The sequence below is a fragment of the Pelecanus crispus genome, chromosome 1 (genome assembly GCF_030463565.1).
Source record: "Pelecanus crispus isolate bPelCri1 chromosome 1, bPelCri1.pri, whole genome shotgun sequence".
Taxonomy (NCBI): domain Eukaryota; kingdom Metazoa; phylum Chordata; class Aves; order Pelecaniformes; family Pelecanidae; genus Pelecanus; species Pelecanus crispus.
Genome location: NC_134643.1, coordinates 62,781,860 through 62,889,627, shown reverse-complemented (window position 1 = coordinate 62,889,627; position 107,768 = coordinate 62,781,860). Strand labels below are relative to the sequence as shown.

The 107,768-nt window shown below is 38.4% G+C and overlaps 3 protein-coding genes across 4 annotated transcripts; 1 reads left to right on the top strand and 2 right to left on the bottom strand.

Moving 5' to 3' along the window:
- Positions 1–5,678: 5,678 nt before the first annotated feature.
- On the bottom strand, positions 5,679–53,675 carry SLC41A2 (solute carrier family 41 member 2). 2 transcript variants are annotated; one of them, XM_075716775.1, is made up of 11 exons: positions 53,121–53,675; positions 50,325–50,432; positions 44,211–44,282; positions 43,200–43,344; positions 41,160–41,306; positions 31,661–31,808; positions 31,015–31,094; positions 22,402–22,452; positions 16,530–16,661; positions 15,405–15,553; positions 5,679–5,864 (listed from the first exon to the last, which is right to left on the bottom strand). In XM_075716775.1, exons 1-11 carry the CDS (start codon positions 53,673–53,675, stop codon positions 5,679–5,681), a joined length of 1,773 nt encoding a protein of 590 aa, XP_075572890.1. The 2 variants fall into 2 exon arrangements, with proteins under 2 accessions (XP_075572890.1, XP_009481323.1); XM_009483048.2 differs by lacking the exon at positions 22,402–22,452.
- Positions 53,676–64,684: 11,009 nt separating this feature from the next.
- Positions 64,685–70,828, top strand: NOPCHAP1 (NOP protein chaperone 1). The gene is made up of 5 exons (XM_075722555.1): positions 64,685–64,754; positions 66,053–66,139; positions 67,823–67,959; positions 69,592–69,770; positions 69,883–70,828. Exons 1-5 carry the CDS (start codon positions 64,685–64,687, stop codon positions 69,944–69,946), a joined length of 537 nt encoding a protein of 178 aa, XP_075578670.1. The 3' UTR covers positions 69,947–70,828.
- Positions 70,829–72,076: 1,248 nt separating this feature from the next.
- ALDH1L2 (aldehyde dehydrogenase 1 family member L2) lies at positions 72,077–107,524 on the bottom strand. Its single transcript, XM_075706069.1, is given in 24 exon segments — positions 72,077–72,132; positions 73,187–73,386; positions 74,560–74,665; positions 75,898–76,063; positions 76,763–76,861; positions 78,356–78,452; positions 78,699–78,792; positions 79,559–79,646; positions 80,000–80,105; positions 80,194–80,264; positions 82,170–82,320; positions 86,201–86,328; positions 87,484–87,603; positions 88,350–88,497; positions 89,374–89,465; positions 90,893–91,018; positions 91,412–91,546; positions 92,619–92,708; positions 94,269–94,370; positions 95,213–95,378; positions 98,845–99,079; positions 101,280–101,421; positions 107,356–107,454; positions 107,456–107,524. Coding segments are annotated over 24 exon segments (2,886 nt in total).
- Between the last annotated feature and the right edge of the window lie 244 nt (positions 107,525–107,768).

The window sequence follows — 107,768 nt, the reverse complement described above, 5'->3', positions numbered from 1 at the left end:
TATTCTATTGCCATTTTCTGCACCTCTAAAGAGACTATCTCCTTTGGAATAGCAATTTTACTGTTATAATAATAATAAGGAATTTCAAACACTTCATTTCACAGAGTGCTTATACTACTGTTTCCTGATGTACGTATTTGGGGTTATTCTTGGACTTAAGAGAGCATTTTGTGATGCTCAGAACTGACATGAAATAGCAAATCCATTAAAAAGATGATAGGTCTTATTTTGAGTCCCGATTCTGCAACATATTCTGCATTTATAAAGCCTTAATCCTCATGCTGTTTTAATCTTTGTATAAGGAAAGTCTAATTTAGCTGGCAGATTGTAAAAAGAAGTAAAATTAATTTGCTGCTCACCAGTTTCTCATCAGCATTCTAAAAGCCCCAGAGAAATTAATATATTAAACACGGTAGAGGAAGAGGATATTGCAAATTTAACGTCACAGCTTAAGGCAAGATGTACAGTGATGCTATAAAACTCAAAATATTGATCTAAATACATTAAAAGAAGAATACTCCCCCATATCAAACAACATAATAAAGCTGTGGAACTATCCTGGGTATATAATCACTCTAAAAATAATCTGGAGTCATTCAGTAACTCACTAGAATGCAAGGATCATTTCAAAGCATTACACAGAAAAAGAAAATACAACACCTATGGTATGAAATGCTTCTGCCTCCAAATTTTGAAGTTGCATTTAGTTGTAGTTTAACAAACGAAATTGTCCCATTTCACACATGCTCGTAGAACAATTGAGATGGTGACAAAATCCTTCAGAATGGCAAATGATACACATTTCAAATAACCTGCCTCTACTTCTGTTTACCTTAGAGATATTTCTGAAGTAGAGTAAAAAAGAGTAGATAGTAAGTATGGCCAAGCAAGAGCACTCCAACAGTTACTCAGCATCAGGTAACAGATAGTAACTCATAAAGGCAAAGCAACTGGAGCTTCTGGCCGGTCTAGCTCATCAGCAGAATGAAAATGGTACAAGAAGTTGCAGGAGGAGCTTTAAGATGACCTGCAGCTTAAATGAGGTGAATGAGCCAATATGAGCAAGAGTCAAATAAAAAAATGCTACATGCTGACACAAAAGCAAATAGATGTGAATCAGCCATAGCCCTAATTAGGCTAGAAATTATAAGGAAGTTATGGAAGAATCTTCTAGCAGGTGGAGGGGAGGAAAATGTTTAATGAGTTTTAATACGAAGAGTGACCATTTTATCTGCAAGATTATAAAATATGGCTGCTTTGATAGCAAGAGACAGAATAACAATTCAGGATATCCTTTTCAATTGTATGCTTTGAGCAGTACCGAAAGCGCACAATTTGTCACTAATAGAATTTTTGGTAATGTTTCTTACAGACACATACATGAAGTAATTAACTATTACTGGGATACATTTAAAGAAATGAGTTGGTGGAATACTGTGGAGAGGTTGACTTGATTAGAATTAAAATTGGTTAAGGGAGTACAGCTTTTGAGCAGATGATAGATTCTCTGGTGTCCAAGAACTCTTTCATGTCTTCCCTCATATTATCCTCATGTAGTGGAATAAAATTGCCCCCAAAATTTGGTGGTAGAAGCTTTTTACCTTCATAACAATAGGTAGCAGAGGTAGCAAACCCTCTTAAGTTCTTAAAATGCCCCTTCCACATAGGAATCAACGCCCTTTCCACATCAAAGATTATTTACTCCTTGCTCTTCCAGATGTCAAGGTTTTCTCTGCTTTATCAATGCCATACTTCTTTCCCCACTCAAACTCCTCTTTAACCATATCTTACTGAGAGCATTTTTTTCTTACTTCCACCATTCCCTGAAGTATCTCTTTTTCCACCTCTTCCCCAACTCCTTTCAAGACGAGTTATATTTTAATTCCCTTCCTGAAAAACAAGTTTGGCTATGCCTTTTTATTCTTTTCTCCAAATAACTTCCTTCTGTTTGCTCCTGCATCTCATAATGAATGCTGTGCAAAAGTTTGCACCTCTTTCTTTCCACCAATATGGATCTTGCTCTCTCAACCATGCAATGAACTTCCCTCCTCTTGAAGTGCCAAATTTTCCCATTACACTTTTCCATCATGTATTGTTTCCATGCCCAGATTACTCCAGTCTGTCAATATATTTCCCCTTTTCAAATTTCATGGAATTTGTCCCATTTACCATTTCTTCCCCAATTCCGCAATCTAAACACTCACCCATTTGTCAGCAGACTGTACCAACAGTTGTTGCTTATTTACTGGGAAAATATTTAACACACTAAGGATACTGCCATGGCTAAATACTACAATGCCCTCATGCATCATAGAATCATAGAATCATAGAATCGTTTAGGTGGGACAAGACCTTTAAGATCATCCAGTCCAACCATTAACCTACACTACCAAGTCCACACTAAACCAATCAAGGGTAGACTAGACTAAACCATGTCCCGAAGTGCCACATCTACCCGTTTTTTGAACGCTTCCAGGGATGGTGACTCCACCACCTCTCTGGGCAGCCTGCTCCAATGCTTGACTACCCTTTCCGTGAAGAAATTTTTCCTAATTTCCAACCTAAACCTCCCCTGGCACAGCTTAAGCCCATTTCCTCTCGTCCTATCGCTAACTACATGGGAGAAGAGACCAACACCCACCTCACTACAACCTCCTTTCAGGTAGTTGTAGGGAGCGATAAGGTCTCCCCTCAGCCTCCTCTTCTCTAGGCTAAACAACCCCAGTTCCCTCAGCCGCTCCTCATAAGGCCTGTGCTCCAGACCCTTCACCAGCCTTGTTGCCCTTCTCTGAACACGCTCCAGCACCTCAATGTCTTTCTTGTAGTGAGGGGCCCAAAACTGGACACACTATTCCAGGTGCGGCCCCACCAGCGCTGAGTACAGGGGAACAATCACCTCCCTGCCTCTGCTGGCCACACTATTCCTGATACAAGCCAGGATGCTGTTGGCCTTCTTGGTCACCTGGGCACACTGCTGGCTCATGTTCAGCCAGCTGTCGACCAACACCCCCAGGTCCTTTTCGGCCAGGCAGCTTTCCAGCCACTCTTCCCCAAGCCTGTAGCGTTGCATGGGGTTGTTGTGACGCAAGAGCAGGACCCGGCACTTGGCCTTGTTGAACCTCATACAGTTGGCCTCGGCCCATTGGTCCAGCCTGTCCAGGTCCCTCTGCAGGGCCATCCTACCCTCCAGCAGATTGACACTCCCACCCAGTTTGGTGTCATCTGCAAACTTACTGAGGGCGCACTCAATCCCCTCATCCAGATCATTGATAAAGATATTAAACAAGGCTGGCCCCAAAACAGAGCCCTGGGGAACACCGCTCGTGACCGGCTGCCAACTGGACTTAACTCCATTTACAACTACCCTCTGGGCTTGGCCACCTAACCAGTTTTTTACCCAGCAAAGACTATGCCCGTCCAAGCCATGAGCTGCCAGCTTCCCAAGGAGAATATTATGGGAGATGGTGTCAAAAGCTTTGCTAAAGTCCAGGTAAATGACATCCACAGCCTTTCCATCATCTACGAGGTGGGTCACCAGGTCATAAAAGGAGATCAGGTTGGTTAAGCAGGACCTGCCTTTCATGAGCCCATGCTGGCTGGTCCTGATCCCCTGGTTGACCTGCACTTGCCTGTTGAGTTCACTCAATATGAACCTCTCCATAATCTTTCCTGGCACAGATCACAAGTATGTCAAGAAATTTTAATTTTTAAGAATATTGAAATTCATTTTAAAATAACCTTAAAGTCCAGTATCTCTAATGAGAAAAATGCTTGAAATGGCAGCTTAGTTGATTCAGATGGCAGTTCTATCAGAACTAAAAAAATGGCATCTACAGCTGTACCAAGAATAAATAACCATTATTAAAAAAACACGAGTTACATCTCATCAATTTTAAACGCTTTAATAGGAGTATTTCCCGCAATGCTACATACAAGAAACTATTTTAAATAACATTAATACAAACTAAGAAAAGTCAGAGAACCTGAAGTTAGAAAGATTTCATCTTTCTCTTACATAATAAAAGACATAATACATATGATTCATTCAAACAACTATATTATTATAACTGTAAGAAAAAGCTTAAATGAAAGTGTTTAAATGAGGGAGCTAAAAGTCAGGCATCTAAACCCATGTGTAGGCACTGAATAGCTGGTTTAATTTTCAGAATTGCAAACACTTTCAACTTCCACAGAGTTTAAGGTGACCAACACCTATAGAATTCCCATTAACACTTATCCACATAATTAATTTAATTCATCTGAGTAGGTCCATCAAATTAAAAGGGAGGATTTATATGCATAAATCACATGACTAATGTTTACAGGATTACAACATATGCTGATATATGGATTTAGTTGTCTAATTTAAGTCTCAAAATTTAAAACTTTCAATCACAATATATAAAATGAGTTGTTTATTTAATTATGCATCTAGGATGTATGCTATAGTCTTTAAAAACATATGCCGTGGGGAACTCCCACTAGATTTTAAAACAGAGCAATTAGTATATTTTTTCAAAGTGGCAACCAGAGTCCTCATGATCAATGTATTATTTGAGGTATACAAGTAAGAGAAATCATTCAGAAGCAGTCATTTTCCTTATTGACCATATTACTTCCACAGTCTGAAAGCAGAAATTTTAGAAGTTTATGTAACTTCCTAAGTGCCTAAAAAGGAAACATAATCTTTTATACCCCAAGTTTTAATCAGGGATCAGTATTTACATTTGAATCAACACCTCTAAATACTTCATTAAAATCAGGATACTGGCCATCACACCACCATTAAATATCAGTTAGTTAAACACCTTTTCAGTTGCTAAATGCAAATACACTTTCCAACACAAGGAGTTTTAATCATTCATCCATAATAATTGATCAGGTCAGTGTCACATTATTTGTCTTTACTAAACTCTTGTTCTAATAAATCACAACAGCAAAATAATTAGGTTGCTCTTTTTAGCACAAAGAAAAAGGGGTGAGTCCTGCAGACACTTTTCAAGTGTCTAATTTTATAAATGCTGATGGTCATATTAGTATATATAAAATAAAACTTGTGACAAAATGTTTATACAATCAGGGTTCAAATCACCATAACAGTTATTATTGATATCAAGTCTGCAATGGTCAGAGAGCTACACCACTGAAATTGCAAGATAAGAACATATCATCAATTAATCAGGTAATGTCTATGAAACTGAATTCATCTGAGGTCTACTAACCACTTATGTGGTAGGATGAAAATACATACCCACTTTGTTCCTGGACAGAAAGACAAGGCAAGCCACTGATTGAGTCTTACCCTCTTCTTTGTCACCACTGAATGAGCAATTAGAGATTGTTCTCGTTCACAATACAGATAAGGAGCTGTTCTTTTAAAAGACTAGATCTTCTAAAAATTTAAAACTTGATAAAGGATTGATCTACCCTTCATTGTGTCTACTCAGATGTCTTCAACTAGCAGCAATCCACCTGTTTTCAGAGTAGAGGTCTCAAGTATCCTCCTAGTTCCATCCTATTTTTTAAAAAACAAACCAAACTAAAATCATTAAGGCTGTTTTATATCTGTGTCAACTTGATTTACTTATACCAGCTGGAACAATTACTTTGAGGACCTTCAAGTGGAATGATCAGTCTTGTCAATATTCCAGGAAAAGTCATTGCATCCATTGGAATAATTAGTCTCCCACATCGCCATCTCTGTCACCTATGAGCCACAGAAAATGAAAACCTATAGCTAATAAGGCAGTTCCAAGCAGATCTCCCAGTGCAGTAAGATAAGGAATAGAAAAACTGTCAGGATCTTTTCCTTTTTTCCAGAAGTGATGTACCATCCAGTCAGCAATCCATAACAGAGTAAACACCTACGGAACATCAAACAACCAAAATCTGTATTACTATCACTTAAGTTATATTGAAATGAAGTCAACAGTCAACATTATTGTATCCTTAGTACTTAGCACTATTGTATACAACTGCTTTTGTTAATAAACAATAAATTGTTAATAAACAATTAATATGAATTAGTTTCAGACTAAACCTCCCCACAACTAGAGACAGGGACACTTAGCCAACTTCACTCAGTCAATCACATGCACAGGTAGAAGGAACACATTGACTCATTGACAGCATTCTTCACCCAAACTATGCTTGAGGACTTCTGAAAATGGCAAGAAAAAGCAAAAACTCCAACCAAACGTGTGACTGCACTACTCACACAAGACATCATTCTGTACAGTGAGAGCCTAAGTGGGGATTCGAGATCATTCAGAACCGACTGATGTTGCCCCAGATGAAAACACTCAACACAGGCGTGACCCTTGTTTCCACAGGTCTAGAACTGTGCTGCAATCAGACATGATCTAAAGAATACCGGGTCAGATTAAGAACAGTTTCATCTGGATTGTATGAACTGCAAAAAATGGCCTAGAAGCTACTTTTATGCATGAAATACCATCTTCAGCCCTTCTCTAATAAGGCACACCTGCAATATATATTATGAAATTGTCACTCCAGGCTGAATTTGTCCCAAAGTAAAATATTTCATTCCCAACTGTGAATGTCTGAACATTCGAGAGGTTTGATCTTAATACCAAAGGTATGCATAATCATTAATTCAGTTTTAGAAGAGAATTCTTTTAATGTTGCACAGCTGTATGATAAGAGATGCTGGTTCAGTGGAATCATGTGTTGTGGCATGGCATGAGATGAATGGAGAAAGGACCACTACCTGAGCTTCCATTTCTTCTCGTCTCTTCTAAGGAGCTGCTTAAGATGAAATAAACACTGTATTTTATGTCTTTTTAGTTAATCAGATCCTTAGGAAGGGTAAACTTAAGACAGTTACTACCATAATTAGTTTTTTAGAAGTCTCCTATGTACATTTAAAGGAATATGCAGTACCAAAAGTAGTAAAAGATAGAAAATCCACATTTTATTTAGTAAATGATCAATTAGTGATATCAAAAGCATCTTTATAAATGTATGCACTCATTTACTGAAATACTGATGATTGCAAGACACTTCACAATACAAAATACAGTAAAATGAATGTCATATAAAAATTGTGTTGAAAAAGTCTCTCAATTAATCTTTGCTTTGCAAAAGTATATGTTAAAATACAAGCTGGAATTTCTAATTGGAAACAAAAAAAAAGAAAGGGAGGAGTATTTGCTTAATGAAAAATGCATGGCTTATTTATATAAACATATCTCCTGAAAAGGGAACTGTGTAGTCTAAGCTAATTATGCAAGTCCTAGGTGTGCTGACTGGAATCCAAACAAATATATTTAAAACAGATGTTTTCTTTGGAAGACTCTCAGATTCTTTGAGTCAGCTCCTTCTTCTAACAGAGACAAAAAGAGGCCTGTTTATAAAAGATACTGTACATTAACATCTCCTACAGCATGTACACAGAAGACTCTGTAGCGCCCCACATCAACAATAGTTATGTATGTTCTATTAGAAGATCAGAGCATTCGTTCCAAGAATAATTTATAATGCATTTATAGGACACAACCAATTAGACATAGCATACACAGTTCAATTGAAATGACAGTATGCACCTTTGGCTTTTAAAAACCATGACATGAAAACCTTTAATTTGTCTATATATTTTCCACCCTAAAATAACTGACTTAGATCATTGTGAAAAATAGGTAGTTTGGAAATTAAGTTTTGTGAACCTGCTCATATTAACTTACAGGTACACAACACAAATTATACCAACCCTGGGTCCTCTAAGTAATAGGAACAAAGTTATAGTATATTATATTAACTGATGCTTATGATAGTATGTGGTGGCAGTTGGGACATACTGCTTGCAGAATGAGATTGCAGTTCACCAGCCTGTATTTTGGTGAAGGAATAATGCTATCATCATGCATCTCATGGCTAGAAACTCACTAACATTTAAGAATTATATGGCTCAGTCTTTGGAAATGGTTACTTGTTTGGCCACAGCAGTTGGTGTTGCAAGATCAATGTGACAAATCTTTAATGATATTTTACTTCTTATCAATGTTACAAGGGGGTGATCAAAGTCATCAATCAACGCTTATTTTTGGGAAAAAACCAAAAAAACCAAAAACCAAAAGCCCTCCTATGAGTTTGCTGATTTTTGAAAGTAAGACAGTCCTTGAATTTAAAGTGAGAAGTCAGTCACAAAGATCTGTCAGAGGTAAAAAGAAGAGAAAAATCATACAAAAGACATTACAAAACTTGTTACTTCAAGTGGCATAACACTTCACATTTTCTGGGATTTATCAGTGACCTATACTTATTTCAGCAAAATCACGCAGATGGCATAGCAGTACAAATACTGTGTACTTCTACTCTGCATTTGTGCTATGAAGAAGAAAGCCTTCTTACTTCAAATTGAAAACCAGCTGTTTTTGAGGGAAAAAATAGAAGGATCAACATTACAGAAAAGCCTAATAAGATAGCACAAAAATTATCTGTTTAGCATGGAATGCTGTAGAAAAGTGATAAGAAAAGCTTGTAAATATATGCAGAACTGTTCAAGAAGTGAGCTAGTATTTTTAAATTATTTAATATACAGAGGAAGAGAACAATGAAGTGTTTTTTGCAAAAAAGAGCTGAGTAGTAGTAGAATTATGAAACAGAGCCCTAGGAGTTCTTCCAGACTGAAGAATTAAATAACCCTGAGGTTTAAGAAAGGTAAAAAATAACTAAATATCTATATACAGAAAAAGATCTATCTAAGAAAAGGGAGACTGTATAGTCTATAGTCACTGATCAAGAAAAAAAAGGCCAGAACAAGGACTGCAAAAATGCAGGCAACATTCCAAATCTTTTGATATTTTAAAAGGAAGATCATGCTAAGTTATTACTCTTCTGGGAAAAATTACAATCAAAATTGAGGAAAATGAAACTAAAGACATCATCAGTTTTAGACTAACAAAATATGAAATAAGTATCCCAATAATGACTGATATTTTCTATTTATAAATGTGTATTTGTAAAAATACTTATTGTCAAAGTGACATTGTCAAAAAGGTCCTCAGAAGACAGAAGCAGCAGAATATAGCAATAAGAATGAGAGGGAGGGAGGAGCAAAGGAGGGAAAGGCCAAGAGTGAAGTCTTTATCAAACCCTAATGATGAAAAATTTGAAAATATGGAGTACAAGTGCACATACCATTTTGTACAACAGACAGAAATAGAGAGCAAGTCTCGATATTGAACTTTCTGATTCAAATTCTGAATATCAGATTGAAACTGAAATTGAATATGAATGCTTAAATAAGAGTGAGCCTCACTATTTAAAGTTCAAATCTTGTGATTGCAAGACTAGAAATGGGAACATTATACACTGCAAAGCATTTTTTTCCTTTGTTATTGGGCACAATTTACTTTCATTCTTTAGATACAAGTAACAAATTTAGCTAAAGAAAAGTTATTTTTGGTCTTTTGCATGTAGTAAGGACCCTAAAAGCTGTCTGCATTTTCTCAAGTAATTAATTTCTCATGACTTCTGAGATGGAAAAAGTGAAACTTTATTCAAAAAAATACATAACTCCCTCCAAACAGTCTTAATACTGTCTAAGCTTCCTATAGCCTAATTGATACATTGCAGGATGCTATAATATTTTTATTGTTTCTTTCATCTGGGATGACCATATTTCACTGGGGAATGCATGTCAAATTCACAGTGTTAAAAAGTATAACATTCAAATGCATAATATTTCTAAAGCAGATTTGAATTTTTCATATTTTTATTAGTTTATACATTAGTTACTGTGATTAGTGAATCCCAACACCAAACTGGAAAGAGAAAGTCTAGGTTATATATTTGCATATGTTTTTTCACACAGGCATTATCAAAATTCTACTATAAGTTTATTATGTAGCACCAAGACCTTTTAGCAGTTTATTTAGCATGCCTTAGATGGACAGGATATGCTGCATGTTACTAGTACCGCTGATTCACCTTAAATCGGTTCCATGTGAAGGTGCGTTACAAAATAGTTTCATTCTGTTACTTTAGACAGGAAACACAGATGCAAATAAGCTGTGGTAACCTCTTTTCAAATGTTTTTTAATTCTGCTTTACTCTCAGACTTATATTGACTCAAAAGTCACTTATAATGTAACCAGGACAAGATCTGGTAATTACAGCATAAGTAAATCCATGAAATTCAAAGGTAAGTTTATTTTTTTTTAATTATGAGTGAAAAACCCCAATTAAGGATCTCTAAAAACTCCACGTCCTGACTCTGACATCATTCTCACCAGATTTATGGTTTAGGCCTTCTAGTGGTTTTGACCCTTCATTAAGTTAATTTTTAAATTATATATTACATTTCTCAGATTTTAAACGGCTTTTGATGTCTTCATGTGAAACTAAGTAGTAACTGTAAAGCACTCGTAACAGATCTACCCTGAACTTACTTGCTGAATTTCCATTGTCTACAGCCAGAATTCTGTAGTCAGTGAACTCTCAGAGTAGGGCCTACATATATTTTTCAAAACAAATTTTTCTCCACTGTCTTCTCAGGTAGCATATCTGGTGTGTATCATGTCCAAGGGAAACAAGTCACTATTTCCTCCAAACATACAGATATTTCCTTTACTGTCTGGCTGCAAAGAAACCACTGAACAGCAAGTTCTTTCTTGCTGTTGTTTGTTTGTGTTGTAGCTAAGTGGCATTAGCTATGCTATGGTATACAAGTACCCAGACAGCGTAACATAAATTTATGTAAGACTAAAACCTCATCTGAGTGAAAAAGAGGATACCGTTTTAACTGAAGTTGCTTCTAAATCAGTTTGATTATATTGATGTCATCTTGTGGGAAGGAACTTTTATTTATTCCACAGTTTAAATCCAAATTCCTCACACTGTCGTCTTGATGTCGTTGTAGCTTTGCCAGACACCCTGGTTTGACCAAGACAGCCCTAATTTCAAGCTGTTTGTCAGCTGTCTGAATGAGGAGTGCAGCCCAGACCATTAAGTGTTCAGGTATGCTCAACCTGCACTAGCCGTAGCACAACTCAGTATGTCATCCTACATAATAAGCATATATAAGCACTGCGAGCAAAGCCTTCTGGAGGCAAAAATTATATATCCCTGCTAATGACTTGATAGGAGCCAGGCTTCTACCACAGAGAGCAATGTGCCTGGACGTGAAAGAGTGGGTGATACCCACATTCAGATACCAATGAATCTGGTAAGTCTGCCCCTCATGCTGCAATGAAAAAGCACTGAACATGCAGAACTCTCCAGGTTTGGACCTTAGTTTCCATATTTCCTTGAATCATGTAGTCTCTTTAGCAGTTACATGCTCTACATTTTGGAAGTAACATTTCCTATTAGAAAAAGCAGTATTTAAAATGCTTTAAATGCTTTTTAAAAAAACGCTTTTTTATTTTCTCTATGAACGCCACCTTCCTTATTTCTCTATGATGTACAGTATACCCCATGAGCTATTTTTCCACATTGAAGAGGCCCATACCATCATTAGAATCCTCACGCTAGTGAGAAATCCAAGACGTTTTTGATGTGAGCAGGAAGTCATTACGAGCACTGCTGAATTCTTAGTTTTCTATTTATTGTCCCAAACAGCCCTGAAGCACTGCAAAAGTTACTTCACAAGCAGTACACAGCTGACCTTCATTGGATAAGGAGGACTGCATTTTGGAATTACTTAGTTGCTTGGTAATAGCTCTGGGAATCTCCTATTGTTTGTTTATTCCCTGAGTCTTTAATGTAACTGTATGCTCAGATTTGGTTAGGAGGTGTGAAAATTCCTTAGAGGGCATTTTACTGGCTCAGTGAGAACATGAAGAACAGAGGCTGCTTTTGAATGCTCAGAGCCCCGTGCCAGGACTGATGGCTTGGCAATTCCGGTGCTGCCCGCATTCTACTGCAGGTTGACGAGACAGAGGATGAAACTTTGTTCAGTGCATAGCCTCATACAGTTAAAAAATACTCGTGCCTTTGTCAGCTATAAGAGGAGGGCTGTTTTTCAATTAATATATTCTTTGCTGATCAAATGCCAGAATGTAACTGCATGTAGCATGCTAGTACGTGCTTGTGTGTGACTTGTTTTTCTAAAATTTTCAAGAAAAGACTATTCCTCTTAAATAGAGGCCAGTCACCAAATCCAAAACACATTTAAAATCAATATACTAGTTTTCATTAATGCACATTGGCTTGCTCAGATACTGTACACTGCATTATGTGAAGTACCCTGAACTAGATGAAAATGAAATTAACTATCTGATTGGAACTTCAGTAATAGCATATAGAGCTTGCAATGCAAATGAATTCCATTTTATCACTTTGGGAAGAAGAATATTGAAGTTTACAGGCAATCTGAAAAAGTCTGGTTAAAATGCCAGATAGAATTCATATGTATGTTACAAATTTACTGTAGAGATAATATGGAATAGCATAAACTGACAGAGGAAGACAGAAATATAAAAGTCATAACTAAAGTTTTTGTGTTAACATTTCCTTTATTTTTTTCAGCTTACTATAACATTCCAGTTCTACTTTTGTCATTTCCCTAACCCCTTCTTCTCCATTTTAAACAAACACAGAGCTGGACAATCAGAGATAATAAACAGATCTTGAAGTTAATTAACAATCTATTTCAGTCAACTGTAAAATATTGTCATTAAATAATTTAACCTCTTACAATAGTCACTTGAATTCTAAAGATAGAAAATTCACTTTATTGCTGTTGTTTTTTAATTTAGCATTAATTTTTTAACATAGTGGAAAAAATGTGAATAGGTGGTATATGGCCATAATCATTATTCAGCTACCCTTTCTGCCCCTCAGCTCAATATACGTAAGGAATTGGAAAGGGCAAACTAGTGATATCAAACCTACTTAAACACAGGCCATTTTTGACATCCATTTTCATGCTTCCATTTTCATTGCCTTCCATGGAAAGTGAAAATAAATGCAAAGTCCAATATATTATAAAAAAGGCCTAGAATGTAGATCCCTCACTGCTCAAAAGACTGTCCTTGGATTTGTTTTGTTGGTAATTTAAATGACAATAATTGGCTGTGAGGTTTTTCAGTTTTACAGCAGAACTGGAAAAGCCATCATTGGGACGACAAAAATATAAAAGAATTCTGGAAAAGTGAGATCAGTAGATGTTGGCTTATGCCAAAAGAAATGGCAGCTTGAAAACTGTTCTTTACTATATGCAGGTGCACAGATGATGTCACTGAAAAAAGGGAAGAGGAATGAGTACAAATATTTCAGTGTTTTCCTTGAGAAAGGAGAAACTTAAAAGCACACAACTGCAGTAGGGAAGTGCTTCAGACTGACCGGTAAATAAAATAGGTTCACAATTTAAGGGTTAAAGCAAGAATCATCTCTCTGAAAATTTTAAATCTGCTCTAATTAGAGGTACACAAAACTACAATAATCGCTAACTAGAAAAATGCCAGAATAAATAAAATGGGGAAAAGAATCTATTACATATTTCAGAAGGTGTTAAAAAACGCAGGGTTCCATATTGTAAATCTGTCAAGACCCATGAGAAGTTATAGTGTGCAATACTGTTACTCAGTTTCAAAGTAAATACATCCCAAACTGCCTGTTATGGCTAAAGACAGAAGATAAAGAGGAAAAAAATAATCTATAAAAGGGGAAAAAAAGAAAAAAAGCTATATGTCTGCTTTATAGGTGAAAAATCAAGAAAATCAGGTGTGGTCTTATGGACTGCAATGGAGATGCGCGACTGCAAAACTGAATACTCTAATCAGACCTTGAATTTATAAAAATCAACTTTACACATGTATATGTGCTGATACTGGGTCTGAATTACTGTGTGATCTGAAAGTCCTGCCCTAATGCCTTAACTTGGTTCTCAGCTGAACTTCTGCATTTCTTACATCTTACCCTGTCCTTTGCTGCTGAAGAAAAGGTTTGTATCCCTAAACATAGTATGACTGCAGATCTGTGAGCAGGAAGACCGTATGGATTTCATGGACTGTTTGGATTTACGAATTCAGATTGATTCCCATGTGAAATCTCTGAAGTCTAATAATGGCTGAAATCACACTGCAGTCTTACCTTCAGCAAAGGCATTAACACGGACTCTTTCCCCAACCTGTTTTTGTTAAGCTTATAGGAACTTAGTATCACTGAGAGAGCTGAGACTTAGAAAAACTTGACTGAAATGGGCCAAAGGATTCAAAAGTTATCAGAAAGGATAGCCAGACAGACAGAAAAGACAGAGTGAAGGAATAGCATCATTTCCTCAGGAAAACACATTATAAAACAAGTGATAAGGCTGGAAACTAAGAATATTATGTAAGAGGAAAATGAAAAGTAATTTATAACTTTTCGTATGACATTCTCACTGGCAAAGGTTGGAACGTTACCAGTTATATTCTACCAAAAAAGTACAGAATACTCATATGAAATTAAAATAGTAACAGTTTTTGATATTGAAAACTTTTATTGAAATAGCAGTGTGATAAACACAGAAAGACAATTCAGAACCTTAAAAATTACAATTTTTATTAAGGATTGATTGATGATAATGTTTGTATTTTAAAACTAAATTGGTCACATTTTTAGAAGCAGTATGGATATTTAACTTATGGACATTTCAACTGTATTTTTATTGTGTTACATGAACAGTCAACCTTTGGTTTTAAGGTACAAGGAAACATTATAGTTAGTTCAGCCAAGTTTTAGCTAAAAATTGGCTGTGGATTTAATAAAAACGTTTCATTTTGTATTACTGATTTCTCTAAGTGAAATCACTTCACCTTAAGACATTGCTATTTCAAAAGGCATCTTTCAAGAACTGCCCTTGATGGGTGTGAACAGGCCACTAAGAAAGACCAGCCAAAATAATGTAACAATGTTTGAGAATTGATGCAATTAGAATTCCTTGTACAGTGATTGCTGTCAGACTAATTTCAACTTCAATAAATATTAAGAATGCACCAAGCAAGCCATAACATTCTTATCTACTGCATTTTTGACTATGTTAACTAAAACAGTAATGTGAACCACTTCAGGAGATATCTTTCAGAGTTTTCCTTGATGTATTCATTATTCATAAATGCTAGTTTTCCTTCTCTCCATCTCCCTTCTAGCTGATTAAAATGATGGGGGTTTTAGATGCAACAGTTCCAAGAAGCATGTGAAAGAGAAAGCACAAGATGCATGACTGGGAAATAATGCAGTCAAGTGTCTTCTGAAAAGCACTCACAATGCAGATACACCTGTGTAAGCTGTATACATGTGGAGATAATTCAAATTCAGATACTTCAAAACCATGCTGAAAGCCTGTATTAACCCATACCTTCTTGTACTATTCATGAGATTTCAGAAATCAGATAAAACATTATTTTCTTCAAGAACTTGATTTTATACAAGCATTTTCAAGTTGTACTTGTTCTTACCTGTAGCAGAGCTGCAAACAAATATACTGCTATAAAGATAGGAGTTAAGGAAGTGTGGCCGCTTTTCATGAAGTGGATAGTGTACAAGAAAATCAGGTGTCCAGGAATCACCAAAAGAAGCAGAACTTGGGCTGATTTGTTATTTACTCCTACAATTAAAAAAAGCCAAAATTCAGTTAAGCTCTTCAATTACTCTATCAGATTTTTATTAATTTTAATATAAAAATGAGGTTTGGAATTCCACAGCATTGACGATTGTGGAACAGCAGGCATTATTTTCTGCTAAGACTCCTTGAGGATTTTCACAGGGGGAAAAAAAGCCCCCCCTGTGTCTGCCAGAAAAGTTAAGCAGGGCCCTTCCAGAAGAGGGTGCAAACTGTCTGCTTTCATTCTGTACTCATGTAATACTGTCTACTTTTTTGGAGCTGCAGGGACCTCCTAAAGCCTTCCTAGGAAAGAGGACGTTTTGGACACCATATTCAAGACATCCTCAAAAGTACCTTATATTTCTAAAAGTAATCCCACATTTACCATTTTCTCATCTGTTCCAATTAATTTCATAAATATGAAAGTGTAATACATGCTGTTGACACATCACATTTCACCACAGTTACTACATTATTAGGAAAGGGGGCAATACAGGGGAGGAAGAAGCTGTGAAGCCCGAATCTAGAAAGAAAATGGCACATGGGAAATGGAAAGCAGGGACTTGGGTTAATAGTAATGTTAGATATAAAGTTTGGTCCTAACAGGAGATTGGTTTGAACTTCTGGAGGAAAATGACAAAGGTTAGGAGTGGGTAAACAAGTTAAGGAAAGATGAAGGTTGAAATCCTTCTGAGTGGGTATCATCAGTGTTCTGCCTCATCAGTCCCTATCCTTGACCCTTGCCAGGGTTACACCTTCCTCTGTGTTCCCCTCTATGCATTGCCTCCTGCAGGGAGTTGCTTGTGATTCCCATAGGCAAACAGCTGCAGGCAAAGGAAACTGCCGAGCCTCTGCTGCCTTTGAATTGCATACAAGTTCAGTTTGTTGCTGTTTCTCACTGGGGGTCCAGTCTGGTATACAGGGGGAAAAAGAAGAGACATGAGACAGTAGTTTTAACAATTAACTGGCTAATACGTACCTGCACCATAATAGGTTCTGCATGGATAATAGCAACCCTTGGCTTCTTCTGGCAGTTCTCCAGGAATGCTATGCAAATGGAGGTAGGTAGAAATTCTGCTAGCTTGAATAGCTACTAGATTACCACCAATACCTGAAATACAAAAGGGAACAAGTGGTAAATTTTCAACTATTTTTTTCCTCTAGTAGGCAATATTTTTGCAAATTTACCAAATTCCTCTATGTTTAGCAAAGTCTCCTACATACAAAAGTCAAAAAGAGAAACATCTTTAGAATGTGTATTAGTTATAGACAGGCTAACACCAAGCACTACAATAAGTCAAAAAACTTGGGCTATAATTTGGTGTACCACTGGATATTTGGAATATCCATATTGAAAATTTGGATATTTGGAGATTAGTTTTAATTCATGATAAGTGCAAAAGATTCCTCCAAAAGGTTCAGTCTGATGCTTTCTCACAGGTGAAGCTCCCTTTTATTGCTCCCTCTTCTTTGGAAACCCCTCTTGGAACAATAGAACTACTACATAATTGTGCCACTGCTGGATTACCTTCCTAGGTCAGTATTGTTGGCAAGTCTAAGTAATGCAAAGCAGATGCATTCACTACCACAAGCATAAGTGCAGATTTCATACACAGAATCATAGGGCTGGAAAAGACTTCAAGAGCTAATCTATCCATTCCCCTTTGCCACAAAGCAGGATTAACTACAATCTTCTGCCATTCATAATTCAGGTTGAAAGGACAAGACAAGCATCTGAATAACTGATTTTTAAAAGAATGGTAGTGATGGAGATTCTGCCTTCTCTGTGACAACTGTTGATATACTTCCCATTAGAAAAAAGATTTCTATGAAACAATCCACCCTATGATGCGAAGAGAAGTGGCTGGCATTGTTACAAGGCTACTGTCTATAATCTTTGAAACGTCATGGAGAACAGGGGATATCCCTGATGACTGGAAGAGAGCAAATGTCACACCCATCTTCAGCAAAGCATTTGACAGTTTCCCCCAGCTTCCTCCTAGACAAACTGTCAAGTTATAGACTGGATGGGCAGTTTGTGAAATGAGTAGGAAATTGGCTAACAGCTTGCACTCAGAGGGTGGTAATCAATGGTTTTTACTTGGACTGGCAGGCTGTCACAAGTGGGATCCCCCAGGGATTGATACTGGGCCCCACACTGTTCAACATCTTCAAAAATTACCTGGATGATGGGATTGAAAGTACCCTCACCAAGTTTGCTGATGACACTAAACTTGGTGGTGAGGTGGACACATTGGAAGGGAGAGCCATCTTACGGAGAGACCTGGACAGGCTGGAAGAGAGGGCTAGCAAGAACAGTATGAAGTTTAACAAAGACAAGTGCAAAGTCCTGCACCTGGGACAACATAACCAAAAAAGCCCAGTACAAGCTAGGATCTGTGTGGCTGGAGAACAGCCTTGCTGAAAGGGACCTGGGGGTCCTGGTGGATGAGATGAACATGAGTCAGCAGTGTGCTGCTGCAGCAACAAAGGCAAATTGGATCCTGGGCTGCATCCATCTCTACTTGCAGAGATAGAGACATGATCATCCCATTCTACTCAGTGCTTGTCAGGCTGCACCTGGAGTACTGTGTCCAGTTCTGGTCCCCACAATTCAAGGAAGATGTGGACAGACTGAAGAAGGTCGAAAGGAGGGCCATGAAGATGATCAAAGGGCTGGAGAACCTGCCCTATAAGGAAAGACTGAAGGAGCTAGGTCTTTTCTTGCTGGAGAAGAGAAGGCTCAGGGGAGACCTCATCACAGTTTTCCAGTATTTAAAGGGCAGCTACAAAAAGGATGGAGGCTTTCTTTTCACAAGGACCCACATGGAGAGGACAAGGGGCAATGGGTACAGGTTGCACTGGAACAGGTTTCATCTCAATATAAGAAAGAAATTTTTTATAGTGAGAACAATCATTCACTGGAACAACCACCCTAGGGATGTGGTGGAATCCCCTTCACTGGAGGTTTTCAAGATGTGACTGGACAGGGTGCTAGATAATCTCATCTAGGCTCCCGTTCCCACAAAAGGTTGGACCAGATGATCTTTCGAGGTCCCTTCCAACATAGGGTGTTCTATGTTCTATGAAGTTTTACTTGCATAATAAGAAAACTAAACCAGCTTGTTATATCTACATTACAGAATGCAGAGTGGCACTAGCACAAAATTTTCCTATTGCTATTATACTCTAGAGTTGTCTACTTGCATATCAAGCATATACTTTTTTTTTTCCCCCAGGTGTTTTACATAGCAATGGGCTGCTCTGAGAAGATATGATCAGGCAGAAGTAATGCAGATTTTGTTCCCCACTGAGGAAGGAGAAAGTCCTTTTTAACTGTAGTTTAACTGATTTGTTTATCTGATGTTTAGGGCTTGCTTTGGTTGCAGAACAAATATCTGTGGTCATCAGAAGATTCTATTTGCCAAATTCTTTTGGTGAGTATGGAATGGTTAAGACAAAGATCTAATACTGAGAACTGAAGGAAGATTTCCTGCCTTACCACTGCTTAAGGACAATTAGTGGCACAACCTAACAAGGAAGTAGGACTTCTAAGCAAAAAGCTTCAGATACAAATCAGGAAATGAGGTATTAGAAAAAATCATGGAGGTGGCAGAAAGGAGAAAAATATATATATCTATTAGGGATATAGTATAGGGACAGAAATATTAACTACCAAAATGTTGAGTCAGTCTTTGCAAAGAAAATTAAAATAACAGTAGCTTTTTTTTCAGGCAAACTACAGAAAGAGAAGTAAAATAAGGGATTTATATAAGCTGCAAAAGGGGTTCAAACAGATTAAAAAAAAAAAAAATCTAAGTAGTGTCCAAAGTCTGTCTTTTGATTGAGAACAATAAATTTGAGACTTATGACTAATGAGAATAAGGTATGGAAAGGGAGGCAGAAATAAAATTAAGGATCAATGCACTACATTTGGATGGGGATCAGATAATTTCTGTGACTGAATTACAAAAAAGCTGTTATGTAAAACTGCTTCTTAATAAAGCAACAAAGCTGGGGATGGTGCCATATGACTAGAAATATGAAACAGTTTCTGCTTAAAAAAGAGGGGATAAAAGCAATCTGGGTAATTACAAGACAGCTAACAACTGCAATAACTGATATATTCAAAACAATATTAAAAGAAAAAATTAGTAAAGACTTCTCTCACTATCCCTATCTATTACAGTACTATGAGAACAAATAAAAGATAGAAGTAAATAGGGCTGTTTTTCAAGGTATGCCTTGAGGTTTGTAGCAATGCAACCATAAACCATGTTGGCACAAAAAACCAGATTTCAAGTATTTCCTAGAATGCATGCAATTTCCTCTTGTGACTGATAATTATCTGCTTCAACAAATTCAGACAATCAGAAATATGATAGATGATCTGGACCTCTTTCCCTAACTAATAACAAAGGAAACTGAGTGAGAGAAATAAATTAAGGAAAATGGAAATTTGCCCATTTGAAATGGCAATAAAAAAACTGTCTGGACAACAGAGACATAGACAAGTCTATGAAAGAAGGTATGAGATTGGTTGTCAATCCTTTGAGGGATAGCTATTAATCAAAAATCTTTCTACTTTCATAACCACCATTTAGAGAAAGTATGCCCCAAGCCCTATTGTGCATGTAGATAACAAGAAAAATGAATGAGAGGTAGTAAGAGTGATTCTAAAAGAAATTGGCCAGCCATAGGATGCTGGTAAAAACAAGGCAATAGCTCTGCAAAGGAAGCTGACATGCTAACCAAAACAGCCAGTGTGGAGCGTGATTTCAAGAGGTGTAACAGTCTCTTTTCTATTTTAACTACAGCTAAGTTGAACATACACAATCTATTTTAGCTAACTAGAAAGTCAATATTCACATGTTAAAAACCATTATTTTAAATTTCATTTGGTCTGAGTCTCAATAATCTCGTATCAGTGGTATACGGATATTTTTAAACTCACAGAAGATAGGCAGGTGTACTGAAGTGTAAAAAGCTGCTAGAATCCATATATCCTGCTCAGTCTCAACCAGCTGACAATGTATGGTGATAGACAGCAGCACTCATGATGTCTTTTAGTTCTGTCCACCCATCTGCCAGTTCTTCCTTCTAACTATTTTTTAACCTTTGGGCCAATTTCAACCAGTGACACAGAAGAGGAACAATGATGTCATGGAAAGCAGAGGGAGAATGGAGAAAATGTTGTGAGCAGCAGGTATTGCAGGGACACGAGGCCATAGGGAACACTGGGGGTTGAAAGGGCTATCTGGTGCTCTAAAAACTCAGGATACAAATCAGCAGGGAATCAGGTTTCATTATTCTGCTGGTCATAGAATGACTATTATAAAGCTGTGCTTGCATTGAATGAACCATTTCAATATGTACAGAGACATGCAGTTTGTTTTGTAACACCAGTTACTGTGCATGTGAAGTTATCTCAGCAGTATCAGATTAAACAGATCCCTACAAGAATGCAGAAAATGGATAAACCACGTAGGTTGACAAGATGTCAATACACAAAATTGATAGCTTCTCAGCATCTTCTGAATGCATAAATGGTCATGTAGCTCAGTAGCTGCTCATATTATGAAAATCTTGATAGACATATATGAGGACTGTTTCCGTGAACATTTAAGTCAGAATTTTTTGTCCTGGAAAACAGTATTGCAGTCATCATAGCAAATACTTTATAATAAAGACTAACTTTGTTAGCTTCTTTCCGTTCTCATGAGAACTACAACACAGAGGAAAGTAATTTCCTTCAAAAGTAAAATCCTACAACTGTTACTGCATTCCTCTCAGAACAGCAGATGCATTTAACTTCAATATGAGAGTGCTACTTTGTCAATAAGCAGAAGAGATGTTGTTTGCTGAAGTGTGAAGGATGTCATGCTGACTTATAACATTAAAAGAAAATTGAAAACCTCATCATTTTATTGAGCCAGTTAAGGGCTAAGCAAGAATAAATACTTCTGAAAATTGTTATCACAGTTCTTTTTTGTCTAACAAGCACAGAAACCGTATTCAAAGTAGAGCCAAAACCATGTCATGTATTTGCGAATAGGCCTAAGGGTGTGATTCTATTAATCATTATCTGGAAAAAGGACTTTTTTCTAATTATAGAAGTAACCATGCTATTCAGAAAACCACATTAAAAGTACTTTACGTCAATGCATCTTAAATAACATTTCAAAGCAAATCTGTGTTTCATAACCCTCATTACAGGTAAAAAACCAGAAGTTAAGGGAAGCTGGATGGGTGTTGCTGATGAGACTGGTGTGAGACCATCCAATGCTCTAGGCAACACAGCGGGCTGTTTTTTTCCTCAGATCTTCCACTGCATGTTTTGATAAACAGGGTAACATTTTCCAGGGAAAACTGGGGGGAGTCGCTGATAAACCAGAGGGCTGTACTGCCATTCAGAGGGAACTGGACAGGCTGGAGAATTGGGTCGAGAGGAATCTCATTAATTTCAACAAAAGGAAACGACAAGTCCTGCATCTGGGTAGGAATAACCTTGTGCACCAGTACAGGCTGGGAGTTGACCATCTGGAAATCAGCTTTGCAGAGAAGGACATGGGGGTCCTGGAGGACAAGCAGCTGACCATGACACAGCAATCCACCTTCACAGCAAAGGTCAACAGCATCCTGGGCTGCATTAGGAAAAGCATCACCAGCAGGCCAAGAGAGGTGATGCTTCCTCTGTACTCTGCACTGGTGAGGCCACATCTGGAGTACCATGTCCATTTCTGAGCTCCCCAGTACAAGAAATGGACTTACATGAGGAGAAGTTGAGAGCTGTGACTGTTCAGCCTGGAGAAGAGAAGGCTCAGGAGGATCTTATTAATGTGTACAAATACCTGAGGTGAGGGATGAAGACAAGGGAGCCAGGCTCTTCTCAGTAGTACCCACTGAGAGGACAAGAGGCAGTGAGAAAAAATTGAAACACAAGATATTCCAGCTGAACACAAAAAAACCCCACTTTTTTTACAGTGAGGGTGGTCAAACACTGGAACAGGTTACCCAAGGAGATTGTGGAGTCTCCATCTATGGAGATATTCAAAACCCTACTGGACAACATGCTCTAGTGGACCCTGTTCAAGCAGGGGCTTGGACTAGATCTCAAAAGGTCCCTTCCAACCTAAATGCTTCTGTGATTTTATAAAAATGTAAATAAAGCCACCTTTTCCTCCTAATTCTATTTCAGCTCCTCTTCTCTCAATTCTATTTCAGCTATGTTTCAAATGAACTGAGCAAGCACTACTTGCTTATTGCTTTTGGAGAACAGATGTATCCATCTAACCTTAGATAAGGACTCTAAATTTTGAATCTTGAGCAGACAAGGTACTTGTCTTCCTGTGATTTGCCAAGGTAGCTCACCGTCTTTCAGACACTGTTGGGAGCCCCTTGCTCAGGGTTTATCTGCAGAAGGCCAGAATCAAGGTGTTCCAAAGCCAAAGTTCACAGTAAATGCAGCCCTCCAGGTTGTATAGTAACCTATCTGTAAATGCTCCATGGGTAGAACTGGTATAAATTATGATGCAGTCGAATAATATGACTACTATTCTTCCTCTCAGACCTCTAATTCAATGCCACAAAGTATTGCCTAAATAAACACAACTTTGATATTTTGCTTTATTCTTAGCATATAATGAATGCCTGATAGTCTTATTTAATATCCACTATTCAAAGCTTGAACTGAATAAGACTTACAGTTTTCTTTCTGCTTTTCAGTGCTGCTTGTCACTATAAATCGGAATATTTTACAAACGTTAATGTATTTATTTTTAAAACATACCTGTGAAGTGATATTTTTGTACTATCTGCAAAGAGCATTTTTCAGTTTTGGATACCCAATGTAAAATATTTCAGTGTTTTTCTCCCAAAATGTTTATGTATTTAAAGCAGGTTGCTCAATGATTTCCTTTGTACCAAGAAATGTTTAGCATTTCTGCAGCTCAGATCCAGAATCTCTAATCAGGGATTCCAGAAAAAGAGAAGAATTAAGTTATTACTAATCAGTAAAAAATCTGGTTTAATGTACTTGTTGAGCACCAGGGGAGAACTGTACAATAGGCAAGAGCTATTTTCCAAAGCAGTATTCAACTACCTTATTTATAAATCACCTCCTTTCCTGGAGGTCCCCATCTCATTCTTCCTTTTTTTTCTTTTTCTTAAATATGTATAAATGAAGAAGGGTTCCTGCACAAAACTGCCTCCTATGAAAGTACTGAGAGCATAAGATAAAGCCTACATACTCAGCTTTAATGATCAGTGCCATAACTGTTCACGAGACTAAAAAGAACAGCTGCATGATGGGGCACACAAATAATTGTGTAAGAATGGGCAAAACATATACATACCAATTCATTGAGATTAAAGATTTTTAGAAATCCAGGTCTATGGAGAGAGATTAATCAGCCACAGAATACCATGTTGTTCCCAAGTACCTACAATACAGCTTGTGCAATGGGACTAAAATCAATTAATATCCACATAAGGGGAGAATTAGGCCGACCATTCCCAAATGGATTTTTCTTGTAAATCTATCAAGAGAAGGAAAGCAAGAAGATTCTCACTTCTGTGCACTCCTGAGCACAATCCATAGTTCAAAATAGTCAGTTTTGCCAATTAGCCTTTTTGGAGTTCAACAACAACTTACTTTTGGATGTCATTTGTATTATAAAAATGAAATTAAAAAGAAGGAAAAGAATCTCAGTTACAATAGTGACCAAAAGCTCTAAATTTTTTAATAATTGGATTATCTTTCAGAAAATTCAAGATCAATTTTTGCCCTCTCTACCACTAACTTAAAAAAATCATGTTTTATACCAGTGAAATACTTCGATTAGAAGCCTAGCTTAACTAACTACCTTTTTGTGTTGTTTTTTTAATCCATATTTCTTCTATCTTCCCTTTTACTTTGTAGCATTTCTTTTAATACTTAAAAATGTTTTGGGAAAAACAGTTGGAAATTATTAGCTTTTCCTATATGGATGTTTTTAAAGAGAAGTCTTTGAGACAACATTATACATGCAAACTATTACTTTTTATGTTTGATTTGGCTTATAAATAATTTCTTTCCTATGCCTAATAAAAAATCATTCCTTGTCAAAAAATGAAAATATTCTGGATAGAATTATGTTGTGAAAACTAATGATTACTGAAATCTTCTAAAAAAATTACAAGTAAGACTTAAAAGAAAGAACACACATCTATAATAGCATAGAACATGCAGATTTACATGTACAGGTTAGCAACTAAAAAGTAGTAAAACTATCACCCAATAATGCATCAGAAGTAAATATCCAAAACCCTCCTCCTTTTTCATGCTTTTCAAAATAAAGACTGAATTATAAAGTTCTCATACAGTATAGGTGCCTTCTGAGACTATCACATTCTTTCCAATTCAGGATGCAGAAAAATTAATTTGCTGCCCAGCCAAATTGCTCTACTACCCTACAGGTACATTAATGTTTTCCCTTGTAAATTACAGAGGCAAATTTTAGCTGTCCAATGGTTATCTTCTAATCAAAGCATCTTCTATCTTCTCTGTTGTGTGAAAGCTGAGAGTACAACTATGCTAGAAGATATTAAAATATATAAAGTTATTAAAAAATAACTTTATTGTTTGAGCAGGAATGGTTTCTGGGTATTTTCTTTCCATATTCTGCAAAGAAAACAATTTACAGCAAAAGCTCTCTGAAAAATCTGAAAGTCTGTCATTCAATTTATCCTACGAATAGATAAAAAAGGTACGGTTTGGGGAATATATTACGTAAGCTTAACTTCCAGACAACAGATATTCAGTAAGTTTTCTGTTAAATTTTCTGATACAGATTTCTCATATTCCTTGGTCTACATTTATTCCCTCCAGATATCAAATAATCTTACAATTTGCACAGCCAAAGAGTAAGAAATGTTACAACAGGTTTGTGTTACCCTTAAAGAGTATTGCTTCAAAGCATCTGCAAAGGCAAGTTTTTCTACACAAGGCCTGCAAAGCATTTCTGATTTTAAGGTGTTTTCAGAATTAATTTGCAGAAACTCCATTCTACAAAATGCATAAAAATGGGGTAAGGGTCTACCAACATGTTGGTTATTATGAAGTAACTCCTGAAATGCAAATACTTAGAAGATATCTCACAATATTTTGTCTAAGCATACAACACAAATGGAAAGGAAAATGGCTCTGTCTGGTAACTGTACCTTAGTTTATTTCTGCTGCATATTCAGAAGCATATAATTGTTTAAGGCATTATCTTTTTTTCTGCACAAAAGGAACTTGGCTACTTGCAAATTGCAATTCCTGAGCCAAATTCAACATGCTGTGATGCTGTAAGGGGATTTGCAAATTTTAACCATCTCATCCATTAGAAAACATAAAGATCAACTTGAGTATCTAGGCTGAAGCACAGCCATGCTTGGGCTTAGTTATTTTATTCAGAACTTCAGTACATCAAACGCAGACAGCTAAATCTCAAGTAGTTTGTAAGTACCACAATGGCTGAAACCACAAACCAATTTATTTATTTTTAAAAAGCAGAGTTACAATTTAATGCAACCAACCACAGAATTAAAAATAATTATTCATCTCATGAAATGTGTTTACCGGCAAAAATGGAAACGCAGTTGTGAAATAGTTCTGGCCACCAGTAGTAAAGCTGGCTATAAATGCCTATCTGCTTAAGAACTATTTTAATATTCTTGGCAAATATTTACAATTATTGTTAATAGGGGTAGGAACCTTTAATGTTGCTCAAATTCCAGACCAATATTTCTTCAACCAAAAGATTTATGGCTCCATGCTGTAACATATGTGATGAAAGTAACTTGTCTCACATCTAAGAATACGCAAACCATCTAGACAGGACCAGACTGTAAGCTACTTAATGGTGCACACAGGAAGCCTAACACCTGACAGCTCTGCAGTGCATACTGTTTTGAGATTATGGCAACCAGCATTGAAAAAAACAGTGACAGCTTGAAATCCTGGACAAATTTACACTGTCCCCAAATTTTGGCTGGACACAATCCCAATAGGCTACAATATTTCTTTCAGGTTTCCCTGGTTTCTTTCAGGTTTTCTGTGTCATAGGAGCAACAAACTTTAAGGTAAGAGAAAGGAAAAGACATCTGAAAAGCATTTTGAGGGGAAAACCCTCAGCTCCTTTTGCTACTTGGGCTTACAATGAGAATTCCAAGGCCAGGAAAGCAGTGGTAGAGGAAGTTTTCTGCAACAGTAATACTGAAAAAAACATCTGTTAAGTGGTCTAGCACACCTTTTATGTCAGTAAATGAGTGTCAACAGATGTGCTTTTTTAACCTGAAAGATTTCCTAACCTCCAGTTTACTACACTATACTGACCAGCAATATCAAAAGGTGCCAGTAGAATTATGAAACCCAGGAGAGGCTAATCTAACAGCAACCAAAAAAATCACCTACTTACAATTTCCTTTTCCAGGAGGTGTACTGTAAAACAGGCCCACTCTGCATCCTCTACACAGAACATATTTTCTCTTTATTTTCCAACAGAAATGTCTCTATCCTTAGAATTCTGAGGGTTGAGGGGGTTAGCACACGTGCACATATAACACTTACACATTACCCTCCTCTGCTCTTTTGTGGATGAGGGAAAACTAGAATTCCTTAGTGCGTCTGTTGTTGCCCAGGGGCACTGCAAAAGCATTATCGCTATTGGTAGCAACAGGCCATGAGCCTTAGGCTAACTTTACCATATGCTACTGTTGCAAGACTCTAGTCTTGGCCTATTGGGCTTGTTGTGAGCTTGTTATGAGCTCCAAAATGGAGCTTGGTATGACGTTTCTCTTCTTACAATGTAGAGTTTAAGTGTGGGATAATAGCAAAGGTCCTGAAAATACAGACACAGGACTATAAACAACTTGCTGATGGTCCATTACCAGTCACTCAAGAAGTTTAAACTTCGAGAGCTGGGAAAAGACCGCTTTACGCATAACAAGAAAAGAAGGAACTAAGCATGAAAAATCCAGATGAACAAGGGAGTAAGGCACCTGGTGTGGCTTGGAAAATAACATTCTCAGGCATTGCATGGTAGTCCAGGGGGCAGATGACAAAGGCTAAGAACAGTCTAGAAATAAAAAACTCCTTACAAAAAAGCAACATTTTGAATGCGGGTGGTACAATCATCACAGGAATCATCACCACAGGACCACTGTGGGACTGCCACAGCTACAAGCATGCCTCTTGCTGGCCCTGCCTTCTTGAAGGACTCTTTTTCTCCCTGCCTGCTCCAATAGCCCCAGCTTTCCCTCTCTTCCACCTGCCTAATTTTTCAAGGATCTTGACCTGTCAGCTAATCATCCAGGGCTACGTATAGCTTTTGGCTAGTTCTTTTTCTCTAAAGATAGTTAAAAGAATGTATGTATGTTGCTTTAATTCTGTTGATAAACTTATGAAAGAAAATAAGAACCGAAGTGCTACATTTACCCTTTTCAGTAGAGGCATGTTTATAGTAAGCTGTCGTTCTTAGCAATTAAAATTATTTACTTAAGTCTAATCATTAGCTAAAAATGTTAAAAAGGTAAAATGTAAACATGCAGGCAATCCAGGTTTCACAGCCAATTTCTGTAAAAGAAAATGACCTTGAATAGGATGCATAGTACCACTTACAAGAGCAGTCCATAACTGCTACAGGGTAAAAGACCATCATCATTGCAACATCTGGTAGGAGCATGAGACCTTGAGAAAGGCATGTATCCATGCGACCTGTACCCATTGTAGGTAGCAAGTCTAGAATGAGTCCATAGAGAATAAGTGAGTCTATAGAGAAAATCCAGAAATATTCTGCTACTGTACTGGAGCAGAAATAGAAGTCTACAGGGAAACAATAAGAAACAATCACCAGACAGTTGTTGGCTCGTGTAATCAAGGGATGTCATCTAGGAAAGGAGGACCACTGGTAAGAGTACCGGTTTAGGTACACCTGCCTAAAAAGAAAAAACAACCCTCTTCTCTTAGGAAGTAAATCCAGGAGGTTACCAAAAAGGACTATTATAAGAAAAGTCACAGATGTAAAGCAGAAAAAAGTCGAAGATCAACATGTCTGCCCTGCTCTTTAGGTATCTGGAAATCAAAATGAAAACACACAAAAGGTAGATGCAAGTACTTGCAATTTCAAATTAATATAAAGGCAAGGCACAGGCAAGAAAGCATAAAAGGTGAAGTGTAAAAATTAATTTAAAGTTAGCAAGGAACACAAGTGGCAACACAGACATGCTTCATATTAAAAGTCAGAAGAAAGGAAATATAGGACCTTAATAGGAAAGAAGAATAAGCAACATGATGTACGGAAGATTGAAATAGTCAGTTCCTTTTGTCTACTATCTTCATAAAAATGGTGATACCTGATCACAAACTGAGATGTATTAGGGCCTGAGGGTAAGTTAAATTTAGTGCATCCTTAGAGAGCTAGATGAACCATCCATGAATTATCAGTGATCATTTTTGCAAACTGATTATCTTGGAGGTTAGAGAATACCAGAGGGCTGCAATGGTGAAAACAGAAAAAATATTCTTAAAAAGGGCCTAAAGGGATGATCCAGGGAATCTGTATATCAGTGAAATTTATACTCCTGCATAAGTATTAGAACAAATTATTAAAAAGACAATTTATAAGCATCTAGAAGATATGAAAGCTGTAAAACAAGAGCTAACATGAATTTGCAAGGAACATGCTTCTGTCAAAACATTACAATTTCCTCCTCTAACTGAACAGCTTGCCTAATGGTCACAGCAATAGATATACTAACTCTCTACTAACTGTAGTAAAGCTTATCAAAATGTTTTGGTGCTATCCCACGCTACATTTCCATTAGCAACCTCTGTAAAATTAATTATACTAGGGCAATGTGGTTCAGAACTAAAATTCAGTGTCCATATTAACATTTTAATATCAAAGTGGAAAATAAGTGGTCGTAATTCATTTAATTGATAGCTTAGAAAACAGAAGAGAATATACCCATATGGAATCTGCAAAGGCCAAGTGTCCTGGTTTTGGCTGGGATAGAGTTAATTTTCTTCCTAGTAGCTGGTATAGTGCTGTGTTTTGGATTTAGTAGGAGAAGAATGTTGATAACACACTGATGGTTTAGTTGTTGCTAAGTACTGCTTATGCTACTCAAGGGCTTTGCAGCTTCCCATGCTCTGCCAGGTGCACAAGAAACTGGGAGGGGCACAGCCAGAATCATTGATCCAAACTGACCAAAGGACTATTCCATACCATGTGATGTCATGCTCAGTATATAAACTGGGGGGAGTTGGCCAGGGAGTAGCGATTGCTGCTCGGGAACTGTCTGGGTATCGTTTGGCAGGTGGTGAGCAACTGCATTGTGCATCACTTGCTTTGTATATTGTTATTGTTGTTGTTGTTATAGTGTTAATATTATCATTACTATTTTACTTTATTTCAATTATTAAACTGTTCTTATCTCAACCCAGGAGTGTTTCTCACTCTTACTCCTCCAATTCTCTCCCCCATCCCATCGGGGTAGGGGGAGTGAGCGAGCAGCTGTGTGGTGCTTAGTTGCTGGCTGGGACTAAACCACGACACCAAGTTAAGTCAAAAGCACTTTGTAAGCCAAAAATTAGAAGTCAGAATCATCTTGGTAATTGGAGAAAGGGTTTAAAAATCAACAATACATAAAAGTGCAAAATAATGTAAGAAATCAAATGGAGATATAAAATGAGAATAAAAGAAGAAAAGAACAGCTAGACAGCAATACAGTGGGAACAGATCTGGTGATTATAATTATTGCAACATAAATATGTATCAACCCTGTGATACTGTAGGAAAAAAAAAAGAGCATTTTCAAACTGCATCAGTCTAATAAGATATTAACTATTCTTATGAAATTTGCCTTATTGTTATCGCTCAGAGACAGAACACTTAAGGAGCAAATTTTCACAAATACATTCTTACACACCTGGAAAGTGCATACCAAACATGTGAAACAACACCCATTTTTCCTTGAGAAATCTATTTATTTGCCTGTAGCATCCCTGTTACTTCTTCTATCTATGTACATTACATGTAAATAGTAAATTACTGTTTTGAAAATTTGTCCTTGGATGTTCATAAGAAAATCCTTTGAAATGAAATTTTATCTACATTTGCCTCAGCCATAACCATTTCAATATAATATTTGATCATTTAATATTTGAATATACTACTGCAATATTTACACTTTCAGTTTCTCAATGCATACTTTAGGTTCCTACTTCTCACATTCTCTATCATGTTTTAATTGTAGTAAATAAGATCGGGAAGCATTCCTTAGGTGTTCAAATAAACAACTGTTGACATCAAAATCAACACTTGAAATTAATATACCAGATACTAATTAGCACAACAGAAATTTACTGTAATAGACTTTTCTCAAACCAAGGTATATCAATTGATATATAGTAGCACATAATCCTGTCGGAGTCTTACCATTAATTACTGGGGTATAAACAACAATTCCAACTAAGTTAGGATCAGATACAGTTGTGTCCAGAATAAGGCCACCAATACTGAAAAACAAAGTCCAATATTTAGAATAAGGCAAGCAGTTACATTAGTTTCAAAACTTTTGTAGCAATCTGCCTTAGAACATCTTCAAGCCACAATTTTCTTCTCAATTCATCTTCCCCTGCCCGCCATTACCTCATTCTCAGCTACAGACTAACATTGCTATAGTCTATTTATATATTAAAATTGACTTATTGTGTAACAAAGACCATAGAATTTCAGCCAATCACTCCATTTTTAAGATTTATGGTTTTCATTTGACTAAATAATCTCTTAGATCTGTGTGCAATCTTGACTGGAAACTGCAGGAGATGAATAGCTCACTACTTCCTTCTTTTGATACGGCACACTTCTGCTCAGTCATTGCCACAGGCTACTGCTGCCTCCCCCACTCATTCCTACCTGTGACTTAACTTTGGAACTTCCTTGTTTTGGGAAGATTAAAGTTTATTCACACTCTACATTCTAGAGGCTCCTTAAATGTTTCTTTTAAGTACAATCAGGTGTTAAATAAGATCTATAGAGACACAGGGTGGCTATCAAGATGGAGCAAGACAAAGAGACTTACCTGCTTATAACCATGGCAGTTATAACAGGCTCCCATCCTGAATGGAGAACAGTTCTGGTAGCTGGGTGTTTGGCAGCTATGACAATCCCCATCGGAGTTAGAGCCAAAAAAAAGGCACCAACCAAAGGAGATACATAGTAATATGTCTCTAAAATAATATAGAAAAAAAAAAGAACCAACCTGTTTTACTTTCAAGACATTCCTAAAGTTTTTCCTAATTTAGAACTCTAAAATAAATTATAATCTACATCATGCAATTGAGGAATTTTAATAGTCTTTATCACTACTGTACCTAAAGTTTCAACTACTGCACTAAACAAGATGGTTAACATCTGCCATCTGTGATCACCATCTCCCATTTTCTCAAAGACAGAACTATCTGTGCAAAGTAGGAATTTTGAAAAGGATTTTTGTATGATGCTTTATGATATAAATGCAGTAAGGATGTAGAATATAAAACATCGTTTTGTAATGTATCTACTAAAAAAAAGAAACTGAATATATTGAAAATGCATCTTGTTTATACACAAATTCATAGCATATGTACACCCCCTTCTTCCCAAAGCACAGATAATATGGTAATCTTCCCAGAAATAGCATATCTAAAATTATGCAAGCACAATGTGTAATATTGAGACATTTATATCTGTAGCTCAGTTGGTTTATAACCAGTCTGAGTCTGAAAATTCACAGCCACAATTCTGCTGCTTACACCTATCCATCAGAACTGCACCGTATTTCATAGGAACACAACTGCAAACACCAGCGAGTACCATCATAAAGCTGAGCTACTAAGGCAAACGACTGCCTCCACAGAAAGAATACTATTTTTTTCGGATTACTTGGTTTTATAATCCCATCCACACAAAAGCTATTACAGTGATCCAAGACATCCTAATTCAACAGTGAGGTGAATAATGGAAAATTTATCCTAATAGCAAATATACATATATAAGAAAACTATGCAAACATTCCACTTTTCCATATATTTAGTTTTATGAGAAATATGGTCATGCATTTCATGTTAAATACATTTTGTCTAAACCTTCAGAATTCGGACAAGTCTTAATGCAAAATACATTTTCAATTAACAGGTTGAAGTAGTTAATGTAGAACACACAAACACTTTACCAAAGAATATTTTGTATATAAAAAAGTATTCTCACCCATATATTATGGCTTATTACAAACACTGCAAATTCAAGCAATTACTACTTTGATGTTATATTGGTGGAGCTAAAATTACTCCTGGAAGAACTGCTGTAGTGTTTTTAGAAGTTACTATCCTTCTGCATTGACTGGTAACAACCTCTGCAGCAGAGCCAGCAGAAAAGATATTAAGGTACCTTTCTTTCACTGTGTAAGCTAAAAGTAGAAGGGTATTAGAATGAGAATGAGACAAAGCCCAAAAGAGAACTGATTTTTCTCTTCCTTTTCTAACTATTCTACAGTATGTTATCTCCTTCTTCCTTTGTGGTGCCTTTTTCCCGTCCTTTATCGTCTTTCTGTGAACTAAGAGGTGGGCCTAATGTAGAGTTCTTACTCAAAAGAGCACACACAATACCTGACTCCTTTATTTGATAATTATAGTTTTGTTTTATCAAACTTAATAAAAAAGACAAAAATGCACTGATGTAAAGTTCTTGAACTACTTACTGCCCGGGTAAATGCATCCTTCCCTCCACTTGCAATGAAGAAAGATCCCTATGTACACTAAAATTGGTCACATGGGAAAGCATCATTCATTCTACGTGTATTTATTTAAAATTTTGAAACTTCCCTCCTTTTCCCCTCTCTTTTTTCCCCTCTCTTTTTTTTTTTTCCCAAGACATAAATCGTACTGTATTCCTGCTACTTTTTCTTTCTCCTTCTCTGCCTGTTCCTCTCATTTGGAACCGAGGTGAGGCATTAGCATGTACCAGATGCCCAATAACTGATTTAAAGGTCAGAATGAGAGAACAGCTCTAATGTAGTATATTTAGTAAAACATAAAAGGGCACAAAATAAGTTCCAAGTCTTTGCCACATTTTTGGAGAGGTTGCCAATTTTATTAAAAGGTGAAGTCTGCCAGTCAGCAAAGATTCTCTGTTGCAAACAAATACTGAACAGCAAAATACAGATGCACTGGTGAGCAGTACCCTAATTAGTCACTAATTTTTGAAATTGTTTCACTTGTACATCAACAATTAGCCCACTGTACTCTTTATTACTGGACTTCTACCAATTCAGGAGAGGAAATTAAAGTTAAAAAAAGTATGTCTTGTACAATAATTTCTTTTTTAATCCCACTAACAACTTAAATAACTTGCTAGAATGTGTTCATGAAAAAAGGGGGAGTATTTAACCAGCTGCACCAGTCTCCAAGCTTAGAGAGCTAGTCCAAGAGTGTGGTCCAAGAATTACAAAGAACACTAAAAATAAGTAAAGTATAGTATATCATGTAATTCCTTTCTTCTGGGGGAGAAAAAACCCAGTGCATATAGATAAACCTGAAGTCAGTCCAGCAAATGAACAATGAATACTAACCAAGAATTACTTAATAGGTACCTTCTAAATAAATAATAACTATGTAAAATATAAAATACACATACACATGTCATCATGCCACAGAAATGTTTTGTAAGAAGTTTAAAAAAAAACAGGAAAAAAAGATGAGAAGACAGTCTTGCTCGTGTATAATGATTCATGAATTATAACCAAAATAAATGTGATTTATACCTGCAGTGCAACAGGACCACTTCAGAAGTCAGCAAGTAGCCAGAAGCAAGGGCATCTTTACAAATCTTAGAAAGCATGACTAACCTATGGCTGATTATCAAAACTTTCACTAGTTGAATTAAACATATTTTAAGTTAGTTAATAGCAGCTACAGGAAAAAAGGAAATATGCATCCATAAAATGACACAAGCTGTCATTTTTACAGCAAACAAAGCAAAAGTTAGATGAACTTTCAAGAGGTTTTATAGCAATAAAACTAAAGTGCATATAATAAAAAACACAATGACATGAAACAAAATGCAACCAGTGGGTTTTTGGTTTTTTGTTTGTTTGGTTGGTTGGTTTTGGTTGGTTTTTTTTTTTTTTACACACTAAGATAGCACTTTCAAGACTACTCAGCAATGGCTTAGGTTTGTTCCTCTGAGTCAACAGCCAAGTGAGAGGAGTTAATTTTTTTGGCCTTATTGTTCAACATTTTAGCATGTATAAATGTCTTAATTTCACCGTGGAGAAAAGTACAGAGAAAACTTACAAAATAGCTTTTATACCCAGGTCCTTTAAATTGAGTTGGACATGAACTGGATTACAAAAGCTACCCCATGGTTGTAATACTGTCATAAGTTTCTTCTTGAAAAGAACAAAACCCAGGAGTGGCTCTCAGGAGTGGAGGATCTCCAAGGACAGGACACAGCCAAAGATTAGATTATTTTTTTAAAAAAGCTTCTGCTATGATAATATACTAGCACTTTATTGGGCTACTCTGTTCTAAAGTGCTAGTGGCAATGATAAATAAACAAATAAATAGGCCACCAACCCATGCTGCTAATCAAGGAGGTAATCAGGTATACATATTAATCTGTTTACAAGTTTTAGACCAGACAACTGAAATTCACTCTGACCAGGTTTTTTAAGGCAAAGATGACATAAAAATTAAGGCAAGGCAGCAGCTCCCCCCTACCAGAACTTCAAATTCTACTGCCTGTCTATTAAGTTTAATTAAAAACAGAACTACCGAAGCAATTAATAGTTTAGAATTATATTACAGAATCTGTCACAAGTGAGCAACGACAGACACCAGTTACCTACAGGACCCATGAAACTAGTTAGCTCCAGTCTAACTCTTGGGAAGAGAGGGCAGGACTTTTTTTTCTAGCTATGGGAGACTCTACTTGTAGAACACCTTACTATAAGACTCTAAAAAGACGTTAACCTTGAGATGCATCTTTTAAGGAAGGGTGGGCCATCTTCCTTTTCATACTTAATTCACAGAAGAAGAAAATGTATTCTACATAGCTGGAGAATGGGAAGAGGGAAAAAATGACTGCTCTTTCAGGGCTCACTTCACACCATTTTTGATAGATTTATAGCAGATAGCTTACATGGTAAAAGGAATCTCGCTCAGCCTGGCTCTGCTATAGGATTTGTACCATCCAACAGTGGAAGATCAACTCCTAAAAGCACTCAACTCATCAATGAACTTCTGACTGTGACCTTAAATTAAAAAAGGAAAGAGGGAAGAGGAAAGAGACAAGGTTCTCAACTGAGTCCTTACTGATCTTCATTTACTTTAAGCCCTCATCCCTTTAGTAAACAGTGATATAAATTAATCTTCTAATTTGGAGAACTCAGATGCGTAATGTTTTATTCCTTGTGCAGGGTATCTACTGTGACATACTGTTCAGTGCAGTACCAGTAAAAACAATGCAACCTCTAGTAGAAATTAGAGGCAAATTGGAAATATACCACTTCAAAGCAACTGGTAGGAACCTGTAAATAATAACGTGAATCACACAATGTGTCTTCTCAACCCAGATCCAACATGCACGAGGGATAAATGCATATATTTAAGCCGCATTCTGTGAGAAAAAGGGAAAGCTTTAAATGAAGTCTTCAGATCATTACTGACAAATGACAAGCAACACGGACCTCCACATTTAATATACGGGCTCTTTCTGTTCCAGAGCATTCTGATGGAGGAACCGGAGCCGGGTCCCAGCGACGGTCCTGGGGAGCCCTCTAGTGCTTTCCCCCAGCTCTTTATACAATGATTCACATACAGTTCTTTTAAGGGAATTGTTAAGGCAAAAAGAACTGTTAACCTTTTGCTATTTAAATACCCATGCTTGACGGCTTTGCCATTATTTTTAAAACACTTAGATGAACTTTTAAGAAATTATATATATATGATGGTGGCCAAACAAGATGTTTCATCTGGCCATAGCCTAGGTAAAAATGCTACAGTCCTTTGTCCCTGCCTCTTCTGGGTATGCCATGAAGCATCATATCAAACCAAAGGCTGAGCACAGGTGTACAGCTCTGTTACAGACAAGCATAAAACCTGTACATAAATAATTTTCCCCCTTCCAGTCTCATTATCTAAAAAAAAACTCTTCCCATGCAGAGAGAAGCCAGAAACTTACACTTCTGTTTCAGTACATTTGAGCAGTTAGGCTAATAAATCATAGGGGAAAACAGTTAATTCAGAATACAGTTCAGAGGTGAATCCCACCTGCTTCATTACTAACCCATAAACTGTGGGTTTCTTTATAACATTCCCATTGTGCTTGTTATTCTAGCATTGAGAAAAGGGAACAATAGAAAGAACATAAGAACATCTGTGCTGGGTGAGGCCAAAGGTCTCATCTAGTCCAGTATCCTCTGTCTGACTATGATCAACAGGTCAGGCTTGTGGAAAGAAGAAAAGAAAATTACAAGTTTCGAGCAGTGCTTCTTCCAGCGTGGTCTGCCAGCTTCTGCTGCTGTTTGCCTTAGGGCTTTCACCATTCAAGTTTCTGTCTGCATCTGTCTGTTCAATACTCCTCAATGGATTTTCCTCTGGTTAATTTATCCAATTAGTTTTCTGAAATCACTTTGGTCCTCTTAATACATCAATGGCAGTAAGTTCCACATCCCGATCACATCTTGGTGTAAAAAAGTTTCTTTAACTTTTTTTTAATCTGTTGCCTAATCATTTTCTGAATGCCTCTTCCCTGCCATTCACAACTTCATATACCTCTCCTGAGCTGAAGCTACTCCATACTTTTATCCCTTGTTACTATTTCATGGTTCAAATACATGCATCTTGGAAACCACAGATTTCCAAGGGCTTTGTGGTATGTTCTTACTTTAGAAAGACTCTGTTTCCTAAGAGAAAGAAATACAAACACATTTGAAAAAGATATAAAAAGCAGAAGCAGCCATTTTAGCGGTAACTAGATAATTACATATATTACCAAAAGAGTAGTATTTCCAGAAGACCACATAGAAAGAAAATTGGGAGTAACTCTTAGACGCATACTTGAGTGCACTAATCATTCCCCCTACACATGTGTGGGATCTGCTTTTCAGCTGCAGTGGCTGATGAAAATGTGAGTGGCCATGACAGCTGTAAAAGTAGCAAAGGATCAGTTCAAACTGGCCCTACTTCTTTTTTTATTCCTCTGAGATACATTAGGTCATCTGTAACTAGAGATGCAAATTTCAGGAAATGTGTGAAAGGAATAAAGAAGTCCAAGTTTCTTTCCCATCTTCTTTTTGGGGTTGAGTGTTTTTTGTTTGGTTGGTTTTTTTAGGTTTAAAAAAAAACCAAAACAAAACATGTTTTTGGAGAAACTGAAATATTAGCAGTAATTAGTTACTCCTTAAAAAAAAAGAAACATCTGTAATTTATATAAAGGACAGGAAGCAGTATTAGATATATTCATGAAATAATATATGTTGATTTAAAAATGACAAATGTGACTACTATTAAAATCCAGCTACTATTAAAATACCAGCACATGCAACTAAGTTTTGTCTGTGGCCACAATTAAAAGAAAATGGAAAGGAGTAGAGGAAGCTGTTTAAAAACAGTAAGACTCAGTATTAATGACTTACCGTCTTTGAGTCATATGGGTTCAACTTAGGCAATTATATAGAGACCATTACAATGCAAATACATAAGAAACTAATATTTGTAAGGAAAAGATTTAGGAAACAAATGAAAAAAATCACTGGCCTATTCATTACAATGTAGTTTACAAAGCAAAGTTTTAAAAACTAAAATGAAGTTTGACCTATAGGGCATAAGTTTCTAAGACACTTCATCTGAAATACTTACTAGTTAACATTTAAAGCCTGAAATCTAGCATTAATTATTTCAAATCAGACACCGTCCTGACAAGAGTAAGTTTTAATCGTAACCCTAACCCCAAATCTAATCTCAGTGTTAACCCACATTTGGCAACCTCTTCCAACTCCACACCTACCCAGATAGCTAGTATATGCCAAGAATCCTAGCTAACTCTCTCCTAACCAACTCCTCTCCATCTAGCTGGTATACCGACTTCCCTGGCACTTCATTGAGTAGCATAAACCCTAATTTTCAACTGAATTCCAATCAAACATATCAACTGTTGGGACCTGAAGTTTATTTTAAGCAGAATAACCCAATGTTCCAGTCTAGTAAGACTTTTGGGCATAGCAATAAATCTAGATAAACAGCCTCTAATGAGCTATTATCCCAGTCCTAGCATTAGCTAGAGACACCAAATTTCATGAGAATAGAGGTTTCTTCTCTGTTCTCATCAGGAGAAAAGAAAGAAGAGAGGTTAAAAAATTCTTTACTAATTTTCTTTTCACTGCAAGTTTATAAACTTCCTTAAAAGAAGTATCTAAAGGAAGTATTTGAGAAATAAGTTATTAGAATATAATATAAAGTATTTAAATATAGTTATAAAATAAACAATACAATTTACATTTAAAAAAATATAGAAAATATTAAAAATGGCTGTATTGCACACTGACACATTTAAGCTGACATCACATCAACACCTTCTAAATATGAAAAATCAAATACTGAAAATATAAAATAATCAGTTGAAAACTAAGAAACAAAATGGCAAGTCACACCAAGGTAGCTTGAGTCTTATTAGATATGTTTTCTGACTGATGTTGTAAAACTTACACAAAACAGCTCGAATTTTTACATAAAAAGGCTTGAACAATGAGCATAGATCTAAAGAATATATGTGGTGATATCAGCATGTCTGGTAAATTTGGCCTGTGGTATACTATATTATAATTGTCTACAGTTATGTCTTTTAAAACACAATATACTTTAAATAGTTTCTATGGAAGGAGTCAGTTGCAGCAATAATTTAATTTTAAATGTTGTTCTGAACATTATTCTCCTCCTGTGAGAAAATGTTCTCACACTTTTTGTTTCTTCATGGGGGAGATGAAGAAAGAGGAAGAAAAAGACTGGGGTTTGAGTTCCTCATTCTTATTTTCCAAGCTCTGATCTCCTTTGTGACAATCAAGCATTTCATTACATCAGCTACTATCTGAGCATCCTTCTAATAATATTATAGGCATATTCATTTTTAGCAGACATTGTGATGATGAACCTTGTTCAGTGGACTGTTCCTTTAAAAGAGTAGGATTTAGACAGTACAGGTCCTAGAAATCAGAAAAACAGTTTCAAAGGGAATATAGAAACATGCAAATAACTAGTAGAAGAGAAGAACTGCAGACTGAAAAAAAGAAGTAATTCATAAGAAAATTAGTTTGGAGCTGTTTATGTGTAATTCACCTGTTCATAGCTATTAGTGGGAAAATAAGCAAACAGTAAAAACATGTGATCAAACAGACAGACAGAATTAATGCATGAAGTAGGGTTAGATCATTGCCCTCTGTAGCCAGTAATCAGAGAAGGCTTCTCCTTTGCTGCTTAGCTATTCAGAGTGGTTATACATTTTTTCATCTTTCATGGCAGAACTGCTCTTCTGAAGAAAGCTACAGCTAAATTAGCAGATTTATGTTTGAAATACAGTCACTAAATTTATAAGACAAAACAAAACAAAGAAAACAGAAGAGGGCAGAGCCACTATTTGGAGAAGCTGGAAGTGGTTACTTTGTTTACTGAAAAGCAGAAGGAAATGCTGGTAAAATCAACCACAGGCATAGGGAACAGGAGGGAGACATGGAAGTGTCACACTGTGAGGGAAACAAGAGATAGGAAAGAGCTGAGGAAACTGATATTGGAAGGTATTGGAAGGTATTGCAGCGGGAGCTGGAAAGCACTTGGAAGGAATCAGAAGGAAACTCACAATAGTCTTTGTGTGACTCATTTAAAAGTCATAGTCATCACAAAGCACAAATCTATCTAAAATTAGACTTCACTTCTTTGAATACATACTTGTAGACTTGCTATTGTTACTCAAAGTACTTAAATTACTGTTACTTTGATTTCTGGGCATAGCTGCAGCTCAAGATATGTTTGAATGGTGTCTAAAACCACACCCTAACAAAAAAAAAAAAAATTCTCAAAGCAGAACTCCCCTCCCAGCGGCTTATCAAGATAGCTAATTCAACTCCTTCCCCTTAATGCAAGAGGAGATGATTCAAAAGGGCTCTGGGAAGCAAATATTTGACTTAGGGGTGGGCATTCAAGAAAACTTGGATGAAGACAGCTTCCCTCCCCCCCACAAGAAAGCAGAGTAAGTTCAGCAACTACAGTTTCTAATTCACATGTAGATTGACTGTGACACTGTGAGTCTTTCAGATATTAGTAGATTGTGCCAAGATTGTGGTTAGTGACTTCTATCATCTTAAAAAAAGAAAAAAAAAAGATCATGGCATAATGTTGCAACCCAACATTTATCATTCAACAGTATAAATGTTGACAAAAGAGTCAGGGAAACTAAAAGGTTTTCTAAACCTCTCCCTCCCTGCCTTCTCCCCACCCTCCTAACCCAGAAGAGGTTCCTAGGGAGACATAGACGCTTAGAAACGTACTTACCAAGGCAAGTATAAAGACCCTGACTTATCCATGCTAGTATAGCAAGAGTGATAAGATCTCCAAAACTTGCTGCTATAGGAGTGGCAACATTGTCAGGATTAATACCAGTCTTCTTTGATCCAACAATAACTCCAACCATTATTATACCTAGATTCAACAAAGACGACAGTACAGTAACCATATCTACTGTTGTAACTCCACAGAAAATTCCAAGATAGTGGCAATTTCAAACTTGATAAATATGAAGTCAGTGTTTCTGTCCCAGGCTGCTTGTTCTTCCCACCCGACTGATGTCCATATTTTTAAGTTTTAGCCATTTTTAAAAATGAGGTTATATATTAAAAAACATACCGTAAGCAACTAAAAAAAAAAAATCAAGAAACTTCTGTACAATGAACTATTTTGTTTATGACTAGAATTAGCACTACTGAAATTGTAAATCAGACATTTCCTGAAGAAAAAAATATGCAGTGTATTATTTCTACACCCTATTAACTTTAGCTGACTGAAATTTAAATTACAGTAGGCTGAAAATAACATAAGATTAAATACTTTGACATCAGATATTGTGCAAGATGTCCAGTCCTGGACTTAGCACCAAACATCAAGAAGCTACATCATAAATTAAAAGCAAGATAGCATATAAAAATGTTACTTGCTACACAGTTAAAAAATTTTAAATTAGGGATGTTGGTTTCTATTTTTTTCCCATAAACAGCAACAGTAACTTTTTAAGAGGCATTTCCCTGCAGAATGCAAGTGGCTACTACAAATAAAATTCACATTGTTATTAACAGTCTTCTTTGGCATAACCTGAATAATTTCCCTCTCATCATATAATACACATAAAAGCTTCAACAGTGTATACTATCTTCTATGTTATTTTAAAGAAGTTTGGAAAAATTGGTATTATAATTTTCATGTATTTTAGCAATATTATGTATTGTAGGCTACATTAGGAGTTCACTTTCAGAGAAACTGCCTAAAGAGTTATACTCCATGAAATTCTCAAAAGAAAGAACTGACATGATCATGTAGGATCACAATATTTCAAAGGCACCTGTTTAGGATGATAAAGCTTAGAAAGTGATTTCCTGTGCTGGCTCATCACCAGATAACAACAAAAGTTTCTCTTGATGTCCAAATTATATATGAGAAGTGGAAAAAATGCACTTATATTCCCCAGTTCTCTCACTGCTCTTAATTCTGCATGTGATCAAACTCAGTGGTTTTGCAGTCACTAAAAAAAGTGTGTGCTCTTAATTCCATGCAAAACTTTAACAATTTTGTAATTTTCACATAAGCAAGCACATCAAATTAGTAAAAAAAAGGAAGTTAAACATTTTACTTGACTTACTATTATTAAGACTACTGACTATGTATTTTCATTAAGTATATATCACAAGTAGAGGTACTTTTTTCCCCCCTCATGTCCATTAAGTACCATCTTTTATGGTTAAATGTTTCCTGACAATTGGAAAGATTAAATTCATCACGCCATATGGCTCCAGACAGACATTGGCACTGTTTGTAGAGGGGGACTTGAACTTGGCCTAAATCCTTCACATAACAAGCCAATTTGTTCACTTCAGATACAAAGCAGAGCACAAACTAACATATAAGCAGCATGGACAACCAGGGAGTTTGGACTCAGCTGAGCTAACAGCCATGCTCACTTGAACTTAATTACAAATAAGTTCTACCTGTCTAGTACTAAGAATATATTTTGTACATTAATGAATATAGAAAGCAGGGGTAATGAGTTGTCCACCATATTAGGAAAAATCTAAAAACCATACTTTTTGGTTTAGATATGTTCAGGAGGTCATGCAAATCAAACCTTTTCAAAGAATATGACAGGAGAGGAATGCAATATGCAGGCCTGTATGGAAATTGCAAAAGGGCATCCTATTCTTGGCCGTGTTTCAGATATATTGTACCTTACTGGATTTAAATTTTGAAGGGATAGCCACATAACATACATTCAGCATCCACAGAAAACTAAATAACTGTAAAAAGTAACATATATACTATTTTTACCTTGTAAAAGAGAAGCTATGAAGGCGGTTGCTACGCTGCTAGAACACAGAAGGATTGAATGATCAAAGCGGTATTTGCCCTCTGGAATCCAGCCCAATATAACTGCTGCCACTGCTGCCAGAAAACCAACTACTGTTGCCTGAACCTGGAAAAGAAAAAGACGGTGAACAATTCTTAAAATAATTGATAGACTTACAAGGACTACAGAATCATTGTCTGTTACTCTCTCCTCCTATCTACATTTATTTGTGAGGTGTAAAGGGAGCATGCTTACCCATTTTGTAGAGATGACAATAACCTTGGATGATCAAGAAGAAATCTTAAGCCAGCAGAAAAGGCTTTACCAGCGTTTCAGAGACTCAAGAATAACAAAAGTAAAATCAGGGAAAAGAGCTGGGGATTTACCAGGAGCCAAAGCTGAAATGCCTAAAAAGGGTCCCAAGGCTGCTTAAAACAGTGAAGTCACTGTATAAACACTTCACCTATTTTTTGAGCATGATGTATTGTAACATATGAACATGAAACAGTTCTTAATCTTAATAAATAGTTACTTTGGAGAACAAACATTCCTCAAATGACCCAGCTATTTAAGATATTGTTTATTGTCCAAAAGCTCCATCACATACTTCCTTTAAACATTGAATCCAATGCAAATACAGTACAGAAAACATTTGAGAGGTCAAATTTAAAAGGTTTTGCCAAACCTGAATTTTTTCTCTAATCATCCTCAGATCCTCTCTCAGAAAAATTAAAAAGAAAATACCCTTGGTACAGTCACAAAGAATACTTTAGCTCTGCTTCTGATAAATATAAGCTCATATTGTTTTAGAGAACTACACTGTTCAAAAAAATATCAGTCATGCAAACATTATATGTTAAGTATGAGCCAGTGTAGTAGAGCTAGTTTCCTATTAACACTGTCCATCTCCATACTTACTAATGTTTGTGATGGACTTTTTCAATAACTTTGCTCACTTACAAGACTTTATCAAATAAGCCCATTATATTTACCTGTTTTAAGGCCAAATTGCCAATTATTAGGTTCCATTTCTCAATGGGAGAATCCATTTTTCCAATATTTACCTGTCAAAATTACAAAAGAATTTCAGACATTTGGGTTTAAAATTGTATTACTGGAAAATGCACTGATAAGGCAGAAACCCAAAAATAATTCAACTGATACAAAAAAGACACATTCTGAAAGCAAGTTAAAAACCAAGCTATACTTTTTTCAAGTCAAGCATTCCTGTTGATTTTAAATTGTACTTACAGTATCTATCAAAAAGTAGCTAAACTTGATGTAGGTTTACATAGTAACTTGTTTACCATTAGCTTACTGTGTAAGATATACTAGCCACCTTGCATTCCAGGAATGTCCAACATCACCGTGGATGATTAGATTTAAATATATATATGCTGGTTAGATCAGCAGCTGGAAGGGCAACTTAATCAGTGTTCAGTCACTTTAGACTGAACTTGTTTCTACGGCCCTTAAATTCTATGAGCCAATAGGAAAATGTGTAAATACGTATGCGTGGACACACACACTCTCATGCAAGCGTGTTAATTGATTGCAATGAAACTACTTGCATAGAGGAAGTGCAAGTGCTTACAGAAGATCAGAAACCACATCTAATACTGTTTAGTATTTGAACTTTTCATTTATACAATACAGCTAGAGAGTTATGGTGCTGTAAATAAGTCCAGTCCTAAGGCAGTAGCTGGAAAGACAGCAAATAAATTATTCAAAGAAATGAAAAAGTACATACATACTCTTTTATAATGTATTTCCTACTTTTACTTTTTTTTTTGAGTTAGAGAACAAGATCTGAAGAACATTACATACCACTGCAGTATGACTATATTTGAAATAACTTCCTTTTTGAGATAACTGAACAATTTTTTACATGTTGAGTATAAGTTTTAGTGGTTTTCCTATAGAACACTAATTTATAAGATAACATATTTCTCAAACCACAGAAAGTCTTAACACATATTTTTTCCTCTTTTGATAATTTATTTCCAGTTGGTTTTACTTCCATTTCTTTTCCACTTTGTTTCATTTTGTAGTAGTAGTGACTTGCAAGGAACAAAGTATTAAAAGAAATGCTAACTTAAAAACTTAGAAATATAAGAAGACACTTTATCTCAATCTACACTATAAATATTTTAGTGTTCAAAACACAGTCAAAGCTCCACAAATACATGCATTAAATTTCAATATTACAGCAATATTTAAGGAACTGCAGATAAGAATCTCCTTTGCATCCTTCTTAAATATATATGCTAAATGAACAAAATGGCAGGCTATGGAGAGCTTCACTCTTTTTCTCCTTTGAAGAAGTTTTTGAAAAGTATCCAAAAAAATCCCTGTTAAAACAGTAATCTTGCAGAATGCTTCATCCAGCCTAAAAGTGAGCTGCTGCCAAATGGCATAGCTCTTCTCTCTCCTACTTTCATCTACATGGTCACGTTTTCCTTCTTGAACCAGATCTACCAGCTCCATGAGTGAGTTTGTGGCAACATAAATCTGCTTGCTGGTTTGACGGAAAATGCTTTTTTTCAGGGAGCAAAAACCATTTATCTTCTACAAAATGATCTGATCCATTACATGCAACCATGTAACCATGCACAAAGGCTCTTAGAGTTTGGAAGGGAGAAAAAGAGCAGGACAACTCCTTTCAGCTGCAGATTTCCACAAAGTAAGACCAAGTTTATTGTGATACTGTGGAATAGGTGGACCTAAACAAAAAGTTTGTAAAGTCCTATTGCTAATGCCTAACCCTGATAACATGCAGTCAAAACAAGAGTCTGCATAAATTTACAGGGATGTCTCGATTAGTGGTGTTTTGGTGTTGGGTTGGTTTCTTTTTTTACTTCCTCTTAAAAAAAAAAAGAAAAAGGAATAAGGAGGAAAGGCAACAGTGGGAACCGAGGCAATGAGAATGACTCAAACTACAGAACAAAGCTGAAGAATACAAAACACACAATATAAATGTTGTGCTTGAATGAGCAGTTGACCTAAGTACACCTCACACAGTTATGCCAGCACAGTAGCGGGGGGAGGGAGAATGGTTTACATTAACACTAACATCAAAGAGAAGTACAAGCTATGCCCTGAGGTAGATTCAAAACACAGTCTTGAGACAGATTTAGTGAAATGACTGATTCTAAAGTGGATGGAAAATTGTAAGTGACCAGTAACACACAGCTAAAGTAGGAATTTGGGCAACAAGATGAACAAAGGTGATCAGGCAAAACTTGAAACCAGATGTATAATGGATAACATAAACTTGCTAACAAGGCCTTACTTTTTGGCTGACTACATAATTACAATAGAGTAAAGATAATTAGCTTACAGCCCCAACAGCATAGACATGTCTACAAATTCAGATGCAATTATAAGCTAATGTAGCAAGAAGGGTATGAATTAGCTCCAATGCTGAACTCATGTTAGAAATTTCCTCCTCAAAGGTAAAGCTATTCACAGGGCACAGTCTTGCATTTATTGTAAAGACAGTATCTGGTGGGGAGCCAGCTAATGCAAATTTAGGTCAGAGAAAGGAAGATTAATCATACAACTGCCTCCAAATAACTGTCTAGATATGCCCTGAATTAATATACTCCTTCAGTTTTCACCTAGGATGAGGACGACAGGACCAAAGATTGGATGGCTAAAGAGAGTAGGGGGTCAATGAAATCAATGTAAAGAATACAAGGGTCAGAATAACCACTTTCACAGAAGTCTGAGAGAACTGGCACAGAAATTACAGGTCCAGTAGTAAGCTTTTTGATTAAACTCTCCAGCAAGGAATGACACAATATGACACAGCACCTGTTTTTAAAACCTGGGGGAAGCAGAGCAATCAAGGGAACTGTCCTGGAGTTTAAATTCATATCTGGCATCTAAGCCCAAATTGTCACCTGTAAGAAGTTACATGTAATATATAACAGGTTTCCATAGCTTTTGTTTTGGTTTTGTTTTTTTAACTAACAATTAGAAACATTACTGAGTTCTTGTGTATTTGTTTGTCTTTGCAGTAGCACTCTGGGGGATGCTGCTGGCTATCCACCAGCTCGCAGAGCTGTGCACATTGCAACTGACGTTGAGCATGAAAAAAGACACATAAGAGAAAGTTGGAAGGTTCTTTGCAAGATAAAAGCCATTTTTTCTGGTTTTGCACATGTATAAACTACATACAGTCTTGCTAGCATTATCCTGATAATGATCTGTACTGTTCTTTTTTTCTACAGTATTGTTCTCTTAAATCTCCAGTGTACTGTGCACATGCGCATACACACACACTGCACCATTTACTGATGAGCTCCTCACCAGCTGGAACAAATTAGATCCACCACTGGCAAAAGAGAGAATGTTCACCAAACTGTGACAAGCCTCTACCTGCTCCCCATGAAGGATATCCAATGAACTTGCAATATGACTAAGGAAGTTCCGGAAAGTATTTCAATCACTTGTGTAACTTAGTCCAGGCTCTGTCATGATTCTTGATGAAAACAGGTCATACAAGGAAATCAGAGGCATCAGAAAACAAACACCAAAAAAAAAAAAAAACCCCAAACCCACAAGCCTGTTAATGCAAAGCTGGGAAATAGCTCGGTGCCAGTGGAGCTGTGACCGTGACATTGGGCAATGCCAAAGAAACTGGAAGTCCCACATGCCACATCGCACTGTCTGAAGAAATGTATACTTCACTCACTTCTTCTTAGCCAGTTAATTAACCTTCATGGTGATAGGACGTGAACAGAGCTGGCTAACCTGATTTGGCCAAGACAGACGTAAATGGCATTCATGGCACACTTGAGTAAAAGCCACTGAAGCATCAGCTGATTTGTGTCTTGGTGAGACTTAATGACAGTGCTAAGTGACACGGGTAACACTCCTCAAACTAAGCCCTCTCAGAATGGGCTGTTTGAGTCTTGGTAGGAGCTTGGACTTCAAATGGCCAAACTGGCTCTGAAAAGTCACATTCAAGATATCTACAGATCATGCTACCACACTGTTACTGGGATATTCTTAAGAATGCCATTTTGGGCTGAGGGGAGCAACCTGAACCTCATGATGCCAACTTTAGTGAACCACTGAACACGCAGCCAGTGTTGTGGAAACTCCAGTATCCTTTACCCGTGTGCGTGAGAGGGGGATCAACTTCTTGACTTTGGTAACAGTTGATGGATAATATGAACTGAGGTCAGGATTCCCAGTGCAGAAAAAGGGTCTGCCTGACCCTTTTCCAAATGTCCCCTGAGAGCTGCAAGGTTCACAAATAGGATGGCATTGGTAGGGATGGGGAAATCAGCCATTGATTGGACCAGAGAAGAAGTTCTGGAATTGTCATCTGGCAAAGGTCATAAGCTCAACTGAGACGCAGAATTAAAGATCCCATTGACTGAAGCAGAAGTGGCAGAGCTGATTCTGATCCTCTTTTTTTAAGCCTTCAGTAAGGCACTGGTAGACCTTGGACTTGATGTACTTTTCACTATGCAATACAAGCACTTTCAATCCTCAGGCCACAAACTGTACCAGTCAGGAACAAATTAAGCCACAGGTCAACACAAAAAAAAGGAAGGTAAAAGACAAAAGTATTCATGCCTGACAGTAAAGGCAGTAAGGTTTAAACACAAAATATTGTTAAGAAACAGTAAGAATACTCAGAAAAGTAAGAGCATTAACAGCAACCAGAAAACAAGACTGAATAGCTAAGGCTGCCAGTGACAATGATACAACAAAACATGTCAATTCTTATGTATGAAACAATGGATATGGGGCAAAAGTAATCAATTTCTATAATGGGCATGAAACAAGCAAACCTTCATAGGACTGCTAAGGCTCTGTCCATCATGGTGTGCATTTGGGCAATAACTCAATATAACATGGCAATGGAATTTATTAATGACAGAAAGCTGGGAGACCCTGTCAATATAAAGCTTTGTAATATCATACAAAAACTGGATGACCTTGAGGATTACAGCAATGAAAACAGATCAAATTCAACAGCAGAAATGCAAGGTCATGCACTTATGGACTAATAATATTTCTGCCAAAGGATGGGAGTGACAGCTGGAAATACCACAAAAGGAGAAATACTAGGACACAGTCATTGATCGCAAAGTGACTGTAAGGTCTAAATCTGACACTGCTAGGAAAATAAGCACATATAAACTTAGAAATTTTCAAGAGCAATTTTTGAGAGAAATAAGGAAGTGCTGTTCTACAAAGCCATACTGAGGTTTCATCTGGAGTTATATACACCTTTGACCAAACATTTTCTAGAAAGATTTGTTCAAGCAGGAACAGGCAGAGAGAGGGGTCCTTGCTGGAGAACAGAAGAACTATCTTACGAAGGAGAAACACTGCACAAGGCAGTGTCATACAGAGATACCCAGTTCAGGTACCAGAAATAGTCTGGCCATGTTATTAGAACATTCTGTTCACGATAGTTATCCACACACAGAGAAAATATATAGGGTAAGGTAATCTGACTTGCTCGGGCTAAAATAATGAAGGGATGGAACATCTCCTGAGATGTAGAGAAGAACTATGACAAATACGCAAAAAAGAAGACATAGAGAAGACCTAGTTATGCTATGCTACAGCGTTGACACACACAAAAAAATAAGTACACCCAAAAATTCCTACCACAACAACAACAACAAAAAGGAATAAAATTATTTAGCTAAAAAGCTACAAAAGAGTTTCTTACAGTTTGATCAACAAAGGTCTGGAGTAGCAATGGGAGCAATGCTTCATTTTGGTGCCATTCAAATGGTCTTCAGAAAAATGCGTTCAAAATGTACACATATTGTTAGCCTATTCAAACCCCATCAAAGCCAAAGAGGTCTGTTAACCTTACACAATACACACATAAAATCTCAAAAATCTACTTTATCTGTTCTGAATGATGATGCAGAAGAGACCAAAGAAGTAAAACTTTGATGTGTGATTAGAAGAGGGTCATCTTTTTAACTAGTAACAGACTTAAAGAGCCCCCGTAACAGCCAGATTAAGCCATAAGCATAAAACACCTGTGTTCCAAAGATTTGTTTTCCTTTTAAAATATTTAAAACATGTATCTGAAGAGGAAAGGGGAAGAGAAAGTTACTCACAGCAGTTGACAGCCGGGATGCCAAGGTCATTTCCAAATTTCCTTTGAGACCAAGAAGTGCAGGAACCAAGATAAAAACTTCAGTAACATTCTTGAACACATCCCAGTGCTATTTAAAGGATATAGTGGGAAAAATTCACTTGAAAAATTCTATTTAGACCATCTGCAAAGTATTCAAAAAATTCTGTAACTCATAACTTAAGCCTCTTAAAAAATCAGTATTTTTATATTGCATCTAGAAGTCTAAAGCCAGAACTGTTATCTATCTAGATGAAACAGATTTATGACTGCATACTACTACTTCAAAGATGAGAATACCAAAAGTAAGAGATAGAAAACTTGGTCTTAAAACAAACCTAGTTAAACAAGATGTCATTAATTTGAAGAGGGATTTTTAATAACTTTAAAATAGCACGAGGTGCTATGACTGCTCTTGAATTCTGCTCTTAATTTACAATAATATTTTCATCATTTCCCTTCCAGCTATGTAGAAACCTCACATAAAACCAGCAAGGAATTAGTTGTCAAAGGGACAGAGACTGTAAGTGAAAAAAGATTCTCTTAATTCGTTTACTTCTAAGTGTGAAATTTAGAAGAGTACAGTTTTCAAAAACCCAGATTTTATAAAGCAAACACAAACTCTCCCATAAGTTTTTGTCTGTGATGAGTTCTCAGCACAGAAATGCTGTGCTACTTTATATGTCTGTCAATCCATGTATTTAATTGGTAATCATCAACTTTAACTAAACTAAAATAACAAAACTGTAAATTATCTTTATATTCAGGGATTTTAAATTATTTAAATTACTAATTTAATTTAAAAGAAAAAATCAGTTCTCAAATGTAAACAAGAGCTGAGAATTTCCTATATGTGAAGTTACATAAGTATTTACTACTGGGAAAGAATAGCCATGAAATGGTTTGTAAAAAAACAAGCTTAGAATGCTTTGTTGTCTTCAAATTTTCATTTTCAAAACATGTTCTGTCACATTTCAATATCCTGTTGACATCACAGTTTAATGTTTAGTTTAAGGTGAAAAAAGGTGGTACTGACACTAGCTATTTATTTTTGCCTTTGTGTCACATCTCTCTCACACATGGTGAGCCAGACTGGGAAACCAATAAAGATTAAAAGTAATATAGAAGGAAAAATCAAGATATATCTCAATCCAGCTCAAAAAACAGCTACACAAATACTGACATTCCCTTAAGGGAAGGAAGGCAAGGTGAAATATTGGGTTGGAAGCCAGTAGGAGCCGTAGGCACAACTGCCTCTTTTGGCTGATCATTGTGCTGTATCATGAAGTAAATTATGTATTAACAGAATACAAACAAAGCATCTGTACAAAGAATAAATTGGTAAGATGTAAATGAACAAAGCACAAGATTGACATAAAACAGTGCAAGGAAGCAGTAAAGTTTGCATGTCAATTTTTATTTTCCTTTTTCTTGATGTATAAAAGTGTCTTTTCATTGCAACGGATTGAAGTCCAAGCTTCCTTTACTCTCTCAAGATTTTGAGTGACAAAGATGGTCCCCTCCTACTCCTCTTTAAATTAACTTTGTAAAATCTTTAAGTGTAGCTAAAGAAAACCCTAAAGCTGAATCATAGAATCGTTTAGGTTGGAAAAGACCTTTAAGATCATCCAGTGAAACAAAACAAAACAAAACAAAACAAAAAACAGATTAATTTCTCTACTGCCTTTCAGTTTGGATATTTTTTGAATAATTTTTTGTGAATCTACACATACAGGAAGAGAGAACCCATGAGGTTTGTATTTATAAGAAATTTCTGGTTTTTAAAAAACAGAAATTAGGTAGGAAATAAAAGTAAATATAGACTTCAAAATACAAAGAGAAGGCAAGAAAATAGGCTAGTCCAATAAACCTTTCTTAACCATTACTTTCTCCAGAATTTTCTTTAAATATACTGCACAAAGAATTATTTCATAGGCAACTGTTACTTCTAACCCCACTGAAATGCTGCTGGCATCTACAACTGTGTTAAGCTAAAAACCAGTCCTAAAAACATTCCATATCAGTAGGGTCTTAGCGATACAGTACTCCAACACAGGTTTTAAAAATATTATTAAACTTAAATCTTAAAATTCAGAGAAAGTTCTATTTTATCTTAACCCTGAATAACTATCATCAGTTAAATCTGCAACCACAAACCATGCTAATCTGGCTTCTCTTCATGTTTGTAATTCCGAGTGTTCAGTATACCTAATGTTATATAAAAAAGTCATTTACATACACCTGAATATTCAAAAAAGCTCTCAATCACTTCATATGAATTTCATATAACATATGAATATAATGCACATTTTCATATACCATATGCATTATTATGGACCAAATCTACACAGTATTTCAGAAATTGCATAGACTCAAAGCACACAAGAAGATGAGACAATGCAATAAATTCTTCTAATCTTTTTAAACTCCTATGTGTTGTGGCATCACGGTTACTTACAACTTCCACTTGACTACATATACATTTACCAGTGTCAACAGAATTTTGCATCATTACTATATTTCTATCCTTAGTTAAAGCAGAAGGTAACAGTTTTATTCACCAGCTTACTGTGGCTAAGCGACAACACTTACCAAGACTTGAATGACTCCAAATTAAACATTGGAACTGTTTAAGATGAGGCTTGGGGAAAGAAGTAGCAGAACCATACACAGACCTAGTTACTCTTCAATATTGTAAACATCTACAATATCACACGTTAGAATTATAAACCCCACAGACTATCTGTTAAAAAAAGTATCTTCCAAAGCAAATACCAACCTGTACAATATCCAAAACCATGCCAGCAGAAACTGTTCCAAATCCTGCTAGCAAAAAAGGTACAAGTATCTGTAATGCCATAATACTACTAGATTCTTTGGGTTGTTTTCTACTCCCTTCCACAATGATATCTTCATTACCGTCACTAGATAGGTTGTCTTCCTGCAACATGGCATCTGTTTCTGAAGTGTCCATTCCATCACAGTAATTATAACTGGTAAAATCACCATATTTAGGGCTACAGCTAGATGGGCTGTGTCCATTACTACCATGAAAACTTGGTTCAGAGAAGTGATGGTACTCTGTGTGTTGTTCAGACCTAACATTAAAATTGTGGCCTGCCTGTTGCAATCCATCTTGCCAGACACCATTCACTTTTTTGTGTCTTTCATCCTGGTTTATTTGGTAAACAACAGGAACCATACTCAAAAGCAGTCTCAAAAATTTATCGGACTGAATTGTGTTAAGATTTATGGTCCAGTTTACAAAACCTTCTCTGTCATGAACTTTGCTATTTGTTTTGGAGATGGTAGATCTGCCTTTACAGTTAGTCATAGTGCTACAGAAGTACAGGTTGAAAAGCACTTTGTTCTTCAGATGTCAGTGAAGAAATCTTGTAGATGAGTCATCAAGTGCCACACTTGGTGATTTTAAAACAGATAAACCAAAGTGATCCTTTTTTGCATGCAAAAATGTTTTTTCATTGATCTTGGATCTTCAACAATTCCGTAAGCAAAACTGGATCTGCAAAAAAGTAAAAAGTATATATTCAAGCTTTAAAATATTTTAACTCTACAGAAAACACAAGATACTGGTTTAAATTTCCAGACCACCCAGTATCTTTCCAAAGCAAGTATTTGTAGAAATGCCAATCTCCTCCAACATTCAACTGCTTAAATTGAAAGAAATTAGAAGGTAAAAAGGGAAAGTTGGTGGGTGAGGAAGTTTCACAAACCAGTGTACTTTCCAGTGAAAGAAAGAGACAGCAATGTGGACTGTAAGTGAATTGGTGAGGGCCTAACTTTTGCCTTTTTAAAGCCCAGGAAGTCAAAGCCTTCAGACAGATACTGCGTGTAGTCCTAGACTTCCAGTGGCCTTGAAAGCAGTAGCTCCACAGAGAAACGTATTTCTGCAAGGCGCAAGGGTCAGGACAAATGGGGCCCACATGATGCACTGTGGGGCCACTGTTGTTCCTCCCACTCTATGCTAATGGCAAGGAGAACAGAAAAAATAAGGGAAAAAAACCCTAACTTTCAAAACACTATCAGAGGTGGTAAGCCCAAAGCAATATTCTGGGTGGCAAAGGCCTTACGTGTTGACAGTCCCTGCCCTCCATCCCCACAAAAAGATGACAAACCAATACTGATACATACAATTCAAAAGCACGTCAATTTAAAAGCAGAGTAACTGAATTTTCTCTGAAGCAAGCATATAAATTATGTTAAATATAAAGAGCTACTATATACATAATAAAACTGGACTTTTTTTCATAAAATACTACAATATCAACGAAAGGAGACAGTAATGAAATTCAGACCAATTAGTCTAAATATTTTACATTGGTCTAATTTAAAAATAAACCTGCAGTGTTATATTCATAAATATGGCATATTAAAATTTAATGCAAATTAGAAAAAATGTTAGGAGTTAGGATAATTAAAACAAAGATATTAAAAACCAGATTTTAATTTAATTTTGCATGAGGTGTAGGTTGCAGATATTTCCTGAAAGACAGGTTATTCTTATGTCTAGTAACCACTAAAATGTAATTATTTGATCAATATTAACACTTAATGTGGTCAGTTTGTTTTGCTTTCTTCAAATCATGCAAATACAATATATTTTTTATGTTTAATGTGATTTAATGTGCATTTGTCTCTATTTTGAAATTTCCATTATGGTAGAAAATTAAACAATTATATATTGGCAGCCTCAAGTCATTTGACATTTCCTCCATCAGAAGCCACTTTCCTCTTTTTCAGTTTTCACGTTGTGATAATAGTTACGGTAATTTACTGAAGGAAAAACATTTTCATTTGACTTGAAGCTTTGTTGACTTTGGTATTTATTACTAGACTCCATGAATACAGGTAAATGATTGGCATAATCAAAGAAACAAAGGTCAGGCAGGTCCAGCATGATGTGGGATAACACAATTCCACAAGCTCAAGACACTGTATCTAGGCAAAGCTGGGAAAACATATTTTTACAGACTGCAGGAAATAAAAATAGTTTAGGGTTAGAGGATTTTTAATCTATTTTTCCTAAGACAACAAGGTTCCTAAGATCATATCATTTATGTTATGATCCCTATACTTCCCCTCCCTCCGTTTCAACGTTTTTAAGTCATCCAATATTTCTGGAGCAATTTCAGATAGACTTGACAGAAAGTAGAGATGTCAAGCTTTTAGTAACTAATGGCCTTGTAAGAGATCCAAATTTGTGCCCTTGCTGTAAGGCATCCTCATATATTAGTTAGGATAATTCACTCATATACAGCCACAGCAAATCCACTTCAAAAGTCCTGCTGGTCACAGAATTACCTGGTTTGGTTTTGTAAGTGAAGAGAAGACTCAGACACAACATGAAGATTTTCCCTCTGTCAATGGCTTTAACCAAGCCAGCTCTGACCAAGAAGTAAATATGTAAAAAATGGCAATGGAGTTTATTGCTTGATTTACAAAAAAGTCAAGTTTTGCAAGAAAAAGCAATCTTTTTTCCACAAGACCAACAGAGGAATTTAAGTAACCAAGATTCCTGCAATATCTTTTGCCGCTCTGTAGCGGATTGTGCTATGTTAAACCTTTTAGCGTAAGTGCATAAAAACTCCTAGGCCTCAATTCTGGTTTCCATACACTTTAATTACGAGTAACAAAACAACTTTTGCTGCTATCCCAGAGGAGCTCTAACCACAGGCCAAAATGGTGCTCTGTTAAGTGCTACAGAAAGACAGAACAAGAAGAGATAATTTTGTTTCTTCCTGACCCAAAGGTGGCATTATCTAAGTAAAAGAAACGGTGTGTAAAAAAAGACAAGCAGAAGCAGATGTATCATTAAAATAGCAAACTAACTATTATCAATTTCTAAGACAACAGCAAAGAGCTTTATAGAAGGATTGAGAGGAACAAAAGAGAAGAGAAGTTCATGGAAGCTGAGGAAAATTAAAATTTCAGGAAGGGGGTAGCCTAGGGTGCTGAAGGTTGGCAACTGATGTATGACAACGGGAAGTGGTACATTACTTATGAAGCTTGCAGAGGGAAAAGCTTTGGATCACTTTAGCTGGCTGAGTTTCAGCTGGTCACAAGAAACATCTAGATTAGAGAAACTTTATGATAGAATTCAAGAATGGGATGTAGAATTAAGAAGTAAAAGTGTCTGTGATGAAAGACACATACTTAGACCCACAGCAACCTCAATGGATTTTTTTGAGGGTGGTGGTATTTTTTTTGAGAAGTGGAGAAGTAACAAATGAAGGATTTTATTTCACTCACAGGAAAATACATTGAGAAAATTTCCCAATAGCTTTAACAAAGCAGAGTCTGGCTCTCATTGTGATTTCTCTAGTCACATCACCAGAGTGCTAGACCAGTGACTCACGGAAATTATTCACTAGTATGGAACCCTGGCCAAAAATATATGGGTTAATTATCCATAGTTTTCTAACATATGGAATTTTTTCCTTAAGTTTTTACTGTCTTCTTTTTAAGACACAATTCTTCTGGGAATATTGTGGTTTCACTTAGTATGAGAAAGTGTTAACAAATAGAAATAGCACTTAAAACTAAAAAAAAGAGGAACAGAAGAATAATTTGGTTGACTAGCAAGTTACAAAGGAAGGAAGAGGTTGGCATGGACGGCTAACAGTTGAAACAGTACAAAGCAGTTTGGATGACATTCATTTATGTTTTTCCTACCAAAAAGGCTTGGAATGACAAAAAGTGAGCTAATGATAAATGCTGAAAATAGAGAATTTAAGAAGACAAATTGAAAAATGTACTATACAGTGAAGAGTAATTACTTCCTCAGAGCATACAGAGAGGAGATAACTATGAAGCGTTCTGTAACTATTCACTTCTAAAAACCTGTTCCAACAAAGATAATTTTCCAAATGTCATCTGATGCAATAATTTTATCCTGAGTTACGGGATGCTAATATTGCTGTACTTTTACAGGTTTTTTTGTACCTACAAAATGCAGCAAACCATCTAAGGAACAGTATGATCTCAGGGACAAGAACTCCCTAAGAAGCTTTATCACTGACAAGAACAATGCCAATTTTGTTGTGTTGTCTAGAAAAGATATAGCCAGCTAAAGAAGCAAGCTCTACTTGAGTAACTCAAATGAGGGAAAGGAGGTGAAAATCTCAAAAATCCCATCCCCAGTTTCTGTAGAAATAGGAGATAAGTCAATCTGGTTTCTTGCCATATGATCAGGAAGTCACAGAGAAAGGTGAAGTACTAAAAAAATGAAAAGAGAGAGACAAAGATCCTTTGAGAAGCCAGGAAGCAGCCTCAGATTTATCCTACCTGGCATGTTATATATGAAATGAAAGGACACCTTGTCTTTGTCCCTACAAGCGAAATAATGAGCTATGCCCAGACTATAAATATAATAATTTCCGTTTCTTTATTGTCTCCTCAGTGCCTACTTTTAATAGTTTCTTCTTCCCTTCATACATTTTATAATACACAACAATTACTGTGTATTATTCACCTCTCTTTCTCAGTCCTGCAAACATACACAAACGGGAAATACAGCCATACCCTGCTGTTTGCTGGATGTGTTCCTGAAAAGAGAGACACTTAGCAATCCAGTGGACAACAAACCAATTTCCCCCATAAGAATTAATACAATTGATGCATACAGCAATTTAAAAAATACACACAGAGACAGTATATAGGATGTGGAAAATGGAGAGGCAGAAGCAGATGATGTGGAAAATAGACAGGACCATGAGCTGGAAAAGATGCTGACTTTTGGAAATAAGACAGCTGCTTTAGAAAAATCTCAGATACTTCAGCTATGAAACTGAACACCTGATCATTATCACATTTTCCCATCCTTTATCTTTGATTGGCTTGATTGGTCTTGGTTCATCTGAGGAAGATGAAGATGACAAAGAAAATGTAACTGTTCAGGAACAGGCAGCAAGAACGCTCTTCATTATTACCCAAACGAATTGCCAACATTGTTTCAGACACACTCATGATTCAGTTCTCAAGAGCATGGGAAGGAGATGCTTCTTCCATACTTTTCTACGGTTTAAAGAACATCCAGCGCTAGCAGGATTGAAGGACTGGATTCTACAGCGAAATTTGATCATTTAGTGATTCGACTGCTGATAGTTTATTTAAAGCATGAAAACATATTAATTAAACCACCATGCTTTTTGAAGTACCTTCAAAAAAAAGGGAAGGGGGAAGAATGGTGAATACGCAAGTATGAAATTTTTGTAGAGTCAGCATTATGACAGGCTAAACCAAATATTTATCAAAGTCTAAGTCTAGGAAAATTAAATTCTTTCAGAGTTTAGCTAACAAAACCAAAAGATAACGCTTATCTAAATAATACTGAGGGCTTTCACAGGATCTAAATCTAACCACGTCATAGTCAAAACCCGTTTTTCCTAACAGCTGCAAACATTTTTTACAGGTAATCTTTTAAAGCAAGAATAAACTCTACATTGCACTTCTAAGTAGTCTACAATGAAACACAATAGCTTAAACATGCCTGCCTGAGAAACACCTCTCAGTACAAGAACAAGCCTTGGAAAGGGATATTCAGGAAAGTGATATGAAACATTAATGAAATACTGAGCTTTAATATTTTGCCATAATAAGCAAATATGAAGCTGGATTCTTTTCTGGCTTCAAAGATGAAGCCAGTCTCTTTTCAGTGAAAGGATGAGAGGCAGTAGGCACAAACTGAAACACAGGAAATTCCATTTAAACATAAGAAAAAGCTTTGTTTTACCATGAGGGCGGCTGAACACTGGTCCAAACAGGTTATGGACTCTCCATCCTTGGTGATATTTGAAACCTAACTGGACATGGCCCCAAGCAACCTGCTCTACTTGACCCTACACTGAGCAGAGGTGGTTGACTAGACCATTTCCAGAGATCTCTTCCAACCTCAACAATTCTGAGATTCTGTGAAGTTTGAAATGTGAGATTTTGGGGAACTTTTTAAAGTTCAGAATAATATTTACACAGGTGATACAGGGATCTGTACAGTCTCTTCTCCACTTCTGTGTCCTGCATACCTAGAAGTTCCCAGTATTGCACTGACATCCGTATCACAGCTGTGGCTACTCATTCACATCGTTGTATCCTAGTGAACGTATCAGCAGAAAGTGAAAGCTATATCATATCGCCCTAGCACATACAGAGAGTAAACAAACAGACTGTATTATCATTAACCATTTTGTAGAATCCGGAACCCAAGGTGGTGCATTGGGCTAAGATTATTTATACCAGATACTTAATGCTTGGTATTAATGACTGGCAAACATGCTGAAAATTAACAAATGTTGCAAGCAAAGCAGATATATGGGCATCACATACCATTTCTTAAATATTATGCAGTAAACTGGTTAACATGGTATTTATTGTATGGCAGTTGCAGGCTAAATCAATCGCAAAAGAAACAAAAGAAAAAATAATGAGAGGGAAAAACAGATCAAAGAATCTCCAGATGCCTTCTTGAATATAAGACACTGAAAGAGCTGCCAGCCTCAGGCTCTGTTTTCAGACAAGTTCGAGACTGCTGCATTCCACTTCCTGAACACGGCAGCTTTCAATTTTGGCCCCAAGGAAGAGAAAAGCAGCTGTCAGAAAAAGATTTGGTTTGCCTCTGTACTTTTAAGGCAACTCAATTAGAAGAGACCAAAACAGAGCCAGAAACAGGGTAGCAAGGCTGTGAAATGTGGTCAGGTTGTAAAATCACCCAGATGGAATACCAACACAAAAAATACCAGGCAAATCACATCCAGCCCATCAAAAGCAGGTGGGAAAGTTTGAAATGTAAAAGATAATGCAGTCCTATAGATTAGGTAACCAATAGGTACTGACCAGGATGAGTCCTAACTGTACTATTTGGGATCCTGATTACAGGTTTCTACTGTCATCACCAAGGAGGGATGAATTGCTTATTAACTTAGGCACTAGGCTACAAATTTCACATTGGTTTTTTGTGGATAATATCCTAAGGTATTTGAAAAGAAAGTGATACACTGTTATTTTTCCTTCTGAAGTGTCTACCAGTCATACTGTAGTATTTATGGTTCCAGTTTCACAATCTCTCTAAGGCAGTGTATGTAGGGAATGCTGCCAAAACAGGTCTTCCCACCTGCTCTCACCTTTTTACCAGCATTACCAAACTGGTAAAGTGCGGATATAACTTAGGATATCTACTAAAGCCTGCTCGGACTCTACTTAGAAAAGATACATGAGCAGGCTTTTTTCAGGTATTTATGTTTTGTTCCTGACACTGAGACTAAACAATTACTTAATTTTATATGTTCCATTCATCAGAGCCTGGCTAATGTACTGTGGTCTATAATCTAGGATCAAATGTGAGTGAAGAAGACTCACAACTGCATCCTGGACAGCATGGGGGTAGGAAAAAGAAATCATAATATTCACTGAAATTAGAGAGGCACAGCTACTGCTTGAACTTAATTGAGAATTAATGACAGAGTAGGAAGTAGAGTAAATCACAAAAAGCTCCTATGTTTTGGTGGAAAAGTATGGAAAGAGCACGAATGTACCACCACTGTTAATCCCAATGCTTGTAAACAAAAAAAGATGATCTTTGAAGTCTGTATGTGCGCTGTTCACATACAGGTTCCACGCTTGTCTAGCGACCGCATCTGCGGTGGCAGATTCTGGCATATTTTCACAGGTGCAAAGGTGGGAGCAGAAATGCAAGCGTATACGGATGTACAGAATAAGGGGAACGTGCCAGGGAATAAGGGCCACGGGAAACGCTGGGCAGCTCTCGTGCACGCACAGGGAAACCGAAGAAAAGGCTCATTGTCCAGGCTACCTGGAGCAGTAATTACGCGCACATGACGGAAAGAGCTGCGGGGGTTTGAGGAGCGCAGGGTACCGGGGCGCGGGCGGCCTTACCGCTCTTCAGCATCCGTGGGCCGGGCGCAGGACACCCGGGCAGGCCGGCGACGAGCGGAGCCTGCCCTGGCGCCGGGGGGCGGCTGCTGGGCGCGGGATGCGGCTGGAAGGAGGGCGCAGAGGGAGGCTGCGAGGACGGGCGGCGGTCTCGGGGCCCGGAGTATTGGGGGCGGCGAGCCCCAGCGCACACGGGGGAAGCCGGCCGGGGCCAGGGCCGGGGCCGGGCGTGGGAGGAGGACGGGCGGCCCCGTGTGCCCCGCAGCCCCCGGGCCGCCCGCGGCATTTGGGGTGGGGCAGGCGCATGAGCTCCCCGGGGGCGCAGCGCCTGCAAGGCGGCGCCTGGCAGCTCCGCCACTCGTCAGGAAACTTTCCCGCCCGCCGCCTCCCTCGCCCCGGGGCGGCAGGTCGCCGGCCCGCCCCGGCCCCTCTCCCCCGGCTGGCGCCCACCCCCACCCCCGCCCCCGCCGCGCCCTCGGGCCGCGCCTTCCCCTCACCTGGGCGAGGGCGATGCCGGCAGCGGCCCGGGGTCCCGCTCCATCGCTGCGGTGGGCGGGGAGGGAGCAGCCCGGCGGCGGTGACAGCTCCGGAGCTAGGTGAGCGCCGCCGCCACTGAGCAGGCGCGGAAGCGGCGGGAGGGCGGGCAGCCCCCGCGATGATGTGGCCCGCGATGCGCAGCAGCAGCCGCCGCCGCCGCCGCCGCAGGCCGCTCTGACCCGGCGGCGGGCGCGGGAGGGGCCGAGCGCCAGGGGCGCGAGCCGCCGTCAACCGTCGCCAACCGTCGGCCTGCGCCGCTGAGGGGAGAGGACGGGACGGGACGGGGCGTGCCGTGCCGTGCCGTGCCCGCCATCGCTCACAGCCCGGCCCGACGCCCCCGGGCGAGCTCCGGCCGCCGGTCACCCCGCCGCCGCCGCCGCCGCCGCCGCCTGGGAGGGGCGCTGAGGGGACGGCGGGGGGCCGCTGCCGCCGCCTGCGAGGGCCCCTGAGGGGATGGCGAGGGGGGACCCGCGGGCTTCCCCTTGCCGCCGCGCCTTCTCCGCCCCCTCGGGCAGCCCGGTGCTCGGTGGCGGCACGGGGCGAAGCCGGGCCCCCCGCCTTGCCCCCCCCAAAACGGCCCGGCTGACGCTCCCCAGCCTGGGAGAACAAAAGGCGAGCGGGGAAGGCGCTCCCCTGGCAGGCGGCGACGGTGCCTTTGCTTCCACTGGCAGAAGCTTTCTTGGCGACGTAGCGCCAGAGTCAGCGTTTTGTAGTGGCACCAGAATGTCAGCTACTAAGACATTTTCGTTCTTCCCTGCAGCTTGGCTGAAAATAGCTTCCTCAGAAACCTATTTTTTAAAGTTTTTGGTCAGTTGGAATATTCTTGTGCTTGCCCAGCTAGTCTGTGCACCCTACGTGCAACACCGAGTGCTTACGTGTAAGTTTGGGAGTAATTCCCTTGAAATCAGCTGCCTGTGTCTAAATACTGATTAACAAGGCCTTTCTGGGCCTTGTTAATCAGTCCTCAAAACTCTTGCTTTGAGACACGCTTTATATTAATATGTTAAAATAGTCAGGCCAGCTAAATTTGTGCAGTTGTTATCATTACTAGCATTATTCCTCGATTGTTGCTCGGCCCTTGAAAGTAGCGAGGATGCCTTAAGTGAAAGGTGAAAGGGAAGAAAGAGGAAGAAAAGAGAATCGGGATTTAATGATGGTGACAGCAGCCAAGTCTACAGCATCTCTTTTCCTTTGTATAGACAGAACAAAAGACAGCATGGGCAAGTGACCAAGTGTCTGCCCTGCGCTGGGGCTAGCTGCTGTGGGTAGGTGTGGAAAAGCTGAAACTTAAGTGCAGGAGAGTGCATGTGCAGGACTGGGGCCAAAGCAATCCCCACTACAGTAGTGAATTAGACAGCACCATCTTCAACTCTGAGTCGATACTGCATTAAATGAATGAAGCAGCCCAAACCTCAAGAGCTATTAATTCAGTGGTGAATGCTATCTCAAGCCTGAATTTATTGGGAATTTGGGCTACAGATGCTGTTGTCCCCCTACCCTAGTAGCAACCATGTATATCCATGCCTTGTATGTGCTCGCATGGCACACAGTTTGGATATGTAGTTGGGCTGCCTTGCAAAGCAGATAGAGATCGCATCTGCCTCTGTTGCCAGCAGGTTAGACTATAAACCTGAGGTTTGGGAATAGCACCTGAGGGTGCTATTTCTGGCTTTTCTAATTGCTTATCTGGTGATCTTGGGGAATCATTTCATCACTCCCTATTACAGGTTCCTCGACAGTATTATGCCCCTCCCTCCACTGAAATCACATAATACCCGTGGATTCAATATGTTATTTGAGGTCCATGCACTGTTATTTTGGGCTGTGTGCGATTGCAGAAAGACTTTTTGAAATAATTTTTTCTTTTTTTTTTTTTTGTGGCCCACGGCTAAAAAATGTCAGTCTTCGAGATTTTTCAGTCATCAAAGCTAGCAATAGGATTTTTCTGGGAAACGGAAACCCCAGAGCACAGCTGAGCAGAAAGGCGCAAACCAGGAAACCAGGTAGCAAATTTGGTGGAACGCTGCTGGTGCTGCAGGTTGGCTGGGAACGTGGCAGAGGATGCTCGCTTGGGCCAGTCTGTCAGGAAAACAACGGCGCGGTCTCTCGCATGAGGCCTTGCGGAAGGTTTGCGTCTTACTCCTTTGTATTGGTTAATTCTCAGGCCCTGGGATGTGGGTGGGTTGTTTTCCTTGTGTTCTTTGCAACGAGGGCATAGAAACACCGCTTATCTGATTACTACTGTTTCTCATTTTTGGCTTGGACTTCCGTCTCCTCTCTCATGAACCGTTCAGTTCTCTTTTTACAGTTTTCACATTGCCTAGGTTATAAACAGATAGGGACGGAAACGGTAGAACAAATCTTGAATAACAGGTTGACCAACGTCGACTGAACTTGACGGTTGCGTACGTTTCTTTTCCAAAAGATAATTAAAATTCCCTCGGGGTCTGAAATTTCATTTTAGGCGCATTTGTCAAATTCTGATAACGAAAAAGGGACAGTTTTCAAAGAAGAGCCGCTGCTGGCAGGCGCTCGAGTAGTGCTACCTGCTTGCAGCTTGGTTTCACACTCCCGTTTCTCCCCCAAGTGACAGGACGGACTTTTCAGGCCAAATCGTTTCATAAAGAGTTTACATTTTTTCTTTTTCCCCCTTGTAACCTGAATTATTTTCCTTTCTGCACCGTTAAGCCCAGGTGTTCGTGCCGGTTACCTGACCGAGCGGCGCTAATGGCGCAGCGCGAAGGGCGGCGGTGACGCCGCGAGGCGCCTCGCCCTGCCCGCCCGCCCGCCGCGGCCTCGGGGCGGCTCTGCACCTCCCGCCCTCCAGGGGGCGCTGCGCCGCGCCTGCTGCGGCAGGGCGAGCGCCCGCCCGCCCCGGAGCTGCTTCCGGTTCGGTGGCGCATGGCGGGGGCCGGCGGAGCGACGGGGCCGGCCGCCTCTCGGGAGCTGCTGGCCGTGGGGCGCAGAGGAGGTGAGCGGCCCTTGCGGGGAGGCGGCGGGGAGCCCCGCGGCCGATAGGCGCGGCGCCGCTCTCCAAGCTGAGCTGGGCCTCCCTCCCGCTCGCCTTTTCGGCCGGGACCGGCGCGGCGGGGCTCAGCCCGGCCGCCCCCCAGGCCGGGAGGTTGGGGAGAGGCGAGCCGGGGAGCGGGGGGGTTGGCTCGGCTCGGGCCCGCAGCGGTGGGCTGCCCCAGGGAGGGGGCTTTTCAGCCCACTTGGCTGCTAGTACTCCACCTTTTATTGCATCTCGCGTGTTCTGAAGAGCTGCCGTTTTCCCGGGTACTGCTAGCGTAGTACGAAGTAAATACGGGGGAGTGGGGAGGGAACCCAAAACAAACGTTAAATTAGTATCGAGAGTCGTAACAGCATTTCTGTGAGGACAAAAAAAAAAATGTTAAAAAGAAATAAAGCTTCATTTTAGTTAGTGGTAAGGGGCTGATGGCTGTGTTGGCCGTCATAAGAACTAACTTGTCTAACTAATGCAGTTTCCCCACATCATTTGGATTTTACGATGCTGCTCTAGAAAATACTTATTTAGGTCATTAGCACCACCGTGCGTGGCCTGCTCTCACTGATCACCACCACAGTCACGCACATGAGGGAAGGGATTTAAATCAGTGTAACTAACACGTGTTAGCTGTTCCCTCACTATGTTTTGCTGTGGGTTATTGCAGGTAGTTTCTCTGTGCATCGATATCTGTTGCTAAATAAATCTTTGACAAAAGACTTTAAAAACAGTGGCAGCCTGTACAAAGTGACCTGCTGGGTAAGACCAGTGGTGCGTATAACCCAGTATTCTTTTTTCCAACTTCAATAGCAGATGATAATTACAGAGAACTTGTTAGTTTGAGCACTGTGTGCTCCCCATTCTTGTAATTTGCCCGGTATCTGCAATTGTAGGGGTAGGGATGCTAGCGGGTATGTTCCTGCTCAGTCCTTTTAGTATCTGATTATGACTGCTGCCCTGAATTTGTCTAATACTGTGTTGAACCTGCTGATCCGCCTGCTTTCACAGCCTCTTGTGGTAGCAAGTTCTAGACATTAAGTACCTGCTACGTACAGAAGTACTGAGATGACCACCCCAACCAGACATCAAGAAACAGTATTTGCAGAAAAGCAGAGTGGAATTCCTGGAGGCAGAGACAGTTGAATCCTCATTTTTAGTCTTGTTGTAGAAAGGTGGAAAAGTAGCAGCAAAAAGAGAGCCTCACAGTTAAAATGTGACATTTGTGGTTGACATAGGTAAACATGCAAATACTTGTTTGTTTCCAGGGCTGGAAGAAACTTTGTTGATTAGTTCAAAATGTAGCAGTAAGAAGGCCACAACTTTGCAGACAGTTAGGATCCCAAGGAGTAATGGTAAGTAGGGCTTTGTTATTGGAACAGTGTCAGGTAGTAGGTAACATATTTGATACAACTTTTGCTTCAGTGCTTTCCTCGCATTAGTAAAGTGACAAACTCTTGTATTTGTTTTCTACCAGTGCTAGGTCCTCCACTGCAGTTGCACATCCCACAGGTTAATCCTGTAACTGCTGCTTCTGCAAAGCTAGATTTTGCGGTGCTAGGCGTTACAGCTCTAAGTTTTAGGGATTTGGTTCTCCTTGCAGAAATACTTGTGCTGTCTGCATATAGTGAATTCGCCATGTTGTACCTTTGGTTTTCATTTAGTCAGCTACTTTCAAATTGATGCAAGTTACGTAGATCAGTTTCAGAACTTTGTTTTTAATGAATGTGCTGGCAAAAATATTAAGCCAGATCATGTAACCATGCATTCATAAAAAATTAATTTGACTGCATTAAGAAACCTTTTTCTCTTTAATTGAGCTATGTGCCTTCTTTCTTAGTCAAAGCTAACTTTCTCTTCAATGTAACGCCGTGCATAAGAGGACATAGTGTAAAAATTGTCATTCTTTGAAAGCAGTGTATCTTCAGGAGTTTTTCTGTTCATATGTACCAGAGTTCTTTAGTCTCAGATTGTTCTTTTCCAGTATAGAGTTGTTGATTTTTTTTACTGATCTGGGCTTCTTACCTCTTTTCAGAAGTAATTTCTCAGTATAAAGTATTTGGTGTATAAAAGCATCTAATTTAAAATGGAGTCCTGTCAAATTACCGTATTTTTATTTTGTGATTGAGTTGAGATTTAAAAAGTAATAGAAAAAGCCAATTTGTTATATTGAGTTCTTTCTTAGATAAAAGTAGTCCACAAAGATGACAGTGTTCCAAAGGTAGATTATACCTGTCAGACTGCTGTGGAGCTCATTTGGAATAGTACCTCTTAATGGAGAATGAAAACTAGTGATTGGCTCATCTGCATGTGTGGAGCAAAGATTATTTGAAGAAGCTCTGGAGGCAGGTGAAGATATTCCTTTCCTCCATGGAAGAAAAATGAGTATGGTTCTCCTAATAACACTGATTATCTTAAAATTGTTGGGAACTCCCACTGAGTTTAGAGGGATATTTCTGTAGAGGGTAAGTGCTTTATACTTCAACCTAAAGCATCCGTCTCTCTCCCACCATCTTAAATTCAGATCCCCTTTTGATAAATATGTTGAGCTTTCTTTAGTGTAGCATGACATCTGTGGCATCTGTGCTACAGCTGATTTTTCCATCTTCTTCGAGACCTTCAGCCTATACTTTCATAAGGAGGAAGAAAGGAGGACATAATTATATTTCCATTGGGGATAATACTGATGTGGAAGTTTCTCAAGATGGCACTTAGTATGTATTTAAAGCTATGGAATTTACAAGCAAGTTTTGTGTAAAGTAGTCACACTTTGTTTTAAGAATTTGAATGCAATTGTGTAAGTGATTTCTTCCTGCACCCCATGCTGACCAATAGATTTGATATCTTTTTGCTGTTTATGTCTTGGGAAGTTGAATACTGTAATAAATCCTCCTATTAAAACATCTTAAATATGGTAGACAGCTGGAAATTACAGTTGAAATGGAATCTGTTTAAATGCTCAGATTTCTGAGGTATAAATGTATAAACTAATGTGCATCTGTTTGTATATATAGATGTGATAATTATTTCTTTTTCAGTTTTGGACCGAGTACAGAGCTTTTTACCACAGATGGCCCATGCGAATGATGAGCTAAGAAGAAAAATGGTAACAGCACCAGCTCATCAGTTTGATATTGAAAATTTAGACAGTGCAACAGAAAAAGTTATAGAAATGGTAAATACTTACTATATTTTTTATTTTAGAAAGAAAATTTAGATGTGGTTAAAATAAATCTGTGATCTTAGAATGAGCTAATTTGATAGGTGAGGCTAAGTCTTTACCATTTTAGTCTGCGATCTGCAAATTCAAAACAGATGTAATAAAAATGCTTGTTTGGTTAAAATTTACTACTTGGTTTTCATACTTGCAGAATTTAATGACTGGGGATGAAGCAGTTTAAGGCCAGAATAAGACATACTTTTGAATCAGCAACTCTGAATCAAAAGTAAGTCACAAATTGTATTTTAAATGTCTCATGGGTAATTTGGTTGAGAAACTGGACAATGTAAGGCGTAGTAAGGCATAACAGAAGGCTTTAGTATAAGAGTAATAACTGGCTTTCAGCTGTGCTTTGTAGGTATTTTTAGGACTGGCTATAGGTCTTGGGTTTAGAAAAGTTGTTGTTGGTGGTGTGATCCTTTATGGCTGGTATTTGTCTATTTATTTACATTTGCATCAGTATTTTCTTTCTAACTGAAGTGTTGCAGCCACGTGCTCATGTAAGAAAATTTTAATATGAAGGTGATGTGATATGTGCGTGTCCCAGCCAGGTGCATTCTGGCCTGCAAACTCACAAGATAAAACGCAGAAATAAGGCAACCTGGCGTTTGGTGTGTGAGCTGTCAGAACAATTTATTGGCCACTGGCTGAATTCAGCGTTCATGTAGATTGTATCCAGCCCACATGCAATAGGTTGTCCAGTGCTGGTATATGCTGAAGAATTCCAAATAAATAGTGAGAAAACAAAGTGGGTCATGAAAATTGTGTGTTTTAATATGCTGAAGCAGAACGGGTAACTTGGACAGGATTTTTAAAAGATTTTTCATGTGACAGTGTCCGACAAGTGTCTTGGCTTTATAATAAACAAGCCAGGAGACCTAGTGATTAATAGCTTAATGCTATTTGCAAATCACTTAGGAAATTTATTTGCATCTCAAATTCCTGTATTTTGCTTTGCTGCTTACAGAAAGTTTTTGAGGAGAGGACTATCTGTTTAAGACGGATATTTTCAGAGAGAAAAACAGACCTCAAAAATCATGGCTCTGCATATGGAAATATATGATGACTTTTACTTCAAAAAATATCCTGGTGCTTTAAACTACTTGCTGTTTTGCAGTAGTTGTAGCGCCATGAACACTAATAGGTTATAAGATATGAACTATATTAATAAATACATATACACACGTTTGTATATATGTCATGACCCCTTATACACTAAATGGTTTCATTTGAATTCTTTATTGAAAATTAGTTTTGATGCCTCCTGCTTGTCAGTTTAAATATCTGATTTAGACTGAGTCATTGACCCTATTGTGACTCAGGCACTATTGACTCATTTTTTTTCTTTGATGATGATATAAAAATGGCCTTATGTGTGCTACAGGGCAATATAAATTACAATTTAAATATTTAGGAATCTGTTCATGATATTTGTCATAATCCTAGGAGAACCCAAAAGTCTTTCTAATTGTGGTTCTGGTTTTCTTATGGTAGTAGGCTGTTTCATGTGTTTGATTTATGTTTTACTCAAATGATAGAAGTGGTATAGAAATGTGTAATGTGTTAACTAAGGTCTTTTTTTTCCAGAATGTGGCTGTAGTTGAACTGAGTGATTCTGATAGAGATGAAGAGATGCTAACTTCAGAAGATGACTCGGAATCTGAAGATGACTGTATAACTGATGAAGTGACAATAGACAACATTAAGTTTCCTAAACAAAAGGGAGAAAAGGGCAAAATAGAAATTTTGGACAGCAAAGTGAATGAGTAAATCAATTTTATTTTACTTAAAAAAAAAAAAAAAATCAACAAAACCCCCAAATCGTGTTTTCTTACTTTGAAGACTTGGCCCTTAAAACTACCTTGTTTCCTAATGTAGCATCCCTCAGGATCATGTGAAACGCTATTGTTTACATGGTGGAGAATTCAGGATCCACTCATGACTGAGGCAGGCTGGGTTTCTGAAGAATTAATTACAGTTTTATTCATCAAACAACATGGAAATGAACTTCACGGTAGGTTAGACTAAGAAAGCAGCTAGAATTTGGGGCACTTGAACTAGTTAAAATTCTCGTTCTGTTGCTTTGTTGAAGAAAGATTTTTGTACTGTGCTAGAAGAAGGGTTTGCTTCAAGGGCAGGAAAGAATTAACTAGGAAAAAAGCTTCGTTTTTTATATTCCACATCCTGTGAAGTGTTATCTACGTCTTCAATATTAAACATTATCTTAAAGTACAGTAGAGGTATGTCTATGTTGCATTCATGACAATAACTGTTGAACACTAAAGCAGTGGCCGAGGTCATGTCAAGATGAGCTAGCATGGGTAAGGACGGCCATGACTCAAGAGAGAGTTCAGCAAAGGATTACTTACTTACCCTCTATGCCTGCGCTGAGCTCCGTATCATTACGGGTAGGTTACTAGCCCATATCTGGAACATTTGTGGCTGTAGTGCAGATACCCTCAGTACTTAAATGGTCAAGTCTGCCTCTGTGGTGTTACAATTGCTTTAAGCTACACTTTTCATCTCCCACTTTCCCTGCCACATCTCTGTCCTCTCCATTTTATTAACAACCGTCACTGCCAGAAGAATAAAAAGGTGAATTTTCAGCTGGCCTGTACTTAGGTTAGCTTGAAACAATTGTGAAACCAAAATCAGTGAAAGTATGTCTCATTCATACTTACCTCAGATTGATCAAATACAATGATTTGGGCTGTTGTATTTACTTCATAGATCGGTTTGCATTTCAGAAGTATCTACCATGCTCCTGGATGTCATCGTTTGTTTCTTAAAGGAACTTTGTATTTTCTACACCATTAAAGTAAAATTTTCTATATTGTATTTGCTCAAATGTTGACCTTAAATGTCGTTACTTGAAACCTGCAGTTATTTACAGAATTTATTTTGAATCCCATACTTAAAGCTATAATTTTAATATCTGTTTCTGTACTATTTGTGGTAAGAAATAACAAGGATTCTGGTCTTTCTTTCACAATGCAGCTTCTTAAAAATAGAATGGCGGCATGATTTACTAGGATTAACTGATTAAACCACAAAATATTTTAGCAAAGGGGAAGGAGGGGAATCAAAGAATATGACTGCTACTTTTAATGGCAGCCCACAGATCAGATTAAGCTTTGGGTGGAGTTGCACCCTAAGAAGAGCAAGTGGTCTTAGTAGGCTTAGTTTGTTAGATAAGGTCTTAATCTATGGAACATTGCATTCAAACTGAAGAAGGCTTGAAAGCCAACATATTAACTCAGTCATTTTACAAGAGATTTTCCCGTAGATTTAAAAAAAAAAAAAGTATGAAATACAAAGTAATAATCATGCTGTATAAAACAGTGATAACAGTCCATGTGCACAGACACAAAAAGTGATTTTAATCTGTTAATGTAACCACCTTTCAAATTGCAGGCAGATCACACATTCCATATCAACAAAAAGATAGAAAATATTTTCAGTAACTTTAGCTTGATATGCATAGTTTAACACCAATGTTGAACTCTGTATGTACTATACAAAGATCAGAGTAAGTGCACTTTCTTGCATTGATTTACTTCTTATGGCACAAAGGTTTTCTGTACTGCTGAAGAATTACCAGAGCAGAATGTTTAATTGCTACTGTGAAACTTGAACTGGTTCATAGCAAAAATGGCCTAATAAGTATATTTTAGTTCAACTTTAAGAGAAGCTTAATGACTAAGGATTTAAAATGATCATGTGAATATTATATTCACACAAACAAGAAGTAGGCATGTGAGAACTCATTCTTCACCTGTATTTAAAATTAGCCAAACCACGTTCTTGGGTTTTTGGTGGGTATTGTGCTAACAACTGCTGCTGCGTAATTTAAATAACTTCAGGTTAATTTCCAAATGCTTTTATCTTTCAGTGAGATGAAAACTTATCCATGGAATAGATGTTTTCGTTTGGTTGGTTGTTTTTGTTTTTTTTTTTTTTTTAAAGTTGTAGCACTGCAGACAGCATATCCTGGGCATGCTGTTAAGTGTTTCATGGAGTCATTAAGATTCAAACTCTGCTGAAAGTTTACTTTCCAAGTGAGGCTGTTACTTTAATATTCCACAGTGATAGCCTTGGTTCTAAGATATTCATGAAGAGCTTCTTCACCTGTACAAGCACAATATTTACCAGTTAGAAGAGTAGCTAAATGAGAGAATGTTGTCAGAGACTGCAGCTATATAAAGAAAAAATCTAAAATGCTTTAGCCAATATTTGAGTCCTTAAAGAACAACGAGAAACGAATTAACTTACCCTCCCACTGAGATTTACAGAACTGGTTTGACAAGAAGAGGCCAGAGCCAACAGATGTGGAAAGAAAAAGGAGCTGGAATTTAACAAGCAGCCACCTAGGTGGGACTGAAGCAGCAGCAGTCCCTGGATGACCATTGGGGGCTCATAGTTGAATTTACAAACTTTGGTTTGCCTGTGTTAAGTTTCTAGGTAAAGAAGCTGCGTAAAAATAAGTAATCTTTTTTTTTTTTTTTTTTTTTTTCCCCCTGATACTACTACTTGTTTCAGTTTCAGGAAATGTCTGATACTTGCTAGGGATTCCAAAGGCAAAAATCTGTTGTGTCACTGAACATTTTGTTCTTTCATTTTTCTTTGCCACAAGGCTTGATCTGGACAGACTTGTAAAGTTTCTTTGACAGACTAGACCTCGCTTTTTTAAAAACGAGTTTTGAAAAGAAAAGATCTTTTTAATGCATCTTTGTCTGTGGCTGTTGGCAAATTTTGATGACGTTTTAAGGCAAAAAAAAGTTTCCCATGCTCTTACAAGTTTAGAGGAGAAATTAGCATTCTTTCTGAGGGAAAGGAAAGAAGATTTTGGCCAATACCTTTGCTGCTTGACAGCATTTCGTAGCCTGTACTGCAGCTCTGGACAAGCTGTAATGTGACTGCTCTGAGAGGAGCTGGAGAGGAATATTCTGCATGCCATAGTGTTATTTAGGAAGTGCACAGGACAAGTTGAACCGGAGGTATTGAGGTGGGAATATTGTAGGGGTTGGAGATGAACTAGGTTACTGTAATTGAGGCAATGTAGGAGATGCAGGAAATGCATCCATAGCTCATGTTTTACTAGATACACTGTACACAGGTAGGGTTGTTCTTTCATTGATCTGGACTATCAGATGTGAAATGAGGGAGGGAGAGAACAACTTACCTAAATCTTTCCCGAAGCCAGACTGTTTAAATCCACCAAATGGTGCTGCCACATCAGTTTTGTTATATGTGTTAATAAAAACTGTTCCAGCTTCTAGCTTTTCACTGATGTAGAGAGCTTTGCTTATGTCTTTTGTGAAAACTCCTGAAGCTAAACCATATTCTGTGGTATTTGCCCGTTGCAGCACTCCATCGACATCCCTACAGGGGAAAGAAATTATTTAATTGCAACTAGGTAAAATAAGCGTTAGCAACCTTCCACATTCCATGTCATTGAAGCACCTTTTCCTATGCTCGCTATTCTCCAGTTGGCTTTTTTAAAGACCATTTATTAAAGACTAATCTGTGTGTCAGTCTGACATCTATGGAAATTCACACACTTGCTTCAGACTTGTAACACTTGTAACTTTACATTTCAATGGTTAAGGTCTACATTAAGAAATGTCAAAGGAAAAGTTGCAGTATGCATACCAGCTTTGCTCAGCTACAGTACAACTTGGGGATTAGAGCAATACAAAAATACTTGTAAAGCAGAGCTTGGCAGCAGATAATGAATCAGTTTGCTAAAATTTTGGCCTGCTTTACAAGTTAATGGAGAATAAATGCTGAAATTCAGACTTCTATCAAGACACATCTTTTCAGGCCATGTCCAGAGTGCTATTTTCTATTTGCATCTCATCTCCATATAGCTTCAAAAATCCATAATAATTTAAAACTTTAAAAAACTCAATACAGTCCCTTATTGCCATACATAATTTATAGCTTTGCAGGGTTGTTCATGTGGCTCGTTCTTAATGCATTATTAAACTGCAGAAAATGAAACCTGGTGGAAATAGTTATATGAAGTTTCTACATAGGGTTTTAATCTCATTTGTGTGTAAAATAATTCTTACGATTTGGAATGAAAGCTGTTAAAACTAGCAGCCTATAAAATATACAGAGGGATTTTAATTTGCAACAGTAATGTGCCAATGTTACACAATGTACAACAATGCTGTGACATTGCGTGACAGAGAAAAATAAGCGATTCCACTGGAAAAAAATACACATTTTGTAATTTGATCAAGCCGTTGCAATTACCACATCAATTTCAGTAAAAATGTTTTACAGAATACTGTCTTATTTAAGAACTGACACTTGTGGTTGCATTCTGTCCTGTCACACACTGCTAACAGCGTTAGTTCCATATTGACAGGGAGTAGGATAGCCTGTACTAAAAAGGGTATTTTCTCAGAATTTAGCTGGAAGAGGATCTAGGGATTCAGACTGGTCTTAGAAGATTTAACAAAATCATACTACATATCCTATCATTTCTACGCTTAGGGTGAAAATGAGAAAATAAAGGTTTCTAACAGTAATCAGAGGAGAACATACCCATTTTTAAATTTAGAAATCACCATCACAGGACCAAAGGACTCTTCCTGGGCAATATACATATGGTCTTCAACATCTGTGAATACAGTGGGTTCCATGAAGAAACCTAAACAGAGGACAGAGCATCATTTGAGCATGGTGAAAATGCTTCAGGGTTTGTATTGTCCAGGCCACCTCTTTTCCATACTTTGAGATCATAGATCTGTTGAGACTTGAAACAGAAAATATCAAGATTGGTATGAATGAAGTATGAATGGAAATCCATGTGCATAAGCACCAGAGAAACAGCAGAAAAAAGGTTAAAAGAATGGCCTGTATTGATCAGAGCAACAACACGCGCTGCTCCTGTGCAGGCCAGAAGGTCTGCGTGCCACAGCCCAGGGGACTCCTCGCGTGAACACCCTGCACGCTGACAGCGGGAAGACGAGGTTACAGCATGTCACAGAGGCCACTGTTTTTCTTGTTACCCAACAGGAAGATAGACTGCAGCCATAAAGATCTGTGTATTCCAAACAAGGAAAAACATGCGATGGGCAGCAACTTTGCCTAAGATTTATGGATGCTGAAGTAAAGAAAATTCTGAGGCAAAGGACCACCTCATAATGACTGTTCATTTCTGAAGGGTATAAAGACCTGTCCAAAAGCTAGCTCATCATTGCCAATTGAGAACTGGTCACCTACATCTTGGTGAGCGAGTAGGTAAAATCAACTTCAGAGATTTTATATAAATGCTGCCCCCTGCCATAAGATTTCCCATTTAGTTTTGTCACACTGGTTTTGTATAGTTATGAATCTCTACTTTCATTTTATTTAGGGATGCAATCATTATGTTGTGAAACTCTGATGCAAATGTTTCTCCTTCATTATTGATAAAGGACAGAAGTCCATGAGAAAATGTTGCTTTCATGCCTGCCCACTAAACTCAGCATACATATTGTCCATATAGCAAAAAAGGCTTTTGCTAATAATAACTTATGCAAACTCTGCTAGTAGTTTCCTCAGCCAGCTTTAGTGTTAGTGTGATCCAAATGGAGATAATTATACTTATGACTCTTGACAGTTCAAGGGTGTTGCAAAAAAAGCCTCAATGCCTCACAAACAACAGGAATAAATGAGCAAAAGATTCCCATACAGGCTAGATTCTGATTCAGTTTCATGTGTTATGCTTCGATTGCACAGCTTCTCTTAATATGAGACTTGCAAGCCCTGTTCTCAAGTGGTATCTTGGGCTTACCTGGTACTGTTCCCATGATATTGCTACTTCACATAATGCAGCAGAAACAATGATGGCTTTTGTTTAAAGTGTAAAAGTTCCACAACCTCCGAACAGTGTTTTACCTGGTCTACGTACTTGTCTTCCTCCATACACTAGAGTGGCTCCTTCTTTTACTCCAGTTTCACAATATTGCAGCAACTTTTCCAAATGTGCCTTATGATTTTGTGGACCATGATCTGTAGATCTATCAAGTGGGTCACCAATTTTCATCTTTTTTATTTCTTCCACCTGTGGGTTACCCAATTAAAATGAAGTTACATAACTTAGCAAATAGTTGTTAAAGTGACCAGTGATTTGGAATGCTTCATTTTTTGTACTATAAAGTTAGGCTCTAAGAAAGGGCTGGATTCTTAGAAGGTGGAATGCTCCTCCCTTTCTAAAATGAGGCTTTGTCTTATGTTTGATAATCTCTGGTTACTTCTGAAAGTTTTTGATGCTGTTTTCATGTAACCATTCTCTTCTGTTATTAAGACAGGCATGTAAAATGTTAGCTTTTACCAGTGGTAAATGAGTTATGAATCCTCCAGTGGTACAGTGTGGTGACTATTGGATTTTTAATAATGACCTTTGTATTCTTCTAGCTATGCTTCCAATATGCCTTTTTTTTAAACTTCATAGCAGCCTTCAATCACATTGACATAAGTTCAGTAATTTTTTTAATCTTACTTTCCTAGTCAAATATGAAATGTCACTGAAGGTACAATATCTATTTCAATGTCGCGTATCTGTGCATTGCTCATGAAAATATCTCCCTTCAGTGCCTGCCTTTTAACCCAAGAGGTTCCCGAGAAGCAGCATTGCCTATCATAAGCAACAATGAGAAATTAAACAACTGAAAATAAGAAGAAATGCAAGTGTCTATAAAACTAGTGGATCTTTGTGCCATAGTAAAGTATCTGCTTAAACTTTAGTCCTTGAATATCTTACCACTTTTCTAACAAATTCATCATGGATTGATTCTTCCACAAACAGCCTGCCAGCTGCAATGCAGTTTTCTCCTTTGTTGAAATATACTGCTCCCATACCCTGATCAGGGAAAAGACATTAAGATTTATATGCATCCTTTTGTTCAGTCTCCTTTCATGCTGGTCCCTTGGGTTGCATTCTGTGTTTGTGACCCTCAAAGCATAATACTTTATGTAAAGGGACATCATCAATGCAACAAGCAGACTAATCTTATAACTGGCAAATGCACTTCTATGGAGACAAATAGCTCAGGATGAACCCATTAGCACCACTCTTTCCATTTCCATCAGTGTTCCACAGAAACACCTGCTGCAGCATCACAGAGAAGAGGGCTGGCAGCACAACCAGTGAATATAAAGCTGTGCTAATCCACTAAGCAACACTGCTTGTGTCGAAAGTCGCATGTAATTGGGTGAACATTACCTAACTTTAATCTGCAGAGAACCTCCTATTTCAAGAGTGTGGATTCAGACCTCATGTGGTTTGTTCCTTTTTATTTACCAAGAACTGATACCTGCCATTGTTTTTCTAGGGAGGTGGGGCAAGGAAGAGCAGGACAAATAAAATTCCTAAAAAGTAGTTTTCTGGCAGCTGCAAAGGCCTAGGGTCCTGGTACTAGTAGGTATAACTGGATGATATGCTAGTGTCAAGTGTGTGGCAAGAAAGCATTGTTTGATAATCATTTAAAGCCTGATGCCAGGTAAAGCTCACGCCAGCCTCTGCGTCACCCTCTCTCTTCTACAGCTGAGAACAGTGGTGGGGCCAAGCAGTGTGCTGACTGCGAAATTTCAGCTTTTATTACTTTCCACATATACTTCACTGTGCAGTCACTCAGACTCTTGTCCTGCCAAAAGACACTCCAAAAATGGGGAAAGTGTATAATAGTTTCTTCCTGGTAGCAGTACCGGCTTATGCTGGTTCAGAGAATTCACAGAATTAGCACTTTGGGAAAGTACATTGTGGAAGACCTTCATTTGCTTCTTAGTGAGCAAACTGCATCTGCTGTCATTTTGATGAATCGGATTACCTGAGCAGGAAATAAGCTCCCTAAATCCCCTGAATTTCTCATTTGCACATCTTATTTATGAACTTTAAACACATTATGGCTGGTTGGGAAGGTGCATTATGATGATTGATGGTGAATTAAGAAGAACTATATGGCAATAGGGAGCTCAATGTATATCTTAAGTCACTTTCAGGCTTTTATTTTTTAAGTGTGCTTTTTTTTTTTTTTGAGTATCACATTTTGACACATTAATTTTAACGTGTTAACGTGGCTAATGAAAATACTTTCCAGCTATATTTCTTTGTTTTGCTGTATTTTCTAGTGTATATTTCTTGTAGTACTGATCCCTGCCTTTCTGGTGCAGCATGAACAGTTTAATTGTGCTGGCATAAAGAAACATCCTGTAGAAAAAGAGTCTGTTTTGTAACAGATTGCATGATTTTTCATGCAAGGGGTCCCTACCACAGTTTTTGGCAAGTGAAGTACTGCAATACTGTGAGGATGTATCACAAAGGTTTTGAATATATTTTACTTTGAAGTAACATTACCATTTTTACGGCTCTGTCAAGTTCACAGTCACTGAATATGATCAATGGTGATTTACCACCAAGTTCAAGAGAAACTTTCTTCAGGTTAGTGGCTGCACTGTAAAAAAATATAAATAATCATATAAAACTTTTAAATAGCTTATTTCATTATTTCCTTTGAATCATATCTAGTGAAAATGGATAAACCTCTATTTTCCAATAGTGACTTAGTAGAATTCTACATAAATGTAAACAACTGTTGTAGTTATGCTTTTCTATTACTGCTACATGCACAATATAGCTAATAAGATACTTCAGAACTAGATTAAGCAGTGTTTATTTATGAATCTTTTGCTGAGATTACCTCTTCATGATCTGTTTACCAGTTGGTGTTGAACCAGTGAATCCAACTTTGCGAACATCTGGATGTTCAGACAGGTGCTGTCCCACTAAGCCACCTATCAGGGTGAGGAAAAGTTTAACTGGACAGTACATAAGCAATTTTTACTACTCCAGGAGCAGCGCTGTAACACAGAAAGATCTAACAATTTGTCAGTCAACTACAGTATCACATCCTTATTTATATTTACAGCTTTATTCATATGACTATGAAAAATCTCATATTAGTTAACTTGGATCACATTAGCGTCTCCAAATTCCCCCATCTGTCTGGACTAAAGAACTTCCTCCCTAATATTCCACTGTAGGTGGAATAATCTAATTTGTAACAGAGCCTGCCCCATACAGTTACTTTGTCATTTTTCTTCCTTAGGGGAAAGAGGAAAATGATGACATCAGGTAACACGATGTGGACCATGACTTCCCTATAGTGACCAATACACATCTTACCAGCTTGCTCTAGGTCTCACAGTCACATTTAAATACTTCCAAGTGATGATAAGATTAGGAGAAAAAATGAAGTTTTACAATCAAGTGAAACATGTTTCTCTGGAATACCTTCTTTTTCAGAGTGTTCATGCTATTTGTGTGAACTTGTAAAGGGTGTAGACTGACAGCTCTTACCACTAGCTAAAGCCAGGTGACATACAGAGTTTTCCAATTCTGTTCTGTAAATATGTGAAATCACTGTATGACATAGATGCAAGCCTACCACCTATGAAGATAGATGCATTTATGTAACAGGTCTTCAAAAAGCTAAATGCTAGTTCACCAGTTTTAGTGTGGTGAAACTCTTCCCATAAAAATGATTAGCTGAAGTTTTACCTGAACCAGGCAGAATATTTATAACACCCTTAGGAAATCCAGCTTTAGCTGAGAGTTCTGCAAACTTCAAGGAAGTCAGAGGTGTGACCTAAGGAGAAAGATTTAGATTAGGTCTCCTATTTTAATTAAATTAGTGATGATATCTTCTACATTCAGTAGATCTTAATTTTGATACAATATTCATCTTCTTACAGTATTGACAAATCAAAAGTGATGGCTTTTTGCAGGAAAGAATTCATTCTTGAAAATGAGAGTAGCATCAGAGCAGAATTGAAGACAATCAGTACCTTGTATCATCATGGCAATTTGTATAATTATACATGCACTTTAAAAGATATGACAGGTCAACCTATGGGTGAAATCCACTAGATTGCCTGAATTATTTTGCCTGAACAAATAGTGGAGGACCTGAACCATGCGTACATTCCTTTTTGGTTTTACCTGAGCTGGCTTGAGTACGAGTGTGTTGCCTGCAGCCAAGCATGCTGCGCTCTTCCATGCAAGCATCATCAGTGGGTAATTCCAGGGGATAACAATTGCACAGACACTTAAGGTAGGGAAAAACAGGGTAAGATTACATTTTTTAATGGCTTTTCTGTTTGTCAAGGCTGTCACTAAGAAGAAAAAATACTTACCCTATTGGCTCTTTCTTGGTGAATGTTAGATTATGGTTTGGCCGGGCCTGGTTAATTGGAATTGTAGCACCCTGAAAGACAGAGGAGAGACAAATCTTGGTACTGTTTAACCATTTTTATTACAAATACATTTGCCATATAAGTATGTTTTGGAAGCCACAGAGTAGGCTTCAAAACCAGAAGCATTTTTGCATCAGAGAAAGGGGCAGGGATGCTTCTTCTGTATGATTTCCTACTACGGATACTGTAGTCAACTCCTGATTTTCAGCTGGATGAAATAAAAGCATAGATAACAGAAGTATGGAAGAACATAAAGTGAGGGTCTGATGGACCTAAAAAAGCTGATTGATTGTATTGGGTTTGTGTGGTAAGGTTTTGGTAGTGGGCGGGCTACAGGGGTGGCTTCTGTGAGAAGCTGCTAGAAGCTTCCCCTATGTCCAATAGAGCCAATGCCAGGTGGGTCCAAGACAGACCTTGGCCGCTGGCCAAGGCTGAGCCAATCAGTGATGGTGGTAGCGCCTCTGTGATAGCATATTTAAGAAGGGAAAAAAACCCGCAAAACACTGGGACACAAACTGCATCTGGAGTGAGGGGTGAGAATATGTGAGAGGAATGACTGCAGACACCAAGGTCAGTAAAGAAGGAGGAAGAAGAGGTGCTCCAGGCATCAGAGCAGAGATTCCCCTGCAGCCCCTGGTGCAGACCATGGTGAGGCAGGCTGTCCCCCTGCAGTCCATGGAGGTCCACGGTGGAGCAGATATCCACCTGCAGCCCGGGGAGGACCCCACCCCCACCTGAAGCAGGTGGATGTGCCCAAAGGAGGCTGTGACCCCATGGGAAGCCCGCGCTGGAGCAGGCTCCTAGCAGGACCTGTGGACTCGTGGAGAGAGAAGAGCCCACAGTCGGGCAGGTTTGCTGGCAGGACTTGTGACCCCGTGGGGGACCCATGCTGGAGCATTCTGCTCCTGAAGGACTGCACCCCGTGGAAGGGACCCACGCTGGAGCAGTTCGTGAAGAACTGCAGCCCGTAGGAAGGACTCGCGTTGGAGAAGTTTGCGGAGGACTGTCTCCTGTGGGTGGAGCCCCACACTGGAGCAGGGGAAGAGTGTGAGGAGTCCTCCCCCTTAGGAGGAAGGAGCAGCAGAGACAACGCGTGATGAACTGACCGCAACCCCCATTCCCCATCCCCCTGCGCTGCTCAGGAGGAGGAGGTAGAGAAAATTAGGAGTGAAGTTGAGCCTGGGAAGAAGGGAGGGGTGGGGAGAAGGTGTTTTAAGATTTGGTTTCATTTCTCATTACCCTACACATGTTCTCACTCCTCTCTCCTACTCAGTTTTCATTGGTAATAAATTAAACTGATTTTCCCCAAGTCGAGTCTGTTTTGCCCATGATGGGAATTGGTGAGTGATCTCCCTGTCCTTATCCTGACCCACGAGCTTTTTTGTTATATTTTCTCTCCCCTGTCCAGTTGAGAAGGGGAGTGATAGAGCGGCTTTGGTGGGCTCCAGCCAGAGTCAAACCACCACAATGATACTCTTGAGTGTGGATCTTAAAGATATTTGAGGAAATGCTATTGAACCTGTGCCACGTGCTGTGCCATCAAGCAAACTCACCAGCCGTGGTCAGAATGTAACATAGCACATGAGTCTCTGCACTTAACCGCATGATGACCACAATGACATTCTGCTCCATGAACAGTCAGGAGCTGACTAAGCATGCATATCCACTGTGACACCTCAGTTGATTTCTTAGGCATTTAGAGTCACATTCTAAATCTATCTTCTCCAATTGGAAGCAGACTGTCCTTTTGTATTGCCAGGGAGGCCCATTTTAGGTAAGATTCTAATTTTGCTTTATTTTGTGATTCCTTGATTACTTTTGCTAATACTGCTTTTTGGCACTGTGTCAGCAAAAAGAGAAAAAAAAAAGTGTAAAGAAGCACCACCACTGATTATTTCCTTTACGTATTCACTTGCCTGAATTTTGTCACACCATCCAGCAAAATATCTGAATGTTTGCACAGACATTCCAATATGGGTCTTCAAAGCTAAAGTGTACACAGCTCCTGAGTCGATAGACTCTATTGTTGCTAACTCTTCTTGATGTTCTTCCATCAGGTCTGCAAGTCTTTAATAAAAACATTAGAAATCCACATCAAAGAGAAGTGACATGTAACCATTGACAGCCTAAAATGATATTTGGTATAGCAACGAACCATAATTAAAATTGCATTCCCACTGACTTTGGAGGTGGAGCACTGGAGCCACTGCTCATCAATATCAGTAAGAGCTTGAACAATTGCCTGTTAAAGTCTGCACATGTCTTCACATTGACTGTAGTAGACACTGGATGAAGGCATGAAACTTACCTGATTGTTCAATTATGGTTTTGTAAATAAAATAATAATTAGAAAATTTGTACTCTTTTTCTGTTGTACCACAAGGAGCCAATTATAGAAAATCAGACCAGTAAGTCAAAAGCAAATATAAAATAACATAAGAAGTGTCAAGTAGACAAAAGTACCAATAAGGAGTTACTCAACAGTCCTAGCTTAAGATTTGGGAAACCTAGCTTCATAATGCTGTTTTGTATTGTCTGAACTTGGACTAAAATACTTAAGTGTTAGATGCTTCAAAGGCACCCAGATGTCCAAAGACAGAGCTGCTAACCTGTAACACAAATTGAATTTTATATGCCTTGGTACATTTGAAAATCTGGCCCATGGTCTCCTTGGGCCTCAAGTTCTCCATCTGTTAGATTTATGAAGCAACACAGTGAAGTGTAAGTAAGACTGTAGTAAAAATTATTGAGGTAATAGTAGCTATCAGTGTCTCAAAAACGCATGTGCACAGACAGATACCTATACTTATGAAGAGCTCCTGTAATTCTAGTGGTCCCCTACTCAGGCAGAAAGGTCTGTTTGCATGAATGAATTTTTACATTCAGGCCCTAGGTCTCTCACATGGCAGTGAAACAGATGCATCAATGCTTTCCTTAAGTCCTATCTGTGTTTTGGTACTCAGGCACATAATCAATGTGCCCATGTGATTTTAAGAGCTTAGCGAAGTGCATTTTAGATCCTTTAAAGAGTATTCAAAACTGGGTGTGAAACCTATTTTTCCATTATGTAAATTCTGTCCATTTAAAGCATTTGCAGAGATCTGGAAAAATGCTCTTTAATACTTGTTTTAACTGTATCTTGGAGACCCAGCTCCAGGTCAGGGCATCAGCAGTAGTGTGTAAAAGAACAGATACGGTATCTCAGGGACAAAGGAGAAAGTTCCATTTAATGCATGTCTAATATCTTCTATTAATGATTCCTTAAGACAAAGCAGCAGAGCTAGGGGCTTTAATGGTACAAACCTTCCCTCTGGTTCAGCACTCAAAAAGTCTAGTTTGAACAGAGACCAGAGAAAAAGGGGCCTTGTTTGAATTAAGGTGAACCAGAGAGACACTTCATTCATACTGGGAATGGTTTGCAACATCAACATGGTATAGCTATCCTAGAGAGCCAGTAGCCTAAGCAGAGACAAGTTTAATCCAGGAATAATCTACGCAGTGTAGGGGAGTTATATTTTTCCTTATGCCTAACACAGTTACGCTTGCAAATGTTTCAAGTGTTAGACACAGAGCAGCAGTTCTAAGACCTTTAAAGTTTCTCTTCAGGGCAGAGTTAACTTGGGCTCCCAAGCACTCTACATTCCTAATACAAATTAAACCCAAGTTTGTACATGCTTTGAATCTGTACACACTTGTGAAAAATCTAGGTGATCGACTATTTAATTTCAATATAAGTACTGACTCGCCCATTTTCTGTTGTGATGATCATTCAACATTTTTACAGTCCTGCAGGCCTTTTTCAAAGGCTTGGTCACATACTTTATAAGACAAGCAGAATTTTCAGGTTTGCTTTCATTCTCTTTTGCTAAGATGCCTGCAATGCCTTGTAAAACACGTGGCATTTTTTAATACTTTTTTACTTCTAATTACATCTACTTGGTCCATACGGATATGGTAAAAGAGGGGATGGGAATTTACATCCAAGGCATTCAACAAAGTAAAAATTACAGCTATATTAATGTGATAACTAATGATCTCCTGCATACACTACAGCGGACACAGACCCACATTTTCCAAACATAGCATTACATTTCCACAGGCTCCTCTTCCTTAGCTGCCACAGCACAGACATGCAATGGATTCCCTACTCCTTACTGTCTTGCTAGGCTAAGCCCAGCCTTATGAGGACAGGATCATCTGCTAGTTGCATATTCCAAGCCTCTGAATCAGCTGGATCTTCAGTTGTGCAGAGTAGTGTGCAACACTAAAAGGAAGGACAGCAACTCAGCCCTGCACCTAACCAAACTGCCAGGCTGTCTTGCCATCCAAATACATACCCTGCCACCATCGTGCAGCTGCTCACCGTGTAACTGATCCTTCTTCTGCTGTCTATTCTGGTGTCCAGGGCTAGCCTCCTGGCACAGCACAATAAAGTCTTAATATAGCAGTGGTTATGGGCACACTATTGAAGATTGTATTTTTTGAAGGTGAAAAAAACTCCTTCTCTTCCCTATAGATAAATATGCAGTCTCCTCAGCACAACTGACTTGGTCAGGACATCCAATATTAATGCTAATGACCCTGCAGACTACACCCTGCAGAAGAAATGTGTTTGATACACAGGACCTACTCCTTCATGAGTTCCTTGGGGCAGGAAGTTTCAGCTCTATTCAAGATCCTAACTTCTTTAAAGCCAGCTGCTATGTCAAGCACAGTAACTAAACTCTCTGCCTACTGAATAGGAACAGAATTTGCCTCGTACATCTCCTCCTCTGTGCTGACGAATGATTTTCTATCATCACGTTATCTAAGTGTGGACCCGTGGCAATCAGGAGTAGCAGTCTTCTTCTTTACTCATCTCTACTCTACTTACTCATTTTCATGTCCTGGAGAAGAAAAAGCAGTGAAAACTCTTCACGTACCTCCACAAAAGAGGCTTTCTTTATAGGGAAGGTCTGGAACTTCTAGTCATCCCAAGTCTGCAAGACAAGTGTTCTCCCTGCATTTGCCGTAAGGCACCAGAAGCATCATGCTGCATATGAAGAGTCCATAGTAATTGGGCTTTTATTAGCTACCTCCAGTACTGCCCTCACAATACATAGCTAGCATCGTCATCCTTCCAAAACCACCTCTTGCCCTTCAAGGATCAGAAACTACCACTAAAATACAATTCACTCAGCATACCCTCTGTTTATCTTCTGAAACAGTAACAACACAGCCAAAAAAAGAACCAGGCATTATCTAGGGTTGACACAGTGAAACAGATACAGATAAGAAATACGGAGCTGGAAGTGTCTCAGATAAATCTAGGATTCAGTTTAGAGTGTTTCTACACAGGACAATTCTTCCACAACAGACCATATCACATCTCCTAGAGTGGGTCTTTAGCCAGGTGAGAAGTATGCTGGGATATGATCCTGGAAAATCTAGCATCACTTACAGTGTATTTCAAAATTAGTGGCAATGTGGCTGTATGTTTACTGTATGGAGCGCAGACGCAGGCAGGCTTAGCAACGTCAAAAGTCTCTGCCTATGTAACCTAGGTAGACCCTGCCTGTAAAACGTAGCCTCATTTACACAGAAGGATTTGGACTTTACAAGGGAATTTTCAATCCTTGCAACAAAAACCATATAGATTATATGAAGCCATCAAGTATTTAAAAGATGTTTTCCTCAAATTCTTTGTTTCCATTCATAAATAATTTTTTAAAAATAGTAGCAGTGAGAGATCGCAAGATTTTTGTCTGCCACAAGAAAGGTTAGCCAGCTAAGGCCCAAGGCCAGTACACTGAAGTAAATTAGGGAATGAAAAGATGGCTAATCAGGTTCCTCCAACAGCAGGATTATGAATATCCATCATATTCAAAAATGTATGCAACAATTCTTCACAGGAACAAAACAATAAGATTTAAGAAAACAAATCAAACACAAGCTGCCTTTCACATACCTGTACATGAGTCGCCCTCTTTCCCTTGCATTCATTTTTCCCCATTCACCATTTTCAAATGCCTTCTTTGCTGCTGCCACTGCCTTGTCAACATCAGCCAATGAAGCAGAAGATACGCTGGCTATTATCTGTCCAAAGGTAGCATAGTCTTAGCTCAAACTAAAATGCTGGAATGCAGAGTGTTACTCCTTCCTCCTAAACTTCTTGACTGGGTATAAGCAAATACTTAATATCCTCAGCCCCAGCAGTTGGCATGGCTGAGTCAGGCTGCAACAAGTTCAGAAATGACTGAGGTAGCAGAATTTGGAGGACAGTGCAGGGACTCTGATTCTTAGAACTATCTTCTTCTTCACGTCAAGGTGCATAATCCTACTTGATTTCACTCTCTCTTTCCAGATGTAAAATCAATGTGATATTACAAAAGTTGGAAGTCTTGATCTGTGGTATTATGATCTAATATCCAAACATGCTAAAATGACTCCTGCATGTTCCATTTCTTAGGAATGGAGCTTCTGTTACCATAAGGCATCATATACGCATGGTATTTTATGATGACTGTGTTCTATAAATACACACATTGTAATTTCTAAGACAGAATTGTTATGACTTTTATTCAATTCCATAACGAGTTTCAGGAAAAGTACCAGAGTCTGACTTCTGATGATAGTGAAATCTGTAGTATTGATTTCAGCAGAATTTATTTACTCCAGAATTAAATGGCAATTACTGGACATCAGAATCACTACTCTTATTTACAATTCAGTTGCTCAGCCAAGATTCAACAGTTCAGGACCAAAGTGCAACTGCATGTATTTTCCTACTGACGAGTCATTTTTCTCACTGGGAATTTAAAAAGACATTTTAAAGTCAAACCTGTCCTAAGACATCAGATTTGTAAAAAAACTAAGATAAAAACTGAAGTTGATGACTGACAGGAAATATATACAATATCCTAAAAGAAATACTTCTTTAGCAACTAAACTACAGCAATTGTTTGCAGAGCTAAACAGGAATGAAATCAAGGTAAAATATATGGCTGGGTATGGAAACTGACACAATAGTTGAAGTGGAAGTACGTTATTTTTACTGTGCAGCTTGACTGAAATGCAAAAACTGTAAAATATACAGACAGAAGTAAATTGAAATTTCGTATTATTTCTAGGGGTTGTTTAATGTGTACTGTATGGTTTTGAAATCGGCAATATTCAGTTAGTGGTTTAGATTTTTTAATAGGCAAAGAAATTGAAATAAACTGGTATTGATCATATTTAGAAATTACTCACTGATCCATCTGCTGGATTTATAGTGTCGTATGTTTTTCCATCATCAGCATTTATAAATTGCCCATTTATGAAACACTGGTATGGCATATTCACAGTCATGTTGTTCACGTTTTTTGAAACCTAAGAGTGAAATAAACAACAAATTAATTTAAACTTTTAATAACTAAGATTTTTATGTAGCTTAACAAACTTTCGATATCTACAGCCAACATCCAGCCACATTTTACGATGTATATATGGCTGTTAGAAGTGGAAAAAAGAGTAAAATGAAATGGAAAACGTATTCTCCTGAACATCAATGACCATACTCTGAGACAGTTAAACAGATTTCTGTATTTTTTATCATTGTATCTCTATGTTCAAACCAACACTAAACCCTGGTTAAGGCTGGTCCTAGTGGACTTCAATCAAATGCATAATTCGCAAATTCAAGAAATCCCGAGTTGCTTAATGACTTAAAAACCACGCAATCCTCCTTTCACACCAAGTTTTCAAAGACACTCTTAAGAGAAAAATCTAGCGCTGTTTGCTTCAGGAAAGCAGAAGGTATAGAACCTTTCTGACTGAAGCATACTGGCAGGAGAGTGCAAGGGAGGTAGGAATATCTGCCCATGTGTGGTCTACTCTACCGCATGATCTTGATCTCCTGGTTTCTGGCACACTTTAAGTGACATTTCATATATACTTCCATTCCAAAATGCAAATACATAAGAGCTGCAAAAAAAAAGTCACAAAGAAGAGTTTGTATGACCAAATATTTGTTTGCTTTTCCTACTGCATCAAGCAGTTTAATAAAATGCATTGTCTATCCTCCCCCAAAAAAACCAAGAAATAAGAAGCAATAAAGGCAAAATAAAAGGTCTTACATAATCAATGACTAACTCTTCTTCTTTGTCTTCTCCTCTGAATTTTCTGACAGCCATTTGAATAAAGTCTGCAAACTTAGTGGCCATATACACATCTTCAATCTGCAGTTGAAGTCCACTATATTTCTGTTTGATCTCTTCTAGCATTCTAAAGATTTTAAAGGAAGAATAAGTTTAATTACAAATGAAAGAATTATTCAGATAACTGAATCATTAGAAGGTCAAAAGGGGTCAAAACTGGGCATCTGTTTGTATGTATGTGAATAAGTGTGTGTATTTCTCTGACAACACTGGCACAGAAGTTACACATTTTACTGAAATCTGTTGGTTTTATTGGGGGTGTTATGGAAAAGAAAATGTCAGTTCTGGAATACTTTTAGGTAAACTTTTGGAAATAAATGACAAATAACATATATTGATTGATAAAACAATATATGGGACTACTTTAACCAATGCATAGAGTACATTCAGAGCTCTATGAGACTGGTAAGTAATAAGGACAATAATAAGTTTGTTAAAAAAAAAAAAAAAGCACTGGAAATGCTGGTCTTGTATTATTGCCTGGGGTATCTGAGTTGCAAAAGGAAGGTAGCTGAGGTGGCCCAACACAGTATGAACTCAGTGCACTTGTAAGCATAGGCTCAATTGTTTCTGTGAAAGGCTCCTCTTTGCCTCTGGGAGTTCTTTGCTCAGCTTCCCAATCAGCCCCCTGGTCTTGAGCTACCCGTCACTGCATGCAGACAGGTTTGAGCATCACCATGCTCCCCCATGTGGCTGGTGTTCCTGAAATTAAGGGGACTATTCCTTCAATAGAAAGAGCAGGATTATGTCAATACCTCCTAATTTTGGGAGCAGAACTGTACACATTTTCAAAGGTAGGAAAGAGGACAGTTAGAGTATTGGAAAATATAGGGTTGGGGTTTTTTTTAACACTACTTGATCAACCCTGATTTAAAAGCACCACGACAACTTTGTTTCCATTAACTTCGGCTTCCAAATTTTGTTATTTTGAATATTGTTTTACCTGACAACATGCATAGAGGATGCTCCAGATTTGAAGAAGTCTGTGGAATCCTCAATTACTGCAACATTGCTCAAAATTCCCTTCCAAATAGCCTAATAATACATAAAAATAACGGAGGCAATAATGAATGATCCTCTAATTGCAAGAAGTATTTATCAAATCATATTTTCTATGGTATCTGTGCCTACAACATGTATTATTTCAAAGGATTCTAAAACAGAAAATTATTTTAAGAGGGTCTCGAACTGTCTAGAGACTTGATGTTAGCCAATAAATTCTTCAGCATAATTAGATTATCAAAAAAATATTATTTTGTCCAGGATAATTTCACCTAATTGGGCAAGAAACCTGAATGGTACAATGCTAATCATTTTCAGGCCCATTTTTTTTAAGATCTTTATCGTCCAAATAATTACTTCCCACTGCACTATGGAATAAGTCATCAGCAGAGGCAAGGACAGCCTGAAGCACTCTGTGAGTGGATTGATGGCACTTCTGGCACCTGGGCAAAGCTGAGAAGTAGTTTAAGCTGCATGCATGAGATGGAGATTTCCGCTAACATGCATAGTGAAATAACTGGTAACATAATATTTCAATTAATTATAATTAGGTTTCAGAGTTAGCAGGTAGTGTCATGAGCTGAAGAGTTTGTATTTCTTTTTGCTATTGTCTCAGTCAGTCAACAGCTCCGGGCAGCTTTTAGGCTGCTGGCAAGCAGATTCAAGGTAATTTTGAAGCAGCAGTTTAAAATATTAGTGTATTAAGCTGCCTGACCTGTGCCAAAAGTTATAGATCCTGTAGCAGAGTTAGCAGAAGTGAAGACATCTGTGATTCACTTGCTCTGCCACAAAATTTTAATGACAAATGTGGCTTTCAGCTAAGACCCTGACACACACTACATAGGGATGGATTACATGAGAGGGCAGCAAAGTGCCTCTCTGGCTACAAGAGCTTTCTGCTCCAGCTGCCCCATTGCTGCATCCCTCTGCCACCTAGCCCCTTGTATGTGGTTGTGGCAGGAGAGAGACAGCGCACACAGGTACAGGGAGAAAATTGCTGCTTTTCTCTTTCAGACTGCTGTTCTAAGACTCCCTGGAGCTTGTCCGACAGGACCACTCTGAGCACATCCTGGTAACACCACAGTGAAGAAAGGATTTCAGAACTGTCCAAGTCTGTCAGTGTTGAAAACCTCACTGTTGTGAGGCAAAGATCCATTTGTTTTTCCTCACTCCCACCTTCATCATTCATAAATATTTACCATAACTGACCCTGCAATCACTGTCTTCGTATCACCTGTATCTGAAAGAAAACTTTCCAAAGTGATGTGTAAGTGCTCTAGTGAACTCCCAATTCCATCTGAATTAATGTCAATAACTAAAGATCCAACTCATGCTCTTTGAACACATTTTATCAAAAAACAATTTGCATGGCTAAATAAAAGATATGCCTCACCTATAATGAGAAGTATGTAATGCTTTTTTCTAAAGTAATATCCTACTAAACCAGTTTATTGAATTACCCTAATATCTTCTGCCATCTTTTTCTCCTCTTCTGTAAGTTCCAGGGCAGTTGTTTCATCAGCAGAGAAGTATTTAGATGCAGGGATCATTCTTCCATCCTCAAACTGCAGATTTCTCACTAGTACCTAAAATATGAGAGATTTTAAATTACCTGTGAGGCAATATATCCTTGCATGAATAGTTTTTAGGCATTAATACGGTTATTGAAATAGTAAAATAAATGGCTTTCAAGAAAGCTGCTATGATGCAGGTAATTTAACACAGGCCACTCCTACCTGTCTTTCAGATTCTCTCCTAGTATTAGTACATTTTAATCTATGTTGGAAATGAATATGGATTGTGTGAGAAGCAAAACATGAATGTCTTCTCTGTAGGATGGTAGAGGATTGATAAACTCCAAGTGAATTAGCTGTCTGTCATTAGCAGCTGGATTTGTGCAGCCTGACAATTCCACACTACTTGCACTTCTTGCTAAAGTTATTCCACCCATGCTCATGTTTGCCAGGGTGAGCACTTACCATCTTCCCATCATTACCAAAAACGACTAGACCATTCTTGGTTACAAGTCCAGGTCTTGAAGCACCTTTTATTGCCAGCTCTTGTCCAGCAGGCACTGAAGCATCAAGCAATGACGACCCATAAAAAGTAACCACCTAAAAATAAACAGGATTAAAAGTGCACAAATGCTAAATATGCTCTAAAATTCTAATAATGAAATGACACTATTTTGAAGCTTTAACATAACATAAATAAAATATTAATACCTACACATGGAAAATGTGTTACAACATTATTTCTGTATCTTTAAAACCCAGGACATGTAAAACATTGCAAGCTGCCTCAACCTGCAAAGCTGCTTAGTTGTAACAATGTGCATTCTGGAACCAGTGCAGAAAGGGAAGCAGCTTTTGTCAGTGCATGCCTGAAGTGAGAGGCCAGCAGAAGCCTGACTGTGACTGGTGGAGTCCTGCTCTGCTCCCAGGCTGGCAGTGCTGAACACTGCTTCTCTTGGGCTCTTCTGTTCTTCCTGGGCTCTCAAATCAGCAACAGTTCCTGGATATTAGGGCAGAACCAGGCTTTTTGGAGCAGCCTACCAGCAGATGGCTAATAGTTAAGTAACAAAACCTGGGCATCACAGCCAGGAAAGATAATGTGATTTTTAAAATACTTTATGCAAGTACAATGTGGATCAAATGTATAGTACTTTTAATACGTTGAAAGGAAGTAGCTGGTTTTGGATAAAATGAGATATATTTATTTCTGCAAATGATCTAGGCCCAAATCTCTTTAAAATAAAACCTCCTTTGTTATTTTAGCAGCTCACAGTGTTTCGTTTTGCTCTTAATACTGTGATGTTGCCCACTGTACAGCATGGGTTGCATTATACTGTAATGCATGCCTACTTCCCCAAATGACTGCTGCAGTCTGGTTCTACCCTTCTTACTTATTGCTTTGTACCATGCCCAATTTTTTTTTTCAGATATTGCTCTTATCTTTCTTTGAATTAAATGGATCTGTCATAAAAAAAATCTTAACCACTGTGTTCTGTACATTTGTTTAGGTGCCTGTTCTAGATACCTACAAAACATAGTCATCAAATGAGAGCTACTCCAATGTAACTCTCACTTGTATTCACCTGTATGCAGACACCTTTAGTTATATAATAAAAAAGGTCAAAAAGTGGGTATAGAAAAGAAGAATATTCTTCTGGTTTTCAGAACATACCTGGCCATCTATTGTTGCCCATGCTCCAGGCACTTTATCATGCCCTCGAATCCAATTGTGCAAAGCTGCTGCAGGTTGGTCCCAGGAGATCTAGGAAATCAAGACATGCTAGCTAATTCTTCTCTGTTTAGTTATAAATCAAGTTAGTAATGTTTCCCTATATAAGAGTTACAAATTCTTCACCCTTCTCTTTCAACTGTTCATTTATTTAAGAACACAGAAAGGGTCTGGTCTAATAAAGGAAGATCAGTGATCTCCAGGTAGCTAATCATTAAAGACCTATCAAATGGGATGCTCTTAGCACTTCTGTGTTCTGTACAGCCTATATCTTTTCATAGATTCTCTGTCCCACACTAACATAATGAAAATATAACTCTTGCTACTAGGTGTTCATTCATAAATAATTAATACTATGATTAACAAATTTAATAAGCACAGTATAAGTGTATGTCTGGGGTATCACATTCTGCTGAAAATGATCTACTTATTGCTTGGATCCTAAGTTCTTTAATAAATCTACAAGCTTTTATTAAAATACTTTCTAATCATTTACTAACATTTTATAAGTTGTTTCATAAATGGAATCCCTACTACAACTTGCAATTCCTGAAAGACTTTGAGGAAAATGGAAATAATATTTTGTAAAGAATGTCATGTGTATGTAATACATAACACCAGTGAAAATGTATTCCTTTATTTTTGCAGTATTGTGAGTATATGTACAAAATGAATTAAATAAAGTATCAGAATAGCTATTAAATAACAAAACTCAGGTACCCAGCATCCTTCGTAGTTTAAGCACCACGAATATCTAGAAGCAAGTTATAAGCCAATGAGAATAGTTTCACAGCAAGGAGGTTAAGCTAGTTCACTCCAAGGAAGCTCCTTATATATTATATTAAAGGTATAAATAAAAATATCCTTATGCAAACCTATTTGTTTCTAAGGTAAGTCAGGAATTGAAATATGATAAAAAGCATCATGTACAATATTTCAGGTGGAAAAGACTACATTCACCATGGACAAGTGACTGAACTTGTTGGAATTATTATTATTATTATTATTTTAATTTTTGCATTGGTCTAGAAAAGGAAAAGAAGGTATTACAGGCAGCATTCACTATCATTTTATGGTGAGCTCCCAAACACAAAGAAGATCCAGCTAACACAGTGGGGGTGCTTATATAATTCTTATATGGGTGTTTAAATAATTTTTTTCTCTGTTGTTTGTTTATGTGACCTGTAATTTTTTTTTCCTGGTGCCAACACTTGCTTCTCCTAACACCAAATCTATTTCTGACAGAGAATTTAGCATGGACTGTTGGTAAACAAAGAGAGCTATCTCCATTCAATGCTGTATTTAAAAGTATGGTAATATATTAAGAATCCAGTGAAGGTGCAGCTGCCATCTAGCTGTGTGTAGATGACCGCAAGTAGGACATAAAGTTTCTAAATATATGTAACTGCTGAAAGGGAATAGAAACTGAACTTGGGGCTCCGTTACATGCATCCTTGGAGTTACCCCAGGAATAAGAGGCGGGGAACCAACTGAGTTAAAATGCATGTTAACTTGATATCACTACTATTGTAATCTGAGTTAATAACAACTTTTCCAGTGATATGCACAAAACACAGTGTTATTTAACACTACCTCTGCATTTTCTTTTTTCTGGATCCCTTCATATGTTGCCCCTTCTTTAGGCTGAGGTATACGAGGGGCCTTACCATCAGCAATTAGATGCACAGCTTCCACCTAAGTGAAAAAGTAACAGATTTAATGTTAGCTTGGTTCACCTTTTTTCCTCAGTCATACTGTGAACGACAGCTTATGACTTTCTGCCATAAGGGGAACTGGTTTATTTTTAAAACCTAGGATTTCCAAAATCGAGGGGACCAATGCTGCATGGATTAACATACAAATATGCTTAAACTTCTTTGACAAAAGAAATAGCCTCAGAAATTTGATGGGACCACCTAGTCACCAAACATATAGCAGCTATTTAAATTTTGCAGGACCAGAATGTGGCTCTGTATGACTGCATTCAGCTCTTTCCTTTTTCTTTCTGCAAAAAGTTATTTCTCTGCATTTAAATGAAGAAAGAAAAAACTTCTGTAATGATCCATGCTGAGCATTTTTTATGCATTTTCTTTTCTTCATTTAAAACAAAATAAAAAAGGAGAAGCATACAAAATCCAAAGCCAATCCACCAGGGCTCTGAATTTAAAACACCATTCCCTTTTTTTTTTTCAACCTCACCCCTAACTTTCTGTTATCTCTGAGCCTGTAAAATATTTTAACCTTGTAAAAACATTCAAGAAGTCTGTGGAAAGAGCTACATTCCATACAAATCCAACTTCTTGCCCTCTGTGGAAACAGGATATGCTCTGCCCTCTGCCAGCAAGAAATATTCTGAGGCCACCTCCTCAGCTGTCGTGAAACACCACTGCTCCACTGAAGTCTAGGATTCGGCTGAGCACCACAAGCTCTGTCGTTCCAAATGTACGCATCTTGTCTATATTTAATTTATTTTCAAACTCCAGCAGATGCTTTTCTTTTCCTTTTAAAATATTGATAATTGGTACAGCTAAACATACCATAGCCTTTATTCCTTCTGGGAAGAGAAACCGGTTATACAGGTCATCCACAGTATCGTTTTGGCCAACATCACATTCTCGCTGCAGAAGTATTGGTCCAGTGTCCAAACCATCATCAGCCCAAAAAATAGTAAATCCTGCTTTCTTATCTCCTTGAATTAAAGTCCTGGACATAAAACCAAAAACCTTACAGTAAATACAGACAGTATGAAAGTAGTCAGGGATATCAACCCATCTGTTACACATTCATTTGCTTTAGGTAGATGGAAAAGAAAATCCTAACCATCTTTAGTACTAGTTTCATTGCTCATTTCATAGTCAGAAACCCAGTTTTGATACTGCTGATGTGTGGTTTCCACATAGTGACATCAGAAATGCTGCAACTGAATCCAGGGTGTCTATCAAACAGTTCATTGTGATAATTGTTTTTAAAATATTATTAGTGGCAAGACGCACAGAGCAATAGGTGTGCAATAGTTATGACATAATTTGAAAGATGGAAGCATCTAGACAGCATGTTATCTGAATAATTCATAGTTTACTGTAATTAGCTAAGCCTCACAACTTATCTGTAGGTCAGCAAGGGAAATACAGTTGTCCCACAGCTGAAAAAGAGCTAAACTCAGAGTGGAAAATGACGGATAGGCAACTGTTTAAGGAAAAGTTATTAAGGGAATTTATATCCAGCCAGATTCTCAGCTGCTTTGAATGAACGTAGCACTGCTTACAATAGACTTATGCTGATTTACTTCAGCTCGGGATCTGCCTCTGAATCTGAAGGGAACTTCAGCCACTCAGATTTCCAGTTCTCCTTTGGAGTTGCACGTGCCTCAGAATGATATAAAATCAAACAGAAGTGTGTTTAAAGGAGCAGCCAGAAATGGAGATACATATATCTTTCCTACACGCTTTTAACTGTTTGTCTGCATGCAGACACCAATGCCATTTTCTGTAAGACATAGCTCATGTAAGTATACCCTTGGCAGTCCATGTCATAACAGGATCATCTGAGATCTGGCTTATAGACATGAAAAATCACTATTAATTGTAAGCACTGAAAACTGTATTATTAAAAGGAGTAGAACACACATTTGTGCAGAACGGGGGACAAGCTCTGAAGACAACTGGGCAAGTTGGCGGGTTCATAAAAGCAAAAGCTTGCAGAAGTTTGGCTGTATCATATCTTTCACACATGTAAGCAGCATCCCTTCTGTTTTACATTATGTACAAATGCCGAAAGAACACCCTGGTGAGAAATGCATGTCCTCTGCATGGCTGGAGGAGAAGAAGGTACCGTGGGCAAATGTCCTTGATGTTGAATAGGTGACAGCTCCCTCCGCAGACAGGTGCTGATAACAAAGGATGGAGTGAGGAACTCTCAGAGGCCCAGGACCCTTGTTTGTGCCTGGTGCCCCTTTAGCCATGCCTAATTCCTGCAGGCTTTCTTGGTCATACTGTGGGGGGAAAGGGTCTGATCAGCACCAGGGCTGTAGCCACAACAGATGACAGAAGTTGTGATGAGAGCAAGGGGTCTGAGGGTGAAACACAAGAATGGTCAGCCAAGGCCAAATCAAGGCCAAATCCTAGGTCTTAGGACGACAGTCTTTACCTGAGAAGGGCAGGAGCAGGTGCTTACTGAAGGAATACGCACAATAGGGCAAGACTTGGAGATACACCTTTGGGATACATTCCCGTTTCTAGAAACCTTCACCTCAGAAACTTCCTGAAAGAGAGTTTATATCTACATCTTCCTGTGGAATAGATCTTGATGAACTTTTCCTCCACAAAAGATCCTTCTAGAGCTTTCTAGATGTGCAGTTCCACAGTTTAATAACAGACTGCATGGAGTAAAAGTACCTCCTTTTTTAGTCAAATCCTACTACCTGATCTCTTTTGCCCCCTAACTTTTGATTAAGAATGAGCAATCGCTGCTTATTCATCTTCCCATGTTTTTCATGGCTTAATACACTGCTGGCATATATCCTTCCCAATGACCTCTTTTCCAGTCTGAAGACTCCTAGATTGCTCTCCCATCATGTGGAAACTGTTCTATACCTTTGATCATCTTTCTTAGCCTTTTCTGAAGCATTTCTAGCTCCTTCATGTCCTAATTGAGATGCAGACAGTATTTAAGATCCTCTCATGGTCTCTTTTCTGAGTAACAAGAGCTTACATTGTATTGCTGCTTACATATAGTTAGGTTTTTTCCCTCTTATGTACATTATCTTGTATTTTTTAACTTTGAATTTGACCACCAGTTTTCTTAATCTCACTTTCACATTGTCACATTTACCCATTTGTGTAGAAACTGTATTCTTTACTACAGATTGAAATCAGAATGACCGGTCTATAGTTTCCTGGTTTTTCCTCTGAGCTTGTTTAAAACTGGTATTGCTCTTGCTGTTTTCCAGTCTCCTACACCAACACAATCTGAAGGAACAGAAACCTGCAGAACCTTTGCTTAAACGTCCCCTGGTCCCGAGAAGAGATTATTATTCATTCATCGGTTTATCTAAAATCTCTTCTACTCACAGTTCAGCTCAAGAGAATTGTTCTCACTCTGACCTACCTACACAAAGAAGGGCTGTATGGTGGTAACATCTTAAGCTCCTCCCTCCTGAATACCAATACAGATTTTCTACTATGGTGTTCTCTCTGATAAGCACCTTTTTTATATCAAACACCTATATCACCCTATATACCTCCCACCTTGAATGCATTTGAGAAAATGGTTATTATTCAATTTTATGCCTTTAAAAGCTGGTTCCCTATTTCTTTTCTGGACTGCCTTTCTCTCATTTTACATCTAATTTGCCAGAGTTTATACTCTTTTTTATTTTACTCACTTGGACACAACCACTTTTTGAAGGATTTCCTTATGTCTCTAATAGTCTCCTTTACTCCTCTGTTTAAGGACTTCAGCTTAGCATTTTTTCCACTAAGGATTTAAAAAAACCCCACAAAACACCAAAATACGCCTTTACTTTGAATCTACAACATTGTGTCTTCCGATAATCATCACACCACCTGTAAGACTCTTTTAAAATTGTTTCTTCATATTTAGACAATTTCTTATTGAATTTAAACACTGTGATAATGGCATTTCTGTTGTCACAAGAATGCTACATCTGAGCCTACTGTGGTCATTATTGCAGTGTAGTTCTTCCACAGTAACATTTTGAATCTAGCTATGCATTGCTTAGTAAGACAGTAAGATAAGGTTTTATTCTTGTAGATTTGCTTCTCTCTTCTCCCTTCCCTTCCCTTCTGTGAAATCTTAGGCTCTGCATCCAGCTCTGTTGTGACAGTAATCTAGTGTTTGTGGGGACGAGCTAGGAGGGCGGTGTCCTGACTATGAAAACTGCAGATTGCTGATTTGCCTGTGTGAGTAAATTATATGAATGTACAGATCACATCACTGATCTTCCCAGAATAACAGCTGCACTTGCACTGGAAACCATAATGAATCTTAGGTATGAAGTGCAATTCATGAACCAAATACTCAGCTGCTTCAGAGAAGATCCTTCAGGGCAGTTGGAACTCAGCAGAACTGTGCTAGCATTTACATGAATAATGGGTACAGACCAACAGCCTAACGTCACATACATGTAGTTTAGATGAACAAAACTCACCAGTTGATTGCAGAAGCTCCGCGGTGGCGTGGTAGGATGGATGGATGGTAAATAATTGAGCCATGTTTTGGACAGTCAATAACATCCATGGGGATGAACTGTGTACAGAACGGAAGGACGTTTAGCTCTGCTCCAACTGATTTGTAGGCTTCAACTACTTCCTGGATAGGCTTGCCTTTAGCTCTCCATCTGGGGAACTTAAAAACAGGAATGCCGTCCTTCTCCGCTGCCAGTGCTGAGGGGCAAGAACAATATTCTTTTTTAACTCACATTTTGTGTTAAAAATTCAGAGAGATATTGCATGACAACTCCAGTAGATCATCAAGTGTATGATTACAGAGTGCCCTTCATACTGTTCTGTGTGTTGCTTAAAAACCTTTATGATTGGATATATTTTATTAATTCTGTCTTTGATTCTCATTCCTACAGCTTATGTCATTCTCAGCTTTAAGTCCACTCATGACTCAGCTAATAAGCACCAGTGAAGGCAGAAAAGAATGATGAATGCTATTGACTATTTAACAGTGACACTTTCATTTCCTGTCCGGTCATTACATTTGCCTGCAACAGGTTTGTTTTAGCAGAACTTAGTTTTCCACATCAGCAATTTGTATGTGAATATGACTACGTACAACTAAGATTCACTCAAGTCAGCAGCATTTTGCCATGTGGTGCAAAAGATTTCAGATGCTAGAGGCCTTCAGTAATTTCTTCAAAATTCTGTTTACTGATGCCTTCTGGATATGCTTCCATTTATCTGTGAGAGACACAGCTACACCCAAAATTAGGCTCAAAGGTAAGAAAAAACAACCACATTAATTGCAGAGGGAATTTTTAGGTGTTTAATAAATTCTATTGCACAACTGCTTAATAACTCATCACAGAGAGTAGGATAGTGGAGACAAACTCTACTCTGTTGACTTGTATGTGTAATAGGAAGAAAAGGGAAAACAAGAAGAGGTATGGAAGATTCACCTAATTTGATTTATATTTCTAAACACATTTTTGTACTTTTCTTTCTCTTCTTCACTTCTGAAATTGGATCTTGAGTTTGACCTGACATATCTTTAGCCTATTAACCTAGGTCTTAAGTAAATACTTACTTAAATATCATTCCATGGATGTTAGCGTGTACTACAATTGCTTTTAGAAATAAAAATCCTAGCCCTCTGAGGATATAGAAACATTAGCAAATTTCACTTGAGACTTAAGCTGTTTGAATCACTTGGAAGTAAAAAGCAACGAAGTACCTAGTAATTTCTTTTTTTCATTAGAAGAGCAATAAACTAATTCTATAGTTTAGTTAAAATAAATATATGATTGAAATCAGTGGAAGATTTGCTTAGTTACATCTGCTAGTGTAATAACTGTACAACAATAGTTCATATAATGTAACCAAGTATTATGGTATACTTCCAGAGCTGGATAGTCAAATTGTCTTTTTCTAAACTAATAGCTGCCTCCTCTAATTCTTCCAAAGTGTGATTAAATCTTTTAATGAGGTAGAGTTACAGAATATAATAAACTTGAGAACTATATGCTAGTTTGGGAGTGCCATAGCCCAGGTAAGCAAAACTTATGTTTAATTTTTCCCTCATAAGAATTTTGTGAAAACATGTCAGGACCTGACCAAAAAAAAAAAAAAAAAAAAAGACTTAAGACAACTCATGGAATGTAGTTTTAATTTCTGATTATCCATAAAGGTATATTCCATTCTGGCCCTTCTATTTGCTAATCATATTAACTCACTATTTTTGTGCCACTGAAAAAAAAAGTTACAGTTCAGATAATTCCAAAGTAGCCTCTTTGTCACACTAGGTTCTGCTGTATGAGGACAATTCTGAATATCTATTAGGCAACAAATGTTTCTTTAGGAAGTCTAGAAAATCCTTATGCATCTTGCCAATGCGAAAAGGGAGAGCAAAGCCTCCTCTACCCTTTTCAATAGGTTTTCCATAGTCCAGGTGGAAGAGAAATAGGCTCTGCAGGTACTCTGCTGCATGCAAGCTTGTCAGAAAGGGCAGAAAGCCAGGGATAAACTGTCTTGGCTTCGTGCCTTGAGTGTCCCAGACAGCAAAGAGGTGACAGACGTTTGTGCTTGAGTACAGGCTCAGCAGCTATTTGCTTTAAGACACAGATCTAGTTCAGGATGATCACCTCTAGGATGTACATTCAAATAAGGTATCTAGATTAATTTATTTTTCAAATATCATAATGTATGGCCCTGTATGGTTAGAAACAACTTTTAAATACTGACTAACAAGGTTAAACCAGTTCTGGGACTTGTGTTTGTTAAAGCATAGTTCTTGTTCTGAATCTAGTGTAATAAAGGCAATATATGCAAGTCATTCCCATATAGATATCACCTTCTCACGAAAAAGCAAGTTTGTTATGTGTGCCTGTAATTTTAACATGTGAATTAAGGTTACACTTACCCAAAGGATCAGCTTGTCCATTCTTGTCAGGCACTGTGAATACTCCCACGACTTTATGGCCCTCTTTTCTCAGCTTGTTATAAACTTCTTGTCCAAAAATACTTTGACCTATAAGGGCTAGCTTTAGCTTATGTTGATAAACCTGGTAAAAAGAATTAAAACAAGCCATGTTCTAGGATGCAAAGAAAATACATTGTTGCTTACATTTCTCTCTTGCTCCTTCTTGATCAATGTCCATTTCGATTTAAAATGGAATAGTCTTTTTACCCCAATCACCTTTGAAGGCATAATAATCAATTTTTTGAGATTAATGACAGGCAACGTACAACTCAGAGAGAACACACTTAACATAAAAGTATCATCTGATACTGTCACTGATGTTCATACTACTTTCCCAGTATTTTCGTTAGACAGACCCACTGCTTGTTACAAAAGGCATAACTGGATGTATGATCTTATTCATAGTCAGAACTAATATAAGAAATGAAAATACGTTTTTTGAAACAGATACATAAAACACTTTTTCTAGGCATAACTTAGGTGCCTGGAACATGCCTTCTAAATCCCTATAATTAAATGGTGGCATATTATTTTTGGTTAATATGTGTAGGCTAAAGAAGACAAGCTTGCATTGTTCCTGTCAAGTTAAAGGTAATGATCATCCATTTGATCCTCCTACAAGGAAATACTGCCAGGTTCCTTTGTTTGACTTCCACTGCCTTCTGCATTTGCATCACAGTACACTGGACACATGCTTTTAAGCTTCTTCAGATTGAGTAGGTGCCAATAACTCTCCCAACTTTTTATTTTTAGGACAGTTAGAATCACAACACTACTGTGATATCAGGATATAAAGTCCTGCTATGTTATCCAAGTGCTTGCACCCTGAGAAAATGCCTAATTCCTTCAGAGTCCCTTTGGATTTAGGGAACTGTTGTGCTTCTCTCCCACCGTACCTCCAGTCCCTCGCCTCTAACACCTCCTTTATCCCAGAACCAGTATTCCTGTAGCCGGAAGAACTGGATTAGGGTACGGAGGTAGGGAGGCATCAACCTGACAAAATGCAGCTGCTTCTTAACTAGATCTATTCACTAATCTAGTTCATTGCACTGCCACAAGTCCTAATGCAAGTCCAGCACGGGAGCAGGAATGAGCATACAGGCACTGGCAGAAGGGTGGAACTGTCCCTATAAGCAATGCCTTTGCATTTTTCATCAGCTTCTGGAAACTGAAAACTGGAAACCTTCAAAAAACAAATGGTCTAGCAGACCTGGTCTGGTCTGGACCTGGAAAGGTCCAGACTGAATAAACAGAAAACTTAACCCGCCCCAAAGCTGAATCTAGTAGAAACTATTCCTAGAATACCATTAAAGATCTCTCCTCTTAGGAGGCCTGAACAAAAGGTAGAAAATAAATCCACATACTCCCCACCTTTATTCCTAACTTCATCTTTCCCAGCTGGACTTTGTCTTCCATTTTTTTTGAATGATCCATCAGGTGCCATAAGCTCAGAATGATAAAGAGGAATCAAAGCACTGTTTGAATATCTTAACCACTGGCATTTGTTCTGTATGTTGGCACTCGTATGTTTTCCTCCTCCCTCCTCTTTTACCTTTCTTACAGTGGCTGGGACATGAGGATATCTTGACTAAGTGGGTTATTGATTGGAAACCAAATGGTCTGGACTGCCCATTAGATCATATGACAAATTCTATGAGAAACAGAAATGTTCTGAAAAACAGGTTACTCAAAACCATAAATCCATTTAATTGCAATTAATTTCACAGCTGAAATATTACAGATGTACGTTGCTGTTTTCAAATTACATTTTAGTGGTGCAGCTAGCCTCAGAAAAGGGAGTCATGAAATGGTAAGTTCCATTAGAAGAATATTGAAGTGTGCTTTTTGTTTTTTATATAAAACAATAGGAAATAGCTCTTTGTCCAGAGACAGTATTTTCCCTCAGAATGAAACTCCGTAGTAAAACTGTCCCTGTATTACAGCATTAGTCAGCACTAGTGCAACTGCAGTAGTAACAAGCAGTAAGATGCAAAGATGGACATAACTCAGGCTCTTGCAAAATCAGATTGTTATAGTTGGCTGGTAAAAAACATCTGTGAGGCTGATGATGGTAATATTCCTAACATGCTGCACTGTTGGCAGTAATGCCTAAAATATGTCCACTATTTCCTTCTTAATAAAGACAAGACTTTGTTCTGAATCACAATGAGCACAACTTATCCTTGCAATCTTTGTCTATCAAGGCCCAATGGATGCAAGCAGATCTCATTACCAATGCTTTGTGACTGATACCTTTGCTTTTACAGCAGAAATGTTGCTGCATTATAAAAAGCAGTCATCAGATTTTCCTAATCTCTCAATTATTTTAACTATAGCAGGCAAGTTGGAGAAAGATGAACCTGCCGGATCTCTGAACATGTTTGGCATGGTATGAAATCCTCTGATTTCTGTACAGTGCTAATTTACAGTGGTAGCCTAACTAGCACATTGAAGAAACGTTCAAGATAGTCCAGATGAGAGTTACTTATTCTACTTTTGTACTTCTGTTAACATCTCTCAATAAGAACTCAAGACTGGAAGGGATCTCCTTAGCTAACAAATCTTGTCTTCTGCCATCACAAGCCATCATGTCATATGATTGCTTTTGTAAATTTATCTGACCTCCATTTTAATGTACTTTTACTCACTGCTGTACTCTGTTGCTTTTCTGATACTTCTGATACAATCTTCTTGTAATTTTCAGTCCAAATTTATCGCCACTTTAAGAGCTACTTTTTCTCCACTTATTCACAAAGTGTTAATAACATATGCATCCTCTATTCCTAAACTTAACTTTTAGTTCATGTTTCCCTGTCAATAAATCTGATTCTCATATTACATGGAACTGCATACCAGTTTCAGTTCCAAATCATAAGTTGCTGTAAATCAACACAGTTTTAGTAAAGCTACACGTGCTTAATTTATGCTCGTTGTGGAAATGAGTCAAGAAATGGTGAGAAGTAAACAGAGAACACAGACTCCAAAGGAACAAAAAAATAAAACTGGCAAAATTGAGAAGATTGCAGACTGGCCTTAGTCTTAGCCCATTTCTTCATTGTAGTGCACAAAAAGATTAGCCTGGCAGCAAATCAGCTCTGCTGTCTCACACTTACAGAAAGTTCCTCAGGAGACTGATTTCAACTGCAAGATGGATCTGGTAATTGTGCTATGACTGGTGATTCTTGAGTTACTTCTCCAATGAATGGTACATGTGTATTGCGTGATTTCTATTAACATCTGGCTTAGACATGTCAATTTGCTTGTAGCGTGTTAATGCATACACTGTCACCAGGAGAAAGCAGGAGCCAAACCCACAAATCGGCCATGCACAGGATTTCTACTGAGTGAAAAAAAAAAGAAAAGAAATCCCATATGTGGAAGGGCTTGCATGATCAGACCACAAATTCAATCATTCATTTTTGTCTTATTTGAAAAATGACAGTTGAGCAACTGTATGAGATCTTATAGCCACCCCGTGTCTTATTTTGGAAATTCTCCTCCAGCATTTTTATGTAAGATGAGTTAGGCCTGTGAAAGTGCGAAATCCTTTCAGAAGAATTTAATGTGGACATAACACCCAATTGAAATGGAAAGTTCTATAAGATTACACAGAAATGAAAAGAGGTTTGGTGTTTTCTTTCTTACAGTAATGGCACATTTTGGCCAGCATACCATTACTAGTGTTCATCAAGAAGCTGTAGAAAGGCAGGTCACTGAAGAACAGTAAAACAACCTTGTTCTTGAATAATCCGCTAGATGGATACTGGATCATTATCACTAACACATACAATGAATAAACTTTTTATTGTTTCTGTCAGCAATGTTAAGAGGCTATATTAGGTTTCTTTTGCAGTTGCCTGGCTGACTACGGACATACAACATTCATTAACAGATGCATGGGAAGGTTAACGGTCATGTAGTATCAGAGTGGATTTTTTGCTGTACTTTCATAAGATTACCTAGTTCCTAGCTATGACAAACAACGCAGCTCAGGTGGCTTAGAGAGATCTGGCCTTTCTTTTATTACTTTAGTAATCATAGGATAATGTAGTAGTTATGACAGTGCTACCAAAAGATAAGAATTTAGAAGTTGGTGCTCACTCTACTGCAATTCTGTTGTTTTCATTGTCTGAACTTGTAATTTCTTCTCTAACCTTCTATTTTGCTTATATTGTAATACAGATTAGTATTAATTCTGTTTCCCTGACTCAAGTGCTCCCAATTTGGATGAAGAAAATAAGATAAAGGTAAGGAGCATAAAACCTGAGAACTACTTGTACAAGCAGTCTTATCTTGAATGCTCAACTTGTCTGAAAGTCCACTTTTTTTTCACTGCCTCAATATGAAAGCGCAGATTTAAGTTTAACTTCCCTATTTAAAAGTTCTGGCCATATCATCTGCTGATACAGTACTGGAATTTATTTTACAATGGCTCATTAAAAGATATACAGTAGTTTTAATGCTTGCTTCCATTATGGTTCCTTTTTTCCTCCAAAACACCTAACCAAAAATAAAACTAATAAATAGAATTAAGCACTGCAGAGAGAAGCAGCCTGACAAAGGCTGGTAACTATCTTGTCAAGTTCTAGTTCCTAAAAACAGAAGACAAGTTCAAGAGCTACAATTTCTTCTCCTAGAAGAGTCTAATGTTACAAAACCTATCCATAGGAGAATATTTATTTCATAGATAAAAATAATTTTCTGTTACTGCCTCTTTTGTATGTGTGTCTAACATTCAATTGGTTATAAGTTTCCAATCAGATTTCCTGAAGGTTAACATTTAGTAACTGCTACTCTGGTTATGAAGCTTACTATCGAAGAGATTACAATATTTTATTTATTCTATATAATAATTTAGTGATGCTAGTAAATATTTTAATATGTTACATCTTTTTTAAAATGCATGTAGGATTATGCCGCCTTTGAAAACCAGTACTGCAAGTTTATTTCTATTGAGGATCCCCCTACATGTGCTAAATTCCAGTGCCTCCAAATAGAAAGCTCTCGTAGAGCCTCCCCTCCCATCTACACATCTATGGGCAATGCGTTCCCATCAGTCCTTCATACTCATTTTTTGGCACTGCTGACTGCATTTCCAAAAAGCTTCTGTGAAATATCTTTATTCTAACCCCTTCCATGTAGATACCTTAGTAGGACTGCTGTCCTCACGCTAAACCAAGCGGTCAAACATGAAACAAAGAACAGTCTTTAGGAAAGAAAAAAATCTTCTCCCAGCCTTATTCAGCTTGCCAGACCTACACATCTGGACAATTTGGACTGGGCAAGGCTTTCGGGGAGCGGTTACTTGCAGGAGTTCTGCAGTCTATATATTTAACAGGACATAAAGAATAGCTCGGAACAAATGCACACAGCTGTAAGAAACTAAACCATGGGGTGCAGAGGAATTTAGGCCATCAACTTCAACCCCAAGCAAGCCGCCACCCCAGAGCTAGGAACCGGCGGTGAGAAGGTCACAAACTCCACGCTCCTCCTCGGCCAAAGCGTGGGGCTTCTCTCCGGCACCGGGAACGGGCACGGTCCTTCCTAACTGAGAAGGCAACCTTCAGCTTCTCCCAGGGCAAATCCAGCGTGAGGGAGGCAGGGAACAGCCACACTCACATTGTTCTCGACACACGATTACCGGGGACTATCGCAGCATCGCTGGTGCCTGTTCCCTGCAGCCTCCAGGCACATCCCTGCAAGATGCAGCGTCCAGATGATGGCTGCGATCCCGCTCGCAGACCAGCCGGGCAAGATGCTGCTTCTGCACCCGCACCGAGCCCTCTCCCGAGCCCTCCTCACCTTCCCGCGCCTGTACGGGCTTTACTAAAACCCCGGCAGGGACAATGCCCCATCGCTCCTGATGCCGCTTCCCCCTCCTCGCTCGGCCCCTGCCTGCCCTCCGACCGGGGCGGCACGCCGAGGAGCGGCCCCCGCCGCTCGCCCACCGCACGGCGCGGCACGGCGCGGGGGGGGGGGGGGCCACGTCCCCCGCTGCCCGCCCGACACTACTCACCGCGGCCGTCGTGCAGATCGTCCGCAGCAGCCGGGGGGGTGTCCGCAGCATCTTGCGGGGCGCCGCCGGGCCCCCCGGGCGAAGACCCAGCCGGCACGGCGGCCGCGGCGGCCCGCCTCGTCTGATGCAACCCGCGCCGATGCCGCTGGCGCCCCGCCAGCGCAGGCATCCGCGGCCGCGGCGGCGCGCCCCCGCTCGGGCCCACGGGGACCGGCGCGGCGGGCGGAGGGGGGAAGCCCCGCACCTGCCGCCCCCACCCCCGCCCCCGCCCCCGTCCCTGTCCCCTTGGCGGCCGCACGGCGGGACCGGCCCCGGCGCCGGGGGTCGCGGGGGGCGCGCAGCCCCGCCGAGGGGGCGGGGAGCCAGGCAAGCGCCTCTGCCCCCCCCCGGTCAGGGCCTCGGAGGCGGCAGAG

Coding starts and splice junctions, on each gene's coding strand:
- NOPCHAP1 (XM_075722555.1), top strand. CDS start 64,685: ATGGCGGGGGCCGGCGGAGCGACGGGGCCGGCCGCCTCTCGGGAGCTG. Junction 66,140..67,822: donor TAGGATCCCAAGGAGTAATG/GTAAGTAGGGCT, acceptor TTTCTTTTTCAG/TTTTGGACCGAGTACAGAGC. Junction 69,771..69,882: donor TTGGACAGCAAAGTGAATGA/GTAAATCAATTT, acceptor TTCCTAATGTAG/CATCCCTCAGGATCATGTGA.
- SLC41A2 (XM_075716775.1), bottom strand. CDS start 53,675: ATGACTAACTGTAAAGGCAGATCTACCATCTCCAAAACAAATAGCAAA. Junction 22,453..31,014: donor TTATACCCCAGTAATTAATG/GTAAGACTCCGA, acceptor TTGTCCTCTCAG/TGGGTACTACTGAGAAGAGC. Junction 5,865..15,404: donor TGTTTGCAGCTCTGCTACAG/GTAAGAACAAGT, acceptor GATGTTCCGTAG/GTGTTTACTCTGTTATGGAT.